Below are 144179 nucleotides of genomic sequence, written 5' to 3'. Positions count from 1 at the left end.
GCTTGGCCTTCTATCACTAAATGTCTTCATATCTCTCTGCCTCCTTCTAGCTTCTTCCTTGTGTGTGTCATCCATTCTGTCTTTCTTGCCCCTTAGCCGCAGTGTCCTTGAGAAAGCAGTGACTTTGCCGGTGAGCGCAGCAGAGCATCTCTCTCTCGCTCTCTCTCTCTCTCTCTCTCTCCATTGATCTCACACACACACACACACGCACACACACACACACACACACACACACACACACACACACACACATTTGGTAGGTCCATGGCAACACTGTCGAGCAGAACCAGCCCTTACGAGTCTCATTCCTTTAGTCACCATAAATAATTCATGACCCGTAACATTGGCTGTACTTTATGCAAATATTGACAAACCTATTGCTAAGGAAAAATGAGACGGGCGTGTCCTGTGTTTTGCAAAATGTATGCACACTTACTGTTTTCAGAAACATGGAGTAAATCAAACTGCTGTTACAAAAAAGTGAAAGGGAGTTATTAATTGTTAAAAAAAAAAGAAGAAAAGTCGACCAATAATTCAAACGTTTCGGTCAAATTCTCATCTGTTGGTTAAATTTCAGAAAACTGGATTTGATGCACCGGTTCAATTACTCTTCCTCAAGGTTTGTTACAGAAATCTAACAAATTGCCCTCAGGTGATACCGCAGTTAGCCTGCCAGCATGGAAGCACGTTCCCTTTGTGCCCTTCTCCTCATTAAACGCGCCCTCCACTAATCTTAGATCATGACAGCCCATTGTTACGGTTTTCCGTAGCTTTTGAAATATAGATGGAGTCTGATTGTCTGGTTGTAAGATGAGATGTTATAGTCTCTCGATGCTATTTGTTCTCATTGGTCTCTGTTTTCCATTCGAGTTCATAGAGTGCGTATTGGGTCACAGCTTTTTCCCGCAGTCTTACGTGTTTTCTGTTGGAGATCAAGTATCTTGTGGTTACCTAGCTGCAGTGCTACAGCCTTTTATGGGAGATGGGTTTTTGTAACTGTATCTTGAAGGTTCAGATTGCTGTATTACAAAATAAAAAGTACAATACTTCATGCAATAATTTTATTTTTTACCTTTTTATCTACATTAAAACAATGCTGCAGTCACAATATATCAGTGCCGCCATGTTGTCTGTGTGTGTGTGTGTGTGTGTGTGTGTGTGTGTCACTCACTCTTCCTTATGTTTGGCCCACGTTCAGCTGAAAATGCTTCCGTAGCCATGGCGACCAATCCCAAGTGGGAAAGTTGATGCTGAATCTCTTTCTCACTTTCCCTTCCTCTTGTGTCATGCCATCTAATATTCTCTCTCTCTCTCTCTCTCTCTCTCTCTCTCTCGCTCACACACTCTTTCACTGACTTTGGGTTAGGGGGTTTCTCTCACCGTACACCCACTTAAGTCCTGCCTTTTCTCCATCTCTCTATCTATTTCTCCAGCATCTAAAAAGCAGAGGAGACACAGTTTATGAGTCACATGTTGTTTTGTTTCTTTTGGCATATATTTTATTTGAGCACTGATGTAAAATAAGTAAGGCTGGGTATCAGTAATAAATAATTTGTTACGGTATTATATATAAGTAATATAATCTAAGTAATATAGATGTTAACAAGCGTTCTTTGATTAAAGGCAACATCTCATTGGCCCCCCTCCACAGTTTGCGGTGAAGTCGAGCACGGTGTGTTGGACAGCGTTGGCAGTTCAGCGTGCCGAGATGCCACCAAAACGTGCAAAAGTATGCAGGCTGCCTGTGGCAATAAAAATTAATGCAGTGATGGTGGCTTTTTACGCAACTGAACACTTCAATTAACATGATGGGTGTCGAATGAAGTAGAAAATGAAGTACTCTATCACTTTAAGGATACCGGAATTGGTTCTATTGGGTTGTTTTTAAAACAATACCCGGTCCCAGAAATAAGGGACCTGATTGCTGAGGAACATTTAACCCGGGGACAGACTTCAGGATCTTTTTATGTTTTCTACGCTTTCTTTCTTTCTTTGATGCTTGTTAGTGACCGTGACATTTAACACAGGTACACAAAAGAGGCTAAAGGGGGAAAGATATTGAAAAAGAAGGAAGATGAAGTGAGAAGTAGAATAATTTCATCAGCTACTGTCATCACAAGTGTGTGTGTGTGTGTGTGTTTTATTTGAGTTTCTCTTGTAACTAGACCTTCCTTATGTAATTATCGTTTAATATCTGGTTTTAAAAGACAGACTGGAAATGTAAAAGTGCAGGAAATACAATTTAGTGAATTAATGATAATTAATAGTTAATTATTAATGACAAGTCCTGTTCCTGTGGCTCTGTAAAGTTTGTTTTAATATTAATATAAAACATTTGTTATAAAGTGTGAAGAGATGAATCATTTCAGTCATGGCTCCTTGGGCTCTTCTTGTCACTTCATCCCTTCTTTCTTTTTCAATTCACATCCTCCCCCTTGTTCTTCCAGCCCCCTGCCTCCCCTTCCTTCCTGTCTCCACCTTTCTCCTTTAATCCATGTTTCCCATTCTGCTATTCTCCCTTGGAGTTTATATTCTTCACTATTTTACCACTTTTCCTCCCTCACCCCCCTTTCTTCTGCTTTGCACGCCCTTTCTTGTGGCTCTATTATTCTTATCTGAATCAGCCACACCCTGCCGTTCCACCCTTTTCACCATCTCTCTCTTTCCTTTATGTCATCCTGATTACTATCTTCCTAATCTCTCACCCTCCACCTCCCACACTAGCACATCATATTCCACTTAACTCCCTCTCTTCACCACATGCACCTTGTTCATCTCCCTCATTCTGTTCATTTCTTGCCTTTCCTCCTCCTTGTTTTTGTCTTTCTAACCTCCCGTACACTTTTTCTCCCACCGTACACCCACTTAAATCCTGCCTTTCCTCTTCTCTCTCACTCCTCCCTCCTCCTTCCCTTCCCACTCGGTCTCTCCGTCTTCTCACCAGAGTCGGAGAGGCAGACAGGAAGGAAGTGTGTAATGAAACGGCCGTATTGAGCACACTGCCCAAATTGACCTGGAATGAATGGAGTCACTGATCAGCTCTAGCTAAAGCTGTGCAGATGAAGTTGGGGGCTGGGAGATAAAATGAAGCCGCCTGATGTAGTACACAATGTACACTATCCGACAGAATGAGTACACAAACGCGTTTAATTTGGGCATCTGTGAGTCAAAGTACACAATCCACAACGCTATGTGTGTGTTTGCTTGGGAATATCATTATATTTACCAGTGAGCTGTATATAATAATCGTTGAGGACAAAAGAATAACTTTTTTTTTGCTGCATTCTGCCTGAAATCGCATTTCAGCTGAAGGAGGAAACGAGCCGTATTCAAGATAACTTCTCTGTTGTTTGAATTGAGAGGCAGACGGGCACGGCAACAGCTTCAGAGAGGGACCATGAGAAGAGCACTGAAACGGAAAGAGACACAACGATATGACGCACTGAAGTCGTTCTATGTTCATTAATGTAGGATGATGTCATTCTGACTGCGAAATTAATTTCTTAACAATTCTTGAGCCTTCAATGCGATTTGGCTTTCGTAATACACAACGCTAATCTGCTCATCTGCCACCACCCGCCACACTACTGCTTTTATTAATGAAAATGGACAGAGAGCGATAGATTGGGAATGGACACACCACTGGGATATCAAGCAGTACTGTGTGTGTGTGTGTGTGTGTGTGTGTGTGTGTGTGTGTGTGTGTGTGTGTGTGTGTGTGTGTGTGTGTGTGTGGCGTGTGTTGACAGCTTGCCTGCCAGTGTGTGTGTGTGTTGTGCAGTAGAAGCCCATTAGGGAATTGGTCCACATCTGGACAACCCTAGTTGTCCTCATGCGCTCACAAATCGTACTTTAACATATATACGTTTCAGAATAGCAACCATACACCTCTGACAATCAATTGTCAATTCTCTCCAAATATTTTCCGTTTAGATTTTTCCGTGACCCATTCTTTTGCTTCGACCTTACCTCAACTCATTGTTTAAGTACATTTTCATCATATAAAGAAATCTGTTAGGTTTTTTCTCAATGTCATTGACACAGCTCGACCAAACATGAGGTTTATTTTTTACTTCACCTCTTTCTATCCCTCCCTGCCACCCTCTTTTTGTGTACCTACTGTAACCATGAATGAGTGCTGTGTGTCAGTAGCACCCTTTGTTTTGCTATTTCATTATTTGTTCATTTTCTGTATTTATTCATTATTTAGTAACAAACGTGTCAAAAATGGACACTCCTTTTTGGCATTTGTTGGCAGTTATGTGATAAGTGTGTGTATAACCACTTACATATTCACAAACCTGCTCGGACAAACACACACGCACACACACAAAGGGGTGGCAGTGTGACAGCTTTGTGTGTTGGCAAACATGAGCTTAGCAGTGAAGAAAGAGCCTTTCAAGCAGGATTAAGCTGCGAAGTGTCAATGGGACAGACAACTAGGCCAAAGACCACTAGGATATCACTGACACTGCAACAATCGGTGTCAGTGTGTATGGACAGTAGTATGTAAAGTAGTGTGGTGGATTAATGGTAAAAAAGGAAACACACACACACACACACTGTATGCACATGCACAAGTCTTCCCACAGACTATGGACTGTGGAGCCTCGGCAGAGCCCTGGCAGCACCATCTGTTCCTGCTGAAATCAGCACAGCAGGAGCCTACACACACACACACACACACACACACACACACACACACACACACACACACACACACACACACACACACACACACACACACACACACACAGTTGCAGCATGCTTCAGTTCTGGCATAGTGATAGTCTATTTATTCTCCAAGCTGACGCAGGACAGTATTCAATTGTGTGTGTCAGTTAAGTTTAAGGTAACCCATGGAGATGACAGGTGTTTCTGAGATGAATAATGCTAAGCTAATTTTAAGATGATGTGGATGCACAAATATAGTATGTAGATAGGTAGACAGCCTCGTCGGTCAGCCAGTCAGCAGGAACTACACACATACTGCCTTTCTGCATTTTAATAATCGACCGAGGGGAGTTGCATGCCCCTGTCAATGTTATCTATTTCCTTTCCAGAAGCAACATCAGCGTTTCTTCTTTCTGCCGCCTCATCAATACTCTGTGGTCTGACCTCCCCTGGCATCCACCTGCACAGAACCATATTGTCATACTCTAAAAACATATACAGGGTAGCAGGGTTGTGCAACTCCCATTGTATACTTACATTTGATGATCACAGGGAAGCCTGTGCCTACAAATGGAAGACAAACGTGAACATGTTACCAAAAAGGAGCTCATCAGCAGTCACAGCTACTGTGTTTAAACAAAGCTTGGCCTAACCTTGTCCTGCTGATGAATGGATTAGAATCCAGATTTTAATCAATAAACCAAACCTTGTTTCCAAGGTGTCGACTGCATCCGGCTGCATTCTACGCGGTATGTTCGGTGCCTGATCTTTAAAAGTAGTAGCAAAGACGTTTTAGAGGTAATAGCCATTAAACTAGTGTACTTAAATAATTGTAGTCATCACACTGAGTATCTTTTTGAATGAAGGTCTTTTTTATTAAAAAAAAAAACATGTTCATCTCAAAGTTCTGTAAATGGAATACCAAAAGAAAGGGCTTACTTAAGGTCAGCATCTCATCACAAAATAAACCACAAGCAAAATTAAACAAATAAGGATGACAATCACGTGTAATACCAGACTTACTAATTCTGAAAGTCTGAACAAGTCGTTAATAAAACCGCAGGAAAACATAAGAGAAGTAGGAGGGCTAAGATAAATTGGAACAGACCAGGTGCATAATTTGAGCTCAGCAAGGTAGATGGCATTTCTTTTGTGTGTTTCTTCAGTGTCAGAGTGTGTCCACTGTGAGGAGAAGAGACTCATGCTTACTTTTTAGTGAGAACATCTACGTTGGACGTTCTCCACAATATTTGTCCATTAAAAATCGCATTGTTTCTGAAAATATCAATACATGAAACAAAAGTGTAGTTGCATAAAATTAAAAAGACATGCATGTCTTGGAATAGTGTACCCATTTTACTGTTAGCATGGATGGAACTATTTAATTAGCATTCCCCTTTACTCTCAGGTTTAAAATGGTTTCAGATTACACAAATGAAAACCAGCGAGGCTCGTTGTTCCGAGGACTGGAATCCAGAGCCAGAGTTTTAAATTAATATGGGATGTTTTAATGTGCCAATTCCTGACACGGATTTCAAGTTGCAATTGGCCGTTGTTCTGCCTGTTGTCACACCTGTTCATTAAACTCCATGCCAACGGACAGAGAAAACAAAACGGGAAAAAAAAGACATAAATCAATAAGGGAGGAGCAAATTGGAAAGAGGAGAGAGAGAAACAGAGCCATGGAGAGAAATGGCAAAAAGAAAGCCATTATAAAGGAAGATAAATTATATACAGCGTACACATACACCTTTTATTCTTTCAGAGAAATGCAACTAAGAATGAACAGGAACAACACGCCTCCCCACCATCATTCTGACGCACATGCAGTACATGCCTGAGATCATATCTCCGGTGTCCTTCGTTCTAATATCCTTAAAGCATGTGTCGACACTGCTGCATCGCTCTGCATTAATGAGGCATAATGCAGACAATATCCACAGCATGTCACTTACTACTGAGCATGCCTCGCTCTGCAGGGTGTATGTTAGAGAGCAAAGCATGAACGCTGATACCTTTTTGAATAGGCATGAGCTATTCTCACCACTGCACGTCCAGGTTCTCTCAGACGACTCAGGGTTCTTACTCAGTGTGGTTCCTCGTCCACAAAAATATTGAACCGCTAACCTGCACCGCTGGCTCGAGAGGTCTAAAGAGTTTTTAAAAGTCTTGCACTTTCCGATGCCACTTTTAAAATATGTTGTTTTTCATTTCTTTTTCTCACAGTATATGATTTTTTTTCCATCATGATTTGTTTTAATGTATTTTATCTGTGTTATGTGATTTCTGTTGTGTCTTGTGACTGTTGCAATTTTTCTATGCTGCTGTCTTGGCCAGGCTTCCCTTGAAAAAGAGGTCATTGTATCTCAACGGGACCGACCTGGTTAAATAAAGGCTTATAAAATAAATAAAAATCACCTTAAATGGTCTTTACATGAGTGGAACGTTCTGCCGTTCACGATCGCCAAACACCTTTACTAAGGAAGTGGAAGTGGCCTTTTCGCCGCCACTGGCTGTTCCACTCATATTTTGATAGCTTGCTGATTATTTGCGCAATTCTGGTGCAAGCAGTGCCCGGCCTCCTCCGTTAGGTGAGCCAGGAAAACCTTCCAGTGAACGAGCAAAGGCAACCTTCCACTCGGCTTATCTGGACATGTCTCTCGGCTCTCAATGGAATACAGCCTATTATTTTGGCTGCAGGGCAAGCTTGCTCGAGCCTCCACAGTAGTGCCATTGGACCTGCCCCTCATATCTAGATAAATGGGCTCCACATACTGCACACCAAGTGAAACAAGAACAAAAGGGCTCAGTGTCCAACCTTTGCCTCTGGCCCTAAAACAATAAAAAGAATAGTGTATCTATCCAAGAGCTTCTCTCTCTCAAGTGTCTCTTCCTCTGTTTGACTCAAGTTTTCCTTGTGTTTAGACTTTCATTATCTAGATACTCTGGCCAATTTCACACCCTGGATATTGTTATTGTCTTTGTTCTCTTCTTCCCATGACTTCTTGTCTACAAAGGAATTACTTCCTTAATTCTAGAAGGGTACGCAAGTGTAGAACTCTTAAATTGAAAGTAATTAAGTTGTTTTCTGGGGAATAAATCACTGTTTATTTTCTGGAAAGGAAAAGCCTTCACAACCCAAAGTTACACATTATAACTGGATAGGTGTCACATTGTCAATAAGTTACATTGGTAGTTAATGAGGGTGTTCATTGTGTGTTTGTCTAAATGTAATCCATTAAATTGTCACAGAAATATTGCAACTGGCAAGTATCTTTGCTGCTTTCTTTGTGCAATTGGTAGCAACTTAATCTTTTTTTCGTAATACTTTCTATCAGCATAACTGCTTTCTTCAGCCCCGATTACATTCAAACTCTTGCAACTTCTATTTTAGGCAGCCTGTTTGTAGTCGAGTCTGCTAAAGCCTGCTAAACTTAAGCATTTCAACTGCTCTGTTGGCAGCACAGATGAGATCAAAAGAAATAAGGAAATAGATCCAAAGTAGTGTAAAGGAGAGATGAATAGTAAAGATTGTGTGGGGAAACAGACACGGAAAGAAAATACATGAGTGTGTGTCCTAATGTTAATCAAAATTCTGTATTTATTTTTACATTTTCATGAACGGAGACCGTATTCTTCTTTACCTCTCCTTCGAACACTTGGGAGTTTTTCTCTGCAATTTTCTCAGCAGTGAAAAGAAATGAGACACTGTGTTTCTTCTACCAGCTCTCTCTCTCTCTTCCTGCAATGCTGTCGATGTTTCTGATCGCTTGTCTCACCATCTGTCTCTATCTGTCTCTGTCTGACTTTCTCACCCCAGTAGAGAAATAGACGGGAAAACAGGCGTCGCGGTCAGCGAGCACCTGTTTACAAAATGCATGCCCTTCACAACAGAAAGGTTTAGAGAGAGGTATAACGGATACTTTTGCAGATATTTCCCCAGATGCAAATATTATGGCACTAATAACCCTGGAGCCCGCCACACACAAGTCAGTATTAATGTAACACAGAGACTACTCACACTCTCAAACAGCCTTTCAGGTGTGTGGTGAATGTTTAAACATGATCAGAAATAGCACTGGTGAGAAAAAGCATTCATGCGAGCAAAAATACTTTACCCAAGAATAAAAAGAGACAAATCAACAAGTTTAAAATAACTTAACTGCCCGAAACATCAGCCATATTTACACCTGCTCAAGATATCTTCATAGGTGTGCTTCAGTGGAGTCTGACATGAGACAGCAGTGCAAGAGCTGGAACGAATCCACAGAGCTGCAAGTATGTACCGAAGCCTATTTGCCTGATTAAGGGTTCCTTATTTGGGGTTGTCCGCCCGTGTTTGTATGTTGAATTCTCGTTCACGTGAATTTCTTCAAATTTGGCACAAACCTCTGTGGACTGATGCACTGATTACATATTGGTAATCAAAGTCACGGTTCATCTTTAAAGCAGACAATAGAATGCAGTTAATTGTGTCAATTAATAGAAGCTTGATTTTAAACCACAGGATTTGTTGCTTTTTTTTTGTTTGATATTTGGGTTAACTGAATCTCTGAATATATATGTTGGGTTTTGGACAGTTGGATAAAACAAGCAATTTGAAGACATCACCTTGGGCGTGGGGAAATTGTGATAAGCTAAAGAAATACATCTTGTCTAAAGCAAACCAGTGGACTCTGTTTGAGAGAGATGATATCTTATTTGAAAAACTTTGGCAGGAAGCTGGTTCCTGGCACATGGCCAAGGGCTTTCTTGGTTATAATCACTCTACAGATGTTTTTTTTTATATATTTGGGGTTCTCTCAAACACCCTAACACAAAAAGAAATTCATAATTTTATAAAGTGCCAGCACATTTTGGTTGTGGCTGTACCACATTCGTCCTCCGGCTAGCCATGCATGTAGCCAGCCGGTAATTGGAGATCCTTTCACTGGTGAAATATTGACAGTGTGTTTTCGAATTTTTATATGGATGAAACGCTTCAATCAAGCCTTTTACCATTGAACATCAGTCCACAACATTTTACCGAGTGATGGCTGATTTTCTAAATGTGAAGCAGATAAACAAAACTCTAAAAGGCGATCCATTGGGAAAATGAGCTCCTCCAACACTAATTAGCACTCTCCTCTGTCTCCCTTCACTCTGTGTTTTCCACTGCTCATCTCATTTGATGCTTATCAGATGAGAAAGGTGTAAATTGCTGCTCAGAGCCATCTCAGCAAATTCCCCCAGCTCCACTCTCTCCTGTAGCATTCACTTCCCTCCCCAAGTTTCCTATCCTCTCTGAGGCCTTTCATCAGTGGAGGGAAAATGGGATGTTATCACCAACTCTTAGCGCAGGAAGGACACAGCACTGGTTTGTGTTTCCTCCTGCATAAACAAATGTATTCAATAACTATGGGACCAAATTGAGGTGTGTGTGTGTGTGTGTGTGTGTGCGTGCGTGCGTGCGTGCACATGCTAATGTCGATGAGCCACCGGCAGTATTAATGAGTCAAGCCCTCGGCCAGATTCACCAGCTTTTCTCCTCTTCTTCTCTGGAGGAAAAACTCAAAAATCCGTCATTAATGTCCCACCAGAATGGTGTGAATAAGAGAAGAAGAAGACAAATGAGATGGGATGCTGGTGGGAGGCGTACATAAAGAGATGGAGGGAGGTGGAGGGAGAAATGTAATAATTGGTCAGCGTGAGCCTAAGGAAGAAAAAAACTGCAAGAGGATTTCTGAACAAGCAGGCAGCTCCAGTTTGTTCAGGCGACACGCAGCCCTGCAAGTGCAAACCTCTGTCGCCCTCAGTCCAAGTGGGACACAGAGGAGGGTGGGTACCCGTTAGGCCACAAGTTGTTCATGCAGGGCTTCATTTAGGCTTTGATTCAGACAACATAAGCATTCTGTTTTGGTTCCGTTATATTTTTCCACGGGTGTATCTTTCATTCGTGTACACATGATTTTAATTAAAGAAAAATGAGAAGGTGCCATGAGACAGAAACTAAGGGAGGGAATTGGTGTTGTTGTTTCTCACTGAATTGTTCTGATAATGAGAATCGAATGGGGTCTGGCACGTTGTTGTTATGCTTCTTGGCAGGGCGTTTTGTACCCGTGTTTGTGTTTGTGTGCGTGCACTACAATAATGTGCAAACAATCCTAAGTGGCCTGCCCCCCCCCCCCCCCCCCCCCCCCCCCCCCGGGCACAACATGTTGGCTGTAAGGTAACTGGCAAACTGGCAAAACACAAGTGCATTTACATGGACACTGTCGCTGCCAGGTGTGTTGTGGAGGGTAACAGCCAGTGTGGCAGGCCAGTGGCTTAGAGAGGGAGACCTGGAGAGGAAGTGAGGTAGAGTCTGTCGGCCAGCTCAATATCTGCCATTCCTTGTTGTTTATCCCATTCCCCTCTGTCACCTCACACCACTTTGTATTCTCCATATAGTTCTGCTCATTGTCTCTTTTGCCTGCTCTCCTATGTGCTCCTGTTCATGCACATTTCCAATTCCCCCCCATTTTTCACTAACCTTTCTCTAACTACTCGGTGCAGCTCTGTCTCCTCTCTCGGTCTGATTCTCTGAGCTTTCACCGAGAGGCTGCAGCTTCAACACAATTTAATCCCCCTGCAGGTCTGCTCACCAACATTCACACCTGTGTTTATCTTTTCTGTCCCCTGACAGCATCCAGATAGAATCCTGGATGTATGTTCAGCGGTCTCAAGGTGATGAGATACTCTACACATAAGAGACACTGTTTATTTATCAGGTAGAGCGTAACAAAAAGAAAAACTGACACTAATAGTTCTGCAAGGTGCATCAGCGGAGATGCAGTCTGGTGTCTGTAATGGACTCTAATAGATATGTGTGTTGTTTCTTCTGCTGGATTCTGCACCATGAATGTCCGTATTGTTTTCCATAGCAGTGCAGTGCCCGATTCCTCAGAGATGATGGGTTTTGCAGATGAAACTCAAAAGCAGTAATGAGGCTCTGGCGAGTGTTTATTTTGGAGGCAGATCTTTTTTATTAAACAATTAGGTGATCAACAGAAAATGTATCTGCTCCTATTTTTATGACCGATTCACTTATTTCAATAATTTGATCACGCAATTCTGATGCAAATTTGCTTTTTTGTGTTTTATTTCATCATAAGTTGAATATCGTTTTGCTCCGACGAAGACGAGACATTTTAAGCATCATCTTAAGTTCTGGGAAACTGATGAGCATTTTCAAAACAACTAGTTGATTAATGGAAAAAATAATCGGCAAATGAATGGATAAAGATGTTTGCTACCATGCCCCATTATTGTCATTGTCATTCAGGTTTTTAGTCATTTTTAAATCCAATTTTAGCTAAATATTTCAACAATAAATAGACAAAAACAAAACAACAAGACATTTTTGACAGTGTGCTTTTGAAAAATGTTGTCACTGTTTTCATTAATGAAATCAACGTGGCTGCATTTTTCCACACCTGCTTTAATAGGCAACCCATGAATCTGGAAGACCTCTGAGGAAACATCTCACACACTCTTGTGTGAACACATGCGCAGCTCTATAAATGTCATTGCTCTGGTTTGAGTTGGACCAGATGTGTCTGTGTACTGTCAGTGGTGATGCTGTTGACATTTCATGTTGTGAATGTGAACGCTGTGTATCTGTTCAGCTCGGCTTGCTTCGCACTGATAAAACTGGCCTGTGTTTTCATAGTAACATCAGATGTTTAGGTTACTTTATGGAGCCCGATGAGCGAAAGGTAAAAGTCACAAGTAGCTTCATTGTGGTTCAAGGTTGCAATTAATTTACTTTTGTATAGAAAATCACTGAGTCGCAACAATATACATGGAAAACCAGAAAGAATACTTAGTTAACTTTACTGGCATTTAATAATTGAATGATACGTTTTGTTTGTTCTGTGTGTTAAATGGAGCTTTTCTTTTTTCAGTGTTATTTTCCTGTCTCACCTCTGTAACAGCCAGGAAGGGATACGGTTAGAACCATAACTGTCACAAATAGCATTGGCAGGACTACTCTCTAGCACTGTGGTCCGGCTCGCGCCAAGCACTAAATATTGTAATTTCATTGTCTCTTTTCTTGCTGTTGCTTTCTCCAATATATATATATATATATATATATATATATATATATATATATATATAATTTATATTTGTGTGTGTGTGTGTGTCTTTTTCCAGAAGAAAGACTAGTTGACATGTCGATTGTCAACTAGTTTGTGGAGGAGGGTGTGGCTTAAGTGTGTATGTAACCCAGTGTATAGAAACAAGAACTTGTTTGTATCACATCCCCCTTCCTCAGACCCCTGCCAGCTTATGAAAAGTGGGTGGGGGTGTGGGTGTGTGTCTCCACATTGGTTGATCAACCATTCTGTCAGATCTCTTACTCAAGCAACCCTGCTGAGAAACCGCGTGAGAGTAAATTGGGTGTTACAGGGGAAATGAAGGTATGGGTGGAATGGGGTTCTGCAGGGTTAGACTAATGCTGCTTTAATGTGATGGGGGTTGATGCTGGTTATCATGCTACTGACTTTGTTTGATCTCTTTTTCTCTTTGTTAAAAACAAGATATTGTGTCTTATTAATACTTTAGTATGTATAAAATCTACACTGTTTTTATCTGGAAGAGCAATTTCCCCTTGACACCCCACTCCTGTAGTTGTTGTTGCACGGATCAACCTTTCATCCTTTCCCCTCTTCCTCTCTCTATTTGTCAATCATTTTAGAAGCACAACCTCTCCATAGAGCAGTGGCCAGAGGGACAGAGGAGCACATGAAGAGCGGAAACGGCGTGACAGCAACATCCTGACCGGTAACCTTGCTTCTGCACCCCCACCACAAGCAACGCAACTCCAGAAGCGGGGCGTCAGAAGGAAGGAAACGTGCGACCTCTCCTCCTGCAGGCATGGTAATACTCTCTGTAGGTTCTGTTGTAACTGAATGCCTGTGTTGTGGTTGTGTTTGCTTGGATGCTGGTGAATTATCCACATTGGAGCAAGGAAACACTCTCCAGACTAAAGGGTGAGTTTAAGAGTTCAAGCCGATAAGAGATTGTGCCGATAGGAATGTGTAGATCTGTAGATGGGGAGGAGAAGACCGACGACTGAAAGAGATAGAGGATGAAGAAGATGAAGAACAATGAAAGCAAACTGAAGGGGACAGTGGTGGTAAACAATGAGCAAAAAACACAATCATTATAATTACTGTTGGCTGTTTATTAGGTTGTCTTGATGTTTTTCTTAATTTTCATCCAAAAGCAATGATTTTGCTCTCCTCCACAAGCTCATATTCCTGTAGTTAAGTCATTTCGCAAGGAATGAACGTATCAAATCCTGCCCGTATTCATGTGTTGACGTTAAATAAGAAAATATGAAAATGAGGTTTGTTGAAGAGACGTGTTACGGGAGGGAGAAGATCCGGAGAAAAAAAAGCTAGTGTGGTGTTAAGGAGGAGGGGAGGGTGTCTCAAAAGATCAAAGAGAGCAGCGGAGGGGGAAACGAGAAGTGGAGGCAGATAAGACCGTAAAAACATAAATGACGGACAGAAACACGAGAGCTGAAAAGCGCAAAGGATATGGGAAGCAACGAGAGAAGTGTGGAGTGAAGAAATAGGGGAGAGAGATAAGGTGAGAGGAGAGAGAGAGAGACGAGGGATTGATTAATGCTCCTGGCCTGTGACAGAGGGAGCTTTTCCCCCGAGCGGAGCATAAGATTAATTATTAAAAACTAGAACAGGAGGAGGAAGGAGGAAAAATGAGGGGGGGAAAAGGAAGAGTGGTCTGTAGGGGAGGGTTGAAGAATGGAGGGAGGGAGGGAGGGGGGGGGGACAAGATGTTGCTGATGGTGCGGAGGTTGGACACCGCAGAAGAGGGCACATGGTTGAGCTCATAAATAACCAAGGGTAATGAGCGAGTGTGTGTCCGTGTGTTTGTGTGTGCGCGCAGCTTGAAAACACAGTAGTGTGATTAGTCTTGAGTTGTGGTGATGCAGCAAATACTGAGGGTGACCTTGGCAAGGGTGTCACCGCGCAAACTGCAGAACACACCAAACAGCTTCTTTATTGACTTTCCTCTGAGCTGACTGGATTTAATGTATTTACATGTCCATAGTGCTTCTCCACGTCTTCGCACACGCACACGAACGCACACACACACACACACACACACACACACACACACACACACACACACATGTCTTGGCTTGATTACTTGGTGTCTGTCCGGCATGTTGTATCGCTCTGTCCTTGTACATGTCATCAGTTCCTGGAGGAGACACTGCGGATGTGGCCAAGCGGAAAGTTTTAACAATTGTGTGTTTTTCGCTTCTCATATCATATTGAATGTAAAATAGTCTTTTCTTCGCTGCATTTTTGATGTACAATTGGTAAACAACATAATTGTGTTAAAAAAAAAAAAAAAATCAATGAGGTTTCAAAAGCTTTTGTAGAAAAACAGGGAAACATATTTCACTTGTTTATTTGATTGTGTTCTGGTATTTGCCTCCTGTAGACATGACCGTCCTCAATACTGTAATAGTATGCCCAGAAACAGTGTAATGTCAGCTCATCTGCTTTTAGTGCTCCGGTCATATTATTTTATAGGCAGACCTTTTAAAACCGTGCCGACACACTGAAGGGGGCAAAGAGCGTTGGAAGGAAACTCTCTTCCTTTAGTGCAAAGTAGGCTGGGTCCTGTAGTTTGGAGTAGCTAGTTTATACACTTGATTGATGACAGTACGTCTTCCATGAAGGTCATCCCCGCTGAAACATGACGGGTATTGTGGCAGACGTGATGACTATGTATTTCTCTGTATCATGTTGTTTCTAGTTTCATGTATCCTTTTGCCGGTTTGACATGGACAGCCTGTTTTGTTGTTTTGCTGCAAGACATATATTTTGATGTATGTTTACCCTGCTGATTTGAGAGAGGGAGAGGGAGAGGGAGAGGGAGAGGGAGAGGGAGAGAGAGACCCCCAATAAAACAGGATAGCAGAGTGTCGGGCCGGCAGAGTGCAGATAAATCACAGGATGAATTTTTAATGCAATCTCTCCGAGACTGCTGGATGTTACAGAGAAATACTTTTATTTGTGCGAGTGTGTGTGTGTGTGTGTGTGTGTGTTTCTGGATCCATCACTTCGAGCCTGTTTTGTGATGTTTGTTTTTAAAGTTTGTAAAGTTTTTTTTTTTTTTTTTTTTCCTTTCTCCTTTAACTTTACTTGCTTTCATGTTCGGTGTGACATTTCTCTCAAAAAGTTTTGCGTGGTATTTATGGGTGGTGATTTATTTATTTCTGGGCTTCAGTTTATTTCCTTTTTACGATGAAGATGTGTTGTCAGCTTCAGTGCAAACAAACGTCTGTTTCTGCAGCTGGCTAAAAATAAAAAAGAACCCAGTTGTCTTCATCTCCTTCTGTCGATCTCTGCTTTTGGAGGCTTTCTCTGTCATCCTCTTCCCGCCTTCATCTCTCAGTCTCTTCACAACAAGCCCGTCGTGTGCGTTGTCTTCCAAGCAGTCGGCTTGCACTTTAGGCACATGACTTATTAAAAATAAGCGCACACAAACGCTGCAGGCGCACTGCCGTAGCACGCACACACATCCAGTACCATGTTTCTATATGGTGCTCTTAAAATAAATGATTTTTGTAGACGGAAAACAAAAAAAAACGAACGGCATGGAATCCAATCACAGCTGCTTTTGTTCCAGTGAGTCTTGTCCTTGGCATTGGGTCAGGTAATTTTTAGCAGATGGCCACAGAGAGAGAGAGGATGACACAGAAAGAGACTGAAAGAGACAGGCAGTGATGGAAAGGAGAATCATTCTGCTGCTTGTAAAGAGACGTTGTCACTGGGTGCTAACCACAACACCTTGAAATGAAAGGTTTTCATTTCAGGGCATGAAGCACATAATGAGGGCGGGGGGTGATGGATGGAAGTAATGTGTGGGTGACACATGGGTTTTATGTGGAAGTGTCATCCATGATTTTCCTTTTTAAGAAGTGTGTGTGTGTGTGTGTGTGTGTGTGTGTGTGTGTGTGTGTGTGTGTGTGTGTGTGTGTGTGTGTGTGTGTGTGTGTGTGTGTGTGTGTGTGTGTGTGTGTGTGTGTGTGTGTGTGTGTGTGTGTGTGTGTGTGTGTGTGTGTGTGTGTGTGTGTGTGTGTGTGTGTGTGTGTGTGTGTGTGTGTGTGTGTGTGTGTGTGTGTGTGTGTGTGTGTGTGTGTGTGTGTGTGTGTGTGTGTGTATTAGTTTATTACACAGAGGTGTAAATGCTGTGTAATGTGGTTATGTAACTTGAGCCTGCCAGCCGGTCGGCCCTACTGGAGCATGAAATGGAGTGTAATGTGTGTGTGTGTGTGTGTGTGGTTAAAGAGCATTACGCGACTATGGCATTCGAATGTATACCCACAAAGCTCAGTGCATGGGGTGTGGTGTGCTGGTGGCTTGCAGACAGCTGGGATGAGTGCATTTCTGTTTCTGATTCCCAGAAGGGATGAATCACAAGCAACAGATTCCCTTATGAAATTGTACACATTCTGTATTATTCACATTTGACTCTTCACAAAGTTGGCTGTTGTTTTGGATGTCTAAGCTCTACAAGATGTTGAATTTATGCTCAAACTCACACCTGAAAATACACACCTGTACACTGCCACGCCACAATGTAGATCCATGCCTCAGGTCTTCACTCAACAATGAGATACAATAATGTACATCCTTTTATTTCTTTATAGTGATATGCATCATTACTACATATTCCCATTATTAAAATATGAATAACACGCAGGAAACAGGATATAAAAATTGCTTCAGAAGGAAAAATTAGATATCCAACAGCTTAGTTAAAGGAGTAAATGTGCCAAACGTTGGGGCACATTTTATCCTGGGACATGTTAAAGGATAATTCTCGCGTTGTGTTATTTTCATTTATTTGGTCATGGTTCAAACGGTAATGCACTCATCAGACTAATTGCTGATATTTTGTGACGATGAGCAGCGAGACAACAAGACAATTAGCCAATTTAGAAAAGTATTTCTCACATTGTGTTTAGATGATATGGTGAAACTGTTGGCTTGTTCACAACTTTGCTGATACTCTTAACTGCTTGTGAGTATTGCCCTTGCACACTTTGTTGTGGAGTTGTTGACAACTATGTTATCAAAAATGTATTTGAGACTAATCTTAAATCGAGACATCAGGCCAGCGCAGACGAGCACTTTCAAAACGTCCAAGCTGCGCCTCTTTTTGAGGGATGGGAAACTAAAGATCCTATAGATGTCAATGTAATTAGACGTGTGGTTGCATTGTCATTTTGTCAAGTTGTATGCATTTATTTCTTATTAAACATCCTCTGCTTTTTCATTGATTTTTCGACCACGCCTGAACCTGGGCATTTGTGATCCCTTAATAAATTAATGTTTATCGCCGCCAGGCCCCTTTAGTCTTTTCTAATGCTTCTCAATAGCCTCTGCTATCCCGCTACACAAAAGCTCTTCGGCATCTTCCTGTTTCTCTTCTAATGAGACAGCGAAGTTTCTTTCTCCCAAAAGGGCGGCCAGCCTTGGTGATGATGCAATTCTGGTCTGGTCTATAGCTGTGAGCCATAATTGTTTTCCCCCTAAAAAGGGCGTGGTGATGTATATTTAATTTGTAGAGATGGCAGCATTAACTTTGGCCCTATTAGACCACTGTGCTGAATGGTCCCTTCCAAGGATCAGCTCTAGGTCAATGTGCTGAAATTGGACACCATTTTATTTAGTTAGTTAGTGACACAGGGTTGTTACAGGCATCTGGTGATTTATTTCATTCTCAATCATACGCTCCCACATCGCTCACATGGACAGGAGAACATATTGTGTCATTGACCTCTGGGTTATGTGCCCGGCAGGATGCATTCAAGGACAACCAAGGTGTTTGTCTTCAACAAACTGAGTGTGTGTCTTTTTAATCAAGTTGTGAAGAGGGGATGAGAGCAACTAGCACAAATTCACCAGAGAGCATTTCAGACTTATTGCTTTTTGTTTGTTTGGTTTTGGTTAATTAAATTAGAAGAAAGTTAGGTTTTTTGCAGTTATGACATTTTCAATCAACCTTTCTTTAAAACCAGTGTGAAATGCTAAATGTCTGCAACATTATCTGGACTGGCGCTGGCCTAGGGGGTCGATTCCTGTCAGTGGGTCCTCCTTTACTGCTCTGATTTACATGGTGATCAGAGCGGCTGGGCCACCACTCCCCCACGGTTGAGTAATACCAACACACACACACACACACACACACAGATGCATCGACACTCTCTTCCTAATGTGGTTTATGGCTGCAGAAGCTCACATTAGCAACGGCTCATAAAATGTGCGACTGTTGGGCTGTTAAACACTGCTCTAAGACACACAAGTAAAGAGATACACATGTAGGTACACACAGTTTGTTTTTGTACAATGCTTTTTGCTCAAGCCAAAAATAAAGATACGGTGATAGAGATTTTTAACAGTGGCATAGTCGTTCAAGATATCATCATTCACTCCACGTCACTCCAGTGCCAAAGTGTTGGAGGATTATTTATATATACAAAATGATATAGTCCCAGCGAGAATGTAGAGTCCAACCCTGCTGAATATTTGTGCCACACTCGACATACTGAGCTACACAGGCTTCGAGGCTGCAGCTATTGTGCAGTGCTTGTCCTCCATTCAGTTAATAGCTCTATCTCATTCAAAGAGAATGTCACCAGTTCAATTAGGAATGGGATGAAAAGCGTGCGTGGGCACGTATACACGCAGTTGGTCCTTGGATTTAAATTAAATTGATAGTAGAGCTCAAGCGACACTATCCATACAAAGTGTGTGTGTGTGTGTGTGTGTGTGTGAATTAGCATGGCTGCTGTGCGGTTCTCTCTGAGTACATGTGTGTCGTGAATAAAGGGAAATGTGGGTCTTGCAGATAAGCAGCCTACTTGTGTTAAACTGGGTTATGCTCCTCAGGCGCACAGTGCGACACCCTCTAATGATTGAAATTGAACCTCATCAGATTCAGGTAACCAAGTGATGAACAATACTTTGTAATCTTAATTGTTTCTCTCAGATATGACATCTCTGTTTCCAAAAGAGGAGAAAGTGAGGGAAGATATGAAACTATTGAACTATTGTGATATTATTTTAATGTTAATAACACAAAAGTAGTTAAGAAAGAACTGAAAATTAAATTGAAAAGTATATATACTGTATATTCCATTTCTGTTGTATTGTTGTAACAGTTGCCCCAGAGTATTTTCATAATATGTATAAATGTTATGCTTTGATAATAGATTATAATGCTCTCTCAATGTAATTATGCTTGCAAAGGGTTATCCCATTGAGCTTTCTCTACATTGCCAGCCACTTAAGTTGCTTGTTGTATCAGTTTTACATCAAATTACTTTAGTTTATAGGTAATGGTCAGATGTTTAAATAATCTCTCACATAAGAGTTAAGGTTAGGGTTACATTCTGCGGTTGCACCTGCTACTCTCCTTCGTCTCTTCACTTTTCCATTCATCTTTAAATTCAGCCTCCCCTGCATCAATCATTTTCCCACAGACCTCCTCTGCTGTCATCTATTCTCTTCCTCCTTGGTTTACTTGGCATGCATCTTCTATTTCCTGCCTTAACTCTCCTCTGAAGCCCCCCCCCCCCCCCTCTCCGCCTGATCCCTCCCACCTGACCTCCTCCTTCCATTGGTTCCCTCCACATAACTCCCAGACAGTAAGAATGAGCAAATGAGAAAGACCAAAAGGGGCTGACATAAATTCCCAGGGCCAGAATGTCTGATTGATTTAAGACAGGTGGAGAGGATATGAGGATGGTGGTCAGATGAATTTATATCGCTGTGCGTACATGTGCACGTGTGCATGCATGTGTGTCCGGGTCAGTGTCATTTAATGGAAGCTGTCACTTAGTTAGAAATGTATTTCTATAATAGATTTTAAAAAGATACATGTGCAGTCTGCATGAAAGCAACACACACAAAAAAGCAATTTTTACTCGCGCTTGGTGGGACAGTAAGTGTGAATTAGTTTTTTGCTGTGAATTTGTGGTGCAGGCATTTTTGTGAACATGTGTTTGTTTGATTTGGGTTTGTGATTCAGGTCCAAGCTTGATGGATTAAAGCTCAGTCTGTTGTTGAAAACCGTGTGTGTGTATGTGTGTGTGTATTGTACAAGTAGAATGTACTAGATATGATAACTAACTCCTTATTCATCCTTCCTTTTCAGAGGTCCTTCCGTTCCTTTAGTAACGATGACCGCCACGTCATGGCAAAACACTCCACCATCTACCCCTCCTCTCATGAGCTGGAAGCCGTTCAGACGCTGGTGTCCACTGTCGAGGGCGCCCTCAAACACGTCTCTGATTGGCTGGATCAGAGCAGCAGCAATGTCCACAGCCAGGTCGACGGCCAACCAGCAGACAGTACAGAGAAGGGCGCAACTGGCGATGAGCCCTTCAATGAAACTGAGGATTACAGGTGGGGTAGTGGTGAAGCATAGTCGAGCTGCAACTCATGATGTATATGGAATAGGAATAGGTCAACATATTGGGAAATACACGTATTAAAGAGGAAGATGAACAACAGAGGCAAGTGCAGCTCCAGGAAATAGGAGGAAATGAACTTAGTCTCCATGGTCGGCTATCTTCATGAACCGTTTTATTAAAGATTCACAACTTCTCTTTCATGTCTTGAATTGCTTTGATCTTATTTTGCTATTTGAACTGGCACCTTGTGTTTTATTCTGTTAATCAAGATGTCGAAACATATTGAAATAGATTTGATTTGAAGTTGTGTTATTATGTTGGGCAAAAGGTGTCAAGAACACATTTGGGGCTGTGTTTTTTCTTTTATAATGTATACATCATCAAGTAATTCTTCTTCCATGTGCAAGCATAGATTTGGTTGGGGAATAAGGGATGTGGTAACGTTTGAATTGAGATACGACTGTTACCTGTTGTCTGCTTTTCTTTAAAAACAGAGAGCCCAGCAGTGGTGGCGTGCTGTGTGGAGTGATGAGGATCGGACTGGTGGCCAAAGGCCTCCTGATCAAAGGCGACATGGACCTGGAGCTGGTGCTGATGTGCAAAGACAAACCCACACAGACACTGCTGGACACTGTCTGTCACAATTTGCCCACACAGATAGAGGTTAGAAACGCACATCAACACCGATGCATGCATACAGGCACACAATGCTGCTTTTTTAGTCTCTGTCTTTTGTTTTCTCACACGCACTCGCTGGCAAACATACTGCTAACACCTCTGCAACATCAGAAATTAAGCTATTTGGATAAGCTTTGACATTTTCTGCTTATACACACACACACATTAGCAATGACCGCTCTACAACAAGGCCAACTAATGCAAACAATATTAAATGAATAGATTTGCCTTTTTGTTAATTGTCTTTAGTAGTTAAGTGATGTGAGAGAGGTAACAACATTGTGCGTGTGTGTGTGCGTGTGCAGAGAAGTAATCTCATGTCTTGACTCAGTGAACAGAGATTTTCTCATCAAGGCCAAATGGGATGGAATCTGTTTTTACCTGTGCGGCTAATGTGTATAGAAGTGTCTTAGTGGGCGAAACTGCAGGTTGTTTTGAGATTTAAGAAGAGATTTTGTCGTTGTTGTTATCCCATTAACTCTTGTATCTAGTCACATGTGTGCTGAAATGCAGGACTGTAGAAATATGTTGGGAAAGTTTGATTTCAAAATCTTGCTTTACATTAAGATATTAGTCACACCTTAGAGACCAAAACGGACACATTTCAAAATATCATCAGTTTCTGTAATGATTCATATTTCTTCTGTCATACCTGGTCATGTTGTTGCAGCATCTTGAAGCAGGCTCAGATTTATTTTCCTTTTTTATTTTTTTCATCTGCACGGAGACATATTGTGACCTCGGCCGCTCTGACCATCTAGTTATATTCGTTTGACACATGACAGAAGCTGACAGAAGATAAATATGAGGTCACAAGCTCCTTTCCCGAGGCGGCCATCTTGGTAAGAACGACAACAGACCCAAAACTCACACTGACGATTACCCTCACCTCGCCGTCTATGAGGGAAGATGAGGAGGAGGAGGAAGAGGAGGAGGAGGAGGAGGAAGAAGAGGAGGAGGAGGAGGAGGAGGAGGAGGAGGAGGAGGAGTTGGAGAATGGGGAGGAAAGACGAGAGGAGGAGAAGGAGGAAGAGGAGAAGAAGAAGAAAGTGGATGATGAAAAGGAGGAGCAGGAGAAGCAGAATGGTCGAGGTAGGAACACACAAGTTGCAGTTTTCCCCTATTTCTCACTAAACACACCAACATGTAATTTAATTTTATTATGTACTTCTATATTTAATAGAACAGTTTTTATTTCCCTCAAACAAGAGGTATGACCTCATAAACTGATGCTGACACGAGAAAAGACGGCTGCAGGATGCATACAAGAGCTGAAACACACACGAATTGTTCAGTGTTCAGTCTAATAACAACCCCCCGCCCCCCAGTAGCAGGAACTGATTATAAGTGGTTGTGGGAGGTGAGACGGCACGGCAAGGCCAGCAGGCCAGCAAAATCAATAACCGAGCAGTAGCAAGCTGCTCATCCATCCTGTGGCTCCCGTCCAACTAGACACTCGAGTCTCAGAGAGAGATGAAAGATAGCGCGAAGGTTAGCCGTACATCATGCCACGAGCCACGCCAAGACGGAGAGGGACACTGATATTTTTCTTCCTCGCAAATCAAGGAGAGCACACAGGCACGCTCACGCAACCACACGGAGGAGAAGGCATGCACACAGTCGTATTTTGTACCTGACGGATAGAGATGGCTGTGATACTGGATGTCTAATTGCTCCGATATCATCAGGCAAGCGTGGCGTTGAGGGATGTGGGCCAGTCTGTCAAATAGGGTCACATCGTAAAAGGCAGGGTGTAATGCTTTTAGACATTAACACATGCATTGACAGTAAATGGTGCACGCTTTAGTCGGTCACCGGGTGAATCCGGGTTACTGTGCTTGCCTGCGTGCTCTTTGGGCTCAGATGCAGGTCACAGAGGGAGGGAGGGTGCCGTGACAGTACATTTGTGGAGACATTTTTAATCGGACTTAAAGAGAGTAACAGAAGGAGATCATGATAAAATAAGAGCGCTGAGTGAGGGTTCAGCCAGCAGAGCGTTTGAAAGAGCAGTGGGAGAACAAGCACTATAATGATCCAGTAGCAACAGAGAGGTCCCACGTGCAGCTGGGTTCCCGCTGTTATACATCACGTAGAAACACAAATACACACACTACTGCAAGCATTAGACAGTGGGAGAGCTACACAGCAATAACGACCGGATGAATTCAGGGATAACGTGAGATGGATGTGCTCAAGCCGCTGCACATTGCACACATTTTACATTTCATCTCGATATTTCTTCAGGGAAGGATTTTCTACTCAAGGGAGAGTGATTCAGAAAATATTTACCTAGTCGTGTTTTCAGAGACCCAAAGGGCTCTTTAGTGTGTTTTATTTCACTTCCATTCGGGCCCACACACAATAAACCCTCTTCAGAAACCCATGTAACCACACTCATTCATACACAGCTGCATTTGATTCAGCCCTCCTTGCACATCAGATATCCCGGATACTAAAGTAGCAGAATTGGTGAGCTAGTAACTCAAACATTGGGATGATGTGCTTGGCAGCATGAATCAAATGCTTACATATAAAAGCGCAAGAATGCTCCTCTTTTTACCAACCCGATGCTCTGACTAAACCCTGCCTGGATCCCTCCTGTGTTGTGTTTGTTTGAGACTGGGTCAAACTATCTTAGATTGTTTTTTCTTTTCTTTTCTTTTCAGTTCTACTTTAGGAGCGCTTGATTCTGTGTTTGCCCAGACAGGGAGTTGATTTGTTTTCTCTGCAACACATTTCTTTGAGCCTGTGAAATCAAGTGCACCTTAAGTAATCCAGAAGAAAAATAAAACTTCTATTTTGACTTCTGCTTGGTGCGGATTGGATCAAAATAAATGAAATCCTCCTCAAATACATAAAGGAGAGATTGATTTACCTTGTTGGGCGCAGCGAAATGAATGCATGTGTCCCAACAATGCCCACACATTAAATCAAACACTCCTTAGGTATTTGTTTGGTGTATGTCTTTGGGGGGGCTCTCCATCCCAACAAGTTGTCTCTTCCCTCATGACCCCGGTTGCTCTCCCTTTCACTGATTTGTCAGTGACTGGATGGATGAAAACTACGTAATCACCGTTGAATAGTGCGTTTCATTTTCAACACATGTACTGTATGTATACGGGGGATTGTGCATCCTGTAGTACTATGTGCTTAAGATGTCAACATGTGATGCAGTTAACACATGTTCGACTTATCAGTGTTGAAAATGACTCCTCGTTCATCGAGTGAGGTGGTTGTTCTGTGCATTCATCACAGATCTGTCACCTGTGGAGAGTCAGTGCTTTCTACAAGGAGGGGATCAACTTTATGGCATGAAAAGCACCTTGTATGTACCAAAATATCCATGCATGTGTGTGTGTGTATGCGTGCATTCACACTCATTATCAAGTGGGTCTGCACACATTCACGCACGCACAATTCAAGCACACACACTCCAGACATGACGTGTGTGTGTGTGTTTTACGTTCTCTATATTGGATTGTTATTGTTTTGTGGCAGTGTTGGGTGCTGCTGCGCAGAGAATGGAGGCTGAGGAGGAGGAGGGGGAGGTGCTGGATAGACACAGATGTCTGTTGGCCCTGGCAGCGCTGCGACACGCCAAGTGGTTCCAGGTCGGCACCCACTCACTTCCTGTCTTCCTGCCCGATGCTTATTGTAGCCTGACGATTCACCCAGAGGGCGCGGACTGCCAGCTAATGCTGCGGTGTTAATTGTCAGATCAGTCTGGAAACACGACTTACTGGTTATCAGTTTTAATTTACATGTTCGAATCATTACAAAGTATCTTAAAGTTGAAGGAAATATGGCTGATAAACATGTGTTTGTACGCATCCCCATCACCATTTCTGTCGAGCAAGATTTAGTTTTTCAACATCGTTGAACAAATATTTTCAGATGAATCAGATGAATAAATACTTTCAGATTCTCAGTCTTTAAAATTATTCCCAAAAAGTTGTTTTTTTGCACTCCACCCACTGTAGTGCAGTATATGAACTGGCAAAAAAGATTATTGTTAGAAGAATCATAAGGCTACAAAAGCAATGATTAATACTTGTTTTTATTTTTGGCTATTATGTGAACCTGCCTGCTCTGTTCAGTATGTCAGTGCTTCCCTTTGATTCCCCTCCCATACCCCTTCCCATCTATCTCCCAAATCACGTACCTTACTGACAACATTTTCCATTCAGAATGTAGGCCTTTTTTATTTTAGAGGGATATATTGAATAAAACATGATTAATGAATTCAAAATGTTTAGTGTCTTCAGAACTGAGGATTTTCATCCTCTATGGGTTTTTTTTGACAGAAACTGTCACTTCATTATGTGGCTTTGTCCTGTGAAGCAGGCTGTTTATCTGTATGTGTTTGCACAAATACCACTCCCTCTTTCTGTTTAATCTTCCTTCTTGCATCCCTCCACCTTTTCCTTTTTCTCCCCTCGATCGCTCGATCTCTCTCAGGCTCGAGTGAATGGGCTCAAGTCCTGCGTTATCGTTCTCAGGATACTTAGAGACATGTGCAATAGACACCCTGTCTGGGAACCTCTCAAAGGATGGGTGAGTCTTTTGCCGTCACTGCCCGTGTTTGAGTGTTAATCTTATGAAATAAAAAGAAAGTGTTCAGCCCCCTTGAACTTTCATTCATTTTTAAACCGTTGTCTGCGTTTGTGCAAACCAAATCACCCTGCTGTAATGAGAGGTTCCTATTTGTATTGAAATCTGAAGAGTTGTGCTCAAACATCACCCATAAGGGAACCGTGTGGCCCAGGCGAGGCTGAAGAATTCCAGTGGACACCATAAAACAGGGTGTCATTAATATCTGATTGATATAAGTGCTTTTAATTTTGTTAGCAAGAAAGATGAATTGCGTGTTCACCTGTCTTCATAAGTATGTGTGTGTTCTTGCAGCCCTTAGAGCTCGTCTGCGAGAAGGCAATAGCCACCTGCAACAGACCTCTCGGGGCTGGTGAAGCCCTGCGTCGAGTCATGGAGTGTCTGGCCTCAGGAATACTGTTACCAGGTACGGTTCCATGGTGGAATATGAATATACACCGCTGGAAAGATTAACAAAATCAAAAGAGGAGCATGTGTGTTTCCATGCAAATTGGCGTCGCTGGTAAGCGTACCGAGGGAGCATGCTAGGTTTGGGGAGATGAGCAGAGGTATGGAGGCTCTGCTCGGCACATCTTTGAGCTGTTGATCTCTGAGAGGTCGACATGTGACCCAGCAGAGCGCAGCTGTCTGAGGAAAGTCATTATTACAAGAGCATCTTAATTAGAAGCAGCTGTAGGGTTTCTCACAGAATGTTGTACACTCTTGGCAAGTATGGGAAAGCTGAATTTAATTTTACTTGATTGAATAAATTTAATTTGAATGCTAAAGATATAATAAATATATTATAAGAGGGGAAGAGCAGTGTTTTTTAATGTCAAATGTTAATCTAGAATTCATTTACAGGTGATGCTACCCTGGCAGTAGAATATTAACAGATAGATACAACACACATGTGGAGCATTTAGAGGATGAAGACTTTTACCTTTTTAATTAAGTGTCTGGTTTGAATACCTCACAGCCAGTTTAACCAGTTAAATTGGCTTAAATAGCTGCTGTTGTGAATTATGATAGGCTGCAGTGTCAGTAAATAAAGTGACAACAACTAACTTTGTGTGTGTGTGTGTGTGTCGTCTTTCTTCTGTGACATCCCCAAGGTGGTCCAGGTTTACATGACCCATGTGAGAAAGAGCCAACAAACACACTAGCCAACATGACCGACCAGCAGGCTGAGGCCATTACCTACCGTGCACAGGTACACACACACACACACACGCGCGCGTCAGCTTAAAGACATAGTTGTTATCACCCAGCTGCCTTCGCCCTGAGCTGTCAGTGCGTGGGAATCTGTAAGCAACACGCCTATTACCAGACAGAAATACCCCATCACCACCCTAACCACACAATCTGCATGCACAAACACACACACACTTCAGAAAATACCTATTTGGTGCTGCATTTTAATGATTGGTGTGGGAAACTATTGCTATTGTAAGCCATAAATCCATCTCTGACACCCCGAGGACAGTATTTGTGTGAATGCACTTTGGGCGTGCGTGCCGTCATGTCCTCCTTCTCACACACACACACACACACACACGCACACACGCACACGCACACGCGCACACGCACACGCGCACACGCACACGCGCACACGCACACACTCGACTGAGCAGGGCAGCCTCTGAGCCGCATGGCTTAGTGAATCCTGCCGTCCTTTTCCTTTGAAGGCAGCCTGAACGGGGCTGGAATGTCAATGGGGATAATTGTATTGGAGCAGATACAAGAGCAGATATTAGAGAGGGAGCTGTTCTGTCAATGAGCTACACCAAGCCTCATGAATATCTGAGACACTCCACTTCCCTAATGGTTTTGTATTAGCAGAGCCACTTTGGCCCATTCTGGTTATCTTTCTGATTGTTTGTCTACAGTAGAGTGAGATAAATTAACTCACACACACATACTGGTCACTATCTTGAGTACAAACTTGGTTCTCTGTGTTGCAAGATAACTCTTTTTTTTATAAACATGTCGACATTCATTAATGCACAGATATGTAGTGCTCATTCATATATGTACACATGTGCCCATGTGCTTCTATGTTTAGACTTGGCCTCTTGATATTTGTGAAGATGAATATCATTACATCAGCCTGAATATTCTATATTATTCTAGATTAACTTCTTCACTGTCAGTTATTCAACCAGAATTCACCACCTTTGTCCTACATTAGCACAGGCAGCTTCACTTCAAATGTAATGGAAATGCTACAATATAATTTCAGAACGAAATGAAAGGGATTCGTCTTCCTCTTCATGAGGCAAGATAAATGTCTACTGTAAACCAGAATATGCGACCACAAATCTTCGATAAATCTTGGATACATGTATAAGTATTCATTTTGCATTGCTCTGTGTTATGATGGCTTTACGTCTTCTGGTTGGAGGAAGTGGGCGTTTAAGAGGCAGGGAAACGCACTGTTAGCATTAGTTAGCATTATGGGAAATGTAGGATCTAATGTTGCACTACTAAATTGCTGGAGTACCTCTATGACAGTATAAGAACAGCAAACTATTTGACTATAAATGTTCATACTGTCATAAAGGTTTGAATGCATGTTCTCACCTTTTTCTTTATTGTCTCCGGTGCTTTACGTCCAACAGCAAGCTCTCAGACTCATGGCATTCGGACAGATCTACAAGGTGTTGGAGATGGAGCCTCTTCCATCAAATAAACCATCACAGAAATATCCTTGGTCTGATAAAGAAGGTGTGTACATGCCTGTCTGATCTGTCTACCTCCCCCTGTGCGTCTCTCTCTTCTGTCCAATATATCCTCCACATGTCTGTCCTTGTCTGTGCCTGATTATTTGTCTTTATGTTACCATTTTCCCCTTTTGTCTCTGTCTGTGAAAAGGCTTTTTCATCAGTCCGTCTTTCTTACATGAAACCTACAGTATTCAGGCAGCTGGCCTTCGGTCATAGGTCGGACTTCCCATCAAATCTTTTCACACGTGAACTTTCTGGATGCATTTGGCGTTTTTTCTACAAATCAGCACTGACAGCGCTGTCAATATTGCCGGCATGTGACGCACAACAAAAATATGATGTTTCGCCTGCTTTTTTCCACTGTGGTTTTTTTTCTCCGACGTCGCACCAAAAAACCTGGTAGTCTTTTTCGAAATGTGCGTCGTTTATTGAGGAATCTTTCTGCTTTTGTTCATTTTTGGCAAATTCTCAAGGCGACTTTCATGGAAAATCAATTCAAGGTTTTTGTTGCCTCGTGACGCTGACATGGCAAATTTACAAAGGCTTTACTGATTTAGGTGCATGCAAGAAAGAAGCTTATATGTCTTCCCCCATTGTTTGACTTTTTGCTGGTCTGCCTGTCTGTTCTGTTTATCTTCTCTGTGGGTTTTTCCATCTCAATGCTTCTTCTCACATATTGCTTCTCTTCTCGGCCTTCGCCTCTCTTTCTTCTGTCACACATAAGAACCTTTGTTTGTGTTCATATTAATATCCCTTGTAGTCACTGATTGATTCATAAATCAATGTTTGTTTCTCTCCCTCTGGCTTTCTCTCAGGCTTAGGTCTGAAGAGGCCATACGAGGATGGAGCAATGGATGACAAGGATCTCATCAAGAAGATGAAGAGGAATCTGAGGAAAGGTGAGAGGGAAGGAAAGAACGAACAACCGATTGAATCTGTTATTTCACACCAATTATTTTACATTTTATTTTCATTCAAACCACAAAAAACAAAGCAGCACAATGCTTAGAGGTGGAAGCAATAATATACTGTTGTCTGCAGGCAAGCATTGCTTCTCTACTCCACTTCTATTTTTTCCCTGTCTGCTTCTCTCCACATTCCTTTCATCCCTCGGAGGCCGATCAATAGTATTGATTGCTAACGTTTTAGTAGGCCACCCAACCATCCCCAGCTCTTTCTTCATACAAGGAGAAGATGATCCACGCCTAATGGAGACAGAGAGGCATTTTTAGATATTGGCAAACGCAAGGAAAGTGATTGAAAGGGAACGAAAATAGAGGCCTTTTTATTCATCATGAAAACAACCGGCGAGTGTGCTGAAAACCTTTTAGAAAACGTGATTTATTACCTACAATATCTGTGAATTGGCCAAGTCTGTCCAATTTCAACTGAATAATTGGTACACCTTCTACAAAACCTTATTAAATCTATCCTAATATGCTCTACTTTCTACTGTAACCATACCCCCTCAATTCTTTTTGCATTAGTCCTGGACAGTAAAGCCATAGACTCCAACCAGCCAATGAACGCCCTGATGCGGTTGAACCAGATCCGGCCGGGGCTGCAGTATCGCCTGCTGTCCCAGTCAGGCCCGGTTCACGCTCCGGTCTTCACCATGTCTGTGGATCTGGATGGCACCATTTATGAAGCATCTGGATCCTCCAAGAAGACCGCCAAGCTCCACGTCGCTGTTAAGGTAAGGAGGAACGGGAAGAGGGAAGAGGGGTGTGTGTGTGTGTGTGTGTGTGTGTGTGTGTGTGTGTGTGTGTGTGTGTGTGTGTGTGTGTGTGTGTAACTGACAGGTGAAGAACGTCCTCTCTGATTTATTTTGTGCTTATTTGGACATACTGTTCACGGAACAGCGAAATGATAAAAGACCCGTGAATAAAAAAGGCTACCTGAAGAACTTTCCAAGCTCCAGCTGCAGCCCAAACCTGTGTGTATCTATAAATATGTTTTTGTCTCTGTGTGTGTGTGTACTTTGAGGGATGGAGGTGGGCAAATCCATGTAATCCCAAAGTGGTTGTGAACAAAGAGGCTCTCCAGAGCACAGAGCCCGGATAATCCGCTATCCGCTCCATTTCCATAAAAGGCTCTTTCTCCCCCTTTTCCATTCTTCTTCTCGCTCTCTTTCTTTCTCTCATGTACTGCCCTTTTGATCTCCCCTTCTCTCTCTTATTGTATCTTTCTCTCTCTCCGCTGTACTCACTCACTGCATTGGCTGGCTCAGCAGATGCAATGCAATCACCCATTTGGGTCAAAAACGTGTCTATTCTCTTGTGCATATCCAGGACTCACAGTAGATGTGTGTGACCCTGTGCAGACAGCATATTGTAATGGCTTTATTGTAACCATTGTGTGAATTAAATTAAAGTGTGTATGCTGCAGTATTGCTGTATCCGGTAGAATTGTTTTGATAAAAAATATAGTAATTTGTGTAATGAACACATTTACAGATAGGGTTGTATTTCCTGTGCATGCATGTTTCATTCTTATTGCGCAAGGTCTCTTCCTTTATTGCTATTAATGCCAATGAAGTATGATCAAAACAGAGCCATCACACACAAAGGGTTATAAATGTGCCAGTGCCAGTATACTCATATTTTAAAATCCATCTCACGCCGTTCAGTGTTATTTCATGACATAGATTGTGTACAAGTACAGTACGAACACAACGTTGTTCTTTTAGTCACTTTGGCCGGCACAAAGCAGCAACATACGATTTGTTAAAACAATTTTGTTGTCATAGCAAACAATCTAAGCTTTTGTTTATTGTCTGCTTTCCTCCCAACTCCTTTTTTTACCCGTTTTTAATGTCATCTTCCTCCTCCAGGTTCTCCAGGCGATGGGCTACCCGACAGGTTTTGACTCAGACCTGGACCCCATGAGTTCAGACGAGAAGTCGGATGGTGAGGGGAAGAGCGAGACGTCGTCACACACTAGCAATAACCCAAAACACTCCACGGACAGTTCCAACACACTGGAGGTGGGAATTGAGATACGTGTGCTGATACACACTAAGTTCAAATCCTTTTAAATCTAAGACGGACAAAGTGATTAGAATGTGACAGTCTCTCGGGTTTAAGGACCTAAATGGTATCCAAACTTTGTTAAATCTTTACGCTCAGTCTGCCAGGTTTACTTTAACTCATCTTTCCTCACTCTCCAGGTGCGAACTCAGGGTCCCATACTGACAGCAAGTGGGAAGAACCCCGTCATGGAGCTCAACGAAAAGAGACGAGGCCTCAAATATGAACTCATCTCTGAAAGTGGAGGCAGCCACGACAAACGCTTTGTTATGGAGGTGAAAGCTTCGTGTGCAACACAGTCTGACTGATAAAAGATTAGAAAACATGTCACATATTGTGGAACCATGACATATAATCCAAATAAGGTAGAACAATATAAGTACACATGCACATGAGCTTTAGCCATGGGGAGACTCACACAGAGGCTAAGCCACGCACACACACACACACACACACACAGAAACAGGCTGAAAACTGTGAACGTCAATCAGTCAACTTGGTTCCTGGAGCAGGCCTGTCCTCCGTGGGGTGTGTTGTTTTCCGACATGCCCGGCTGCTCCATCGCTCTGCTGATTGATTAGCAGGCCTACTTGACAGCAGGGCCTCGCTAAACAAGCTGTCTTGTTCAGCCAGGCTGACTTACTGATGACTGATATACGCATGGGTTCTGGGCTAAGTTATTGTAGGATTGTTAGTTTTGACAGAGCTACAACATAACATATGAAACCACTAATAGCAATTAGAATTAGAATAGAAAATCCTTTGTGGAAAAAAATAGCAGTTTTTTTTCCTTTTTACTTGATGCCCATATGTTCTTTTTGTCTAACTCCAATTATCGGACTGATATTTAACATTCTGTGTGCGTGTGTGTGCATGTCAGGTGGAGGTCGATGGACAGAAGTTTCGTGGGGCAGGCCCCAATAAAAAAGTAGCAAAGGCCAGTGCTGCTCTGGCAGCTCTGGAGAAGCTCTTCTCTGGTCCCAACGCAGCTGCAAACAAGAAAAAGAAGATATTGCCTCAGGTGAAGAGATACACGCATACAATACATACCAGACACAGATGCAACTGCTTCAGTTTGGGGAATTTATATATATATATAATGTCCTTTTTTCCTGTTTGTACACTCACACACATTGTGTCCATATCCAGACTAAAGGAGCCCTGGCCGCGGCAGCAGCAGCCTCAGCAATAGCAGCTCAGGTAGCCAGAGGAAGAGGAAGAGCAGCCCTCGCAAGAGGACCCTTCGTCAGTGCAGCCGCACCTGGATATGTCACACAAGGTAGTTAGAGGATAGATGTGTGTGGTTTTGTTTTGTTGTGTGTGTGGCCCTGATGTTTTTGTGAATGTACAGTATGTTGATCTTGTTAGGAAGGCTAGTAGCTTCCACTCAGGTGCCTTAGCCTGAACATATACCTGTCTGCTAGTGCAGGATGATTTCGGAAAATGCAGCCTGGAATTAAACAAGTGCACAATTGAATTAGACGCTGTAACCTCTTCCCCAACAGGCTTTGGGACACCGTATGGCTACAGCCCTGCTGCAGCAGCTGCTCCTGCATATGGTACGTGCTTCCTGTTCGTTTACCCTGTCAACTCGTTTTACCCGTCTACCATCTATAACCTTCTTCCACCTTCAGTCCTCTCTTAACCATACATTTCCTTTCTAATTCTACGTACCATAACTTCTAACTACGGTATTTGTGGGTTAATTAATCATTCAGTGGGTTCAACGTTACACCTCCAACCATTCTTCGCCATTTCCTTTCAATTTAATTTCTTCACTTTTCTCAAAATAAACTCTCATTCTAATTTACATTTTAGGGTTTTAGTGTCAGTTACCATTACTCAAAGCCTAAACAGTTGCTTCTTTGTTACGTGCTTCAAGCTAATCAGTCCGTTCTTTGACTTATTATCCGCTCACCACTTTGATCTTAATCAGCTTGTTGCCATTCTCTTCCTCGTCGCTTATGGTTGGATCACCAAATAGCTAGTAAAGAGTTTCCATCAGTCTCGAGCTTGGATCTCAATAGAAACCGATCAGTCACGATGACACACTTGAATTTAACTGGAAAAGAGTAGAAAACTGTACGACAAAACAGCCACCTCTCACGAACAATACAAGCTTTTCTGGTCTGATAATAAAACTGGCCATCTGCTTTGCTGCAAATACATTTCTGTTGAGATTAGCAGAACACATAGTGTGAGTTTGTCACTTTACCCGCCACTTTATTTAAGATGGGGTGACGGAGCAGTCTTGCCATTGCCCGGCTGCTCCTGTCATGTCACTGCTGCTGAGGGGTCTCCATGTGCTTGCATGCACACGCGCACACACACACACACATGCACAGGCTAAACATTATACGAATCCTTGACCTTTGACAGCATAGGTATTGGTGCAAAATGCAATCACACAGGTGTCCCTGTGTCAGACAAGGTCATATTTACGTGTGTGTGTGTGTGTGTGTGTGTGTGTGTGTGTGTGTGTGTGTGTGTGTGTGTGTGTGTGTGTGTGTGTGTGTGTGTGTGTGTGTGTGTGTGTGTGTGTGTGTGTGTGTGTGTGTGTGTGTGTGTGTGTGTGTGTGTGTGTGTGTGTGTGTGTGTGTGTGTGTGTGTGTGTGTGTGTGTGTGTGTGTGGCATTGGGAGGCCTTTCTGTCCATCTTACAGCTTTGAGTTTGAATGGGTCTTATGTGCTCGGAGAAACTGATCCGGGGGCCGGGGCACTCGGGTAGTACCCTCCTGAGACCCCAACAGAAGTGTGCCTTAGTTTGTCTGTTTATGGTGGAGCTCTGCATTCGTTTGGGGTGTTTCGTTTCGGTCCCTGGAATCTCTACTGAAATACAAAAAATTCAATGGCGGTTTCTGCTTTCATCAACTAGAACATTGAAGTGACATCATTATTTTTATTGTGTTGGTTAATGGCTTTGACATCCACAATCTATGAGAATGCATTCAGTAAGTAGGCTGCTTCATGCCTGGCAAATAAAAAGGATTCTTCTGTGGGGTGCGGTGCTCCAGAAGCACCGCTGGTGCTCCCTGCTGAAAATTCTAATGGCACTTAATCGACATGCAAGGCAACACATTACTATGTTTAATTTATTTGTATTTTAATATTCTAACTGTGTTACTGAGAAAATGCTTTAGTAATGAATAGACAATTTACGGAAGTAACAATGTGCTGTCACAAAGTGGTGCTTTCATTTAAAAATGAAATTGTGCTTTTTTTTAAACTTAGACATTAAATAATAAATTCAGTATATGAAACGGATCAAGCTTAAAAACAGCTACAGGAGCCAGTATGAATAAAGTCTGTCAAATGTGACATTCAAATGTTTGCGTTCCATAGACTGAATCTCTCTCTTTTTGTCTCTCTCTCTCTCTCTCTCTCTCTCTCTCTCTCTCTCTCTCTCTCTCTCTCTCTCTCTCTCTCTCTGTCTTTCTGTCTCTCTGTCTTTCTCTTTCTGAGAAATGTTGGGATTGATTGTGACCGTGATAGTGTCCATCTTCAGTTGCATTCTCACAATCTACACATCGTTGATAAATCAGAATTGGTATTTTTATTAAGTGCCAATGCAAACCACCACCCCTGTGTTGCTGTGGACAGGATACACACACACACACACACACACACACACACACACACACACACACACACACACACACACAAACACGCTCCCAACTGTTATTTCAGAAATAGGGCGATGATTTGAGAAAAAGGAAAGGGGGAGGGGGGTTATTTGTAAGTCACATTGGTGCTCCTAGTTATAAATATGTAGGAGCACTTCCTCCAACAATGGTCACATAATGCACCTAAATGGCCTGGAAGCTTTTGGGGATTGAGCATAAGTCTTTGGTAACTATGTGCATCTCTGCCACCATGACTCCTCGGTCTACTGTATCACGTTTCCTGGTGGGTGATCGTTGGGTGTTCAGCTGACCCTGAGCTTTAACCTCCTCCCAGTCGGTCAATTCAATGTTATTTGAAAAAGAAAAAACTAAAGTTACACTCAGAATGTGGTGAATGTTTCATCCAAGAATCAACAGCATGTTTGTTGAGCCCTTGCTGTGCTGTGGCTCGCTCAATGGGTCCCAACGTGTGGCCAGAGACTCTGTGGCCACTCTGAGGCAAATATATACAGAACATTAGAGGTACTTGCTGTTAAGGTGGACTTGTTCTAATACATACAGTATACACAGTTGGATTATGATGCAGAGCTGTAGATGAGGGGAAGAAATAAGAAAGAGTAATAAGATAATGTTTTACACTGATGGTATTATTAATATAATAATACTTCAAGAATAAGAGGACCTAATTAGTAAAAACAATCTTTGTGGGGCTCTATTGGGGCTCACATTTCAATGAGATGGAAGAAGAAAGGCACATGAAAACATCGAGAACTAAGCTTTCATCCTGTTTCCTGCTTTTTCACTGTGCTCTGGCACCCGCAGCTGCTCTGGGCTTTCTAGTTGGCAGACACTTGCAATGCGTTCTCAAATACTGCATGGCTCAGTACTAGAACCTGCTGTGGAGAACCGCCTTTTGCATCTTAGAACACGGCACATTGGATCACGGAACATGTACATTATGACTCATTCCCTACATTACACAAGAGTACCAACTAAAACTTATCATGCTCAACTGTCTCCTTTAAAGAATGATTCCACTTCATTACAACGTGGGTCCTAGTTTTGTCCTCGCCAAGTTGATTGCGTAGATGTGTGCAATGTGGCATCATTGAAAAGAACCAAACCCCAGATATACCAACATTATTTGAAAGACAAAGGAAACGTTTCCACGTTGACCTGCACAATCGACTTGATATACGTACAGTGTACAATTAATTATTGATGGAAAGGATTGCAACAAGACCCAAGTTGTAATAAATCAAGATAAATCGTTAACTTTGGCTGTTTGTTTTCTCCTCTTTCATTCTGAATCTCTCTCCTTCTCGGTTCCTCTAACCACCGACGAAGGCTGTCTTTGTGTACTCACAACCCTGCCTGATCTCACACATGTACACTCCCCCGTCGGGACCCTCTCAGTGGAGTGTTGGTCCTCGATGCGGCGCAGTGAGAATTAAACCACTTGGTGTATTTGTTGCCCTGGACTCATGCGGAGCTGTGCTCTTCTCATGTCTCCCCTCTAGGTTTGCCCAAGAGAATGCTTCTGTTGCCTGTCATGAATATGCCCACCTACCCCGTACCCCACTACCACTTCTTTTAGTTTTAGTGTACACACACACACACACACACACACACACACACACACACACACACACACACACACACACACACACACACACACACACACGCACGCATCCATTTTTTCATCCATACCAAGCATTTTTATTCAGACCGTACAATGTGTTTGTTTTTTTTAAGAAGGGAAACTTTTTTTCTACAATATCTATGGTGGGGAGAGGATTAAGGATTTGAAGATTTTCAAAAGCGATTTTTTCCTTTTTGATTTCTTTCTGTTCCAAAAACTTTTATGAATATGAAAAAATACTGCAGGTTTAAGTTCTTAAGAGATAACAACTTGAAGGATTTGTACTGTGAATTGTCATCTCATTCTTTGAGTCTAAATTATATAAATATATATATATATATATACATATATATCAGCCTTTTGTTATTGTGTTTATTATTTTCTAGGAAGAGGAGAAGCTTTACAATATGATTCACACACATTCAATGTGGGAAAAAAAGAGGAAGTAACAACGAGCTGTGTGAAGGATGTATAGGAATAAATAAATAATGTTGACAAATGAATAAAGTGTATCTCATATAAAAGCTTTTTGTTTTGGGTTGGACTTTGACTATTTAGAGCAGTTATGTATGTCACTTAACATGAGAGAGGATTTACTCACTCTTTCAAGCTGCACAAAATACAGTGTTTAATATTCCAGCCTCATACATGCACGGATTGAATTTCAACCTTTCTACGTACCTCGGGGCTTCTCGTTATTTCCTTTTGACCCTCCGCTTATAGATATTCAGAGAGAAATTACAACGGATGAATTTAGAAAGCTCTCGTTAGATCTTGCACGTTGCATTCGGCTGCATGTTGCCATTACCTAACGTGGGTTAATGCACGGCAGATTTCCCACAGCCATCAGTGGCATCAATACAGTATAAGCAGAGCCTTTATAGGGAGTCACGTCAGCCAGCTGCATCAATCTTAGAGCTCGACACTTTAATGCAGTTGGATTCAATCGGTTTAAAATGGCATTTAAAAAAGACATGTTACTTCTACATAGACCACTTCCATATCCCTATATCGTTATGCCTCCATACCAGCAATAGTCGTGGCCTGAGGCGTTATGTTTTCGGGTTGTCCGTCTGTCCGCTCGATTCTCACGAATGCGATATCTCTGGAACGCTTGGAGGGAATTTCTTCCTATTTGGCAAACACATAACTTGGATTCAAGGATCAACTGATTACAGGGTCAAAGTTCAATGTCGCTGTGACCTCACGCCCTTCTCAGGAAAGCAATATCTCAGGAAAACTTGGAGGCAATTGCATTACATCTGGCACAAACATCCACATGGACTCAAGGATAAACTGATTATATTGTCATGGCCAAAGGTCACTGTGACCTCACAAAACACATTATTGGCCATCACTCCTTTAATTGATATCCTAATAACGACACTTTGACACAAATGTCTAATAAGAGAAAATGAGTGGTGACATTTTGTACAACTTGGCGGGTTGGCTGAGACTTACAACTGTGAAGTGGTAATTCTCATTCCTATTATATATTATAGATCTGGTAACACTGCATGTCGACCACCAACATAAACTATGGTGCACTTTACGATCAAAAGCAGCAATAAGGAACCTACATGTATTCATCAAACCTCACTATGTTTTATGTTGTTTTATAATATCAGTACCATTGCTGTTTCTTTTGTTTTGTACTCAACCGTCAAAAAGGAATCGGCACCAACTGAGGCGCTGAAACTTGGTTTTTAAAACTCTGTTTCAGTCTGTTTCAATAAAGATTTCCATATTTGACATAAGAATGACCTAATGTCACAGGTAAAAACAATTACAAATCTAAGATGTACACAAGCATGTACTCATACACGCTCGTAGAAGGTCTGGTTGTCCTTCACCACATCAGTCATCCAACCAGCGAGAGATAACCCTCACAACGTGATTACAGCTATGAGGCGCAGCCATTGGACGAGAGGACCCACTATGGACCCATTGAGTCGTTGTGAAACCTTTCAAATGATGTTTGTCTGACATCACCAAAGCTTTATTTCAGTCTCACATGATTTGAAGATTAATTTCCAGCTGTTGTATTCTGTTAGGTTGACATCTGGTTTAGAGCAAACTATAGAGAGGTTATACATGTTCTTTGTCTCTGATGTCGTTTTCAGTTTTAAATCATTGTTATTAGGCTTTTCCACATGTTCATGATTGGAATATAAAATGACTAGTTTTGGGGTACTGAGCATAAAGACTAGAAACAGCTATATCATGTTTATCTTATTGACAAAGCAGAGATATGCTGACATGTGTATTTATCTCCCCTTGGACAGAGCCTGGCTGCTTTTAGCCTTAATGTTGCACTAAGCTCCCTGTCACAAGAATCCACTTCTAATGCACCCGTTCTGCTGCTTCTCTGGGACCTGGACCAGAGAAGTGGCTTTAGAGGAATGGGATATATATATATAAATGATGTGTGTATATATAGATGATGTAGATGTACATGTGTAGTAATCAATCGTGCTCTATTTGTCTCTGTTCTTGAACTCACTGCAGGTGGTCTTTTCATTGACAATCCCTTCTACCAGCCGCGGACCCTCGCTCCTTTTATCATTCATCTGGGTCCCCAAGATCTCTTCTCTGACTTCTAGGGGCAGCAGGTTGTTGGATACTCTCTTCACATTTTCTGTATACGTCTCAGCGGGCTGCCTCTCTATCCAGGTGACGGGACTCATCGATCCAAAACTTGTTTCCGTTTGATCAGTCCGCTCAGGGGGGGATAAAAAAAAAAAAATGTTCTGCCCGACAGCAGCGACGGAAACTACCGACCGAAAGGCTCATTGCTCCTCTTTGTTTTCTCTGCTCTCCGCCCAGATCGTCACTTCAGAGGAGAGAAACTACATGAAGCAATACTCAGATTTTACGAGAAACGTTCAGCTGCGCCGGAAATGTCTTTCTTATAGCAATACACCAGAACTCCTCTCTATAAGCTTACTTACTTGAGAAGAAGTGAATGTCCGATGGAGTTTTACCCAACACAGCATTGCAATAGCTCATTCTGATTGTATATTCATCGTATGTGTGTGTGTACGTGTGGCTATAACAGGACTATATACACATATATGTATGGTGTATGTTTCTATAACGACGTGTTGACAATAATATTACCATATGATAATGTATTTATGTAAATATTCTATAAAATATAACTATTGTTGGTATAAATTATTTTAGAATTATAAAGTGAAATGTAACTAATATCACAGTATAGCTTTCTTCCAATTTTATATACACTGAGCAATTGAAGCTAGTTCTAGAAGATGCAATATTATCTTTGGTATTCATATTAACCTTTGCTGTTAGAATGATAATGCTTCCTCTTTTCTTTCCTCCTTCGTTCAAACTTTTCCTCTCTCTTTGTATGTCTTTCTGAGCACGCTCTCCGCTGCCCGAGGTTTGTTTATGTGACCTGGACCAGAGGTGCTCGCTACTGAACACTCATAACCCAATCACACCTGTGTGTGTGCACACACACACACACACACACACACACACACACACACACACACACACACACACACACACACACACGCACACACTTTCCTGTCAGAAAGCACATTTTCTATAGTCTCACTGCTGGCAGGGAATACTGTTACAAATACGTACTGTATGTGTATAGTATATATGTGTATACTCTGATGTACGCGCTCCTCCATCTGCCATTACGGCATACGTTAGTGGACTCACCCATCAACAATCGTCAGCTCTGTCCCGCTCGCCTTAGGGACCAAAAGCACAGCGCATAACTACTCCTTCTTTCTGCAAACACACACACACACACACCCCCGTCTATGGCAATCTTCTACTGTACGGACAAGATGCTGCTGGTGGAAGATACAGCTTTGTCAAAGGGCCTTCTCATACAATGGGAAAGACAGAGTACTGGCTGATTAATTAAAAGTATAGCCATCAAATATCTTCAAAAGTGGGATTTTGAAGTGGTTGGGGATGACGCCTGTATGTTTCTGGAGGGATGTTTTTTTTAACCTTTTGGCTGCCTTTGCTAAAGCTAGAAAATGTGAAAATGTATTTTTTTTTTAAAAAGAAAAGAAACCTGGCTGAAGCTGAGATGGATTGAGGAATTTTAAAGTAAGAATGCACCGATGAAACATGCTCAATCAGTATCGACCACAGCAATCTCTGGCCTCGTGTTACAGTACGTTAACAAGTAAAAAGATTCCAATGAGTTCCACACAGTGTGGTTTACAGATTTTACACTTCGACAAAAGTCTTCATTATCATGTTGGTACTCTGTCTTGCTGTGTTGTTTTATTGGTGCATGCCTCGTTTCAGCCTCGTTTCAGCCACTTCTGCAAAACGTCTCCGTGATGCTCTTAATGGAGCCGTGATTCTGAACTTTTTCACATTCAAGGAAGCAAAATTAGCTTTCGAGGTCAAAAGGTATATTCACTTTGTATTTTTGAAGATGTGAAGCATCCTCATGCAGTGTGTGTTCCTGCATTTTAAGCCTCTGCTGCACTGGATAGTCACAAGGTTGTTGGACTGTTGTGGAGAGATTTGGGAAATGGAGAAGGAGTTTAGTTGGTTATCATTGTTAGTCTCAAAAGACATGTATATTTAGCTTAGTAGTAGTTCGATGTGTGGTCCTTGTGTTGTAGGTTTAACGCTGCTGTGGCACCTGTTTTACGCAGGCAGTAATTAGACTGAGAGGAGATATTCCATTGAACTCTTAAGTGCTTCATACACACCAGTACGTTGGGTCTAATTTGGGGTATTGTTGGAACCAAACAGGTGTTGCAACACTGTTCACACTGAGAGAGCAGTCACAGCACATTCAGCACTGTGTGGGGTTTCAGGTTCCTGTGGCTCTAAAAGCTCTTCATCAGTTATTTATTTTTATTCTTTTAATAGAAACAAGGTGTCACTCAGCGGAAACAAAAATCAAACAGAATGTGCATCAAACGGCTTTGACCCCCTCCCACCCTCACAGTTGCATTGATCTGGGCACCAGTTTGATCTTGTGTGTTTGTGTCTGCTTTGATTCAACAACAACAACAACAACAACAACATCAACATCTGAGGATAAGACTCGCTCAGGCCCCATAAGCTTGTCAAGACAAAAAAAAACTGTAAAAACTTAGTTGGATGTAAAGACACCTCTGAGCTGGCAGCGGAGACAATTTGGCAGTTTTCTGGAGATGGAACACAACGTTGCCATCGAGCTGTGATGGGGAAATTGGATGTAAAGTGAGGGATATCCTGTGCTTCCGCCAGTTGAGGTGGAGCATGCGAGCACTCGGCCATGTTTGAACAGCTGGTTCCTCGAGCTAAACAACTGGACTCGTCCACACAGCGGGCCGTCTGTGTTACAGCGGGAGTCGCCAACTCCATGCCCGTGTGGTAGCCACTGTTCTCCCTGTGAGAAATGTTGTTTTGCTATTCCAAGCATTTTCCGTCTATTCACAGAGCACCTCCGGTCGTCTCGTCTCATCTGAGCGAGGCCGTGACATTCTGGTGTGAAATTCCCGGGGAGGTGAATAACTTCTTTCTGTGTGGAGACAGAGAGTCTCTCTATCACCTAGGAAGTCCTCCTAATTCCCCCTCTGCCCTCTCTCTGTCTTTCTTCCCCCTGTCCTCTCTGTCCAGATGGGCCACATTAATAAGGCAGACGGTCATACCTCAGTGAGCAACCTTTTCATTTCCCCTCAGACTGAACAGACACACAGGAGGAGTCACCTGACTACTGACCCTGTCCTCCTGCTCTGTGGGCTGGACGGTTCAGTTGAGAGCTCAGGGAAACACGTCGGACTGAAGAGGTTTGGGAGTGGTCTTCTAGTTAGTTGGGTCCTGCCTGTGTGTTTCCTTGTTGGGCTTTACAATGAAATGTGAAGAAAAAATAGCATTCTACCCCTTTTTACCATTACCCCAAAGTCCCTCTCAGTTTAATGAAAAGGATGTACTCAAACTATCCGTATGGTTTGTGGTCTAATCATCGCAGGGAAAAAAGAAAAGTCCAATTGTTTGTTCTTTATAAGTATATATTTAGTGATGATTTACAGAAAGCATAACAAACAAAGAGGAGAAGGAAACTAATGCTGCTCCTCTCTCAAAGCATAGAAAGAAAGAAAAGCTTTATTCGGTACATGCAGATAGTTTCCAGCTGCGGTTGCCATATTGCACCAACAGGAAGATGACAATACCAGCCGTACTCCACTATGAAATGTCTCAATAGAAAACCGTCCTCTGATGCGTGTTCACCTCAAGAAACATGCTCTCGGCCCCCCTGTTTGAAGGCTTGGACAGCTTCTTGTGTCTTCTGTATAACTTTCCTAGAGATGTTTGCGCTGGACTCGGGACGCGGTCAGTGTTTTGATGGATGTTCTTTCTGCTCCAGTGTTCCCAGAAACGTTTCCAAGACATCGCTACAAACAGGAAACCGGGCAGCCACTTCGTATCCCTCCGTGGGCGTTTAACAACTTCACCTTCAAATCTAAGAAGCACAAAACACACAGAAACAATACACTCACACATCGTTCTCAGGGCCACCTGACACACACACACACACACACACACACACACTCAAGTATGCAAATAGACACACACACACACACGCTCAAACACATGTAATCATAAGTGTAAATATTCTATCAACATTCACTGTCGATAACAGCCGAGCACATTGAGACGGTGTGACATTCTTTGCTATGTGGTTCCTATATTACACATAAGATTGTTTGTAGTGAGAGTTTTACGGCCTTGTTTGTACTGTAGGATTTGAGCCATGTGTAGCTGAGGAAACACATTTCCCCCGTCTGTCATGTTGGTGTATTATATCGGGCTGTCCGTACTGCCATAAGAAATGAATTTTACTTTTGCCTTTTGGAGAAACGGCAGTTATGTGATATCTTATGAATTCAAGCTTTGCTGACGGGAGGAAAGAGGAAGGAAAGAGGAAGGAAAGAGAACTTTCTTGGCAACCCGCGCAAGAGCTTTGCTCGTTTAGATGCTGCAATATGTTCAGTACTTAAAGGGTTCTGACTGCTGAGTTGCCAGGCAACGGCTCCCTTTTGGACTTACTTAGGAGACCGTTGAGCCCGTTTCCCCTCCGGCACCGCTTCATCCTCCTGCCAGGTCAAATGTTACAAAGGAGAGGGAATGATGCAGAGATGCAGTTGGGAAACGGGTTCTGGTTTGTTCTGCCAATCGGGATCTATCCCGACACCAAAGACTCCGAATCCTTTGTTACACAAATCTGCTCATCTCAGAAGTGAGAAACCATAGATTTGGGATCTGATATTTACCGTCAACACAGTTCTGAAATATCTGGCAAAAAGAAAAGATAAATCTGATGATCTCCTGTGTGAAAATGAAGCAAAAGTGTGTCTTGCCCATTCTTGCGTTAGCACATAAACTTGGTTCTCATGTTTGGGAGTTGGTTTGGGGGGGACGGAGCTGCAAGATCATCAAGACCCTGAAAGTTCATCCGCGAGCCGCCCTGAACTCTGCGGAGCAGCAGAAATAGATTCGGCATCACGTTTCCACCACTGAGGCAAAGTGAACCCGACTAACTGCTGAACACGTACATTTCACTGTGTGTGTGTGTGTGCATGTGTGTTGTGGGGGTGGGGAGTGTGTTTGTCTGGCAAGCACATAAACCGGAGGGTAATGGGAAGCTATTTCACACCCATATGCATACACACACACACACACAAACACACACAAACGCACACACACAAACGCACAATATTGCGGTCACATTAAGCATGCCGACGCATACTTCCTGGTCATGGTCCACTGACTGTTTAAGTCTAATATCCTCCTGATGATAAACGATCGAAGCATTTTGGTTGGGAATGTACACTGTTGTTATAGTGATTGTAGAGTAGAATGTATTTACTCATAGAGTACATTTGCTTTTTTGTAGAGAAGCATATATACAGAATATATATGGATACATACATATATATACGTCTATATATCTTTGAGCTACTTGTATGCGAGAGTTGTTTTGGGCGCATCCACCCTTAGGATTCATATTTCTTTCCCCCTGAATTTTTATTTATAATGTTCTGACTAAAGTAGTGTCTTACGAGTGATGAGTGTTTACTTTTTCCTGTAAATATGATTTTTTTTTGGTATTATTTAATAAAACTTTTCGACAAAAAGGGGATTAAAATAAACTGTTTTACGATGCTGCCTATGAAACTATGAAGTGATATCTGTCCACAGAATGTGTTTGTGAAATGTAACAATGACAGGGTGGGAGTCTCACGGGTGAACAGATCGAGGCCTCGGACATTGGAACTCGCTGTGTTGATCGTTTTGATTAGTAGCAACATTTACAGCAGTGATGATCTGTGGTTGTCACTGTTTTTAACATAATCTATGCTTGACCAACTGAAAATAAATTGTGAGAAAGTGCTGAATCTCTATATGGGAGTATCTGTTTTTTTAATAGACTCTGAAAATGGATGAACTGACAATGAAGTGACAGTCCCACTTCACTACAAGGCATGATACACACTGCAATACATCAGCACTGTGGACACAAGTTTGAGCAAATAATAACACATAAGAACACAAACCTTTCGTTTTTTTAAACTATTTATTTATTTTCTTTCAGTATTTAAAAAAAAAAGGTACATTTAACGATTTTAAGAAAACAGAGAGACGGAACATACCAAAATAGAAATCAGAAGAACAAATTATTAATTAATTAATTTGCTCACGACATGAATTAAGTCTGCATTTTGGTTTGGTTTCGATGACACGTTGACAAACTTCATTAGAGTTCCTCCTTAAACTGCCCACATTGATACATTCTGACACTTAATAGTGACGATACCTGTGTCTGACTGTAATCACAGCGTCGAGGTTATGAGCGATATGTGCCAAGTTTGTCATGAAGCACATGAAGCTGTCCATCATCTTCAGAGCAGCGCTGCTGACGGTCGAGTCCAAGTATCGAGTGACATCTCCAGCAGTCAACACCACCAGAATACAGCCACAGCTGCCAATCATCCTGCTGAGCTATGAGTGTGTGTTTGTGTACACGGGGGTGTGTGTGTGTGTGTGGGGGGGGGGGGCTCATGAACAATAACTTTTGTGTCAGAGAAAAAAAAAACGGGATGGAGAAGATGAAGATTAAACTCTGCTCACCAGATTTTCTTCTTTTTTTTTAAAATTTTTTTTTACTACGTACATTTTTTACTATGTACATTTTGCCCTTGAAAGTGATGTAATGTGGATTGAAGTGTCAAAAAGAATATTTTTATGTCAATTTCTCATTAACATAACAGAAGCAGAACTATCAGATCCCAATTTGGTGATAAAACTGTTGTTCTTCTATGGATGTACACTCCAATCTGTGAATCCACCAAGAAACAGCCTGCCAGAGGCATTTGGTGCACGGTCCAGATTCATACGCTGGAGGGCAATACATTCCTTGGACTGCTGACGACCTCTTGGGACGTCCCGTTTTGTATTTCAGTCGGTAACAGGAAGCTGTGATTATACTCACAAATTAGATGGATTTGACAGCCTCCCTCCCTCCACACGACACCAGTGCCTGTTTATAGATAACATTGCTTTACCAAGACCTATAAACAAAGTAAAACAATATCAATACTAGTCAGCAGCTGTTTGTTTTTTCTGTGTTATGTTTGTCATACAGGTCGCCAAGTGATATTCAATATCTGTGAAGTAAGTGCATTTTATGAGTAGGCCTTCTCCGTCACACTGAAGGCCTTCTCCTTCACACTGAAGGCCTTCTCCTCCAACACTGAAGGCCTTCTCCTCCACACTGAAGGCCTTCTCCTTCACACTGAAGGCCTTCTCCTCCAACACTGAAGGCCTTCTCCTTCACACTGAAGGCCTTCTCCTCCAACACTGAAGGCCTTCTCCTCCAACACTGAAGGCATTCTCCTTCACACTGAAGGCCTTCTCCACACTGAAGGCCTTCTCCTCCAACACTGAAGGCCTTCTCCTCCAACACTGAAGGCATTCTCCTTCACACTGAAGGCCTTCTCCACACTGAAGGCCTTCTCCTCCAACACTGAAGGCCTTCTCCTTCACACTGAAGGCCTTCTCCTCCAACACTGAAGGCCTTCTCCTCCAACACTGAAGGCATTCTCCTTCACACTGAAGGCCTTCTCCACACTGAAGGCCTTCTCCTCCAACACTGAAGGCCTTCTCCTTCACACTGAAGGCCTTCTCCTCCAAACTGAAGGCCTTCTCCTTCACACTGAAGGCCTTCTCCTCCAACACTGAAGGCCTTCTCCTTCACACTGAAGGCCTTCTCCTCCAACACTGAAGGCCTTCTCCCTCCAACACTGAAGGCCTTCTCCTCCAACACTGAAGGCCTTCTCCTCCACACTGAAGGCCTTCTCCTCCTTACTGAAGGCCTTCTCCTTCACACTGAAGGCCTTTAGTGCAACCGGCATCAGGCTGTCGTACAGAATGCCTCCGGATGTCCAGTTTGTGCTCATCGGGATCAGGACGACCTCCTCAATGTGGAACCGCAGGAACCGCAGTACGCTTGTCAGTTTTAAAGCAGCTTTAAACATTCCTGATCGAACTCAATCAGTCGAAAATGAGTTTTTCTCTGCGTGAGAAAATGAGAGCGTGAAACGTGTCAATTGCGTGAGTTTCGCCGTCAACCCGCAACAGCCGGCAGCTCTGAAGCGCCTGTATGCTGACGATAGGCGGCTCCTGCTCACAGCCATCACTCATGTTGGTAGTAACACCTGTGATTTTACTTCAATAACAAGACACCGAAAAGAAAAATGCCCAGCACATTTGATCAACTGAGACATAATCCATGCCAGATGCTGAAACAAGTTTCCTGAAAGCTGCATTTTAAATGACTACCGTGATGGAGATAAGGACACTAATCATGTGGGTGGCCACAGATCAACACAAACACAAAAGATATCCATATCTACAGTGTGAGTCAGTTTCACCTTTTACCAAAAATCTATACTGCCATTTGCTGAATACTGAAATTGCAGCATTTTGCTGGCGATGGAGATAAAGAGATATAAAAAGAGGCCCTGCAGACCCCGAAGGCTCAAGAGTAACAGCGCTGGTCTTAGCAGAAGGATTCATTTCAGGTGCCGTGTGGACATTTGCTTTTTGTTTCAATTTGTTCTGTCACACCGAATGTAAACATAACTTTTGTTTGCAATAAAACTCGACAGGGAACCTTTCAGAACCCCATTAATGTTCTAATTGATCATGCACAGCAAGATCCTCTAAATAAACCCTGTGTCGCTCCTCCACTCTCTGTGCACACATTTAAATCCACATGAATTAATGTTTTACCAGACGAGCTGTACAGTCGGAAGTCTGAATAATTGGAACAGAAAACTGTTGTATATTGTGACTTTTATTATCAGTGCTAAAATGTGTGTAATGGCTTGTTTAAAAAAAAAAAAGAAGAGGTTACGGAGGTTTTAGAGGAAGTTCTTGTCATTTTTCTCAACACTCCACATTTAATTGAGAACCATGATAAGATAAGCTCTATAGTATCAGATGGCAAAGATTAAGAAAAACATGTTTCTATCCCGAAGGAAACCCGCAGGCGTGTTGTACATTAAGAGGGAAATGATTTGGACGCAGCAGAGAAGTGTACATTCTTTACTCAGACAAAATGTTTTTTCTGTAGAGATGCTTTGTTCACACTCCTCGTGAACAAATGAGACTACAGCGACGAGATTCAAGGCTCAGGATTTCACCTTCATGCATCCACATGTTGACACACTGCGCTGCAGAGGTGTGAAGAGGAGAGGTTAGTGTGTCTGAAAACGTATTGTAATCTGTGTGTGTGTATATTGTAAGTCGCTTTAGATAAAAGTGTCAGCTAAATGACATGTAATGTAATGTGTAAAGGAAAATGTGGTCGAGCAAACATTTAAATCCTTTACTGGAAAAAAGTAAAGGATAAATATTAGGTTTTCAGGTCGTCTAGTTAAGTCTTTCCTAAATTCATTTATATTTAATGTATTTAAAATGTAGTTCGGACCTTCAGTTCAGAGATTTTGGAAGACAGATTTTGAAATCTCATAATTATCTTTAGAAGACATTTTTACACTGTTGATTTTGCACTTGGGATCTCTTTTGTGTGGAAACTGGGGGAAATGACAGCGACCCACGTGTGAATTAGGTTTTAAAACGAATTTAAAAAAATTGTAAACTTATCCTTTATTATTTTATCTTCTTATTACTTTTAACATCTGATGTTAAACTTGTGAACGCTTGAGTTCAGCAGATGAAGTGACAGAGGGTTCAGCAGGTTGTTGGGAGGCTCTGAGGCCCAAATAGCCCCACACTGCCCATCTAGCACACACACACACACACACACACACACACACACTCACACACCGAGCTTCATCCCTCCATCAACGGCTGAGCCGGACGGCAACCGAAGCCGCCTTTCCCATCAGCATTCCACCTTTGCGTTTCCCTCAGTTGCTGCCTCGCTGGTATTATTTATAGCTCTGTAACGCAGGACAGAAACAGGAGGCGGAGGGGGGGCAAGCTGATTGCATAATGCTGAAGCTTGGTACCTTCAGCCGCTGCAGGATCCCAACGGCCGCCATAACTCAAGGGGACCATTCCACGACCTCACTGCGACCTCGCTGACCCCCCACAGGACGCCTGTGAGAGCTGCAGCACAACCTGTGCATTTAACACGAGGAGGCTCCTCTCCGACACAGATAACGATGCAGTCACATGTGATGAGGGAGAGGATGAGGGATGGAACTGGAGCCAAAGTAAGTATGAGATACGAGGAGATCTCCATCCAGCTCAAGTTTTCACAAGACAAAATTAGCCGGATGAAAACCAGTTTATTTCCATGTTCTAAACTCCCTCAGATGTCCAGAGCAGTGTTCCCAAGCGGTGAGTTAGAGAGCGCTCATTACAAGAGCAGCACCTCAGTACGAAAACAGAGAGGAAATGACATGTTTGGCTTAACAGATTTTTTATGGAAGCTGGCTTTGAACTCGGGAGACAGATAAAGATGCAAAACACCAATAAATAAATAACCTTTCTAAAAAAAAAAAGATTTCCGATGATATCTCGAAACGGGTGAAGAACCTCAAAAGCATAATTGAGAGCATTTATGAAAAGTGATGGAGGGAAAGTGTTGATGTGGTAAAGCAGGGTGAGAACAGTCATCACAATATCGTAATTCAGCTCATGAAGAAAGAGGTGTAACACCAAAAGATAGAACATTAGTTTTTTTGTGTGTGTGTGTGTGCTTAAATGCTTAAATGCTCACACTAAAATGATTTATTTAGACTTAATCCTAAACTCTACTGTATGCACTTAATTTAGAGCAAGCTCTTGCTTTTTATTTGTACAGTGTCTCGTAGTCTGAGCCAAATCCAATAGTCAAACGATGGATTTCTCAGGGATGATTTACTGTTTTTGTTCATTCTGCTGAGATCAGATCTATATGAACACTGACACAGTTTAAAGGTGGTTTATTCCGTTTTGGTCACAATCGCACTCTAGAAATGAATATTCCTCACATCCCCTTCCATCCTCTAGTCCACATCTCGTGTTCTCAGAGAGATCCCTCTTACAGGACCTCCATCTTTCTGCTGCTGGGTCCAAGTTAGAAGTCAAACTGCACGTATACAAGTACAGAAAGATGGCCGTAGGTTCGGGGAGTCATGTTCATTCATTCTTTGGTACGAATAGATCCTGATTTAAATCAAAATCCTTTACATTTATTTATTCGTTCCAGGTCAAGTTCTCGTATGGCTGCTTGTGTGTCGACATGATTTAATATTGGAGAGATTTGGCTTCTTTTAATTCTGTAAAAGAGATGCTTAACGCCGTTTCTATATAGTGAACAACAAGGCGCATCTCATCAACTTAACGAGTGAGTTATGAGGGACAGAATATTGGAACTATAGAGGCTGATTTGAGCTCTTTGTATTATGACAATACTTTCAGTTCTTTTCATCTTTCCATCTGTTTCCTCTCCATTTCATCATCTCCTGTAACAAGTGTGTTGAGCTGTTGCTGTTAGATCTTGTCTATTGGTGTTAGAAGAATATATATATAATATAGAAAAAGTCAGAGGCAGACATATTGTGTCGATATCATTATATTGAAATTCATGAAGTATACACAATGCATCCTACGCTATAACAATTCCCACACATTGATAATGTTTTTTGTTGGTGGATGATAAAGCTACGTTTTGGCATTTATTAACCAAACAGCAGTCTGACTGAGAAGCTTTGAGCAATATAAACATTAAAAGAATAAAACATTGTTGTGGATTAATAGCACGACAGCAGGTTTGTAGGTACAAGTAGGCAACATTAGTTATAGTTACAGTAGAAAATCATAAACAAAAACGCAATATTCATTGTTTTAAATGTTTGTTATATACAACCCAGTGCCTTTAGAGGGACGGCCCTTTGATTCTTCATCTGGACTTGTTCTCTGACATCTGTCATGTAGATGTCAGCCAATCAGATTCCTCCTTCAAGTTAGATGCCATTTACAGCAACTGTTCATTTTAGGCCGGCAAAAGAAAAGCTTAGTTTTTTTCTTTCTTCAGTCTAATCTGATCCGTAAAAATATGAATAGAAATTACAATATTGTCGAGACCCCTTTCTAGTCAGTTAAATATGAAGACACAAACACAAACACAAACACACACACACATACAAGCAAGCACTCTTCCACCTCCCACCTCCCACTTCTGGACTGATTTGGAGTGCATGTCAGTTTGACCCCTGCTTTGACCTCTGGTGACATCCCTATGAACTCCTGACTGATCCTCGCTTAAGGTGCAGAATGTCATGACTGGCAGCTGACAAGTGTCTTGGTGTGTGTTACTTGCCTGCCTCTACATTCACAACAGTACACACTTATTGTTCTCTACTTCAACCCTCTCAGTGCTGGGAAACTTCCGTTTTTTTCCTGAACACATTGAATTATTGCAGACAGGAATTCATCAAGGTGTCAGAAATGTTTCACAAGGATTTTTGCTCCAAGCTGGTTCGATAAAGTTGATCCATTACTGAAGACTTTTGGAAGCTGGGAAATCGTTCTCCTGTGGTTCTCCTGTTCCGCCTCGTCCCAAAGGTGCCGCTGCAGAGACGAGAGCACGGACCCGGAACAAACACACGTTTCTTTCATGTAACGGGATCTATCTGGAGACACCAGAAGCCAGAGGAACCCTCTCCTCCGTGAAAGCAGGCTTTGACACAAGCAGGCACACGCCTCCTGTCTCCTCGCTCCTAGCTGGCACCCTCAATCTAAATCTGTCCATGCGGCCTTCCTGTTCATTTTAAAACACCTTTCAGATCCAACATCTTACCCTTTTTAATATCTGTACTATAAAGCAACAAGGAGTGTTAAACAAAGTGTATTTTTTGTATATACGTGTAGTGGTAAAAGAGATCCAAAACCTAAGTGTGATAAATAAACACAACACAGCCTGCTACCTGGCAAAGAATCAAACGTGACCTTGTCACTCAAGGTCAAAGGTTACAGAGCAGCTAACACCAAAGTATGGAGTTTTTTTTTCCTTTTCTTTTAAAAGGTGAGTTCAAGTGCAGCAGGAATTAAAACCTATGTCCTTTACATTTTGACTTTACACTTCCTTGAAGTGATGTTTAGGGTTTGTAACTCCGGGTTTCACAATGTTCTTACATACATACAGATGTGCTGTAATATGCATGCAGAGGTTTGGAGCTTCTTCTCTTTGTGCTGGGACATCAAAACCAAAATGAACCTCAAGCATGTTTTATGTCTCACACATGTGAGAAAAGTTATGCTGATGTTGGCATTTACAACAGCTTTCATGTTTCTGTCCTTCCTGTAAATTATATATTCATATCCACTCGTATCATCTTTATCGACCTTCAGATCAAGGCTTTGTCAGCAAACTTTTCTGTAGCATCATTCATATACACATTTCAACATTAAAAGGACAGCCAGGGAAAGTTTTTCCCTTACATGCGTGTACACACACACACACACACACACACACACACACACACACACACACACACACACACACACACACACACACACACACACACACACACACACACACACACACACACACACACACACACACACACACACACACACACACACACACACACACACACACACACACACACACACACACACACACACACACACACACACACACACACACACACACACACACACAGCTTTCCTGTGGAGTTCCACACACAGTCCCACTCTTTCTGTTGTTGTACTCACATTGTAACATTAATTCAGTCAATTATTTATGCATTCAAACACATTTTTACAGTTTCACACACATGGACAGTCAACACAAAACAAAAAAAGCATGCGTGCTCACTCACAAAGTTTTCCACACACACACACACACACACAGAAAAGCATTGTTAAACATAAATTCGAAAAGGTGTCTGTTAGCGCTCGTACCTAAAACAAGGACTTAGCAGGGACTGGTTGGCTCGTGCCGGTAGTGAAGAGGGAGGCACGCAGACCAGTAAGGGAGGACCGAGTGTTTGATTCTCTATCCTGACTGGACAGGAACAGTTCAGATGTCCTACCTTCCTTCTGCGGGTCATTAATATCAGCAGTTCAAAGACAGAAATAAATGGAACACGTCCTTTTCTTTTTCTTTTTTTTTTTGCTTTACACTTTTCTTCCGGTGACCGGTGGAAGCACACTGCGTCTCTGGAGGAAAGTGGGTCGCGTTGTACTTCATGTCATGATTTTGAACCCCTTCGCATCAGCACACTCGGGTGTCGTCATTCGTGGGTGGAGAGGAGAATAAATGGGTGGGGGTGTTCGATCAGGAGCGGTGGGAACCGGAAGGACATTCTTGATAAGAGGGACAAATAACACAGTCTGTAGTTATGGTAACTCTGTGATTTCAGGGTAAATGTTTTGTTTGGTCCGGCGGGTTAAGTTAGGCGTCGAGAGGTTTCAGCGCGGTGAGTTGCACGGAGTTCCAGACTTGGTTACGGTAAAACTGGAGGATGGGCTTCTCAGGTTAGGTGGTCTCCTTGCCCTGGGTCCCGGTGACGGTCTTGATGGAGCTGAGCGTCCGGTTGAACCAGGTCTTCTTGGCAGCCTGCACTTCGTTGAGGGCCAGACCCAGGTGGTGCTCTAGATCCTGATTAGACAGGAAAGACAACCATCACGATCACAGTACAGGGTCCAAACAGGTCTGCCAATAAATAACCAAAGGATCAGATTTGTTTCCCGGTTTTCCAGATTTCAGGCATTTGTATGCCGTTTAAAAATGTCTGCTGCCATTTTTAACGCTTTGCTTTTCCTCAATCAGCAACTTTGATCCCGACTCTAAGACACACCATTCTAGTCGTGATGGGTAAGTAAGTAATATTGCTCAATAAAATCAGTCATAACACGCAAGTTTCTCCAGCATCAAGACGGTAAAACCATGTGACAATCGCTGGTATTCATGATCCTTTTCCACACATGTATGGCCTCAATTGTGTTTTGCGAATCTTGAAGTCACTTTGTAGTTTGATTTAGGACAAAACGGTGTTAGGGTACCTGGATTTTGCACTCAGCCTCCACAAGCTGCAGTTTGGTCTGAGCGAGTTCCAGCTCCATCTCTCTCAGCTGGCTCTTCAAATCCTCCTTCTCCTCATCGGTCTCCTCAGTCCCTCCAGCTGAGGCCGAGGTCACAGCCGCCCGCACACGACCTTCCTTGTTGAAAAGGCTACTGCACTTCTCACAGCCTTCAACTTTGGACTAGAAATGGATAAGAGAGAGAAGTTACTTTTTGCATGCACTACTCAGACATTTCTATTACATACTTCATTATTAAATGTGAATGCTGGCCTTTGCTCCCTTTAACGTTTACATTTTGTTTTTGTTCATCGTTGAGTGAACTTGAGGCCGTGCATGCTCTGCGGAACAACATGAAATTGACCATTTCAGGGTATTACGTCACTATAACATAGAGGAGGTTACCAACAGATGGACGTCTAATGGTTATAATAAATGGCAGAAGATACAGTTTGGTCTTTCAGTTTTCTTCATTAAGATCACAAATATTTACAGTTTAGTTCTTGGGTTCAAGTCACTATGACAATTTTCTTATGACAAACTATAATATACAAAGAATGTTTGGCAAAGTATATCACTTTTTTAATACCATTTTTCGGCTAGTACATCTTTTATAGCATTCTATACTATTTTTCACTGTATCTTTTATCGCATACCTATGACATGATCTCTGTTTTTAAACTAAATTGCAATTTACTGTAGCCATGTCATATATCCTTTTGCAGTGGAGAAACTTGTATAATGATTCATAACTGAAGCACGGCAGCTCATTAGTGGAGACCAGCGTGCACACCAGCGATGCTCTGGCCTTCACCCGGCTCTCCTGTCAAAGAGTTCCTTTTTGGGCGCCCTCGTATGTAACGAGCTATTATAGAAAATCACTGCGAACAGAGACGTGCTGCTTTACTTAAGATTTACCTTTACTTGTTGGTAAATAGTACTCTCTGGTATATAGTATCCACTGCGTATCACTGTTCCCCCCACTATAATTGTGCTTGCATTTGATGCACCATTATTGTGACACAATAAAAGAACAAAAACAAACAAGATGACAGAAGCTCTGCTACCTCCATTACAGAACGTGTCCTTGGTGCGCTCTGCCAGAGGGGTCTTTTGCTCGGCTTCAGTGTAAACAAACAGTTTCTCAGCCAAGTGTGGTGGAAGTGAGATGCCTGGCCCAGGCTCACTGGCCTAACTCCCAAAGGTTTTGATTTCACTGGCAAGCAAGACAATAAGTTGGCAAGATAGTTCCCAACATACCTGCAGACTCAGGAAGTGAGAGATCTAAACTGCCCTGTTAATATCAGGCTCCGACGCTCTCCACAGAGGCGTAAGAGATGGCTCTAATATTGTTGTAGAGGGTTATGGAGTGCAGCGAGTCGGCCATGCATCAACTCTACGATAGGCTGAAGAGATCTGGTGATTTATGTGTTGGGAGTGCACACAGCAGTGTTTCGAGGTTTGTTTGCGTGTCAAAGTTACCCGGATTTTCTCCAGTTCCCATCGGTTGGCAGTCTGTTGTTTCTCCAGTCGTTCACTCAGCTGCGTGCAGATCTACATGAAGCAGAGGCGGAGGCAGTTGTTCAGAAAGCGTGTTCACTTAGTGTTTTCAGACGTGATCAACAATTCACCTTAACTCCATTACATTTGAGCCGTTCAGCGGGGCAAAGTGTGTTGTTCCACGGAGAAACATCATAAAGTGTTTTAGATTTCTGCCTCTCTGAACATACCACTGAACACATCCTTGTTTGTGTTCATTGGTAAATCTGTGACTCTTGGGTCTATTAGTGGATTCACAAGGCTCACCGGTTGTCCACGCATGTGCATCCTGACATGCACCCAATCTCTTTTCCTCCTCCTACGATACCTGCTATAACCCACAGCTACAAACACGCTGACAGGCACACACACACACACACACACACACACACACACACACACACACACAGGCTTGCAGACGGACAGAGAGATCGATGGGACATGAGTCATTCTAACGGGAACATGGGGGCATCTCACCTCTCTGTAGACGGACGACCTGTGTCTCTATCGGTTCCCGCTCCCCCCGTATCTCTCAGATCCCCTGTGGCATACACTTTATCTTTTTTTTTTTCCCTGCTCCTTCAGAGATCAATCTATACATCTATCTGTGTATCTTTAGCCAAGCAGATATCCATCTCTCTCCACCTACACGTCCTTTATCTTTTCCTCCCGTCATCCTCATCTTCATTTACTTTCAACTGCCATTACTGAACCCATCTCTCCACCTTCCTTTCATCACTCCCGAGGACGTATCCCTCTTGATCTCGCAGCTGCCCCCTTCCTCGTTTACTCTGCCTGCTTCCTTTTCTTAAACTAGTGGACCTCCATGGCATGCTGTACATCTTTTTACGTAGTCAAGCTTTAATGTGAGCTGCTAGCAGTCATCGGTTTTCTCCTCAACATGTTAAGTAGGCATTCTCATAAGATGGGTAAATGTCATTCTCATTGCTGTACCATCTGCAAACAAGCTTAAACTAGATTATTTTACTCATCAAATTTAGGATAGACAGTGTTATTGTTTCAATAATTAATGATACTTTCTTTTGACAATTAAATGTCACATTATAGAGTTTGTGTTTATTTCTCATAGTAAATCTTTTTCCCACAAACAATGTTTTCTTTCTCAATAAGGCACGCGTGCAGTTTGTGTGCTTACAATGAGCACATGTTACTTTGATTACTTCTAATAACATTATGTATACTGCTTAGAACTAGAATTAAACAATCGGGATGCAAAAAGGGTTCACAATATTTAAGTGTTGGGGGTCAAAATATTTTGAAACTGTAAGAAATAAATATAATGCAAACAGGGCCCCAGAAACACAGGCAGTGGCACATGTCAGCGTGCCTCACTGGCACCGGGAGGCCCGCTCCACTACAACAGGGAGTACAATACGCCACTCAACATTGTTTTAGCTTCACCGTTAACAGACGTTTCTCTGTCCTCGTGGGCTGGAGGGGCTATTTGCACACAAAGCCTTTTTTGGCTCTTATCCCACAACAAGAAACATGGCATTCACAGCCACTGAAATATGAAAATGAGATTTGAAGGATAATTTGAGTTATCTGGGTTGGAGAATAATGCAGGCTATTTGGAGCCAGTCCTTAACTTGTCAATCCCAGAGGATTGAATGCCGCTGTACCGCCACAGACTTCTGGTAATTTTCTCCCTCTCGCCATCTATCACCCCGCCACAAAAATAACTATTTTTGACAAACTCTATTTCACATTTAGCTCTGCTCAGCTGCATGCTAGTAATGTGAAGGCTGCTTTCCCACGTAACACACACAGACATGCACACAACTATCAAATCCATGATAGTTCTTCACCACTTAATATTTTAAGTCTCAGGTGAAGTTAAGATCCGTTTCTAAATTAGTCCTCTTGCTATTTCTGTCTGCCTCCAAGGGGAGCAATATGAGCCGGATTGTTGCATAACGTCTCCTTGCTGATAGTAATAGTACTTGATCTAGTTATGTTTATATTTAAGCATTAAGTGACAGGATGAGATCTGAAAGGATGAAAATCACCGTGTGAGGAGTTTGGAGAGACAGGAACTCAAAATATGCTCACAGGCTCAGTCATCAAAGGCTCCGGGTTCAGTTTAAGGCCATTTTGTAAAATTAGATGTTTCTAGATGAATGACTGGAAACAGATTGCGCTTATATTATTTTTGATTATTTATGGCTAGACCTGCCGCAGCAATGGCTTGATCAAAGCTCAGTTCTGAAAAAAAGACGATTAAGGAAAGATAAGAGGCAAAAAAGATACAAACAACGAAGCACACAAAACTATCGACCGTCTAACTATCTATTTATTTGATTAGATTAAGAACTCTAATATATTTGCTCTATTAATTATAGACCATCATTATTATTATTAGATATTTTTGATTATCTTACAACAATGACTTGTAGTATTTTGATGTATGTTGTTCCCTTTTATTTAAATGTATTTACTTTCCATCATCTTCTCTGCTTACATATGTTACACACAAATCTATATACTTATATATTAATCTATATACTTATATATTATAGAATTTCCAAAATATACTTATATAGATTTGTGTAGGCTTGGGCTGGTGGCAGAGGGGGTTAAGTGGATTGTAGAAGGGGTTGTGATGTTGGATCTAAACAGAACAAAGTCTTCAAAAACAAGAAACCAGGGAGGGTCTGCAACAGTTTACAGTTTCACTTCTCTAAAAGGTTCTTGTGAGTAAAGAGACACTTCAGTATATGATTTAAACAGCAAGACTCATCATAGTACCGTATATATCTGCCAACTCAAAGGAATCAAAACTTCTTATTTTATGTGTTTTTAAGTAATTTCTAAGCTCATGCTTCAGATAAACTGTACATACCTGCTTATATTCGCCAATAATCGAGCCGTTCTTCTTTATCTCAGATTCAGACTTATCAAGCTCTCGCCTGCACATCTCCTTCAGCTGTGGACACACACACACACACACACACACACACACACACACACACACACACACACACACACACACACACACACACACACACACACACACACACACACACACACACACACACACACACACACACACACACACACACACACACACACACACACACACACACACACACACACACACACACACACACACAGTTAGGTTGTTGGAGGGCAGAGAGACCAAGGACAGAAGCAGGGTCAGAGGCCCCGGAGACCCTGTGACTGCTATGACAAGTGAAGAAGACAGAAAGGAATTGGCAGACTTTAAGCTCGGGGCAAAGTCACAGCCTCATCACGACCTCTATTCAAGCACATATATCCTTCACAGCTACACCTACACATTCAAGAAGACAGGACACATTTGGAGGACAGCCCTGAACACACATGGGAACAGAAGTCAGCTGGTCTGTCCTTCACCTCGGAGGGATTCTTCATTGAACTAAAAACAAATCAACATTGGAGGTGAACTGACATTCTTTGATATTGGAGGTTTGACCCGGATGATAAAGGAAGTTTTTTTTCTTTTTTTTCCGTATTACAAAGACAGAGGCCATACAATAACATGCAGACAAGGAAGAATGGCATGGACAGATCAAATGATAAAGACACACAGACCCACTGCATGTGGAAAGATGAATAACTGTGCTCGACATTTGCTGTATGTCTCAAGGGGATCTAATGGCTTATGGGTTGACTAGACTAAATTCAACATGCAGTTGAGGCCAGGGAAGGTACAGCCTCTTAACACATATAAATAAATCCAGCTTCACTACTAAGGTATGGTCAATACTGCTACCTCAGGACAAACATAAAATACAGCCTTGTTTTCAAATAAGAGTATTATAAACTAAAAGATATGCCAACATGCAATGAGCCCCATCATCCACAATGTTTGGTTGAAGTAAGAACCTGCAGACTCAGAACCTTTAAGATAGTCTCGTCATTCACAGCCCGTCACATTAATATTGCATACTTGAGCCCAGGGACAGGATAAATAAGCAGTGCCTTTTCACAATAGTTGTGATCATTCCTTCATCTGACAATTTGTGTTGCAATAGTGCTGACGCTTTCCTACCATCAGTAACCATGTGTGCCACATGAGATTGAAAAGAAAAACATATATTGAGTTAATGTCTTCAATATAGACATCAGGCTGAGAAGTGTCTCGTTGCTGGCTCTAACCTGTGCCGATTCTTCTTCCAGTCGTCTCTTCTCGTCCTCAGAGTCCACCAGTTTCTGTTTGGTCAGCAGCAACTCCTTATTCAAGGCGTCTGCCTTCTCCTCAGCCTGACACACAAACAGATCAAAATAACCCAATGTTGATGAGCTCATTGAGAGTTACACTCGCCCTAGTTTGCTCTTAGCTGTTTCTCTCACGTCTTTCTCTTCAAGGTTAGTGGAACGCTGCTTTGCAAACATTAATGACATCTTGAGGTTGTGTAAATAAAGGTTATGCTACATTTGTCTTTTGGTTGCACAAGCACTCTTGTGCCTGCAATCAATGCATACAGAAGTGACAGCTCCAATTGTTGTGCACACACACACACGCACGTAATGACACAAACACATGCTTTCTCTTTGGCTTACGTTGTCGAGGTCTTTGCGCAGGGCTATCTTGCTGCTGACTAGTTCATGTGCCAGGTCGTCATTCTCCTGCTCCAAACGCATGTTAGCCTCTTGCAAACGACGGTTCTCCCGCTGAGCCGAGAGAAAGAGGAGTAAAGGAGAAAGAGAGCAGGAGAGAGAGAAGTGAAGATGATGAAACCATAATACAAGTGGTACAGACACAAGTCCATATGAACGGAAAGAAGTGAGGGAACATGAAAGAGGAAGGAAAGTGAACAGATGACAGAGAAGGGAAAATAAGTTAATCATCAAGAGTTGCAATTTAATACGTAAGCATCTCATCCTGGCTCAGTGACTCATTGTACAGATGAGATAATGTTCGTGTAAAAGTTAACCGTGATCAGGTGAGAGCGTAATGTTTAACCTGTTTGTACATCATTAACAGCAACAGACAGCTATATTAAAGAAAATAACAGACAATTAATAAATAATTGTCCTTTTTAACGCTCTGGGGAAGCAAACAGGGAATTGTTCAATTTAAAAACAAAATTGCATTAGTGATATTCTGAAATTTGCCTCCGCTTCTTAAAATTGTAATCTCTCCGATTCAACCTGACTACTGGTCACTTTATCAAGTTGTGGCTTAATGGATGAGTGTGAAAAATCCTCCTAAAAGGTAAATAGTACAAACATCTCAAGATACCTCGTTTGACATGCAAAAGAAATGACATTGTTATACGGTTTGATTGAAGCAGTTTGTTAGAGCAAACTAAGCAGAAGTTCAGTCCCAGTAATTGATGATCTGGTCCTGTGGACAACCAACCCGCTACCCTAGAGATGACCTTTGGCATGTACAATTAATGGCTTTTCTGGTGCCATGTACTTTTTCTCTCCTAAACAAGGACTGTCAAGGTCAACAGTAAAACAAGAAAAAAAATGGAATGATTTATTTTGTTGAATGGAAACTAGGGGTCGTTTTCACACTGTAGTGACAAACATGCCACACTAACACAATGTCATTATCTACACCAAAGATGATGTTGTGAATCAAACGTAATACTTTGGAAAATAAAGAGTTAAATTATGAACTAACTAGATCAATAGAACGTAACACAACAAAACACATGAACGGGGATATTAAGAATCCTGAACCATATCAGATATAGCTTAATAACATATCTTTATGTTCATTTCATGGAGAAGTCGTTTCATTTTCTGTTATGTTACTATTTACACAGGTGAATATTTTGTGCGTAAGTCTACCTCATATCTCTCGATGGGGGCCTCCTGTTGTTCCTGTTGCTCCCTCAAGGTGTGGTACTCCTTTTCAAATTTCTTCAGCTTTTTCTGGCTGATCTGTTAGGCAGCGAGAGCAGAAAAGAAACTATGTTTGGTACTCATCAATGATATCACGCACACAAAGTACACTAATAGTTGCAATTTTACACATGATGAAAAGAATGAAAAATAAAATAAACTAGCCCATAAGTAATTCGCTCGTGCACTAAAGGTGGCTGCCAGTGAAAAATATTTTGTAAACAAGCACACAAGATGGATAATCTTGATTGGAATGAAGCGCTCCTTAGTTCCGTCTTAGTGAACAAAATGCAGATGAAGATTTAGGAGATTACGGCCCAATTTGATGCTGTTGTTGTCTGACAAGACAAACAAAAAAAAGTTGGGTTATCAATATAATTTGACAAAGGATCTTGCTTATGCTTTGTGCGCACGCACACACGCCTCATCAACAGGCCTTTCACTGCACAGCTGCAGTCGTCCATTGGGCTTTTTTAAAAGAGAAAACTACCAAACAATCAACACCATGTGCATGATTCTCAGCATGAAAGAGACTTATTTGTCCAGTCTGTCGATTTTAAAGCATCCTGTTACAGCTGCAACATTATTGCAACGTTGGTCTGTGCATGCCTGCATGTGCATGTTACTATCTCAGGCTTTAGTATTATACAACAGTATATCAAGGGATCCAAATCCTCCCCAGCACTCTTCACCTAATGATGTTGGCAGAACTGGGACAGCACATGTTGTCCTGTTCTAAGTGTGCCACTGCATGTGTGTGCGTGTACATGGGGACAGACAAAAGGAAGGAAAAGTACAAGAGGTCATCCAGGGCACGGGTCGCCTCATCCATGTCATTTCTCATTATTTTGTCCTCTTTTCTCTTGCAGCCTTGACAGACAGCTGGATCATCAGAAGTTACTTCTCAGAAAAGCAATTAAGAACACAGAGCGACAGACAGGCTCTTAAGCACAGCCATCATTTATAAAAGACATCAAATATTTCTAATTGTACAAGTATTGGATCAAATGAATGTATTAAGGACGCATATTGTTAAACCTCTGGCTCTGCTCTTCTGAACCTAAAACACTGACAAGCTTTCTTCATTTCTAGAGCTGGAAATGTAAACACAATACCTATGCACACACAATACCTATGCACACACGCTCATATGTACCAGAGAAAAGATAGAGAGCCATGACGTAGACATAAAGAGATGGAAACTGAAACACACAGTAAACAATGGAAAATGCCCGCATTCATGACTTTCATTTAAATCCCTTGGCACTTTACATATTTTAACTTTAGAAGTCGAAAGGTTGGCAGACAAGAAGAGGAAGTAGGTGTAACAACTACACACTGAGACAACATTAATGACTCTAGTTTGACCCCAAGATTGTCTCCTGAATACATTTTCTGAGCTGACTGTAGTGTCCAACTGTGTTTGCCGCATATTCGCTTCAAAATTATTCAAATAAGTATGACCTCTGACTACAATTACTCAGTAAAGTACTTTAAAGACTTTTTCCTCTTAATGCCATCTACTAGAACAAACACAGGCACTACTATTACTGAACAATAGTTGAAATATGGAGACAACAATTAGTTACACATTTCGTTCCTCCTCTTGAGATCGCATCACTATGAACTTGCTTTTACAGTTTTGTGCGTATTCAAGGACCGAACAGTTCAAAGGGGCAAGGACCAGGATGTTTGACCTTAATCTCTGGTACATAAATACAATATATTTAAAACTCCATGTAACCAAGAGAGGTCTCCATCATTTTGTGCTTCTTAAAATCAAGGCGTACATGGATATATCACAAATTAGGTCATTGAAAGATAATAATCCAAACATTAAATCCTGTTTAAAACATCACGAAGAGATATCTGACACTGACTATATCTGGCAAATCTGAGCTCAGGGGAAATAAAGTCAGAGCAGAAAGATAAGTGCTCCTATCAGAATCAATGAGGGCGCCACTAATCTGGTCCTCTAATCCCTCTATAGTAACATCCAAGATTGAGATTAGCCTACCTTGCTTCAAAGTCTAATGACTTCTCAGAATTGTTTTCTTTTGCCACTTAATGTGCTGTACTTCTTAAAGCAGTAAACCGTAGGTCACTTTGCATCTATGTGACTACATGCAGGTATTTCATTCAAATAGGTAAAACGCATCCCTTAAAACAAAAGAATAAGCAGGATTATTAGATAAAACATATAGACAACAAAGAATCATTTGATAGTGGCTTCTGTCTGAGAAGCCTCATCAGCCTGAACTTATGCCTCTAAGATGAGCACTTAGACATCTTCAAGACGCCACACCAAGTCCAGTTGCCTTTGATTTAGTTCTACGACATTTTCCTCTGCTGGATTAGCTGATTGTGTGCATCTCGCTCTCTGCTCCAGCGGTCAAACTGAGAACTAAATAGCTAAAAACTTTCTTTCTGTGTGCTAATTAATATCTCTGCCCAAAGTTACGTTCAAAGTCAGGCCCTTTGAATTAGGCCAGACTGTTCAAAACCAGTCAGGGCACAAGAGTGAGAGTGAGAGTGAGAGTGAGAGTGAGAGTGTGTGTGTGTGTGTGTGTGTGTGTGTGTGTGTGTGTGTGTGTGTGTGTGTGTGTGTGTGTGTGTGTGTGTGTGTGTGTGTGTGTGTGTGTGTGTGTGTGTGTGTGTGTGTGTGTGTGTGTGTGTGTGTGTGTGTGTGTGTGTGTGTGTGTGTGTGTGTGTGTGTGTGTGTGTGTGTGTGTGAGACACAGACAGGAAGAGAGCAATGTGGTGGTGTGTGTGCTCATTGCATCTGTTAAACTTGATTTAAAGTTAAAAGGTGACCCCTACTGGTATATAAGTAGCAGTGCTACAGTTTTCAGTTTTAAGTATTCAAAATCCATTAATATTTGAGGCTTTTTGGACATCTTAAAAGACCATTACCACATTAGGAAATCACATATTTTTCTATTTTTAATGAAAAGGAAAAATGAGGTTACCAACAACATTAAGACAGAGCTAAACCTGAAGGCTCAGAGGTTTGTATCAGTGATGCAAGGCCGAACAGACATTCGTCTCTATTAATAGTGAACTGAGAACTGTATTCTCTTCTTTTTTTTTTACTCTAAACTCACCTTAATGCTACAGGCCAGCTCCATAAGTTTCTTTGCGTTTTCCTCAGAGCGGTACCTTTTCGGAACCGGGACACGAAAGAATTTGAGTGCACCCTCGAAGTCTGTTTGGATCAGATCGTCTTTTGATGTCTGAGGAAAAGAAGGATGTGGACACTTAAGAAACCGATTCACACAACCTGGAACAGGTTGACACTTACTTCCTTTTTTGCAACATGAAGCAGCACAATCCTCACTGATTGACAACATTTTCGGAACTATTTATAATAAATAACATGTTTGTGATAAACAGCTCAGGTCTATAAACAAGCACAAGATAAAAGCTGCTCCAAAGATTGTTATGACGGATCTATAACTCACATCGGGTTGACACATGTGTCTGCATCTTCTCACATCTAAAGACTTCCCAAGGTTACCTGCCATGTCTTTCCATTTCTACTCTGTTGTTGCAAGTGGTGTTGTTTGTGTGTGCATACATATTTGTTTGGGCTTCCTTACCTTTAGCAATGCCAAGGCCACATTGAAGATCACACTGATGCCCTGAAAATAAAGACACATTTTTCATAGCGTGTTAGGGAATTGAAGAACGGTAGGTCCAAAATAAAACATGGGTTTAACTGCTAAGAAATGAGTATTTGCACAAATGGTGCGTACGGTGTAGTTTTTTTCTTTGTAATGGATTTATCTTAAAATATTATTTGCCAGCGATGGACACATAATACTCAACAATGATAAAAGGGACAGATTCATTACATTGAAAGAGGGATGTATAAACTACTTTACTACATGAGTGTTGCTGTTGCTGCTAATGTTTGAGATTGCAGTGTCATCCTGGCAGATTATTTATCAGCGCTGTCAAACTGCATCAGAAGTTGAAAAATTACAATCGTATCATCTCTCCAGGATTTGGCTGACACTCCAGTTGTCTTGGCTTTGACCACCATGCTGAAAGGTCAATCTTCCCCTTCGTCTGAGGTTGTATGTGATCTCTGTAATTGGGTCAGTCCATCATCTCCTATATGTCGTACAGTCTCCCAGTTCCTGCTGCTGTGATGCATCATTATGAATGCATCATTATGAATCACGGTTCCCTGCATTAGTCAGGTGATTAAAGGGTCATGGTTTTCACGAGATGTAGACCTTAACACGGGGGACAAAAACTCGTTTTGTCCCACCAGACAATACATTTATTCCCCATGCTATCACAGGCCTTCAAGTGAATCAACTTATTTTATTGAACTCTTGGGAGATTGTTCATTCTTCCAAACTTCACTTCAAACTGTATTAATATTTTAACTCCCGGGGTGCTTGAATTTGAACACATCTGTAAATCAACACATCAACTTCTAGTGACAGCACATACAAAAACAGGATGTACATGAGGTCAACTTCATAGCAAAGGGTTTCTTAGAATACAGCTGTATGTCATTGAAATACTTTTTCATTGTTTAGTGTTCAAAAAAAAAAGAATGCTGTCAGTTTGAGATGTGTGCCCATAAATGGCAAAAAAAAATAAATTGAATTGGTGAACATTGAAAATGAAATCTGTAACGCACCAAAATGTGCATTTTTTCATAATCGAGTTGTGTTGTGTCTCATTACCAACCTCACACAGTAGCAGATCAATGATATGGAAGACCATGTAAAGAGGGAACTTGGCTGTGAAGAGGGTGAGGAACCACTGAGAGGCATACATATGAGCCTCCAGACCCACATTCAGGAAATGGTTGTACAGGTCTGGTATATATTCCTGTTTAAGAGAGAGAAAGTAAACGAGAGACAGAGGGGGAGAACATAAATAAAGAGAAAGGAGCACAGAGAGGTAGAAGGAATGATGTGGAGGCGAGGAAAAAGGAGAGGGGTCAATTAGTGGATGTAACGAATACAAAAGGTACACAGAAAAAGTAAAAAAAGGAAAGTGGCACTTGAAAGAAATTAGACCAATTGTATGCAAAATAACATCTTTTCAGTCTGATTATGTGTGAACACAGTGAGCTCGACCACTGCTTTGGTGTACATAAAAAAGAAACACTTCCAAGATCTGCAAATTAAACACACATACCTGCATGAGCCTCTCAAGTTGGAAGAACTTGCAATGCAGATCTTCAAAGTTCTGTTTGAAAAGGTCCCTGAGCCCGTAATCAAACATGATCTTGACCAGCACACTGAAAGCTTGCTCCTCTGGCATCTGAAGAAGACGACCCAGAGAGTTAGTAATTAGTGCCTCCACCGGTTTCAGGTGAGGCTGATGAGACGACCTGAACTTGTTCAGTAACTCCTTGTGATGTTGCCATCTATATCTCTCCCTTTGTCCATCAGCTTCTAAAAAGACATTGACCATGTCTTTCCACTAGGTGGCAGTGTTGATATGTCCCTGAACTACAGGAATTCTTAAAGGGAAGCCACTCCAGCTTGGCAAATCAACATGAACACATTATATGTTATTTATACAAAATAGAATGTCAGAGGCCAACAGATACCACCTCTCATCTGAAATCTTCCTCAAACTGCTTCGGTACAGTAACAGTACATCATGCATATCATATCCTCCAATGAATATACTATAGAAAAGTCTCTAAGACATTAAAAAGCAGCCAAGCCTCTCCTCCAGCACTGCAGAATATAAAAAATATACAGATGTAAAAAACAAAACAAGAAACAGTTGCTGATGGGTGAACTCACATGCAGCAGCAGCACAGCAGCCAGGAAGGATTGTCCCTGGCAGTAGCCGATCTCCTCATCGTAAACAGAGTAAGCCTGAAGGAGAGGACAAAGGCAAACAGGCACGCAGCTAGTAAATATGTTTCACAGCGAATTAAAAAATGTGGGCAATTAAATCATCAAATCTTTTTGGGGGTTATATTATGGGATGGTGCTTGTCCAGCAACTGTATAATAGTTGTTGATGCTAATCCAAACCATGATTTTTACAGGTACATTAAACAGCATTTTCTAATTTCAACACAGAATCAAATGATGAAATATAAATGTGCAGAGAGAAGATCAGTCGAAGTCGAAGACCAAAGTATGTTTCCAAAGGAGTTGGCAAACCAGCCCAGGGAAAGAACCGTGTTCGTAAATACTGAATTTATATTTGACAGGTGATGAGAATTATGGCTTCATATACACTGGAAGCTTAACACAGCTTTAAATAAACTGGAAAAACATAAAAGAACAGTTGAGAAATTACACCACACTATCATATCAGTCAAATATATAATATATACATATGTAGCTTTTTAACTCAGCAGACTTGTTGGGCTACAGAGCACTTGAATTATATTGTAGCTGTTGAGAGATACCTAGTTGTATTTATTCCCTTTTTGAAAAGTTGTTGCACGGTATGCCATATGTCTTCAAGCTCACTTCACAATTGAATGGCAGTAAAACAAGACATGAAGGAAGGATCTGGAGTGGAGGGACAGAGACAAAAGGAAAATGAGCACGATACTGTGAAAAAGACAAACAGAAAGGACGAAGAGAAGAAAGGGTTGGAGAGAGATGTTGGTGTTGAGGAAATGGAGTAAGTATGAAGGGGGGGAGGAAGGGACCTTTGGAAAAGGGTCTGTAGTGGCCTACTGAGCTACAAACACAAATAACGAGCACAAGTAAAACAGACAAAGTGTGGATCAATCCACACACAGAGGAAAGGGAGGGCCCGCTGAATTATTCAAACACACCTGAGGAGGTGCTTGTCTGGGAAAGAGATGGATGCCCTCACCCGAGTTATACATAATGAATGAAAACAGTGAACAAACTGCAGCCAAACCCTTCATGTGGGATTATGGAACTATAGGTTGAAACATTTACAGTATGCGTGTCAGCTCTATGTGCACATAATCTCACGATCGCATGAGAAAGAAAGCAGCGGCACTTCACCATCACGCCGGTGAATGAGAGTCAGCTGTTAGAGTTGTGTGTGTGTGTGTGTGTTCGATTAGAAACTTGTGCTACATCTGTAGACAGGCAGTGGCTGTCATGAACTCACTGAACCACCCAGAAACCGAGCAACTGTTCAGTGAATTCAAAAGCAGTTCCCTTTAGCTCTGACAACTTTCCCTCCTGCTCTGAAAACGTTGTTACGTGACTTCCTGTAAAGCAAGTCATTTACACAATAATGATACTGTATAAAAGGGGTGCATGTGATTCTCGTCCACGTGTAGAATGCTATAATTGGTTTGAGCAATGAACACTAGTGCTAACAAAAAGAACAATTGTTAGTTATCATAATCATAAACCAGACAGAAGTTGTTTACATTTGTTTTCATGTACATAAACAAGAACAAATATTAAATGTTTTACAGAAAAATTTTGAGCTGCATTTGTGTATTGTGTGGATTTTATCTCTGCAAATTCCTCAAGATATTTCCCGATAAATATTGCAAAGCAACTGCCTGAAAAGAAACATACTGTATGTGGGTCAGAGTGGACACCAGAGGAAGGAAATAATAGCTTTCTCAACTGGTCCATTTTTTTCTATTTTAGGCTATCTCCAAAATGCCCTTTGTTGACGTTAAACTGCAATCTAAACACACTCTTGCATGGGTGTATCGCCCACCTTGCAGATCTTGTAGAGGGAGTCTTGTCCATCTCCTCCGGTGTCTTTGAAGTAGTCATGAGCCGGGAATGTCCTGTTGATGTCCCTGGTAATGGCACTGTCTTGAGGGGACTCCTAATAATGAGAGAAAAAGGTCACGGTGAATGAAAAGAAGTGAAAATGGTGCGTGAGGAAGAGGAAGAGGGAGATTCAGTCACACGAGCATCCACAAGCAGTTTTATTAGACAACCACCGGCAGCGGTCAGTGTCCCTCAGTATGTGGTGGCAACACACTGCTGAGATTTACAGTACGGTCAAGATGAATTACTGGCAGCACAGAGGAACTGTGAACATTATAGGAACTCTGACCACAAACATCATGTAACACAAACACAGAGAAAATTAGTACTGAGAATATATCTGATACATTGGCATACTTCAGAATGATATCAACAAGGAGGTCATATGATAAAACAAGAAACAGAAATCCTGTTCTGTAAAACACCGGGCTGATAAGAGGACGTTTGGCTTTCATCGTCACACCTTCCACCAACAACACAATAAAATGTGGATCAGCAAGGCCTGCGTGTCAAAATGTATACACCAGAAAGGAAAATAGCTATCAGCACTATAACCATGGAGGTCATGGGTGGTGTTTTGTACTTTTCCCCACAAAAACTGGTGTGGTCTTATTTGGGATGAGTGGTGCCACAGGACAAGACTAAGAGTCTACAACTATGTTTACACTGACAACGCTAACATGCTAATTAAGAAAGGTAAGCTGGTTATCACTAAACACAAAGTACAGATGAGCATGACATGTTTGTCATTGGTTGTATTCACATTACATCATAAACTGAAGAACTAGGCATTTTAACATTTTGACCAGATAATGGCGAAAGAAAAAAGCCTGAGTTATCTTTAAAATTCACCCATTTTTCCAAAATGACTCGATTATCCACCCAGAAACAGTTCATGGTCCACTGATGCAAGTAAAGAGGCGTGACCACGACACCCAACTGCATACAGTACACAAACAGGACTGGGGCAACATGCTGGGGCATCCCTCCACTGTGATGACAGCCACAGGGGAAGAATACGAACACACACACACACACACACACACACACAGATTAGTCTACTAGCAAAGATTAATCACCTCTCATTTCATTATCGATGCTCAGTGTATTTGGAAATAAAAGCCTCTAAATAAGTAATGTTACTCCAAGACACCCTAGTCATTACATGACAAATCAAATGCACATTTTAAGATATCTTCACAGTACTTGGCGGTAAAGTGGCTCTGAAGTTGACACTGCATGTTGTGTGATTGAGTACAAAGATGGGGCATTCATTTAACTTTGGAGGCAGAAATCCGTTATGTCATTCTTTGTTTGGCCTGGTGCTGTGACCGTGCGTTCATACCATCAATGAATAATGAGACAGGCAGCAAGAGCAAAGAAAGGTTTCCATTCGTCAGCAGTGAGTAACAATAATGCCTCACCAAGTTCACGTGAAAGGAGCAAATTAATGTGATACTCCATTGATCCAGGTAGGAACATTTTCCACTCCACATTGGGATGTTAGAAAGCTAACACTTTTTTCAGTATCCTGTGCCTTGCTCAATGGCACAGGATACTGAAAACCAGTACATTGCATGATTAACATCAATTCAAATCCCAACTAAGAAACCCACCAAAGTGGATGCAAGTTAAAACAAATCCTTGAATTCAATTCAATCTTGTTCTCTTTGTAGCTAATTATACCTTCTTGTTCTCTGTTATTAGACCCATTATGTCCTTCCCTCTCTTTTTTTCCACCGGTTCTATTCCAGTTTCCAGGAAGGTCAAACCAAAATAATAAGTGTAAGAAAAAAATGCAGGAAGAAAGGCATACTAAAACAAAGTGAGGTAACCAGCAACAGGGGGCTATTTTATAAATCCATTCCACAACTTCCACCACACCCTGTAAGTCATCGTTACTGTATGTGAGTGAGAGTGTGAGAGAGAGAGAGAGAGAGTGTGTGTGTGTGTGTGTGTGTGTGTGTGTGTGTGTGTGTGTGTGTGTGTGTGTGTGTGTGTGTGTGTGTGTGTGTGTGTGTGTGTGTGTGTGTGTGTGCAGCCAGATTAACAAGATGTGTAGGGAAGTTTGAGTTATGATGATTGTGAGTGTAACAGTTCCTCTGTTGTTATATGGTTGGTGTTTATACGGTATTATACCAAACCAATAAAGCCCATCACATGATCTGAGATCTATGTTAAATATATATTTTTAAAACACACAAATCTGTCCAATGCTTCTATGAGGATTCCTGCAACACTAATTTACAAATGTATCTTTGTCATATATTACTGTAAACCGCTTTGGACTTTTGATCAAACAAAACAAGACTTTGGGCTCTGAGAAGTAGTGAGAGGCCTTTTTCTAAAATATGTTGACATGTCATAGACCAAATGATTAACCAAACAAATAACTGGCAGATTAAGGGCTTCAGTAAACAGCACATCACCATAGTTGAACTGAAAAGGTGAACACAAGCCCAGAAATCTTGATCGTGAAATTGGTATTGATGCATTTCAGAGCAAAGGGGTGGAGCTTCTGCTACCAGTGTGAAGGGCCCATTACACAGGGCTAGTCTCTCAGTGCATGATAAGGATCCATGTTTATACAAGCACTACTTAGCCATACTTATCTGAAGTGCTGAGAGCATGTACAAAGGCCTCTGACATAATGGCCAATTAGCTTCCTTTCTGTCCGTCTGTCTATTCAGTCAAAGTGAGGATTGGAATGAGGGTAGCGTGAGAGGGGACAGAAAACATTTCCAGTGTCTCATGGTAGTGCACAAAGTGTGAGAGCTCGTTCTAGCAGAGACACAAAGAGAGCAGTAAAATGCTAAGGATAGTGCATCTCTATGGAAATGTACAAAGAAGACAGTGAAAGACAAAGGTGATGACATACATAGTGCTGCAGCTTTAATTGAAACTTGAGCACCTAATCCATAATCGTAGTCTGCAAAAGGTTAGGCTGCTTTGCAAAGAGCTGTGCCCGTGGTCAGCTTAGATAGTATAGATATTAATTAGCATAACAGATAGCGTCAAGACTGGGAGCAGGGGAAACGGATAGCCTGTCCCAAGCTCAAAAAGATGCCTGCGATACCTTCACAAACAAAGTGTAAAAACACAAAGTTGTGGTTTTACGTGCTGTAAAGACTGGAGTGGTGGATGTAACCTCACGGTGAAGATGATTGTGCAGCTGGGAGTCACAAGGATCTGCATATTAGGGAGCTTTAAAGCTGCTGGCAGACATACGTTTGAAGTTGGCATAACTGGCTTTCCCCCCCTTTTTGCTATGCTAGGCTAATCGCTCTGGTACATATACGCTACTTTCAGTAAGGCTTCACATCTTTGAGAAGGCCAATTACACAGTAATAATGAACAGTTTTTATTCTATGTTGTTTCTTGACTTCCATTCAGTTTAAAGATGCTCTTTGATTTCCCGACAGTGATACTCGTGGCAGTTACTTGTCACTGACAGTAGACAGTGTGTCGGCACATTCCTACTTTTTTTGGGGGTATTAATACAAAATATGTTAATCCAACCAATTTTTTTTTACAGACTAAGTAAAATCCCTTCTGATCATTTAATACTTTTTTATTTGTTTCCCAAACATTGTCATACTGCACAAACTTGTTTAATGACGCACCGTAAAAGAATATGCCTTTCGATAAAGTTGAAAACTGTAATAAGACGTTTTATGCCGAAAAATGTGTCATTAGTCTAAACAGGTTCCCGCTTTTATCATTCAACGGCAACTATGGTGACAGATACGAATCCAACTGCAACAGCTACTTGTGTCTAACTGTCCTAACAAACACTAAAGTATGCCGACGCAACGTCTACTGCCAGTGACAAGTGACTGCCAGAGTATCACTGTCGGGAAATCAAAGAGCATCTTTACACTGAATGGAAGAAACAAAACATTTTCTTCTTGTCAACATAGAATAAAAACAGTTCACTGGGGGCAGAGAAGGGGGTGTGTGTGTGGGGGTGTGTGAATAAAGTACCGGAGTAGGGCTTCCGTGGGAAGGCGGAGTAGCTAGCCTTCTATTGTTTATGTCCCTGATTTTCTCTGACTCAACACAATAGCTGACATGTCATTCTGTTATTCTTTCTCTGCTCCTAAAGGACTCTGAGATGCCAAGAGAACACAGGGTGATACTTATCAAGCTTGATACAAACCTCGCTACCCAACCCAAAACAACCTTGAGTGCTAAACTTTGAATATATTACTGGATTCAGATTCAATTTATAGAAGAAATAGTGAATGTGACAGTAACTTTAATGCTTTGTAAATAATTAGTAGAGCCTTGACAGATGCTTTCATCACGAATAATTGCAATTGTGTACTTCCTTTACTAACAAAGCACATTTTAAATAGTTAATATCAGTTTTTTTTCAGTCTTTTCTGAACAATAATGTGTAATGGACCAGAGTGCATGCTCAAGCTAGCCGTCGCGCTGTTTCCTCACCGTAGCGTCATCCATCATTACATCTTAATCATCTGTCTCGTGCCCTACTTTGTGTGCCATTTGTGCATTGGTAAGCAGCTTCAGCACAAAGAGAGCAGGCACATTATGTATCTGATGAGGACTGAGATGACAGAGAGGATGAATACTTAAAGACATTTCACCTGCAGGAGGGGAGAGAAACTGATGATACAATAAACAGTTTCCACCATGCCTGTGTTCGTAGCATGGCAATTAGCACAAGGGCGTTTGAATACATTGAGATAACATTACATTTATTTGCTCAGTACAGATACACAACATGTACATGTTTGAATACCATATAGGCTTTTCACCTACAAAGAATCGTGTAATGAAATAAAAGGTGAAAAGAATTCAGAGACGCACTTTCATGACAGCAATATCAAACATGTTTGGCCTTTTGCGTTACATTACATACCCATACATTCTCCAACTATAAAAGTATACATCTTACAAAAACCTCATCACAAATTCAACACCCCTGACGTATGAAATCTGACAGTTTGTCATGATCTATACAGTAACACATATATGTATACAGTGGCTTCATTTTCTCACTCTGACACTTACAGACGCCCCATTGTTGACTGAGCAATTTCCATCATTCATTGTGGACAGAATCGCATGCAGAGATAAACTCTTATTTCTACACCAAAATTCTATAACAGTGGTCAGCCTCGTATAAATGAGATAACAATCTGTTCCTCAGAACAGCTGGGTCATAAGTCAGCCATTAGTGATTTGGTGTGATTTATCTAGAGCCTTACGAAAAATATAGAGAAGAAAATCCAAGACGGATAAGAAAATACCGTTCTATGTATGTGTGTGTTAAAGTGCACCACAAGAGTGAGCCAATAGCCAACCAATATTCAGTTGGCGTAAAAATACTTTTGTATTGGGGTTTTTCTGAACAGAGAACAATATGTTCAAAATTAAAATGCTCGCTTCAAAATAAATTTGATAGGTTATTTTAAATAAGGCCTCGATCACACACACATCACAATCCCGTGTTTTGCATCTGAATAAAATCCAGATACACTTTCTAAGAACTTAATATTTACATTGATCCACATATACAGTATGCTACATAAACACTATGCTTGTTCCTAAGACAGACTCACATCTGGGTAGCCCCAGTTCTGAAAGAGGCGGTGCAACTAAAGCGGTTTGCCAAACGCATAAGATGCCGGAAGAGGAAGCAACAGCCACCTTCTAATGTTGAATAACTTGTAAATTAAATGACATGAGCATCATACAAAGACTCTAGAAACACAACAATGCCAGTAGCTAAGGAACCTAGGAACCATTGCAAATTATATATTTTCATAACGGAAAAACCCTATCTGCAGATAGCCTTCCAGTTTGTAACACATTTTTAGAGACACATGTTCTTTGTAGAAAGCAGTAACTCACTCATCACTTTCCACTCTCATGGCAGGAGACTGCATTTAACCTCCAGATAGATTTCTAAACCGGCCGCCGTGTCCATATTCTCTTGTTCTTTCTAATCTTACCCAACATGCCACTGCACCTCGACAGAGTGTTACATTCAAAAGTTATCTATTAGTAGAGACAGCAGAAAATGATCAAGTAAAATATAATGCATCTTCATAGAGAATCATTTCAATAGGTAAGCATGCATTGCAATCTAATTAGAGTTCACAACTTTTCAGGACAGAAACTAAGTAATCCTACAAAAATAAAATGTATGTAGCAACAAGCAGACATTCAATACGCCATTTCTGTACATGCCATGTCTGTAAACGTCATTTCTGAAATAAAGATGGTACAAATAGGAGCAATACTTGGTAATGCTTCACAGACAACAGTCACAATGTATAAAGCCAACATGTGACTCTTCCACCATTGTACACCCTACTAGCAAACACTAACGAAATACAGTATACTCAAGGGAAGTGATGTGCAGCTAACAAAGCAATGGAAATCTGTTAGCAACCTAGCTAGAACACCATAAACAGTCACATTCAGCGAATGGCCACATCCTAACAGACACACTCATGCATACACAAACAAATAAGTTAGAAGGCAAAAAATAACAGCGTTGAGTCATGTGTTTTACAGAAGAGAGGAACTATGATTGGAAATTAAGAATTGTTTAAAGTGTAGCTGAATTACCAGTGACATTTCTTAATTACAAACCAATGGGGCTCAGGTTATCATGTACTGAGTGTGGAATCAAGGCTAATGTACAGACCGTGCCGTTCCCTCGAAAAACAGTCGTGGGTCTATGAAATGTAAGGAAAATACTTTCCCCAACAATTCATCTTCATTTGTATATCAAGGCAAACATATATCACTATATACTGAGAAACAGTCATATTCACGCAGACAAGGCATCACTGTGCCAATACACCTACACCAGCTTTGTGTGAAGACCATTTGCATTTTGCTAAAATCAATCATCTTATATTAGATCGTTTCTTTAAAAAAAAATCATAATCCATAATCCAATAACTTTCTTTGGTAGATTAGAATAACATACATTAAATTAGATTATCTTTCCCTAAATAAACTGTGACATGAGGGTCCTTTGTTCAAAATAGTGATAATGGTTCACACTTTTGCAGCTGAGGGACAATGTATGTACACTTGGATTCATTTCTTCTTATTATTATTCTTGATGAATTAATTATTAATTAAATATCAAGTTAGGAGTGACAAGAACCCACAAAATGAGGACAAGTGGACAACACATGCTTGCACAAAGATGCTCACATGCACACTCAGCGACTGAACCTCAGGGGTTAGTCTTCTTCTTGCTGCTGTAGAGGTTAGAGTTTAACCAGAGGGGCTATTTGTCTGCTCTGTTTACATTTGATCCACCTGTGTTATACACACACACACACACAGACAGACACACACACACACACAAGCCCCCGAATGCAGGCACAATAATGCAGGCACAGCACAATACACCTGGAGTACTGCCCAGTCATTTGGTTAAGTGCAGCGGAGAAATATCTAAACAGAACATCAAACTAAACAGAGCAGCCAGATTGTTTTTTTCATTGTTCTTTCTGTGCTAATGTGTGGTTCGCATAAACGATTATCATGGCTAACTGTGGAAGCTAAATTAAAATCTAGTCCGTTGTTGTTTATTCAAAATGTTCTGGAACTTATTTTGCTTGGAATATGCTCCCCACCACATCAGACAGACCAAAAGTAGATTGTCTTTCAAAAAGTCACTAAAACAAAAAAGGATGACTCATGTAGATGTTATTTTGGTTTGTTTTAGAGTCTTTTTGATTATAATCCTTTTCGTTTTAGTATTATTAGTGACCATTTTGTTTCCATTGTAAGCCACCATTGTTTATTGTTTAATAAGCAGAGCTGTTTCACTTCTATCCTGACATGTGGCTTGTTTAGTCATTTCTTGTTTTAGTGACAGTTTGATTTAAAATTGTTTTTATTGTTAATGATTTTTTTGTGGAAGACAAGCGACCTGTTTGTGGAAGATAATGAGGTTCCAAATAAAGAATACATAAAATACACCTAGGTTTGTAACCCGGTAATTATTCGCAAGAATATGTAATTATGAAATCTCCACAATTGCTATTTTAAGACTGCTCGTTAGACTATTCCTCTCAGCCAATCCCAAAGACAACGGGTCAGGATCACAGTTCACGGGTCATTATTTTAAAGAGCTTAACGTTTTTCTTTGATCAAAGCCTTAAAAAAAAAAAATTAAAAAAAACTAAAATAATGATGGTCTTGCTTTACCGTGGAAAGTTGTGAAATACATTTAGTTTATATAACAAAACAGAGATTTGAAAATGTGCTTTTTGTTAAGTTAACAGGCGTACAACCAAGATGAGCAGCATCTCATATTATATATACTAATCAGCACTTAAATACACACCATCAATCAGAAAATAATAATAATAATAATAATAATAATAATAATACAATCTGAATGCAAAAGTTGATGAATAGATGTCTTGATGTTGACAAAGCGTAATCAGTTTAGTCAATGCAAACAAACTAGAACATTAAATGTAGTGGGTCTAGACCTCCATCATTTCTTCTTTCCATTCATTTTTAATTGACTAAACTCAATCCATCAGTCAACAACAAGAGGCACAACAAATACACAACACACAAACACACAAACACACTTAAGTATTCAGATACTGAGAGGGTAAGAGCAAGAAAAAAGATATTTAAAGAACTTGCTTTTGGCAGTTCACCTCAGCACCACATGACTAAAACAACTGTTGTTCCGTTTGAAACTGCCCTGATTATCAAATCAAAGGTCACATTGTTTAACGTTCAGCTTTTCGGAACACTTTCCTTGTAACGTGTTGTCGTTTTGGCAAAATAAGTTAAGGATTCACATCCCGCTAATGAAAACGTAAAGATGCAAATGTTCAACCTCAAAAGAGGTCATTCCTCCGGAGATTTTCTTCTCCTTTTCAACATGTAAGTATGCTGGGTTTTCTTGACCATTTCAAAACGCCTTGCAAGGCTATTTATGCCTTTTCTCATTCAGTGCTTTTCTCTTGACTCCTTTTCTCTGTCTTTGCCAGCTGTGTGCCGAGATGACGCCTGTGTAACCTCCAAATGCGACATAAACAGAGGTGGCAGATCATCGCCTCCTTCGACCTCTTTACAGCTCATTTAAGCTTGAAAGAGGACACATTTTACAGCAATCACGTCTGGCATCTTTAACAAGTTCAAATGCTTATTTGGCAGAAGGGTTTCCTCTTTGTGTGCTCTACACATGACATGTTGTGCCAATTCCTATTTCCCCATGACTGAATCCATACCCCGGTCCTCCACATCCTTTTTCAACAGAGCCAACAAAAGCCTTTTTGGTGCTCCGGACCCCAAAGCCACTGCCACTGGCTCTGCGCTGTAAACAGAAGGAGCAGAGGCGTTTGAGACCCTTCCTGAAGGCAGAGTTGGAGAGGCTGTAGATGAGACAGTTACAGAAGCTGTTGCTGATGGCAAGCCATGTAGTTAGGAATGACGCTGCAGGGTGGTGGTAGATCCCACCACTCTCCAACAGAAAGTAGAGGATGTAGGGCAACCAGAGGATATAAAACACGCTCGTAATGCGGAACAGTACCATAGCGTAACGCTTGTCTGGGTATGTTGATGTGGGCTGCTGATACTGTGGTTGGGATTTGTGTGGTTGGGACAACTGCCCTTGTTCTACTGCACTGCTGTAGACTGCAGTTCCCACAGTCAATCCCGGGCCCTGCAATTGTTGGGGCCGGTAACGTGCGTGGCGCTCGCTGATCTCCCGGGTGTGCTGTCTGCAGATCTTGAAGATGTGGACGTAGGTGAAGCAAACTGTGAGGGCGGCTGGGGCGTAGAGCAGCGCAACTATAAAGGTGGTGAACGCCGGACGAGTCCTCCACTCAACCGCGCACCACTCCACCACATCCCCGTGGTAACCAGGTTTCCCCCACCCAAGAAACGATGGGAGAAACACCAGAGCAGAGTACAACCATATTAGAACGATGCAGCATCGCACTCGACAAGGTGTCACCAAGGATGCATAAGTCAGGGGTCGTGTGATGGCAATGTAGCGGTCTACACTCACACACGCCAACGACACCATTGAAACTGATTTCAAAACAGACACCATGTACCCGAACACCTGGCAGGAGATTTTCGGGTCGAGACCCTGAAGGTGATGGAGGAGGGACAGGGAGGGGAACAGGCAGCTGACCCCCACCAGCAGATCAGCGTACGCCATAGTCTGAATGAAAGCACTGGTGGTGTGCTGGCTAAGCAAGGGGGCACAGTGAAACACAAAAATCACCACCAGGTTACCAGAAATAATGAGAACAGTGAGAAGACAAATGATAGAGACTTCAAGGAGGCAGGTGGTGAACATTTGGGAATATCCTATCGCAAGTAAGCAGAAGGGAGCAGATATGTTGGATGGATCAGGAAAGCTCTGGTTTAGTGCATCCAGGGAGGAATTCATCATCTTGGGCAGGAATACGTGTCTCAGGGGCCCTTCAAGGATCCGATGATCCAAAGAACCCACTATTCTGACAGGTAACTGGTTGGTTCTGAAAGTAGCTGTATGGTTTTAGTCCAAACAAAAAGCTCCATGCTGCGGTTCCATGATGAGCCTGCTGCCATCTGCCATTTCAAATGCAGGAGGGATGGAAAGGACAGGGGAGAAAGGGGAGAAGCCCCCAGGGTTTATCGTCGGTGCAGGCAGCACACAAAAACAAACGTGTGTATTCCTTCTCGTCTTTCCAGTTAAGCAAACTTCCCAGCTGATGGCACAACAAAAAAAAGAAAAGAAGAATGAAATGTGACTTTGTTTAAAGGAATTCCAGTCCAATCTATGCTTGAAATGCCTCCGCTCCCTATAAAGTCAAAAGATGTCTTCAACATCTGCTGCAGAAAGCACAGATTGAAGCTCTCTTTTATCTGTCTATAGTCCACAGAGTCACAGCTTCCAGCAAAAAGACATTACTGTGTAATGTGCTGTATACATGAATTGCGGGAAGGAGACATTAAGTGTAATATCTCCTTTTTATTCTGCCCTCCTACTTCGCTCTTCTGTTTCTTCTTCTTTTTCCTCTTGCTTCTTGCCTCTTTTCACCACTCCAATGTCCGCTTGCTCATGTCTCAGTCTCTGTCTGGTCCTTCGCAGTAAGATCAAAGCAGACTGCCGTGAGCGGAGAGGATGAAGGCGGTGCGCAGGGTGACATATTTAAAACACGTACACACACACATACAATCACACCTCAGCTGTTATTTCTATACAAAGGAGTAGCAACTATGTCTGGACTGGAAATGAGGTAGGCAGGCATACCGATGCTGAGAGAAAACCCCCCCGTGTTCATTTATCCTCCTTTGCCGTCTCGCTGTCTCTCTCTCACTCTCTCTGCTCCTCACTCTACAGAAACAGTGGCATTGAGGCCCCTCCCCTTCCCTGTGGCTCCAACCAATGATAAACTGAAAGGGCACAAGGCTTGCCTCCTTCCCCCACCCTCTCACCCCTTCCTGTTTTGTTTTTTCTGGCAGGGTTTCTCAAATTCAAACACACTCTTTCACACTGTTAAAATGAGTAACATTCAGTGTTCTTGTGACTGTCCACATTTCTGCAGCCTCTCACCTCATTTCCAAAAGACAGGGCATTTTGAGCAGTGAGAATGGACATCGTCTTCTACAGCGCAGTAAAGCAAAAGTAATTGTATTTGCTTGCAGGAAAACAAAAACTGCATGCCTGGGTGCAGTTTACAGGAACTATTTGTATTATTAATCTAATTGTACACCAAGGACATACAGTACAAGACAACAGGTCCCCCTACAGCGCTGTGTGTCTTGTGATGTTGACTCCCTTATATACAGTATTCGCTTAATGCTGCACAAAAGGTTATATAAGCTCTTAAGTGTGCAGGTTTAAATTCTGCTTCCGTAAATATAAAAGCACAGAGACGGACGGTTCAAAGTCTTGTTATTTAAAAAAATTGTCTTTTTATTTCTTTTGAAAGAAAGAATGCATTAAGTTTAATGTGTTACGTGTTCTCTACTTGTTTGTTAAGGAAGCTATAATTGCCTTTTCACTGGCTCTATGATTTTTTTTCAGGCTGGTACTTTATTGTACACTGAATCAAACTTAATGTGTTAAATTAATTTGACCTACTTTATTCATGTTTATATTTGTAAACTATTAATAATAAACAGCAGCAACATAAAAGCTTGAGAGACAGATTTAAATACATGGAAGCACAGCGCAAGTAATTTAATTAGCTGCACACAACCTGTGTGTAATTACCATCTGATTCACTAACGCATCAAGTAATTAAGCAATTAGTAACTCCGTCCACCTTCGAGGTGCAAACTTCAAGTGAAGGAGACATTGAAATTCCATGGTCCAGCAAGTTAAGAGATGAAGTTAAAAAACTTAGAGATGCTAAAATTATTCATTTCTAAGGCCACTTTAGATCTAACTGAGACAGTATTTGCTTTAAAATATATCTATAGAACGTTTTGAACGGTTATATAGCAGAAAAAACCTCTTCAAAAAGAAAGCGATGAAAATAGATAAAACGATGTGCAATATAAATATGCTATTGCCATAGTGCATTAGTCGATTTAAAGTTTAATGAACTCACAACCTCAATAAAGAGAGTTTATTATTAATACCGGAAAAAAAACCTCTTCAATATGCCTTAAATAGGTTGAAATAACATCACACTCAAAAGTAAGAACATGCGCACACAAAGTACTCGGTACTCGTGCCTTATACAACGTAAACCTGTAACAATGGTACTTATGTATCATTACACAAATGGCCTGCTTTCCCCGAGGGTCTTTTCAGATATTTAAGTGTTTTTGTTCTTTTCTGCTTAACTTTGCAACTCCATGTGTCTCTGAAAGAGAGATAAAGAGAGAGACTACAACTGTATGAACACTTCAATCTTCTGCACAGCTTCTCACAAAAGTATTGAGAATTAGTTATTACCTAATGGTTGTAACAGATGCAATGTACTAGTGTGTGTGTGTGTGTGTGTGTGTGAGTGTGTGTGTAAGCAAAGCATAAGCAAGATCCTTTGTCAGATTATATTGATTCCTTTTCCCTTCACATAATGTTCTCATTTGAACAGTAACTTTGCCAAGGTTTTGTGTGTGTTTATTTGATCCGACAGCCCTTAGGAGATATGCACCCGCTCCTGACTTTGCATGCATCAGCAGATGCTGTGCCTCCACTTGACACAGTCAGCTATACCCAGGTAGCATGACCTCTTCAGACATCTTTTAACTCCCTCACGGCAACATCAACAGAAAGCTTGTTCTCAGTTGAACTCTTTTTCCTTCAATTATCCCTTGCAAGTCTCCTTCAGCCCTTCTGATAGTAGCCTGCTGAATTTGTGCTGGGATAATCAACAACTCAGTTATTTTTAGAACATATGATGTGCTGATTCCATTTAATTACTCAGCATCCTATACTAAAATTAAAACTCCAGTGGGCGTTAATCACCATCATAGTTGGTGCTGCTACATCCTCATCCTAATGGGTTTCTGAAGACTGCAGAGTGTGTCCTGTGCAGGGCAATTTGGCGTGATGGCGACAAACACAAGCATGCACCTTTCTCCCCTACAATCCAGACACACTCCGGTGCTTTCACGCACCTCCTCTGCCCACCACACGAGGAGCTAAAAATAGATGACAGTACGATGAAAAGGGTTGGAAGAGGAGAATAGGATGAGGGAGGCACTCAAAGATAACACCACGCTCATCAAAAGGTGAAAGGAGTAGGGTGCAGGAAAGAAAGACAAATAATATTGCAAGAACAAATCAGCAAGAAGAAAGGGGAGTTGTGAGAAGGGGGAAGAGGCAAGAGCGTGATGTACTGTCACCTGCACAACTTATTCCCGTTAACACCCACCATCCACCACCACCCAGCCGGTGGCTCATAAGCCTGATAATTCTGTTCTGTTTTTATATAATCTAGTGCAGTGGCAGTTCAAAACATGCCTGCTCAGAAAGGGCTGAATGCTTGGCCTTTGGTGCTGCTGCTCGCAGCTTTCTCAATGTCACGCTCGTACAAACCACTTCACACTTGACTTGCTTCCTTTTGGTCAAACATTTAAGTTGCGGCTTCTAAAAGGTCAGATATAACTGTAAAATACCCTCTGGTTCACAGGAAATAACACCAGGGGCAGACTTTACCTTTAGGCAAGGTAGGAAACTGTCTTGGGCCCCAAATAAAAGGGCCCCTAGATTACTTACATAAGGCCTCCAAAGCACAAGCAAATATGCAATTCAACTGTATAATATGTTTACTACTCAGAGGGAAACATTTGAATACATTTAGCGGACAGCGAAAAGTTACTGGTTATGTTGAAGAAAATATAATGCTTTATTATTCATGAAACCTTCTCACATAATATCCGAAATTAAAAGCTACACCTTTAACAGACATTAAGTACATTGTGCTATTAATATTTTAATAATGTACCACTGCCAATACCAACATTCCCAGTGAGAAAAAAGGTGAAAAGTAAAGTGAGACAGTCTTTGCCTGGAGCACCCCAAATCACGGCGTCCACCCCTGAAAAACACGCCCTAGTGTCTTTTACTCGCAGTCAGAAACTTTGGCGAGTTAATTTTCAAAAAGCTGCATTAGTGGCTTGCTCTGACATAACCACTGCGGTTGTAAAGTAGAGCACAGACTGAATTAGTGGAGGTATTTTGCTGGCGGTAACATTACTTGTGTTATAAGTTAGTATCAAAACTTTAACTTAGGATATACAGTCTCACAAACAAGTCAAGGCTCACTCACGGTCACACTGAAATACACTGCATTGAGTCCGCAGAGTCCTCAAGCTCCGCCCCCTCTGCTGAACAGACCCTAACGGACCCAGTTTCCTTGCTGTCTAGTTAGATACAAAAATACTGTGCCAACTTTTGTATCTGCAGGATAGAAGAAAAACAAAAATAACTGGTCAACTGATGTCCTATCTGAGGTTTTCAATCAACTTAGAATTGCCTTGTAGGAATATAAATGAATATAATTCCTAAAACCTGGACTATTAATACACTATAATTAATATTTGAGACCAAAACATGTTTCTGTTTGTAGTTGCTATGGTGAGCTTAGAGCGAGTACACAAATACCAACATCGGGCGATGGTGGTATGAGTTGTTACACAGTCACAACATTAATATAATATGATACACAAGATTCCAGCCTGTTCCCGATCCAATGCAAAACAATATTCTTTCTTCTGGCATTAACTGTGTGAAGTGTGAAACTGGCTTCAAAGTAGGATACTTCATTTCAGCTGAAGTCAGACCAGTAATACACACCTAAACCTACGGGACAGAGAGACGGGCCGGCACACCGTCACACGGAAAAATAAAAAGAGCAGACACGGGAGAGGAGCGGGAAAGAGGCAAGAAGACAGTGTGACAAAAAAAAATACAAATGAGCAGACAGGGAGAGAGAGACAAGTAGACACACAAGTTGACAGGCGCACAAACAGGTCCAGGTAGAAGTCAGAGAGAGTCAGCCGTACGGAAATACAAACGATTATAAAGACGGACAGATAGACAGAGGGGGAGGCATACAGGTCATTATGTGGGTCAGACAGAGACAGGCGGGCAGACAGATAAATATGAGCGCTTGTTTTTGCTCTCCCCAGTAGGCTGGTGCAGCAGGTCTGTGTTTATCTGATCACATCGTGTCTACACTACACATATCCATTGTGTATGCTCAAATAGACACCGGAGGAGACATTTCTAACATTTGGCCTGTCTCCTGCAGGTAAATATAATGCAGTAACACAATAGTGGGACACACCACAATTAACCACACACACACACACACACACACACACACACACACACACACACGCTAACTAGAACCTCAAAAATCCCTAGAGCATCGAATCAACAGCTCTCTGACACTGTCATGCAACTGTGTCAGAGTAAACTAGAAAACCAGTGTGTTTTGTTAAGGCGGTCAATATTGTACCCTTCTTAAAGTAAACAGTAGTAAATGTGCCTACACTGTGCATGACCACATACAGTATCTCAGCAAAATGTTTCCTCACTATCAGGCCTCTACTGGACCACGACAACATGATACTGATTAGGATTATGAACTGAAGTAGGTCATCTCCACCGACTTAACTTCTTGATCCACTTGTGCTTTGTTTCTTTTACTGTACTCTTAATATTGACATGCATGTTAAAAACACACACTCCTTTGGCTTCTACCTTTTAACCTTTGCCACCATCCCTCTCACAACGTTGTCAATGTGTTAACAGCCCACGATGCAAAAAAGGTTTGGAACAGTGTTTTCACAGGATAACGCTATGCACGCTACAATAGCCACAGCTCAATATTATATAAAATATTATCACCAAACCGCTTATAACATGAAAGAAAAATGACATTCATACACTGTCTATTGTTTTGATAGTCAAGCAACACTTAACTCGTAAAATAACAAAGTGTTGCCTGCCGTTATGTCACATTGTCTTTCTTGACCAATTATTGGTTTGACAGATTTAGTACGAGACTCGCTTCTACTCACTATGAACTTCAAAATGTAGTCTGGTACTTCTGGTATTTCGCAGCAGGAACCCTCATCTGGGGAAATGAATTAGGGCTCCATTGTGAAATAATAGGTTACACGTCCATCAATGTCCTGTATTCAGATATGTGGATGAACATGAAGTTCAGACGGGGGTTGGGTACAAAAGAGGGCACTAGCTAGGACATGGTGTGCATACAGTGCAATACAGCACAAAGAGATACACACAGGCACGGGCCGAATACAGAATGCACACAAAACCAATTAGGAGCTGGCACATGAGTATAGCCTGTAACAGTACACATTTTAAAATAGGAGCTGAAAAGGGAAGGAAGGAATTTCGTACATGAGAAGATGTGTTTTAATTAGTTCCATTAAAAATACCAACATCAAAGTGAATTAAATTATTTCCTAATTTGCACATATAATCTTCAGAGTATTGTTATGGAATACATTTAAATACTCTAAATACTCTAGAACTATTCTATTAGCAATGACTTATGTGTCTTAGTTCTGGTTCAATTTCTGTTGGTTTTTTAAAACAGTATAACTTACTTTGTGCACACCTCGTTGTGTTGAATAAGATGCATCATCTTTCTGTCCTTTCCCAGTCGTGCTCAAAGGAGACTAAATAAAACACGCAAATCATCATTCAGACTGAGATAAAGCTGCACAGATTCTCCACTTTTCTGGGTGCGTTGTTTGGCTGACGTACAAACCTGGAACACTTCAGTGCTCCTGTAATTAATTCCTTTCCAACTGTTAGTCCAACGACTATCAAGTACTAATATAGTGGCAATGTGATGCATTGTTGTTGTTGTCATGGATTGTTGAGTGAATGTTGAGATTCCATTCATGTTAACAGAAAACTACACGGCTCCTCTGTTATTCACAAGCCAGAGATGTAAGGCAAAATAGGAAAAGAGCAAAAGAAAAAAGTGAGGGTGGAGGGAGAGCAGAGCAGAGGGGAAGAAAGGGCAAGACCAACATCTTGTCACCACCTGAGACCCAACTTGCTGCCTGGGGATGTTGCCTTTACATAAGAACGGCGGGCAGAGCTGCAGCCGAGAAAAAATGACACAGACTAGCACACTGTTCTCAGCGCTAAGCAACTCCAGCAGTGCTAAGTCACTTTCTTTCGATTCTAACATACATGGCTGCAAGAACAGACCTACACATGCACGCCATCATTCTCCAATAAACTGAAAACCTAGAGGTTACATACATACATACATACATACATACATAGGTCTGTAGAAAAGAGGCACATACAAAGGCAAAAAATACCCAAGTTGCGATGAGAAAGCTATTGTTTAAAATTACCTTTTTCTGTTTACTATTGCAGCTAAAAAAACAAACAAAGCCAATCTCATGAAATAGGATTCCTTACTTTTTTTAGTTACAAATACATTTTGTTTCTCCATCTAAGGAATTGATGCGTTATAAGAAGTCATGGATTATTAGTTTTAACAGATCCATTAACACACAACAAATGTGTTCTTGAAGAAAAGTGCAGAGACCTTTCACTTGCATAACACCCAAAGTAATCATCTGGCATGACCTACGGGGCGGCAGTGGTTAGCGTCACAAGTTTGAAGCACATGAGAAAGAAACTCATGAAACATGGCCATCAGTGGCCCCTGGAGTGTGCTTTCAAACAACTGTTGCCAAGGACAATAACAGTAACACATGTGCTCTGGCCAGCACAAAACAAAAGACAAACAAGAAACTAAATCAGTTTGAAATGAATGTGTTTCAGTTAAAGAGATCAAATTAAAACCAAGTGTAAGAACCACATAAACAAAACTGTTCCAGCGAAAAAGAATCTCTTTCGGTGGCTTCAGCTTCGACAAAGATTTAGAAATCGTAGGTGAGGTGAAGTGCGCAGCTTGCGGATGCATCCTAAAATGAAGGGGAGCTTGTGTATGAGTTCTCCTTGTTGTAGGACATCTTGCACCACCAACATTTGGGGATCGCGGGACTTTAATTTGCCCTGAACATCTTAACAAAGACAATACGTTTGTGCAGGCTTACCTTTGTAATGAGAGTGCGGTACTCTTCTACCTGGTGGTCATTGTTATGGCAGCCTGCCAGGAGCTGCCACACCTCCCCACGGAGAGCCTCGGGAATGCCACTGCGCACCAAAGCTGGCAGCTGCCTGGGACGCACTGATAAGTTCATATGCCTGAGAAAGGAGAGGAGAGGGGCAGTCACCCATGACAGTTCATCAAAGACATACGTTTCATGTCACCAGTTCTTGTATCTGCAATCCTTTTTGGGCACACCGGCATACAATATCTACCGAAAACATTGTTTCCATTGGCTCCATTGTCTCAAAGGACCATGATCATCTCTAGAGATAGGAGTTAAGTCTTTCAAAAGATCACTTACCACAAAGGATACAATTAATCAATTAATCTAATCAGAACATAAAACATATGCTAGTTTTGTACAGCATCCATGTAATTCTCAACTTTAAAACTCCACTTCTTTCTCTGGCATTGGTACATTAGTTTTGATTTATTTCTCCCCATGCATATTTTTTGCAGAAAGGGAAAACAATAGACAATAGAAGACAATAAGCCAGTGAAAATTTAAGCAAACAGCACACAGAGGCACATTGTAATGCTTTCCTTCCTTCCTCATCTTCACATTTAAATGTTGAAGCTGTTGGCAAAACATTCCATCTCAGAGGGATTTACACCATGTGCACTATTAAAGGTATCTTCCAGCCCACTGGTGAGTGACAGAAAAATAATTAGAGAGAAAGGGAGGGTGAACTTGGAGGCACAGCTGTATCTACCTAACAACTATTGCCTGACTGGAGCCGACAGAAAAACCTTGAATCCCTAAAGGGTCTCTCACTTTTCCCCCCCTTTCTTCATACACCTCTCTATATTTTATGAATTTGTTTGGTTTATGTGTTCCCCAGTGTCAGGTTATGCAAGACATGGCATTTTCTATTAAGACAAAAGCATACTGTGTACATTTCTGTGCACATGAATGTGTGTGAATGTGACGTAAGTAATGCCAGGTCTGGTCCTTAGGGGTCTAAGATTTAAAAGGGCTTTCTATGATGTGCCTCCTTTTGCTCCCTGAGCGTTGCATCCCACAATGACACACATTCCCTCCCACACACACACACACACACACACACACACACACACACACACACACACACATAATCACCAATCGCTCGCACAAAGCCCAGTATTATGACAGGCCAGTCTCATGATTCCTTTCTTTACTGAGGCATTTTATTATCAGATAAATACCTCCAACACAATGAATGTTTTAATGGTCATGTCCCCATTTTGTATTGTCAAAAAACATTAACCCGAATAGCAGGTAGTAAAGAAAAAAGCAGATAAACGGTTAAATAAATATTCTGTATATGTATTGTACAAATGTAACCATTTCAATTATTTTATTCTCCTGAAAAAGATACATGAGTACGGAGGGGGAAGAGAGAGAGAGAGAGAGAGAGAGAGAGAGAGGTGTGTGTGTGTGTGTATGTTTAACTAACAGCTAATTAAAGTCCGAGCAGTTTCAATTCAGTTAATCACAAGCTTTTGATTAAAAACAAATGCAGTAATGAAAGAGGGAAGCCATCTTAATAAGCTGCTTATGAAGAACTCCTGCTGCTATTTCTTTCACATGCAGTACATCCGCTAAACCCCAGACACAAATATGAGTTATTTGTGTGCATGTGTGTGCATGTGTACGCACAATCATTGCAACAGCAATAGAAGAGGAAGGACACATTTACCAAGGGAGCAAAGCCTTACCACTTGGTTAACAAGTCCCCCCAGGTCTCCAGGATCTTCTCTGCACACTCCTTGGAAACATCACCTGACCCGCTGAGTAACGGCTCATCGTTATCTGGACACAGGTGTACAAACGCATTGAGATCCATTGTTGTTTATTTCCTTCTTACATGTTTAGATTTAACTACTCCAAATTATATACAATTCATTATATATATATATATATATATATATTTTTGATCCCAAGATGGTGCCCATTGGACATGATAATATAGAACTTAAACTGCTGCTGTCTAAATAATAAATGTATTATAATTCAATAAACAACATGCATATCTAGATGTGGAAGTGTCTGATCTGAAAAAAATATTAGGTCTTCTATTTGAACTATTTTTGGCATCTGCTAAAAAATGTTGCTATCGTAATGTACTCTGGTATCAAACTATTCACAACAAGAAGCGAGGAGCAACCAATGGACATGCAGTCCAAAGAGTGAGATCAAAGTGTGCCAAAGGGCCAACAGACCAAAGACTAAAAAACAATACAAAAGGTTCCTCAATTAAACTCTCCAATTGCTACCTCCCCACAGTCACACAAAAAGACCAAACACACACACACACCACTGCTGGCAAAGCATTCTAGGTTGATAGAGTACATACAGTTCTGTAACATAGTGTACGATCTCCCACGGTATTTTATTCTATTTATATTTCTTGATCAACAACACAGGGTTATTATTATTATGTTTTGGAGGTGCAAGCTTTTTAATGAAGTCAGCCCTGACCAAGGAGACCACACTGGTTCAGCATTGCACTGTAACACGTGTATATGATCTTGCCAGTTAAGTGTCTGCTTTGAGGTTGTTTGTGTCTGACGTGATCAAGTACAACAAGTGGTTAAAAACAGTAGTCAGTTTCCCTCAGTGGTTCTATGTGGACATTTGTGATGGAATCTTTTCATATCACATTTGCAGAAATTATACCAGGAATATATCAGGAATTAGATTTTTAATAACCTGTTTGCTATCCTTCTGTATGGTGTGCCGTTAATAAAATAAGAATATAATCAAGAGGTGACTAAACAACAATCCTATTACCTTCCTCTTCATCATCCTCAGGTGGTGAAGGGACCGTGGTACCAGTCCCGGTGGGCATTATGCCGGGACTAGCTGTGGTCTTCCATTTCTCTCTCTCGGTCTCACTTTCCAGACTCACCACCTCATAAAGTGTGTCAGAGGCAGGACTCTTTCGCTCCTTACGCTCCATCTGAAATTAGAAAATCTCAGTGTATTAACAAACTGGTTTTGTTGCATCATTGTAGGTCACAGCTGATATGTGGTGCAATTCACAGAGACAACCACTTAAAATTATATAAAAACAGATGGACATGCGTGTCATGACTTGACATACCTGTCGTAGTTTAAGGTAGAAGGTCTCGATGTAGTTGCGCTTGCTGAAGGGCCAGAACAGCCTGTCATTTGGGGAGCAGACTCTGACCCTCGTCTCCAGCAGAAAGCGGACCGGCTCCTCCACCTCTGTGATCACCAGGTCCACTGCTGTCGTCATGTACATGAATTTGTCTAGAAACCAAGAAAAGGGCTAAAATGTTGTCCCCAGTGAGTGATTCCCTTTCATTCGCCATCTATAACAAATGCATATTTAAACCAAACCCTTTAACTGTGGGATTTAGGAGAACACTGGAGTTATATTGGTGGTTTGTAATGTACGGTATACGGCCCAAGGTTGGAACAAAGGCCGTTCCTGGGTCATTTTGTTTGTATGATACATTTTCCAGCTATATTTATAGAGTGATCTCTTCAAATATTGTAATTCCTGCTTTATATGCAACACTCTTTCTCACAGAAATGACAATTATTAGTACAGTTTCCATGCCTAATACTGTAAGTGTAGCTATAATTGAACAGTAAATTGCTCCTTCACAGCTTGATTTGAGGATTTGAGGAACCGGAGCAAAGGGAATTTCACGCTTGGAAATGTGTCATAAATCAGTGTGAAAATGTGTGTGAATAAACAAACAACTAACTGACGAAATATTAGTTACCTTTGGGTGTTTCCTCATTCACAGGCTGGAACTGAGGCGTGTTTGGGTTCCAACTTCCTGTGATGATGTAAGACTTCCCGTCAGAACTCTTTCCCATTGACTCCTGAAGGGGCACAAGTTGGAGGAAGTTAGCAAACACACTCAAACACTCAGTCAAACACTCAGTCAAACACTCAGTCAAACACTCAGTCAAACACTCAGTCAAACACTCAGTCACACACACACACACACACACACACACACACACACACACACACACACACACACACACACACACACACACACACACACACACACACACACACACACACACACACACACACACACACACACACACACACACACACACACACACACACACACACACACACACACACACACACACACACACACACACACACACACACACACACACACACACACACACACACACACACACACACACACACACACACACACACACACACACACACACACACACACACACACACACACACACACACACACACACACACACACACACACACACACACACACACACACACACACACACACACACACACACACACACACACACACACACACACACACACACACACACACACACACACACACACACACACACACACACACACACACACACACACGAAAACAGTCACCCACCAGATCTAGCAGGTGCATGTCGCTGTTCTTCACATTTTTCCCCGGGCTGAGCAGGAGACCGAAACACCTGGAAAGGAGACACACATGAAAGCACACAACACACACAAACAAATGAACATGCACAAGAGAGAGAAAAGTGAGATGAATAGGATTATATTAAAAAAAAAGAAAAGAAAAAAGAAGGAAGGAACAGAGTAAGAGCGGGAAGTAGAACTATAAATCTCCCGATGAGTAAAACCAGTTGGTAACCATCACAAGTTACCGCAAATAGCTTCCTGGACTGATCCTCTAACACAGACCAGAACATGGAGAATATTAAACACAGCCCTTCAGTCCTCAAATTCTCAGTGTTCAACAAAGAATAACACACCACCCTGAAAATTGAAGCCTGCAAAAAAAGGTGATGGAATATTTACCTTTCAACAGATTTATCAAACCACGGAAAATAAGGGGGCCTCAGAGAAAGACTCACATCAATCACCATCTTAATACTGTGCCGGAACACTGACGCAGGCCAACACGCGGATGTAAAGATGTTCACCGGTGTGTGTTTATCAATTACAGCTGAGTGATTCCTTTCTTATGAATGTCTGGTCGTGTTTTAAGCCGACACATCTCAACTAAAGCAAATGGAGGACAGTCTGACAGATACATGACAGATTCTCTTCTTTTCATTTCGGAAAACGCCAGACTGACAGAAATGAAGTGATATGCTCCATTCCCTTTGTTTTTTACATTAATCTAAATTCATTGTGCATACGTTAGTCATGTTTAGGGATACATACGTTGTCTAGGTTGATGCATTTCAGAATAAATCTTCTGAAAGTAGTACTGTCTCCATACCAGATGGTTCTCTTGGTTAATGAGAAGAAACCAAAAAAAGAGCAATGAACAAAAGGATGCAAGTGGGTTTTACGAACACTTCTTTACTCAGTTTTCAGTGTTTCCCATCTCACTTAAAGAAGTGTCATCACTGGAGCAAAACCAGTGCCTCTGAGGATGCTACTCTGAACCTATTCACAAGGTGTATTGTGTGTGTGCATGAGAGTATATGTGGTTTGTGTTGGTGCTTTATTTTACCTCTCAATAGCCAGTTCCTTATTGGAGGTCTGCTGGACATAAATAACAATTTTCTTGTCCATTCCTGCACGCAGCTTGAAGCTCTGCTTGTCCTTGTCTTTTGCTACAGCGCTGCATATGCGAAAAAAAGACATAGTATCCACATTTTTAACAGATCATCAATAGAAAAAAAAAAAAGAGACAAAAACATACAGTGATAAGTTTGAAAGTGACACAGTGAGGCAAATTTACTATCATACATTCAGACCTTATTTTAGAAAAGAACCCTATGAAATTAAAGATGTTCAAGTAATATTTGACCACAGGCTTACATGTTGTTTAGTTCGGGACTAGGAAGGAAAGCAATAATCCAGCATTTTTCTAATGTTATACAAACTAACACATGCAATGAACTGTATTACTAGTTTATCAATCAGCCAGTCTGACAGAAATTGAAGACCATGGCTCATATTCCAAATATACCTATTTTTCATAATAAAAGTGTGCATGAGAGCCATTTTCAAACATGCTTTGGCGCTGGTTCTTTTCCTGCTCTGCTTTTGTGGCTGGAAAAGAACCAGGATTGAGACAGGAAGAGTAATCAACATTCTCCAAACCTTCGCAGAAATACATTCCTGAGGAAACACTGAAGAAACCCTTAAGTACAACATTTCTGAACATTAATCAATTTGAAATATATTGTAAACATTTGGAACCTGCGATGATTTCAGACAGTGCTCAAATCACTGTGGACTTAGTGTACCCAAATCCGTTTTATATATAACTATATTATCATAGTTTGGAACGAGATCATCTGACTGCAGATAAACAGGCTTGTTTGCAGCCTTTTGAAGGACCAATGATTTAAATATATTACTATAGAAATGTACATGTACAGTGTCTATAGATCATTTATTTCATTTTTGTATTTCCACATGGAAATGATGCTTTCACACATAAACATGTAATGCGCTTGCATGCGAGAACTGTTTGTTTGGAAGTCAGCACACTAAAATAATCAACAGAGAGCTAATGAGGAGGAAATATGTGCTGGCTAAAAATAACCACAGGCATAATTTTTGTTTAGTTTATTTCCTAAATAAGCAGAGTGTGTAGCGCTGCGAACACAAAGAAGTGTCTCAGTAGTATGGGAAACCTAAATAAAAAAAGGTCAAGGAAGGTTGGTTGAATAGAGCAAGCTGCATGGACGTTCTGTTGTGTTCTCTTGTGTGAAACAGATCTTTAATTTATAAGAGGGGTCAACATATGAGTCTACTGTGAGACTGTAATAATTTCACAGTTGCCTTTATAATGTTTAATTTATTTGACACATCTTTTTGCATACAAACCAATGAGAGGAGGATTCTCCCCTCGTTGGGAGGGTGCAGCCCAGAAAGGTTTTTGATGTCTGTACCTGGGTTACACAAAAGTGACTTTGAACACATTTAAAGCTCTTCACGGGTGTTGTTGGAATGGTGGCGCAAATACTGGAAATAATGTTGTTTAACGATGATGATGATGGCTAAGGTTTTTAGACATTTTCCAATGTTTTAAAATGCCATACATTACTGGTTATATTTGACGATTACGGCTGGTCTTACAGCTCAACAGAAAAAAAGCTCCATTATGTTTCCAGACTTCTCTGCAACTACAAAGTATTTCAAGACGAGGAATTACGCGTTCATTTTTCCTATTTTAGAGCCCTGTGTAAGCATCATAAATGATGATCCCATGCTATAAACATTGAAATCAGTGAATTCAAGTCTCACCTGAAGGTACCCTTGCCATCATCCTCCCTGATTTCCAGACTGACAGTGAAGGTAAACAAGTCAGTGTCAGGGGTGAGCGGTGCAGGCTGCTGAGATGACAGAATTGTCTTCTTAGCTGACCGCCGAAACGCTGTGGCAAAGCTGTACAGTATCCTACTCACCTTTAGGGGGAAGGGAGAGACGCATAAAACATTTAATATTTAATAATGAACACAAAATGTAGCCACTAAAATTAGTCAGGCCTAAAAGAACATTTCTATTATTTGTGTTTAATAAGGAATTCATGATCTTTACTAACCTTGATCATTCACAGAGAGAATAGATAACAAAAGCATTGGTTACATTAACACTGCTCTCCTGTGCCAATGGCCTCTGTTGCCTCAAGTTAAAAACCCAGGCAACATTGACAAGTTAGTTATCTAATTAAAGCAGAGATCTAATAGAAAACATCTGAACACTGAAGAGATAAACGGGATCTCGAGGCAAAATATTGTAGTTTGGCTTTGACAAAGTTTAGCAGCTGCTGGAGATATAACATCTTGCAGAACATACATTTGGGGTTTTCAAGCCAAAAATATCCACACCAGGCAAAATAATAATATATGAATTAGTACTGATTAAAAACTCGACCACACTTCTGCAGACCTTTTATGTCCTTTTGTAATATGGGACTCTAAAAAGCTTACCTAATGACCGACTACTCTATTAACCATCTTGAGTTTTAATCAACATACTGATTCACATTTGCCAGTGTGGAGTGTGTCAAGGTATTGTTTCTATTAACATTAAGCAGAGGCAACTCAGTCCTACCAGAGACAACAAGGTTCTGCTGAATCTCCAATCCCAAAAAGGAGCTGAGTTAGGGGGACAGCTAAAGACTGTGGGGGTAATGATTTATTTACAAGGTATAAATGGACTTTCACCACTCACAATACTTTACATTTGTGAGCTTTGCATTTAGTCAAGAAGACGTATATTATTTACCTTTTGATTATTACTGCACAGACATGTGCTTATGATAACAAACAGAGCGCTCCCCCAAATAGGGGCCCACAGCCAAGTGGTTTTGAATCATCTTAAACAGTATTCTGATCCACAGCAGAGCTTCGGTGTTAGTGACTGAGAGGGGGGAGAATGCTGTTAACAATAAATATCCTTGCCCTTTTTCTTCTTTTCAAGGCCAGAGTATAAAGCAGCTCCAAATCTGTCCCACACAAAGCCTTTGTTATGTTTTCAGTCAAGTATAAGGATATTTGGGCATTGCAAGGGTGGTGATTATTTAGAAACAATGGGGGACTAAATGAAAGAGATGAGGAATAAGTGGAGTTAGATGATACTAACGAATTGTTGGTCACTGTTCAATCAATGCTGGAGTCTGAACTGATATGTTTTGACTGCCTACAAATGTCTTTATTCTTTGTGTACAGCAGTCTGGAGGAGCAGTACTAATAATTTGGACAGCTATTGAGTATTTTTAAGATATGAGGAAACTTTAAAAAGGTAATTAAATACAGTGTTTTTTTAATGAGCCTTTAAGACCTGGAACTTGTAAAGTATCGTGTTACAGGTACTTAATTTTTTTCCTACTTTGCAGCATTACCGGTACGTGCATATTGACATGAAGCTTTAATACATGTGCAACTGATGTCATGGCAACAATCTGTATCCAATTTTCAGTGACCAATTTGTGCTCTCTAATTCTGACCATGTGATTTTATTTGTTTTAGGAACCAATATAATTTAAGTAAAACAAATCTACTGAAACTGTACTGATTTGAACACTAGATCTCTGGACGGGAGCAGCAAGTTTATGGGCACAAAAGGGAAGCAGTAGGTATGAGAGTCAGCAGGGCTCGACATCAACACAAAGAAGGCGGACTAGGGCTGAGGAGGTGGTTTGCTTTATGTAGGAACAGTTTAGCTCCAAAATCCATAAATCTGAAGAAAGAGAAAGTGCTTGCAGTGATAACGTTGATGAAAGAAGGAAATTACTTTGGCTTAACCTTCTTAGATATTTTTTTGTAAATTATGGGTAAAGAATGGAATAGATCGTCTTCGCAATTTGATCAAATAATTGGTTGTATTGCTAAAAGCAAAATGAGACAGCTGAGGCAAATACGTATTAGTCCAGCTGTGATGGCCTTCCACAAGGTTACCTCAGTACAGATCGGTGATGAAATAATTAAATAAATACAGAGGTTAAAGAAGCCTTGGGAGTTATGTAGAGTAGATTTGAAGCTGATGTGAGGTCTGTGACTAGAGCAGCTTTAGCTGAAGACGACTCACTCCAGTCTAATGGTGCAAATGTAAGGCCCCCAAAAATAGCTGAAGGCATGGTAGATGGTTCTGGTGATGGGGGTTGGAAAGGAAGAGAGGTTGCAAGAAGAAGGCTGTGGGGAGGAAGAGAGGGAAGGGAGAGCAGTTACAGCGATGTCCCGTTACCAAGTAAAGAAGTGAATTACTACTAGGGATTATCCGTGTGTAGGTTTGTGTGTATGCACTAGTGTTTTAGTGCAAGCCTGTGTGTTACGGGTGGGTGTCTCAGAAACTGGATCCTAGGATGATGTGGGACTGATAAAGTAGCATTTGCCTGGGGGCTCTTAGTTACATTGAAGTGCTTCCATGAGGGAGAAATCAGGTCACTGAGAACTGAAATAGTACTTTAACCCAGTTTCATAAGTCAATTCCCTATTCTCTTCTATTATATTGAAGCTAAACCTACTGTATATAAGCAATGACACTACCCCCCCTTCCCCTATAAGTTAGCTTGGGGGATTGTGTGTACTTTGTGTTTGTGTATGGTGTACATGTGCATTGTAGCACAGCGCAGCCTGCAGTGCATGACATAATACCGCGTGGACCACTGACGAAGCTCACGCAGTGTTGCTGAGCCCTGGAGAGCAGGCTACAGGGAGATCAACACTTAAGGCAAGGTCAACCAGAATACTGCTGACAATACGAGTGTGTACACATGTATACTGTATGTACGTGAGTGGAAGAGACAGGAGAAAGGATAGGTTCAAACCATAGCCAGGTGCACTTATGAACTTTGTTCTTGCTGTATTCAATCCTCCTGTTCATACTGGCCTTTAAAAGATCCTAAGTAGATATGGGATTCCAAAAGCCACTGTCCATGTTTGGTGTAAAAATGCACTCCAGATTTGATCTGAATCTAAAGTTAAGGATCTCTTAATAACTATTGTTTTAAGACTCAAACTAGTGTAAATGCTACCATTAAATGTGTCTTCAGTTAATACAGTTACACATAATTAAACAGCACCCAATTGATTGAATACTCACCGCTTCTTGGATTTGGCAGCGGAACACATGGATCCTGAAGATCTCTGCATTGTAGTGGCTCTCAGTGAAGGCAAAGCAGTCGCTCTCTGGTGTGCCATCATGGCCTCGCACACAGAACAGAATCTTGTAGATAGGGTAGTTGGCGATCTCCGTACTGGCGTTGGGGTCCAGCAACCTGTTATTAATATAAATGAAAAATCTTTAAAGTCGCTGTTGCAGGAGATTTGGTATGTGTGTTTGTGTGCTGTGTGACATCTAACTGAACACTTAGTGCCTGAGCCTGCATACTGTATGTACACATATGCATGTTACAGTACACTGTAGAAGTGGAACCAGTAATCCATATGTTCCCCCTACCTGACAGTGCCTTCGGACACGCCTGGCACAGATAGTGTGACCTCTAGGGGAAGCTGGCACTGCCCTCTGAGGATACTCATCATACGGAGGGCCTCAAGCTCACTGCGGGGGGCGTTGACTGAGGCACACCCAAGGTATGTCAGCTGGCTGAACACAACGCTATCCTCATCTGGGATGGGACTGCCGGGACTGCCATCTGACGAGGATTCATCTGCTGCAATGGGTCAATGGATTGGGAGAGAGTAGGAGAAAAGCAGAAGAAAGGAAAGATTTGATTATTTCCCAACTCCTATCATGACTTTGTGGTTGTACATCAGCGTCATTTTCCTCAATTGAGAAAAGCTGACGGGGTGAAGTAAACATGGAATAGGAGATAGGTGGGTATGTGACAAGATCAGTCAGGGAGATGAATTTATACACAAGTAAATTAAAATGGCAAAGGATTCCGCTTGTACAAATATAAAAAAGAGGCAATGAGGGAAATGGAAAGACTTTCAGTACAGTATACTGTATGATTTAGAAATCCGGGTGCTTCTATGATATTACTCTGAATGTCTTGGAAAGAGCTCTATAAAGACTGCCAAAGCTCACACAATGTGAGCTTTGGCAGTCACAAGAAAAGAGGATAAGGAAAGTCCCATCATGGCTCACCTCGGTACGACCTCTCATTCAGTTCACTCTCCTGAGCTGTCTGAACAGGAAGCACCATCTCCAACTTGGGTGGTTGTGCACTCAGCGGGTCAGAGCCTGGCGCTACAGGTGACGCCGTAGTGGAAGGTGGGCCACGGTCGCCCCCATAAAGGCTGTCCATTCTTTTATCTGATCTGAGCCCAGTGTCAGCTACCGATGGGTCCATGAGGACATCCTCTAACTCCCTCTGGAGCTGCTGCTCACTTCCATTCCCCACAATCTGACACACACACACACACACACACACACACACACACCAAGGCACAAGGGAAGCATAGAAAACAAAACATTTAATTAAAACAACAACAACAAGAAAGCACAAGAAAAAATATTGTAACAAAACCGAAACATTGTAGTAATCCCCATTGCACATTGAAATTAAACTAATCTTTTAACCTACACCAACTGCATTACAATTATATTTAACAGTTTGTAGAAATGTTCAGTGGCTGTGATTTTGAAATTATTGTCAAGTGAAAAACGTGTGTTCAAGGAGGAAAGAGGCCTTGTTTCATGTTGGCAGTCAGAGATATATCTTCATTACATTTCATCAAATATTAGTGATTAGTAGGCATGTGAGTTGGAGTTGTGAAATACCGGTATCAAGACACTAGACGAGGCATGCCAACACTAATTGTGTGAGCGTATTCGAAAGCTAACGAACAACAATCAAAGAGGAAGCTTGAGGCTGGACAAACCACGAAGAGCCACAAAAGGAGGCAGGCCCCATTTCCCCTGCCTGCTGATGTTAGGTAAGAAATGGAGCGCAGACTTAAGCTGCAGAGGGCACTGTTGTACTGGGCAATAAGGGATGGGAGCAGACGATTAAAAATGATAATCAACCTTTGTGGAATATGTCCCTATTGCATGGTTGAATATTCAGATTACAGTTTCTATATATAGAAAGCCATAACAAAATATCTGTGCCTTGGGGTACATGGTAATGTCCTCAATGCTGTTAGACTCAAGCAATCATCTCGAGCATAATGGACACTACAGCTAAAGTGTCTATGCCAATAGCCCACAGTGCCAAATAAGGGGGAAAGATTATAATTAAAAGGCTGATGTAAAGCTGTCAATTCTAAATATAGGTTTACACATCTGACATAACAACGTCACTATGCAGCCGTGTTGAGCCGTGTGATGTACAGTGCTAAAAGCATGTGCAAGTGTCAGATCCAACTACAGTCCTATGTGTGAAAATGTCTATACTATAATCAAAACCTCCGTCTTAAAAAGGCTGGCTCAGGCCATCCCTCAACCGCGGGTAAATACAGCGCGCACAAATAATCACAAACAGAATCACCACGGAATCACGTCACAAGAAAATAGATAGAAGCAAGAAAGAGATACAGGAAGAAGAGAAAGCTAGAGAGAGAAGAGACTGACCTTAAAGCTGACCCCTTCCTCAGAAATCACCTGCATAACAAACAACAGGTTTAGTCACACTAACTCCTCTCTGACTGGATGGGCTGACTGAGAGGGAAATGTACACAAGTGTGTTGGATCGAGATACCAATACATGATATCTGGATGACCAAGTGTCAGTGAATGGAGAGATGTCACCACCACATATCGAGAACAGTGGACGTGTGCAGGTTCCTGCCATTTAGCCGCCAGGCTACACAAAACTGATACTTCGACGCGGTTTCCCTTAAAACAGTTGCGATCCTCTCACAGACTCTGTACATGTGTAATATGCAAAAATCACAGTTACATTTCCAAGCATAGCGAATGACAGGAAAAAACGTTTGACCTCTTCCTTTTAGCTGAATAGTACAACATCCATGCTCTGCTGAAGCCATCTTCTGGTACCTTTTGGTACAGCATCAAGTCGACAAAGATACACATGTACAGTAAGTCATACTATAAACTAATGGACAGAGTATGGACATGTGAGCCAGCTAAGTAAATTCAATACAATTAAAATACACAAGGAAAGGAAAGGAAAGGAGAGGAGAGGAGATGAGTAACCTGAACCCATAAGGGACACACACAGGATGGTAGCTGATAGCTACATTTCTTTCCTCAGAAAGTCTTCACTCTTTGTGGAGACGAACCCTGGTCACAAAACATCTTTATTTTCCCTGACAATGACTTCAAACACTTGCAGCTGCATCACCAAACCGTTTGTAAACTAGTATCTGCTGAGTGAGAACTAACTGAATCACAGAGGGCAGACATACTGTGGTACAATAGCACATGCTGTATTCTGATAGAAGCAGCTGATTGACTGCAGAAGGGAGACGTTCTCTAAAAGTGTTTCACTTTGCTTACACTAAAGTAGTAAAGTATCAGCTGACTTGTCTTACACTTACTTCACACCCCAAAAAAATGATTTTCTTCAGTTGTTTTACAAGGATGACCTCCCCCCCCCACTACTTCAATAACACAGACAATTTACAGTGGAGAAACTCAGGGAAAACAAATGTAGCGTTAAATCTTCACAAGTCTAAGAGATAAGTTCTTCACTACAATCAAAGCCTGTGAAAATGTGCTCTCAATTTCTGGTGATGTGTAAGGAATAAAGGGCTTCCTGTAGGAAAATAATGAAAACGGACAATCACAGATGAAACACACACAACTAAGACTATGAGCTATGAGAAGAAGGTGGAGTGAGAATGTGGAAAAAGCAAAACAAGACATGGTTAGCCTTATGGTTAGAGTGTGAGACTGCATGTTTAAAAGATGGACCAGAGTTGTGTTGAACACAACTTGATAAAAGTGGAATATGTATGGACTGTGTCCCATGACCTGGAATTATAACAAGTTACACTGATGACTAAGTAAAGACAAAATTAACATCAAGATGTTTTGGTAAATTTGTTCTGGTACAGGATATAAACCACTCTCAGACTATAAACAATACAAAAAAATAAATAATACAATACAATACTGTATACATCTTTAAAATAACAATTTCACAAATAGTGAATAATTAATTATAAACTATCCTTTGCTGACAAGGATATATCCAATCTATGTTTGTTAAGAGTTAACTGAAGGAGCCCGGACGACATCCTATGGAAGCTAAATCCATGCTTCTACAGCACAATGTGTACGTTTTTTTCATTTTATTTTCAAAGAAAAGCGTGCCGATATGATATAATTTAGCCTGCAGCGCAGTCTGGTCTGTTATTCTAAAAGTACTTAACATAACTATTGCTTTACAGCAGTTGTACTTTGCCGTATGTGATCAGGACCAGATTGTGACCATCATCAGTATTTGAGCATACTGATGATATTCACGCCAGCTAAGCAAATTATTTATGCCCTTGAGGTTGTTATCAGAAGAAATGTCAACAGACTTTTATTCTGGGCATGACAACACTGACCAGTGGAGCTCTGAAGTCTCCGCTCTCTCCTCTGTACTTTCCGACCATACCTACACCCAACCGTCCTTACCTTCAGTCCTGTCTTTTCGTCATCACTACCATTATTAGTGGAGGAGGGTGTCTCATCCCCCAGCCGGGACACAAGGACAAAGTCCTCACTGTTGAGAGTGGACACTGAGTCCGAAGACACGCTAATCTTCCCCACCGAGCCCTTGTCATCCATCGCTTCCGCTGTTAAACTCAGCCACGCTGCTCATGAATGGAAGACGGGAGAAGAAATTGGTGGGAGATGATGAGCAAAATCACCTAGAAAAAGAAAAAATAAAGAAAGTAAAGAAGCAGAAAACAGTCATGATGGGATGAAATCCATGAAAGGAATCATTTAAGGCAACTGGAAACTTGGTTTCTTAGAAACTAACCCTCTCGTAAAATGGGGAAACCATTTGTGATTCGCTTTCGGAGGTCTTTTAAGCACCTTTAGGAAACTTTGAGGAGCCTTTAGAGCCGGAGAGGGAGGGAGCTTAAAAGAGAAAATAGAGAGGGCAAAAGAAAGGTCCTCAGAGGAAAAGGGGATCTGTGGGTCATCTGAGGCACGTTTGTGTATCTTAGCAGAATAAACAAGATGTATTTGCAAAATAGATTGGTGATGGGGATGTCATTTTGAAAAAGAAACAACATGCATATGAAAGTGAGGAATTGGGGAACAAGCCAGCTTGGCACAACCATCCACATATCCCATGTCGGGATTGACCTTTATAAAGATCTATTGCCCCCCACCACCACTTTAGACAAGTACAGCAGAAACAAAAACACACACAATAAAATGCCGCACTGAATGTGCTAATTGCGTTGCGTGGGCTCCTCGGTGCATGGATGCTCCCCGGGCCTGCTCCCACAACCACAAATAGACCGAGATCCCCTGGGAAACAATGCACATCATCAGCTCATCCCTCACTCACTTGTGACTCCAGCTCCCTCCGTCAACCCATCAATGAAATTGAGTTTTATATTTTGGCACATTTTGGTATGTGCATAAGACGAGCCATCAAATATGATATTTTGTAACTGCAACACTGACCTACGCACCTTTATGTGTGAGGACTAACAGGCGAAATCAAGAAAGAAAACATGTTTAGTCTTTATTTGTGAGCAAGGATGGCAAGGAGGTAAAATTAAGTTAAGATTTTGTTTTACAGTCAAGATGATGTTGTGCTCCATCGGTACAGCTGGGGCATGAGGTGACTCCTGAATACAGGGAGGTGGCATTGTGTGTAACACAGGAAGAACGAAGCACCAGAAGGTTCTGGCAGGGGTTCAGCTAGAGACCATAACAAGCTATTTCTGGCCGTTCCCCCTCTCCATTCCTCCCTCTCATTCTCTCCCGTCTCTCTCTTTTCTTCTTCATCCATCTCCTGGCAATCTTCTATTTTCGCAGCTCTTATTGCTCTCAAAAGAAAAAAGGGCAGCCCTTGCACTCCTAAATGTTTCTAAAGGTTTCACTTGCCGTTTCTTCCACTTTGCCCCCCCTCACCCCCCCTTCCTATTCAAAGCAGGTCCGACAATGGAAATGAATTGGAAGAAAGGTCTACAGCGGAAAGGTCAAAGCAGTTAATAATGTGCAATACTACCCAGAATAGACCTCAATACAGTAGTTATCTCTGTGACTAGAAGGCTTTACAACATCTTGTGCCGATATGAATGTTATTTTGAGGCTACCAAACACAAACTGAGTAACATAAACTGACAGCTTAGGCTTGTCCTCTTCACCTTTTCAAAGCAAACTGAGAAAATGAGCCGCTGGTTTTCATCCAAAAGTCCTGGGTGTTGTTTGCAACGCAAAACTGAACTTGACAGACAAGGTCCCAGCGTACAAGGATTTGTCATGGCCACTTTTACTGTGAAACATACTGTAGTTAACCGTCAGCCGTTGACCTCTAAAATCTGTGTTTGACTAATACCCTCTAGATAACACAGCTTTGCAGACCAATTATGAGTCATAAAACCTGAAGGTTTCAAAATAAATGGTTTGGTTCACATGGCCAGGACTTAGAAAACAAAGATATGTTGTTGCCTGTCAGTTGACTGACTTATTACAAATGACCCGAGAGAAGTAATGAAGAAGTCATGTGGACGGACATGTCATTTAATCAAAGACTAGTACGTTTATTTTACCTTCTCTAGAGTTGTGAGGAGCCCATGAAGAAAGACCCGATTATGAGCATCCTGTCAATAGTTGATAGAAACTGTTTTACTGGCTTTTTAATGCAGACCTTCCACAATACACAGAGCACACACACCCAACACAGCTCCGTTTTAACTCCTGTTCACTTCCTGACTTCAGCGCTCACATGCATACATATTACCATGGATACCAAATGATCACACAGAACGGGCAATCACTTAGTTTATCATAACATTCAGCATGCCCCTTTATACTGCAGAGCAGACTATTTTATGACATCAATAACATGGTGAGGCTTATTATATAGGTCTAGATCTGTAGTGATCCAAAACCCTAATGAGCTTAATCTTAAAGCCCCTGATTAGACCTCCTTTCAGGACTACATTGTGTTATTGATTAACAGTTACATCCTGGGCCGACCACCTGCTTGGATGTTGAGTCGAGCAACAGTCACACATTTCTTCATGCATAAATATACTGATTGCAGGGTAGAGTTGATATATAATCGTAAATCTACCAGTGCAAAAGAAAGAGAGCATCTGACTCAGGAGCAATCCATAATGGAAATTTGCATGACTCCTCATCCTCCTGATCTTCTCAGGCTTTTAATCTTGAAGACACATTGCTGATGTTTACTCTACTTTTCGCTCAAAAGCAGCTGCATTGCATTTTTTAGCACACGTATCCTCTGTGTGATTAATTTTGTTCTCTTTCCTCCGACTATGAGTTTCTCCATGTTTTGGCCTTTTGTTTATCCGTTCTGCCACACTGGCTGTTGCTGGTAATACTTACTACCAAAGTCTTATTTAGTTAATTTGATACAAGTAATATATGAAAGCATTAAAGGGCTTTTATGGAAAAACAAACTAAGCAGCACAAATTAATTTAGAGTCCTATCTTCAATTACCATCATGAAAGATTTACTATAGGCCTTATTTTCAGTCCTTTACTTTCTTAAATCCTATGCGTAGCATGCAATAGATACTTAAATAGTCCTCATACTTTAATTATGACAGTAAAAGCATCCACGTCCTATTGGAGAGAAACATGTAAATCTCAGTAAAATGCTGTTTAGTTAGAAATATAAACAAGACGATGGCCACCACTAATCTTACTTTGACTTTGGGGTCACAAAGTAGTCTCTATCTAGTCCATCACTGCATAGTCAACCTATGCAGTCGAGACAAGACAGACACATGCATACATTTAAAGAAAAGAACATTTGGTTTAATGCTGGCACACACATACCCTCATGCACAAGCAGCTGTATTATTATTATTATTATTATGACATAATTAACGTAAGCCCTCACCCGCAGACACACGTGCGCATGCACACACAAATCTCATACTCTACGTGTCGGACTAGCTGGCGGCTCAGACAAGCTTATAATGGTTGCCTTGTCACCCTTCCGAGCCTCCGCAACATCCGTCTGCCTGCTCTTGCCAAGCTACACTCTTCGTTATCAATGTTTCAGTGTCTTGGTTTCCAGCTAGACACACAATCCATTGGCTAGCATGATTGTTACAAAATTAGCAACGGCATTTCCGATGGACGCCAGAGAACCCGGGGGGAACCCACGCTGACATGGGGTTCTCCGGCTTCCTCCCACAGTCTAAAAACATGCATCTTGCATCTTGGGTTAAATTGCCCGGATGTGTGAATGTGAGTGTGAATGGTTGTCTGTCTATATATGTGCCCAGAGATGGACTGGCGACCTGTCCAGGTTGTACACTGCCTTCACCCAATGTCAGCTGGGATCGGCTCCAGCGCCCCGCGACCCGGTTTGCAGAATGTAATGGCTTTCCTATGGATCTTCTGAGAGGATTGTCTTGAACTTTGACAGCAGACTGTTTCATTCCCTCTCACAGAAGAGAAGCAGAAAGCAGTTCCCTCTGTAACAGGGCGGTGTGTATCGCTGTGACAACCAAACCTCTGCACTCTACGGTGGTTAATTTGGTGCAAACCTTTAGCAAAAGGTTGTGATATCACATCCTGTTACTTCTGAAAGAAACAGCTCTGGAAGTTAATTCTGGTTCGCAGACTGACATTTTAAGTGCATTACTTCCGACATGAATTACTATCACTCGTCATCGCGAGGCACTTCACTGAAGAGACAAATTTGTAGAAAATGAATACGGCGAGTGTGCCCACTGTAGAGTTAAAAGGAGACATTCATTACACTGTGAATGTTTTTATTTAATGCTTCAACTGAAGATGAAAGTAATCAATCAACCATTGTTTTTATTAAAACAAATATCAATTCTATTCTTTCATTTTCTATGTTGACCATCGAGAACATATAACGGTAAGGTATATAACATATAACAAAAGGTAACATATATCAATTTAAATATGCAAGTCACAAGGGGTTAAAATATACTATAAAATAAAACATCACAATTTCCAACACATACTTAAACTGCTTGTTTTCTCTGACCAGCAGTCCAGAACTAAGATATATTACATTTAGTATAATTTAATATGGTAAAGAAACAGAGAAGTTTCTTTTTTTATTATGTGCAAATCAAGTGGTTTGTTGTGGTAGATCTGGACTTAACCGACTCAGCTGACACACGAAAACCCAAGATGGGTTGTTGAAGTCGAAGTGTGTCCAGCAATGGATCATTCAGAGTATAGTTTCATTTTTGGACCGAATGACCTTCGACAGTTACTAGTATCTGTATCTGTAACAAGCATATGTTATGTCAAGCCATGAGTATGTCTTTCTTTTTTTTGTCCTTCCTACAACTCTCCAGCTGAACCAGCTGTTCTGGGCTGCCAGCTGGGCCGTGCGTGCACCCCCACAAGGGAGAGGACGACACTGCCAGACACAGCCAGAGAGCATTCAGGCTTGCAACACTGTCCTATTCGACTCGCCTCACAGCAGTGACTTCAGCCAGGCAGAGATCGCCGGGAAAGTCAGAGGGGAAAAGAAAGAAAGAATGAAAAGGCTGAGCTTACACAAGGTGGGTCACAACAAGGTAGAGTACAAAAGAGAAGAGAAAGAAAATGAACGAAAGAGAAGCTCTGAATGAGCAAGAACTAATTTGTACAAATAAAGCAAACGCACACACGCTGTCCTTAATTTACATCTCATTTGTACCATGTGAGCATCTAATAATCCTCTCAATCCACAGCAAAGGATCACTGACTCTCAGCTGGCTATCAAGGAATTAAACCTTTGCATGTCTCAAACCCAACAACTAAACAACCTCTCATGACGATGAAAAAATGGTAAGTGTGTTTCTGTGAGATACTGAGCTGCACAATGTGCGGCTATCCACGTAAATGTATTTAGCAGTGGTGTATCTCTGCCAATTTATAAGAAACTATGGCTTGAAAGGAAAACGCTACACCTGTGTGGATACGTTCCAACAAACATTTGGGAAGGGTAGTAAGGCCTTTAGACATTGCAAATGAAAGCAGCGTCAGTGATACTAAGCGTCAGTGATACTAAGCGTCAGTGATAATAAGAGTCAGTGATACTAAGCGTCAGTGATACTAAGCGTCAGTGATAATAAGCGTCAGTGATAATAAGTGTCAGTGATAATAAGCGTCAGTGATAATAAGAGTCAGTGATACTAAGTGTCAGTGATAATAAGAGTCAGTGATACTAAGCGTCAGTGATACTAAGTGTCAGTGATAATAAGCGTCAGTGATACTAAGCGTCAGTGATACTAAGTGTCAGTGATACTAAGCGTCAGTGATAATAAGAGTCAGTGATACTAAGTGTCAGTGATAATAAGAGTCAGTGATACTAAGCGTCAGTGATACTAAGTGTCAGTGATAATAAGTGTCAGTGATAATAAGTGTCAGTGATACTAAGTGTCAGTGATACTAAGCGTCAATGATACTAAGCGTCAGTGATACTAAGCGTCAGTGATACTAAGCGTCAGTGATAATAAGAGTCAGTGATACTAAGCGTCAGTTCAGATCTGCAGGTAAAAGGAAAGAGTTGGTTGACTATGTAGCCGTTTTATTCAATTCTGAAAAATGAAAGCGAGGGAAAATGCATTACTGTCACTCTCAACATTCCAGGTATGACCAGTCATGTAAATATTGACATTCTACATTATTAAAAGGTGTAATGTAATCAATACTTTTCGTTCTGCAGTTATTTAGGCCATGAGTTTACCTTCAACAACAACAAAAACAGTGGGCTCATGATTCCCTTAATTCTAATCCACAAATTACTCAATTTGACATATGAATCTTTACCATTAACTACTTTGACTTTTGACTCCCTATTACATGAGACCTTTTCAATCCAGGTGACTGGTTGTGGGCTCAATAAGGCGCATAGATGCAATGCGATTGTGAAAGGAACTGAACAAATGTCCACAAATCTACCCCCAAATAAAGGAAAAATCTGAGGACTGAAAATAACAAATCCTCAAATCATTAAATCTAAAAAGCAACGATAGGATCATCTTCCTTTCCTACTAATCAGAAAATTAAATTTGAAAAATTGTTAATAAGCAGATAGTGATTCCTAACATAGATTAAAGTCCTCACCCTCCTGGAGTGATGACTGGAGGTCTGAATAATAAGTTAATTTTAAATACAAGTTTTATCAACTATGCGTCTCAGGGTAAGTCATTAAATATCATCAAAGCAAACATTGACTTTTCCGATCTTTAGAAGTGTGTTAATAAAAGACCATTTCCAGTACTAGACACCAAGCAAGAGATTTATAAAGAAAACAAGCATTAATTTCAGATGTTTGGTGAAAGCAAGTAAGTCACTGGGTGAACTTCCAATTACTGATGCGTCTCTGAATCAAGCCCATAAACCTCCACCAACAATAAATATTTGATCTACTGTACAGTGCGATCTATTATGCGTTTGTTAAATTAACGGTCAACCCTCTCGCTTGATATTCAATTCAGTATTTGAAACAAGCTAAATTATTATTAGCCTACTTAACTTACAAGTTGAGTCCCCACTGCTAGTAGCAGAGACATTGTCTAATGCCACAAAAAGATATATATGTTTTAAAACTATGATTAGCGTTGAGTCAACCATAAGCAAGGAAGACACAGGCTGTACCTTTAAACTCTATGTAATATACTGTATTTTCAATCTCCTTTCATCTTGTCCACAGCAACTGCAAGGAGACACAAATCCACTACAATTGAAGCCAGCTCCCCACCATTCAGTCCCCACCAACTCCCCAATGACAGGTGCATCTGAGGGGCGTTGTTGGGACTTCGGAGCATTCGGAACTCATTGCAAATTAAATGACAGATAAAGCTATAACAGGGAGGACACAGTAAAGGGAGGAGACAATGGACACAGTAAAGGGAGGAGACAAGGGGACACAGTAACACTCACTTAGCCTCTTAGTGACTAAGTCCACACTACGCTTGCCGTCTAGTAATCGTTGCGGTTTTCACACCACTTGACTGACTGGCGACACACACTGCAAGATCTTTCACCGAGAGGAATCCCCGATGGAGTATTTTAAATCTCCAAACTTTTTGTCACCAAAACACACGCAAGAAGCGGCACGGTAAATTATGTCGTAGCATGACTATGTTTGTTGTGGCACGTTGTCGTTGGCACACTTGTTCACAATAAAGCCTGTTTCCGCCCCACGTATTTACTATTTATGTATTATTTTATGCAACAACAACTTTGGTTTTCACACAGTGACAGGCGACCCCTCCTCTTGGTTTCCCTTATGCTTATGTAATGTGAACTAGGCATGAGAGAAGGGATGTGTGGAATCTCAAGAAAGTGCATCAGGCATTAGATTTGACATATTTTCTTCTGAGGAGGCGGTTTATATTTATCATATATAATTATGGTTAATAAATTCATGAGTTCTGCATTTTATTATGGCTGACGTTGAAGGAGAAGTTGAAATACAATGACAAGCTACATTCTTCGGGCCTTTCTATTCATTGATATAATTGCTTGTTAATATCATTAATAATGTTAACTTGTTTAAACTAATAACAATTTATGCACTTGCTACCATACTTTCTCAGACTACATTTCTGAAGGATCATTAGAATCATTGTATTGTGTCGTCGTCAGTAGCCCAAATATGTAGGAACATCTATCATATTCATTTAGGCTTTACAAACCCTAAGGTAACGTACAGCTGATTAATCATTAACATTTTTCCTCCTCTTGTACACATATTGATTATTGTTAAAACAGCAAATATTTGCATACATACAAATCTGCCTGAGGTGTGTTTTTAGAGCATGTGTCACCTGGACAACACCTGAGTTTCAGGAAACAGAACCGAAACAAAGAGCCGACTTAAATGAAGTGACAGTTGACACATTTGGCTCACAGTTCCAATGCATGTTGTCCACTGAAATATTTGAATTCACAAGAAACAAAAGCTACTGGAATCAGACCCATGCATTAAGCTAATGACACCCAGTTTGCTCAGTACAAATGAGTTTGCCACAACTTGCACCACATGCTGTATGTCACACCCTTTTGAAAAGCTGAACTTGGGGTCAGAAAGTTGGATTAAACAATATATCCTTTAAATATTCTTCGAGAAGAAGAATATTTTGTAAGTTTGTAAAGTGTTTCTGTGCCCAACTAGTGAAACTGGTAAAACATGTTGATCGGGTAATGCAACATACAAAAAAAGCCAAATGTCAGACACCCATGCACGCCACCGCAGACTTCTCATACCAATTCCTGCTGGTCCCTTCCATATCATTTGACAATAACAGAACTTCCAGAACAAAAAATAAAGTGGATTAAAGGCTCATTGTACTTGACTCAATAAAAGGTCAGGCCTGTAAGAATGTGTAGGGCACTTAGTATGAACTGCTACAGGTTTCAGCACACGTATACAGTCAAAGCCTGTATATACATACAGTGAGTGGTTATATTTGAGTGTCGGCCATAGAAATCAATACAAAAGCTATCAATGTTATGTTGTATAGGGTGATTTCTTTTTAGAGTCTTTATGTCAAAATGAAAGTATTTTAATGTGGTATGCTCCCATGGCACTACACATTAAACAGACTGGTAGATCTGATGATCTGTGCATTGTCATGTTTGACTGAATAGCTAAATATGCCACAGATAAGGCACAGTACAGTAACCATAGCAACTCCAGCCGTTGTTCGCCGTTTGACAGACGGTTGCTGATCAAATTGGCTTCCTGGTCTCGCCGTTACACCAATTAACTGTTAATCGAAACACAAGCAACCCTGCTACATGTCAGTGAAGCCTGTTCAGCCCGGTGGTGCCCCGATACATATCAAACCCTACAGCTCTTTAATAGATAACTTAATCAACGGTTAGCACCATGCATTTGCTGTATAACGTCGGACGAGCCTCATGTGTCCAGCTCCAGTGTTCGCCAGTCAGGTTAGCCCTCACAAACCTGCCTCACGTTAGCAAGGGTAAGACTCGCCTGCCATAAGACTCAAAGTCCACACACTAAATGTTGAAGTGCACAGTGACCGAGGGGCGAACCCGTCCCGTTAACGTAAAGCAAACTGCTGCGTGAAGGTGTTCGCAGCAGTTCGGTGAGTGAGGGCGCTGACTGGTTGAAACAGGCCGTTACTGTGTGTAACGTTAGCTAGCTGGCTAACACCTGCTAGCCATGCTACCCGAGCACTTACAACCAGCAAACAGGTCAAACTGTTTTTAAATCACTGAAGTGGCCGTTGCGTTTTACGTGGACGGTGCGAGTGCGTGCGCAAAACTGCTTACCTTTATTCCCACGGTTGTATTTATTCCAATGGCGGTTGGTACAACATTGCACTTCCGAATAACATCAGCAGCCAGCATCCAGCCGAGCTGTAAACATAAACCCAACCAACCCGCTGACACCGACACTGCGCATGCGCAGGGTAGGGGAAGCGTTTTCATTACCTAATGACATGAAGTCCAAAGAGCTCAGCTGTCTTTTGGCTCGGCAATTCCAAGTCAAGTCTCAAATAAGTCGAGACGAGCCTCCTGTCTCAACTCTTGTCTCCTTGAGGCCAATTCTAATATAAAGTATTTGGGTTTTTTTATACAGCTAAGTGTAAGTCATTTTAACAATTATGCCTAATCAATATTATTAGTAGTATTAAAGGCTTTTTATGTTCTTGCTTTGTATCAGTTTGTTTTCTTTGAGGTCTCACGTCAGATTGTGTCTGTAGGGAGTCAAGTCCAAGTCTTATATCTCTGAATGCTCAAGACAAGAGCATTTGATTAGTTAAATCTGTCTCCAGAAGAAATGTTGACGTGAGAAAGTCAAAATGTAAAACTGGGATTGGACTGTTTTAAGTTTTCCTCTTTCATTGGCGATTTATTATTTTTCTAAATGAGATCAAAACATTTTTTTATTCTACAGTACTTTGTCTCAGGCCCACCAAAGCACCATCACTGATTACCTTAATGAGGATTTAATTGCTAAGATCATATACTAATCACAATTGGTTAATTTTCCCTTAATTTCCCCTCAAACATGACCTACCCCTAGATGAAACTCACCCACTGTTCTTACTGCGTTGTGGTCTTGCTGACCCTTTCTGTCCAGCCTGTCAGGTCTTGTTGTTTCATCAGAGTCAGACCAGGTAAACCCTTTAAACATAATAAAACCACGACTAAATAACACAACATTTGAGCGGTTGCTCCTCACATGCTCACAAAGGAAGTTAGGTTAGTGACTGTGGAGACCTCTCATAGAATTCATCCTCTGATTTTTTTTCCAGAGATTTAGAGAGTTTAAGCAGTGTTTTGTTAACCTCTTGTTTTTCTGATTACATTCATATACAAGACTACAACAACACCACAGCAAGAGCCATGAGAAAACATGAGCGAAGCAGCCACCACATATTTTACATAATTGCAAGGTCTTGGCAGTTAAACCCAGTGTCGAGAGTCAAGTCTTCACAATAGCCTTTAAAAAGCCAAAGAAGAAACTCACTGGTGAATATAAATTATGAAAGGTTAGTCTGGGAATGGGAGATAAATCTATATTCCTACTTCATATATATCTGAGTTGTATATTTAAATAATCTGCCCCATTAACAGCAAGTTGAGAAGAGAACATTAAATGAATACTTATTCCTGTATTCTTAAAAACAGTTTTACGGCCAATGAATTGGTTGTGTTATCCGACGTCTCTTGTCATAATACCACATTCACAAATTATGACAGGAATCACAAAGAAATGTAATTTGCTGTTGGTTTATTGTGGCATGTAATTTCCGGTGCCTTTTCATAATTCCATCTCTCAGTGTATGCTGCTGGGCCAAGCCGTCTGTAAGTCAGTGTAATACAGATGAACAAGCCATAAAATGTAGTCATTCAGTCAAACAATTCATCAATAGCACACATATCAGTATCATCATAGGTTTGACGTACTCCAGTCCTGCATTACCGTAAAGACGGGGAAAGGGAAACCTTTCACAATATGATATTTCCAAGGAAATAAATGGAATACGTAACAGTATTATTCATTATGGGGACATTTTAAGTATGCTGTCTTTTAAGGAATTTATATTCCTCATTCTGAAATGTTACAAAACTGCCCCAACATTTAAATATATCTGGTAATCACAGGTTGTATAAATGAGTATCTATACTATAAGTCCATCTAATGATGGTGCCAGACTGTATACAATGACAGATGTGTACCATCTCTTAATAATTCATTTACATTTCAATCGAACAATAGATTCGCAAATAAAATGTCTAATACAGACATGAATAGTCAGAAAACATCAGTTTATCATATGTTTCACAATCAACAAACAGGCTTTTTTTCTCCATATAATATAGAATAATGAGTAACTTTCTTGTCTAATAAAAAACAGTTTTTAGCAAATTCTCAAATTCAAAACAAAGAAGCTGTCTTAGAATATACCGAGGAGGAAAAATACCACAACAACAACCCAATGTGGTAATAACAATAGTATTCGTAATAATAATATAATCTCTATCAAACAAGAATTAATTTTCATGAACAAACAAGTAAAATGCTGCAAGCAAACTTCAGCACTTGACGTGGCCACACAGTGGGCATGTGCAGAACTCTTACAGCGTGTTGTATCACAACTACAGGATCATCAATACTCCTCCGCCATCACAAGAGAGACTATATCGCATGCATGACGCAGGATGCAGGGAGGATGGGGCGAACAAAATGGAGGTGGGGGGCAGAGTGCACCCTCTGGCAGTGATGGGGTAGGAATCCGTGCAGTGCAATTGGCCACTACAGAAGTGATAGGAAACAGGGAGTATCACTTTGACGTTAGTGCATTACTCACAATACTGCTTTTACATACAGTAGTGCCCAGCCCTTTCCCATGGAAACAGGAACAGCAAAGCCAATATTGATAATCAGAGGCAAAAGAAAACACTGGCAAAGTAAACATTGGCAAACAATATAATCTCTAACCCTTTATGCTTTGAGTGAAAGGGTCAGTTTTCACCAAGTGAAATTCATTTAAATACTTCCACAAAATATTTAAGAGATGAATATAGAAAAAGTAGCTGAGCAACTTAAGTCTTCCCTGAGCGATTCAGACGGACACGTCTCTAGCCTCCTCTAGTGGAACAAAGCAGAACTGCATCGGCATCTCACTTCTCAACTTGACTTAGCTTTTTTCCTCACACAGTTTACAGTTGAGGAATATGAAAAGCTGTAGGACAATTGCAAGGATTGATTATACTGTACTGTACACAACATGGCACTTAACGTTACGTGACTTCAAAGTTGAAGTTGTAAACAGATGCAGAGCGACAGTAGGTAGCTGAGCTAATTTCATGACTTACAGCAGCGAAATCCAGCTTTTTCCTTTCTCACCTCGTGAATCAACCTCACAAAACATGTGGAGACTTTTCAAAATATTATTACATTTAATTCTTCAATCACTTCGTCTACCTGCGGTTGTGGGTGGAAAAGAGAAACCCCAAAAAGTTTACCGGTCCACTATTTCATTATTTATTCAGATTACGTAATGTTTTAACTTGCACAGCCGTTTTGCCATCCTCTAAAATGGGATTTAATGTATTATCTGTATTTTTGGAGTAGGTACAGTAACTTAGGTGAGAGGAAATGACAGAGGACGCTGTAAAGATTCAAATATTAGTCAGCCATCCTCTTCTCATTCTACACAAATCTCATAAGATTCAGAATAGGGTGTAAACAAACTCATGACTTTAAATCCTGTATGTTCAAAATGAGTTAATGTTTTCACGTTATTTATTAAAGTCATTAAGACAAAAGCCACACATGACAGAATGCCTCATATCTATAAAAGTAAGTGAAGCAAAGCTGGGCTGTATGGAAATCACCCATACTGCACACAATTACAGTGAACTAGACAGCGAAGTGACATAAGACAAGACAATCAATTCTGTAGCAAACAAAACAAGAGTAACAAAGACCCTGATACAAAATACCTCAACATACAACTTCACAGAAGTTAGCAATGCATCAAATAAAAGAAACCAAACATTGTCAAAAAGTTAAACAAAGACAGCACGAAGTGGTGGCCCTCACTTTTGTAGGCTTCAGCTTGAGCCATCACGCGTGCCCTCTGAATATTGTTGACATTGTACGTAGAGGTGACCGGATTGGAAAGCACGGACAACGCTTACGCCTCTGAAACAGGACAGGAGTCTGTCGGTGGGCGCGGACAAAAGCAATTGCAGAGCTCAATGTTTAGGTCTGAATAACACAAAGAGGAAGGCCACTGTCCTGCATGTGTGTGTCTACTGTGTGTGAATGACAGCACATGTGCACTATGTGTGTGTGAGTGTGTGTGTGTGTGTGTGTGAGAGAGAGAGACCGGTGAGACTGTTTCTAGCTTACAGTCAGCAGGAAGAACCACGACAGGCACACAAAGATAAAACAAAGGTTTTTAAAGATTGATTGTAGCTTTGGGTGGCTTGTGTAGAAATCTACTAAAGTAGCTCCAGCTGCAGCTGAACATAACATTGATGTTGTGAGTAATTGGTATTCTTTAGTTATGCAGTAGTAGTCACTCAAGAATACAATAAAGCTAGTATGGTATGGTAAAAAAAAGAATACACACATCTTAAGTTCTGTTGTCATCCCTCCTGACCTCCAGTGACCAATGAACACATTCAGTTTATGGCTGTGCCATTGGGTTCTGTGATCTCATGACAGTCGAAGGAATTCAGTGGTCAACATACAACTCGTAAAAGATAGAGCTTGTTTGAGTATCGGCATAGTGAAGACCTCTGTTTTACGCTGTTCTTATATTTCTAAGATGTTGGGAGTGCCTTGCCCATTTCTTCTTTGTGTCATAACGGCTATCTCTTAATTTCTCATGGAGTACTTGTGAAAATGTTTCCGCAACAATACAGCAAAGGCCATACACTAAATCGGGAGCATTAAGCTGGGTGAGGACATTATCATGGAACATGTAATGAGATAGCAAGACATGAAAAATAATTGTATTTAAAAGGTGACATTTGTTTAATGTAGCTTTGGATAGTGAAGTGTCTCTTCACCATCACCTGCTCTGGTGTAAACAGACACAAGCTCGAGAGCAATTACATACTCAGTATCGGGACCAAGACAGAATTCGGTATGTTGGGATCTTAGTCTCGGCTGTCACGAAAGAATAACAAAAGGAAAAGAAAGTCAAAAAAGGAGTCAAAAATAATTCTAAAGTAAATCTAAAAAAGTGGCATGAAAAGTGGCACCTACGCGTTTGCAGTCAGCTGTGTTGAATGACAACAAACTAGATGATGTGTAAACCTCACGACTACGATGTCGTGGCAATCTACAGTTCGGGCAAACTCATCATGTCTTTTATTGGGTTACACAGTGAATCACTAAATTCTGTGTGCAGCTGTACATTGGTGAAAATCCCCACTTGGGAGACAGGACAATGTGTTTCCTCTGGCCCCTTACGACGTGTCGCAGCACAGACTGCTGACCCACATCTGTCTAGTTGTATTTAGGCATATGATTGACATATATGAAGGCTGGAATTAAATGGTATTCCCCTAAACCAGGAGAAAGCAACTCAGCTCTAACTTAGCGCAGGTCAGAGTCTGACTTTGTGTCCCCTTAGCTTCCATTTAGCAGCATCTCTGTCCCGGGCGTTTCCGGACAAGCCCGGGTCGATGTGTCCCCCAGTCGAGGAGGTCCAGTACGCAGCACAAGCCTGCCAACGCCCAGACCTCCTGAGACCAACCCTCCAGGAGACAGAGACTTCCTGGAAAACAGAAAGAGAGGAAGGATGGAAGAAAGGAATCAAGGAATCAAAGACAAGGTAAAGGCGACTCTGACCGAGGGCGCCCCTGTGAAACACCGGTTTACATGTTAATTCACCTGAAGGCCATCTTTTTCAGCAGGTGAGCGTCCATCTTTTCTGTCAAAGGACCCTCTGTGTGGGGATGCTCCTCCACAGGAGAGGAGAGGAGGGGAGAGGAGCAGAGTGATGGGAGGAGGTGGGAAGCATCCTGAGACTGCAGGGTGGCCAGGTCTAAAGACTCCTGAGAGGCAAAGATGATACAAAAGAAAGATGATTAAGAGGTTTGGTTGTACTTGTATGTCATTTCAGATTTCATGGAGAAATCTTTTGAATAAAAAAGTTACGACTGTAGTTCAACTCCAAGCATCAAAACATCCTTTCAGAAATAATCAAGCAGCATCACAGACTTTGGTGTCTATGTGTTTCTACTGTGTAAGATCCAACACCTGAGACTTGATCTCCTGGTGGTCTGAATCCTCCAAGTCAAGAGCGCACAGTTCGAGCTCGATGTCTCGTTCCGGGTCCGGTTCGCTTTCGGCCCGGCCCTGATCCCGATCCCGGCCGTAGGCGGCGGTCTGAAGGGCTTGCAGATCTGACACGATTTTCTCTCCACTGCTTATCGAAGTTCGACGGCAGTGAAGCGCTGATGCACAAAGCTGCTCACTGAAACACAAACAAATACAGACAATTGCTCCCTATTTTTTTTAAGAACATCCTTGGTATCAGTAGAAAATAATAAAATGGAAAAAAATAAAATAAATACATTGCATCGTGCATGAATGGCCTACTAAATGGAAAGCACTGTGTAAAAACAGGTCCAATGTGAGTATGATGCAGAGGGCTTTCCTGACTCCATTTCTTTTGCTGCCCAGTGGGCTTTTATCAACCAGCTAGCTGCACTATTTTTAGTCTGACTACAGAGAGGAAATGATTGCAGCACAAGGAGATAGGAGAAAGTGATGAGAGAGGACAAGTGAGAGCAAATGTGTTTAGAACAATCAGAAACCGGTACTGTGAAATTGCCTTCATCGTGTTCACCTGTTTTTTTTTATAGCAGGTTGTGAACTTAAAGGTTTGAATTGTTTCCGGTTCAGTTCTCTCGTCTTTGCATGGGGAGTCTGTGTGTTCCCTCGTGGTTGAACAACATGTAAGAGTGGAAGGAAATTTAGATGCAATAAGAAAACAAGATTTTAGAAAAAAAGAGAAGTGCGTGTGTACCTCTCTAGGAAACTGGAGTGACTGGAGGAGTCGGATCCCCTGGAGCTCCACCTGTAGTCGCTGTGATCCAAGTGGTGGTTGTAATCTTTGAGAGAAAAACCAATGCAACATTTACCTTATAATAAAATAATAAAATATTGTCATGTTTTATGCATCTGTAAATCAAACACAGTTTACAAAGGGCTTTGAAGTTGAAGGATGGTAAATGGCTGCATTACAGGAACAGGAAATAGCCAACACATTTAGAGACTTCCAAATAAACAAGAAAAACATGATAAAATCAAATAAATACACCCACGCAAAAAAAAATAAGTGGCGAAATATGAATAATAAAGAACTCCTATCCCTCCTAACCTTTAAAGTTGATAGGTGTCGTATTGGCGCTGCGCTGGCAGGCCGTGGCTTGGATAGGGTCGGTGGTGTGGTAGCCCGTGCGAGATGCCCTGGATATGGCACCCCACTTGGAGATAATGGGCCCCTCGCTAAAGGGAATGATCGGGTCCTCGTCTTTCAAGCGCCGGTAATGATCCAACGAATGGAGCCATCGCTTCCCGACGCCACTCCCGCTGCCACTGACCCCACCTCCTCCTCCACCGCCGTTACTGTCCAACTCCTGCATTACAAAAACATGGACGCCGTTCGAACACACACATACACTGCCGCAGAGATATTGAAATGAAGAAAAAAATTGTCTTCAGATGTGTGTCTGCGCCTACTCGTGCATGCGGGAAGAGTCTCACCGAGTGCTCTGAGCAGGAGTGAGTCGAGGTGTGTGCGAGCGTTTCGGGCTCAAAGGGGCTGAGACAGTGGCCGAATGTACCACAGGACCACGGAGAGTAGTGTGCTAAACTTTCCTCGCCTCTGAACCTGCACCCCACACACTGGCCTGCACTGCTCTCCACATGCTGAAAGACAGAGAGAGACGTTTAAAAATGATGAGAAATGCTCCTTTTGTGTTTGTAAACTCATCCTCCAAGCATTTGTTTTAAAGAGACAGGAAGAGAGATGCCCAGTAGCAGTGTTTTGGGAAAGCAGCTGATAAGGTAAGGCTATGTAATATATATAATAATAGCGTAGTAATATTAAATATGTATAATAGTAATAATAATAAGCAGTAAACTCTGTCACCTCCACCAGCTTTCTACATGGGTTTCTACCAGGGGCTCCAATTTTCTCCCACAGTCCAAAGACATGCAGATTAGGTGAAATAGACTCTAAATTGCCCAGAGGTGGAATGTGAAATGAATATTAAACATAATGTGTAATTTTTAAGAGGGCTTACACACCTCAAACTAGCGTTGGGTGCTTACAAATTTGAATGAATTCTCTCAGTGTCATTACTGACCTGGTGCCAGTTTGCTGCCATCCTTGTGACGAGCACTGGATATCCTGACATAGAAATAGTCAATCTTTTAGCTGGCCTTGTTATGTAGATTTAGATTAATCACTTAAAAAGTCCTTGTGGCATCTTTAATCAGCACTATCTGACAATGCTTTACTCCACCGAAAGCCTGAGTCACTGCGCGTTAAAGTCTCTCCTCTGGCTTTCTCCATTTCTCTCGCTCACACGCACGCCCACACATGCACATACGCCACAATTGTGCATTGCAATGATATCTCCCTCCACAGTTGCTAAGCAACGGCCCCCCACTAAAATAGCATTGGGAACAACTGAGGCACAAGCTTTTTGGGATAGCAATTAAATCCTACATATTTTAAAAACGTTAAATCACACAAGCAAAACCCAGGTGGCTGCAGTAAAACTATTAACAGAGTGGCATGTTAATGTTAACTATTAACATGGTGGCATGTTAATTGTAATGGTCATGCCCATAAACACCCTGAACCACGCTGTGTGTGTTTGCGAGTACACATGTTGTGTCTCTTATTTGCTTGCTACCTCAGTTGCAAAATCGATGGTAAAGATGGGGGAGGACTGGGAGGGCCTGTTGGTGTTGTGATGGTGGTGATGGTGAGCCCACTGTTCCTGCTTCCTTCTAAACAGATCGTCGTAGCCGAGAGGAACACGGCCGTAATCCTGACAAGCGAGCAAGACAGGAAGACAGGAAGAGGAAGAGTGAGGAAGAGAAAAGAGAACAGATACTTATATAAACAGAATCATATTTTTAAACATCCTAATTACCAGTTTAGTGACAACACGTCTGACTGAAGCCACAATTTACAACTCATAATTACCAAATACACAACTAATACAGTACTTTGAGTTTTCAGTTGAATCAGATTCATAATCAGTCTTCCTCTATCTTTACCCAGCTTAAAGTGCTCTGACTGCCAGATGAGTCTTATTTGAAGATGTGGGGGTGGAAACAATAAAAACAGCTGTCCACTCTAATGCAATTCCACAACTCTCCAATAAAAATAGCCAAGCTTTTTATTTAGACCCTATGGAGCTGTTTATTCAAAGATTAAACAAAATATTGCAGTTATTAGTGGTTTTGTATTAGCTTTTTCCACCAGGATACTCTAGATACAGGTGGTGAATATTTTGATTGCAAGGCTATTGCGCTTCATTGCATTGCAATGTATCGGTGTTGCTATCACAAAATGAGAACATTTTCTTCAAATCCTTGCTGCAAATATCGAGAAATTATTCATTGTTTAAACTCAATTTACCTTATAAAAAAGAATATCTTTTGAGACAGAGCCCTGTGTTAATAATCTCTTATCACAGGTATTGTGGCCAGACAGCATTATTGGTAAAAATATAGTGTAGAGCTAGAGTAGTCATACTGGTAATGCTATATGATGATGTGAAAAGGAGAGACAAGAGTGGGGGAGGCAGAAACATATTTGGATGAGAAGTGGGAGGACTACAGAGGAGGCGGAAGCTACAAACGGCAGCTCTGCTGGCAGGGAAGGTAGAGGTGAGATGATATGTGGGCGTAAAAAGAGGAGCAAAGGCAAGGAAACGTTGCTGAGAAGAACTCAGACAAACATCGATTAATACAGATTTATTTTCCCTGGATGTACTGGAAGCTACATAAGAGATGTTTCATGACATTGTGAGAAGAAAAACAGACAGAAAGTAATTTGAATATATCCCTCAGTAGAGAATTATTCTTTAATTATTGCATGGCTCAATGTGGATTATCTCTCTTATACTATGCCAACGTAGCATTAATTAAAATACATTAATTATTTTAGGTATTATACTCTTGAAATAGATCCTATGCTTGAACTGCTACTGTGCACCTTGGAATTACTGACACTCACACAAGTGGGAGACGCTGGAGCCAAGTAACAGCCAGTCAGTACAGTTGTTGAACGGATGTGTGTCTTAAACTAAAATAGTGATGCAGGAGTTACGTCAGAGGTGTCTTGTCAGCTAAGAATAAATCCCTTCAGCCAATCAGAGGAGAGTATTGCCCACGGCTATAGATGCACGTTATTTCGCCTACCCTGTGTAGGCCTGCACGGTGTTCAGCTCCAGAGCAGTAGTTACTGTCTAGAGAGTTGAATCTCTCCCTGATTGGAGGCTGGTAGACAGAGGACTGCAGCACCTCTGGAGGCAGTGAGTTACTCCTGGCATCCTCTCTGTGGTACAGCTGTTGATGATAGTAATCATCAATACCAGAGTAAGTCACAGAATAATGAAAATAACAGTTGCATGATTGTAAACTGCCGGCTCACCTGAGGCCTCCATACTCTCCTGCTGTCATAGAGGGGAGCATAAACACCATGAGCAGGAGCCAGAGGCCCATATTGAGGCTGCCCCGGGTGGTGATGGAAGGCGGGAGCTCCCATCCGATCTCTAGGCGGGTGTGGCGGGTACCCCGAAGGAGAGGAGGAAGGTGGGTGCGACACTTGAGGGTCACTAGGGTAGGAAGACGGTGGAGGGCCAATGGAGGGCGGCAGAGAGGATTCTGGGACGTTGGAGGATCGAAGGAAGCGAGCCATGCAGGGCTTGTGAGGAGGATGAAGAGTAGATTGGTAGTACGAACCTGCTGGAGAGGAGGGGGAAAGAAGATGGAGAGATTTGTACTTTCCCAAGAAAACAATAAAGTCTACCGTTTTTTAAATAGAAGCTTTCATTTAACGATTGACTCACAGGCTGGTTGATAATGGGGCGTGTCATATGCAGAGTGGGGCTCCTGATAGTACAGCTCTGACGCCTGAGAAGGATGTGGTGCACGCAGCATGAACTGACTATGTTTTGGCATGGGAACGCCCACATCACCCCGCCCAACTGTTGTCAAGGGAGATGACGCTGAGGAATGGTTGACTGGTGTCCTGGGAGGTGAGATGGGCTTCCTGGTGGACAGGACGACAACGGAAAGAGAAAGAATGAACATATGAATGAGTTGGAGATACCAAAGGTCAGACACTTCCCTGCCAAAATGTGTTCCAAACCACATATCAGGTGACCAGTAAATGTGGATTTGACTAGATTCAATCAAATGTAGTGGAAGTTTGCAAATATACATTTATATATTATTTATTATTTTATTGCTTAAATACTTATTCCCTATATTCATCTTGGCAAATAGGACTCCACGTAAATAGTTAGGAAGAAACTGGAAGAAATATTAGGCTTGTCACGTGATAAAAAAAATAGAAGGCATAAAAGCGTCAGTCAATAAGTGGATGAATAATCGTACTGTTCAGTTGACCCCGATGTGTTTCGGGTAGATAGCCCGTTGGATCCGTTCGCCGCATTAGATACATTTGGCGCCGCTCTACTCATTTCCTCCATCATGTCAGCCCCTCTGGAGATGAGTTGGGGGTGAGTCAGGCTGGACACTCCCTCTGTCAGGGAGTCTGCGTTGTCCCCTGTGCATTTGAGGCCCTGCCCCATGTCTGTAGACACGTCTGTGTGGATGCTGCCCTCCATGGTGAAGGTTTTACCCATAACCCCCGGTGCTAACGGGAATGTGCGGCCCACGCTGCTGCTCTTTTTGTTTCTCAGTCTAAATCTGTAAAGAGAAGACATCGTGGAAATTCAGTACTATGGGGATGGGTTGTAAATAAATACACGATTAATTAAATACAATCAAATGAAAAAGGTGGGTTTGGGAAAGGCTGAGTGGGAACAGGACTCACTTCTCAAGCTCATCCTGTGTGTGTGCAAATGTACAGTTGGTTCCTCTCGGACAGCCTCCTTGCTGACGAAGGTCTCGACACATGCTGGTCTTGTACTTGCTGTTGGCCTGAGGCTGCATAAAATGTACATCTGAGGTTATAAGTTGTGAAAGTTATCATGAACAGTCTACATGTCTACATCCATGGTGAGTCCATTTTTTATTATCAGACTGTTACAACTCATTTCATTAGATGCTGAAAGCATTTCACAATGGATGTCAAACAGAACAATGGCAAAAATCAACAATGTCACAAGTCTAAGCCAACAAGCAGTGTCGACAGACTACAAAGAATAGCAAAAGCTACAAAACAACTTAAGTGTTTATGGCTGCCATTTTGAAAACTGTTGGCCTCCAAAGCAAACATTTAAAAACATTTCCTGATTTACACAGCTCAAAAGAATCATGTTGTCATCAGTCACCTTTTACATTTTATTTTCTAATATGCAAAAGATTCCTTTAACCCACAAAATGTCTCACTTTGCACAGGTCAACACTTCATGATAGCGTCCCAGGGATGACGACAGACACAATGGCATGTGGGTATTGTACAAGTACATTTTTTCAATATTGACATGTATTTAACCATTTTGATTAAGAGTGCAAGAATCTGGGACTGAACTTGATTGTTTCTATTAAAAAGTAATTTCTTGTTTGAAAGAGCTGATACTGACACACAGGGGACCATAATCCTCTATTCACTCCACTACACTGTATCAGCTGTGACACAACCTATAGCTCCTCTAATTTCTTGCATTGTTCTATTGTCTATTTTAATTAATATAACCGGTGCAATCCCTTCCTATGGCATCAGTGTACCTGAGGAGCATCGTGGCTCTTCTTGCTGAAGTTCTGTATGAATTCCACTAGTCCATGAACCACCAACTTCACAGCTAGCATCACACTTTCCAACTCCTCCCATGATGGTGCCGGGGCATCTGCAAACAGATTGACAACACAGTCTGTTCAGAAGAGAGTCTTGTCACTGTACAAAGTCTCAAAGAGGCTCAGGTAGCAGCGAACCTCAACAGAATGGGCCGTGGATTCAACATAATTATAGTTATAGTGTAAAACTCTCTAGCTGACGTACTCTTTGGATGAGGACACACATTTTAATAACACTGATGGAAATGACATTAGTTGTGTATGTTTTTGGTTTTTGGTCATGAACCAAAGTGCTGGACACGTTTAAAATGTTACCAGAGGGGTCACATGACAAGGGACCCATTGTTGTGGCAATCCATCCAAGACTCCACAATACAGAATAGATTTCCGAGTGCCAGAATATTTCTAACCGTTGTTGTTGTGCTTTTGATTAATACATATTAACACACAAGATCAATCAGTAGTTTTAGTCTTCTCTTCTGTGCTTTTTAATTGCATTTTGGGATGCGGGAGCCACAGCTTGCCTGTTTGCTTCACTTTTCAATCTCATTAATCTTTGTGGAACAGAACAAGCCCAGGACAAGTGTGAATCATTCAGACTCATTAGCATTCACTCAGATGAATACTGTTAAACAAACTGCCGCACCTGGGTTGTGGTCTATGTTGGCTAGGAGCTCTAGATGAGGTCTAAGGCTTGTGAGGTTGGCGGGGTCTCCTGTCCTCTGCAGAACGATTGTTAGCTCCTGAACGCTCTTCGCAAACGACTCTGGAGACTGCAACTGGAGCAGAAGATAGAAGAGGAGAGTGAGTCTTTAAAAGAAAATAAAGAATAGATGAATTTGTCCTGTGCTTCTGTTCTCCAGAGGCTTGTTGTGCGCACCGTCAGAGGACCGCCAACATTAAAAAGTAAATTCATCGATAATGATTGTTAAAACTTAAATGGCAAGTGGAACGACAGCCTGTTACTAATGACGGGCATATGCATCACACTGGTACCTTGTCAATAATAGACTGCATATGTGACTTGTGGACCAGGTCTCCGTACAGCAGAGAAGACCACTGTTCGGGTGAAATTCGTAGGCCCGCCTCCATGGCAATGTGGACGATCTGAGCATCATGTTCTCTCCGGAGAGCCTCATACGTTCGAAACTCTTCCTTCAGCTGCATCAGTGAGGAGTCTTCATCCCGCTTAGTGACCTTACAGACGATGGAGGGAGAGAGAATAAGAAAGAGGGAGAACCAAGACGAGGAAGGCAAAGAGGGTAAGGAACATTTTTTACTTTTTGTAAGACTTTTGCCCTTGATACCAAACGAATGAAAGAACAATCATTCCTCTTGACCCTAAAATTAAACGTCACTCTTTGTTAATACTATCCAAGAAAGCTGTCAATGAAGACTGATAAATGTACATTTTGGGATTTCAGCTGGCATGAAACTGTATTTATTTATTTTGAATTCTATTTAAGAAATGATGGTCCAGGTATGATTCATGTTTGGGTGTATAGGCTGAAAATCTGAGTGTTATCTAAGAGTGTCTAGTAATAATATACCTTTAAAAAACACTGCATAACTTCTATTTTGCCTTCAGTGTGTATTTCATTACAGCGTTTCCAGTGAAACTGGAGTAGCTAATGGGATAATACAATTTCAGGGTTACATATTCCTTTAAAATAAAACTGTATTTTGATATGGGAGGCCCAGAGTCATATTGCAATTTTCCAATGAAATGTAAACCAATTAATCGACCAGTCAGTTTGCGGCGTGTGTGGTGTCTTCAGACTAATAAACTCAAATTCAGATCAGACAAAGGGATTTCCCCCTACTCAGAATCTGCCCTATGAGTAATCATCATAAGACACACACACACACACATCCAGCAACCACATCACTTCAGATCTGTCAAGTTCAACAGTCCAAATTACAACCGAAAGAATCCGATTTCATCATTGCTGTCCATCCTCTGTTGTGCTACTGTTTCTCTGCATTTCTGAGCTGCATGTCTCCGTCCTGCAAGGCGGGGCAACAAGGGCAAATATAGACTGCTGTTCCATCAGGAGCAGATCGCTGGCATTTCTGCCCTATCAGCAATGTCTGTCATCAGATAACAGGCACAGAAATACACGCACGCACAGAAAGTATATCCAGACGGTCGTATATCATTATAGATATGACTTTTATGCAATATAAGCCATTAGTAGTATGGGCAACCCATTTAGGCAGTGATAGTACTTTAATGTCAGAAAGGGTCATGTTAAGTTGGATCTTAACCTACAGTTAAGGTTTTCCTCGTCTTTGTTTATCTTATTTAGATTTATTAAGTGGAACACATTGTACCTAAACTGACAGGGAAAACAGTTTTGTAAAACACCTGCTGACATAAAGAAATGAATTCATTTGTAGCACTATCTCTGCGGTAAAGGAATATGTGGTGGTCTATTTAAATACCCTTCTTTTAATCAGGTCAAGTATTATGGCTTAGGTTCTTGGGACAGCAGCAAACTGAGGTTCTTTTGTTCAGTTTGTCGTAGATCACATTCAAAGAACTTTTTCTAGTATTTAATAGTGCAGCTTGCTCACATGACCTAGCATGTGCACATATTTATGTGTTTGGTGTGTGTTTATGCTCATTCATGTTGCCCGTACCTTGAAGCAGGAGGCCCTGTACAGAAGCTGCACCACGTGTCCTATGCTGGTTTTGGAGGCCTGGGGGAACCGAGCCTCGAGCTTTTGGACCACGAACAAAACCAACACCTTTCTGGACAACGCTGAGCCGTCCTCCAGAGCCAGTAAAACTAGCTTCAGAGCATCTTCCTGCATAGCTGATGAGGGAGAGATGTGGGTGTACGGCGGATGACAAAAAGAGGTGAGAATGGTGGGAGGATGGACGAATACAATGCATGTTTTAATTGTCAAATCAAACAAACACATCTATTTCTAACACGTAGAGGTTCTTGGAGCCAGGTGTCCTCAGACTTTCAGATGAACTCCTTCTGTTATCATGATGAGAAACAGTTTCCCAGTCAGAATCTGCCCTATGAGTAATCATCACAGGACACCGGGTACCAGCAACAGCAGTTTGAAGAGGCAATCTAAATAGGCAATTCACAAAGTAACTTCTGCACACACTGGGCTATATTCACCTAACGTTCTTCAAGTTATGACCTTCATCAATGTTTTCTTACGTGGGATTTGTTCTTGGGTAAGAAGATAATCTACGCCCACTAAGAGCACACTTATGCACATTTGAGTGTTATGTTATTCGTTATTTTCTTTTATTATTTCAATTTGCAATAGTATTTGTATATATTTATATATTTTAAATATTAGGAATTATTTCTATAATTTTACAAAGCATTATGGTGTTTTTTTAAATAAATAAACACTACACTAACTTCAACACTGAGCAAGTGACAGCCTCCTATGCATCTCCTTTTTTTTTAATATCCACTACTGACGCTGCTCAGTTTGACAGCTCGTTTGGCGTTCACTTCCTGCATAAGTACCTCCCCTTCACAGCTAATGTAGTGTTTTTTAGTCGTAGTAGAAATCATTTATTTCAGCTCTTATTGATTAGTTTTAAAAAAGAATGCACATACAAATAAATAAACAACAATGCATTCAATTAAAGGGAAAACTAAAACGGTGCAAGAGTTTGATATTGTCGCACCGCGGTGAAGTTGTTGGGTTTGTTTTATTTTGTTGGGTTTTCGTGTCTTGTCATTTCCTGTTTTATTTTGAAGTAGTAACTCTCTTCTCGTTTCAGGTTCCTTGCAATTGTCTTCCCTGATTCCTGATTGTGTCCACCTGTTTCCACTTCCCTCATGTGTACTTATAGTCGGCGTCTCCCCTTGTCCTGTGCCAGTGTGTTTGTTTCTGTCCTCTCGTCCGTGCGGTCCCTCTAGCCCTGCCACGTCACCGAGTCTTGAAATACCAAGCCATCTTTTCCGTTTTTCATTGGATTCCTCCCAGAGAGTGATTTTGAGTTTGTAAGTTTTTGTGTCTTAGATTTAGGTGTTTTGTTAAAGTTTTCATGGTCTTTTGTTTCCTCCGTACGGAGTGATTTTTGGTTTAGATAATCTTTCATAGTGCCTCCAGTTTTTAAGGAGCTTTTTTGTTTTCCTCCAAGATTGGAGTGATCTTTGTTTTCTTTTGATAATCTTTTATAGTCCTGCATTTTCCTTTTGACCTTTTGGAGAGTCAGTCTTACAAATAAGGACAACGTTACCTGGAAGACCCTGCATTTTTGTCCTGTGTCTGCCCGGACGTGACAGATATTATCATTCAAAGCAACCCTTTCCCTTTAAGGTAATCTAGTTCACAACAGCTTAAAGCATGTCAGTTAATAAATGGTGTGTTGGTTTGTCTGTAATATTGATATTAATTTACAATTCTTATAGCTCTTTTCTGTAGCATTAGAATTGTATTAGTGTTTTGCTGATTTCCAAATGTCATACACTTTGGTCTGATGCTCTACCCTTTTTAGATTATTGTTTGAGCATTCTTAACTTCATTCTCAACTTTTCTTTTCATTGTCTGTGTGTGCACACGGCCCTGCAGTCATATAGCCTTTTATGGGGAAGTAGAATCAACTGGCACACACCTTCAATTTACAAGGACAATGGGATTCATAATAACACAGGTACGAACAACTCTGCAGTTTAAGAACCCTTTGTAAATCAGACGTAGGCTTTTTTTAGGACTTTTCTTAAAAGCAAATTTAAGAACGAACTTAGGAAGATATTGTTGAATAAGGCCCTTGTCCAATCAGGTGAAAGGCAACTAATTCCTTTAAATGTACACGTCAAACGGCTAAAATAACTCAAATAATTTCAGAAATCCAACAGGCTTACAGCAATAACAGCAACAAGGGCAAGATTACACTTCATTGTTCTTAAACCTGTGTCAGCTCTTACTTTACTAATGCAAATCTCCCTCAGATCTACAAAGACATGTGTGGAATCTGTCTAAAAATACATTAAAATGTCTTAGAAATCACATGCATTGATCTCAGCGTTTGAGTCTTGGATGATACCACGCATATGTGCGTGTCGTCAGCCATTCACTCTTACCAGGTCCCAGGAACTGGCAGCCCCGCGCCCTCACAGCTGCCCACAGGTTGGCAGAGAGCTGCTGTGGGTTCTGGTGCTGCAGGATGAGCTCGGTTACGGTTCGTTCCCCCAGCGACCGGCCCGCCCTCACCGCCCGCACACGGCCCTCTTCCTCCACCAGCTGGCAGTTCACCAAGGTCACCAGCTTCCTCTGCATGGGCCGACTGAGCACGCTTGGACTCAAAGTCGCCACACCTGCAAAAAGGGACAGTTCTGTCGTAAAAGAGTGTGGAACTTTGGAATACTTTGTGTATTTAATTGATTAAGTCTATTACAATCCGCTATGCATGTGGATTTACAAGCCTCTTCATGGAAAGATGACCCTTGAAGGTTCACCATGCATCTAATCTCCAACCAATGGTTTGGGCATCTTAGGGAACCAAAAGCATGACAAGGTGTTAATCGTCCAAATGATCTAATATGTCAAAAAAGAAAGAATGCTGCCACAGCATCGTCACCCAGAATTGGCTGAATAAACAAGTGGAAAAGGCTGGTCAATACAGGGTGGTCAATCTTTCTTGTCTGGTTACGCTGAGAGATACATTTTCCTCTCAGTACCATAAAAGTACAGCTTTCAGGCGCCATGTGAAGTGTGAGAAGCATGTATGCCAAGTTGCCCAGGCAGCTCAACGGCAGCCCACGCAGTATGAAGAGCTTCATTCTCTTTCACAGATTCAAAACTCAAGAAAATGTACCCTCAAAAACACAAAAACAGACATGCGTGTATCTACACACAAACCTTTTGCTCCGCTGATAGGTTTTAGGTAGAGAGCCAGCTCTTCCAAGCACACCTTGCACACCTCGTAGTTCTCAACTTCTGCTGCGCTGCTCAGGCTCACCTGTTGCACATCTGGGACCTAAGAGACACACATTGTGAGCACACACAAGACGCAGACACACATAAAGCTTTCACTCACGCCTTCTTCCTTCCCGACTCACCTGAGCCCCGACCAGCTGCAGCAGGGCACAGTTGACCGGCAGCAAGTCGATATCGGTGCTGATTGGTGTCTGATCGAAGGGGCAGGCCTTGCGGTGCAGTTTGTGGAGGCAGGTCTTACACACTGTGTGGGAGCAGCCCAGGCTGATGGGCTGGTGGCCGCTGCTGTCAAACTCATTGTAGCAGATGGGACAGGACAGAAACTCTGTCCACTGGGCCGCCTGCACTGGCATCCTGCCACCACACCACCGAGGGAGGCGTCGCCAAGCTCAGGGGGAATGCATGCCAACGAGCCCCGACAACAGCAGCTGCTTGCCAGTGCCGACGATGACTACGAGGAACGGGACATAAAGTTATGCAGCAGTAGTTTAGTAAAGACACATGTTGGCAGGAAATGTACAAGTGCTCGAGCTGCAACTAAGAATGTTTATTACTGATTTTTCTACAGAGAGTTTTACTTCATTAATCGACTAATTGTTTCAGGACTAACAACAAACAATAAAGTACTTTGGATAACCCACCACATCATCTATAGCTACACCACGAAAGAAACATATTACACTCTCGGATTTGTACTCAACAGGACTGAATAAAAAATGCTAAATGGAAAGAAAACAGAAGAATGTGTTATAGAGAATGCGTTAACATCCACAGTTATAAAGAATATAGTGGTAGTTTTGTTACAGAGCCCATTACAGTGAATTATGTGCATATGTGTTTGTATAATCAGCTGCTTGCCAAAAAGATTGTTTTAAGCAAAATCAACAATACTTTTTCTGTGATGTATTGTCAAGTGATTTATATATATTATTTCTCCAAGTTGTAAGAGCTAACAGACATAGTGTCCAACAAATTAAAGAGCAGCATAAATGTAATTAAGTTTTAGTTCACTCATTTAGCTAAGTATACAGGCAATCTTCAGCCATTCTCGCCATAAAATCATACATTTATTTAATGTGGGCAATAAAATCACTCTCGCCTGAAAGAGGTAGTTGCCAAGAATCTCAACACATATTGCATTAAAAGGCTTTGCTGGGATAACAATGTGTCCAGTATTATATAATACAGAATAAGCATATCAGTTCCCGGACAACTGATACACACAGATGAAGCTGAGTCATAACAGCATCCTGTTTCAGGGAACGTTTGCAGGGCAAAGTGTTTGCTTACACCAAATGTTCCCAAACAAGCCAAAAATAAAGATATATGGCACTACTTCTTTAGAGCTTGTTTAGAGCAGAATCAAAAAGGAAACATCCACAAATAATTATTCTTGTTAGTGTAGGATCTCAGTTATTTTCTGCAGGTAATAATTTTACTTTTTTTTTCTGACCTAAGTCATATTTTAATTTAGATCCAATCTTTTATTGAAAATAATGTAAATTGCCCAAAAGCTATGATAAAATGTAAGGGACATTTTTCAACAGTTTGAACTCCTAAGTATTCAGGTCCTCCTTAAATTCTAAGGACTGCAGAGATGTTGAGAAGCTAAGTGAAGAGGGTAAAAAAAGTAAAAGATTGAGCCAAACTGACAGAATCAATTAACATATACACTAGTTGACATACGATCTAAATTTGCTTCATGCTTTACCTTGATTTTGAACTTCCTGAGTTCTAGTCCCTTTGTCATTTTTTTGAAAACATTTCATACAAAGGGTTCCTCTTCTTACACAACATGTTACTTGATAAATCATCCCATTAATCAAAAGGAAAACCTGACACGAAATACATGCAAACATAAAAGAAATCCTTCTGTCTCCATTAAGCAACCTGTTTCAGACACAGCATGTCAGCACCTGTTGCTTTTAGAGTCTGTTGCATCTGTTCTAACTGCCCACCAAAATAGCAGCTGGTGCCCTCACGAAACAGGTGCCACAATATTCTGAACAAAAAAATCTATTCAAATGGATTTAGAGATACACTAAATCCCCCCCCCCCCCCATGCCCTCTCCCACACACACAAACACGCACACACAAACACATAGACTAAGTTCAAGAAAAGGAGATTATAGAGGACAAAGCAACTCAGTTTTTATGTGTTCGTGTCTCTCTCTCTCTCTCTCTCTCTCTCTCTCTCTCTCTGTGTGTGTGTGTGTGTGTGTGTGTTAAAAAAAACATGTCTGTACAAGTTATGACCACGTTTTGTAGCAATTGTTTAAGCTTGAAAAACAACTGTTATGCCAAATAAATAAAGTATTCTTCCAGTGTGAGGCACGCTCTATGTATCAGTCCGATGGAAAGAGAAAGTGGAAATGTGCACTCTACGCCACATTCACCCAGCATGCATTTGAATGTGATTATAATCATCATATGCGGCAGTGACAATATTGCCACTTATATACGCACCTCCCACGCTGCCCGCAGAGCACGGTCCCCGAGGAAGCCCCCTGGCCGCGTGGACAGCTCCGCTCTGTCCTCGCGCGTCATATTTCCCTTCTGCGAGGAGCCCAAATATAACACCGATTACGGGCTATTGTGGCCCCTAAGCGGACTGAGCACCGCGTGAGGACGAGTCAGGTCGCGCCCACGTGATGAAACGGCTTCAGTGGCGAGTTTAGAGGCGATGGAAGAATGGAGTTTTATCTTGGCGCGCGTGAGCCTGAATAAAACTCCCATTCTCTGTGGAGGGATTAGGGAGTGGTGCAAACTCTGGGAGCAACTGTCTGTAGTCACGTTGGCAGCCACCTGTTCCTGCTCTGAGCAACTGCTCCACCCTGGCTTGTTTATAGACCTGGCAGTCCCTGGCAACAGGTACAGCCTGTGCTCGTGCAGAACAGATTCCTGCACGCATGGCTGGGACACAAGCGCGTGCACACCACAATTAGATTCATGATATGCATAAGCACCTCACAGCAGACGGGGAGTCCATAATATTATGCTGTACACAATTACTTGCATGAATGGATCACTTATTGTGTATGTATGGTGGGCACAGAAAGCCCACACAGTCGTGAATAAATCTGGTCTGGTGACAGGGGGGGGGGGGGGGGGGGGGGGGGGGGGGAGACCGTAACTTCCTCATTGGGCTTCCCTCCCTCACTTATTTAAAAATGAGGAAATCGACCTGTGAGCTCTGTTTTTATTTTTTTCCAGACTGTGGTTTGTAGTGTAAGTTGCAGCATATTTAGTATCCACTTTTAAGAGCAAGAGCCATGATGTGCTTGTAGTGGTCTGTTAAGCCCCGCCCCCCCCCCCCCCCCCCCCCCCCCACACACACACACACACACACACTCCACTAACCGGAGGATAAGAAGTACATTGTGTCTTTACAGCCAACAGTTGGCGAGCTATCATCTGGGACAGTGAGTCCTCACTTGCCCCCCCCCCCCCCCCCTGTGAGGGGGAGGGCATCTGGAGTTTCCCTTGGCATGTCTCACAGAGAAGGAGAGCACGAAAGAAAAAGACTGTTTTGAGGGAGTGTTTTTCAGAACACTGAGGTTGGCCCACCTTCAGTTTTCAAGGGTTTTAATTAGATCTGGACTTTGTTTTAGATTTGTGATGAGACTTCCTATTGAGTTATGGTTCGGTACACTTAAGGGTAAAGGTCGATGATCTCACATTGCCAGCGAAAGGTTGGATAGAAATAAATCAGGTGGAGTCATGCTGGTCCAGGCTACGGTCCTTACAGGGAAACATCTTTCACACGACTATTGTGCAGAACAGCAGTTTTCATTCGCATGTCGTTAGCACGCAGCTCGTTAGCTTCTGTCCTTGTAATGTCTGTTTGCCATAGAAACAGCAACGCCACTGAAATTGAGAGCAGAAGGAAACACAATACATCAGCCGTCCATTAAGAGGCTCATCCAAGTGGTGCACACCCTCATGCAGGGTACGTTTGGAGTAATTTATTAAGCTGTTATGATGTGTTTGACAATCTGACATCATACATTAGTCTCTAAGTTTGAGGCCTCGTCATGCGCCAGTAATCAAAGACACATTCTGACATGAGGATCTGTGTCACATGCCATCCCCTCTTTCTCTCTCCTGCCACTCTCGATTATCAACTACCAAATAAAGATAAGGAAATGTCAATTAAATTATCTGAGAGTTAGACGTTCGACCAGTTTATGGAACCACAACAAGCAGTAGCAGCAATAAGGGATGAGGTGTCTCAGGGTGCTTGAGCAAACAGTCATGCTCGTAGCGTCCAAAAACTGTTCTGCTACACATGCACACACACACACACACACACACACACACACACACACACACACACACACACACACACACCGCGACAGAACATGAGTGGGACCTGAAGAAAAGGAATCTGAAGTAATATGAGGACTCCTCATTGTGAGCCCTGAATTAGAACATTCACAACAATGTGTGTGTGTGTGTGTGTGTGTGTGTGTGTGTGTGTGTGTGTGTGTGTGTGTGTGTGTGTGTGTGTGTGTGTGTGTGTGTGCAAGCATCAGTAAACTCAGGGTGGCATTTCCACCAGAGACACAGATCTATGAAATATAGACTGCGTTCATACTGCAAGCCTTCATGTACACGTTATATCTGGCCAATATCAGATCCCGGTCACAGTCCTTAACCAACCTGCATGTGCGAAAGACCAACAATAAAGGAGTCCCACGAAGTAAACAAGGGGGCCACTAAAGTCAACATTTACTGTTTCATTTATGAACCGACCTATATCTGATTTAGGACCACATATGAAAGTGTCCTCAATCAGAATTAAAACTATACGATTCCATGTAATTTGTGGCATACACACTGTTATGTAATAAAACAGATTTGAGTCCCATACTGTATATAAAATCTGATTTGGGCCACTTTTGCCTGCAGTCTGAATGTAGCCTTATACACAAACACTCCCCCACAACTGAGTAACTATCACTAAAGAAGTACATCAGCACAAAAAAAGGACTAATTAAAAAAAAAAAAAATGTAAACAGTACTAATCACGACTACAATATACTCATTTTGAGACATTTTTGTGCTCTGACACTGTTTTAATGAGACTGTTTCGGTATTACAAAACGTTTTAATACTGGTCATGATTCCCTTTTTGTGTGTTTTGTGTTCATGACTTATCCAACCTAAATATGTCTTGCATACCCCTCTACATACGTTAAACTCAATTAGAGCATTCAACAGCCTTCAGGGAACAACGTTGTGGCTAATTTACAAGCAAGACTGAAACGTCAGACCCACCACATTTGTGAAAAGAGATGTTGAGCAGCTAAGTGAAGAGGGTAAAAAAGTTTGAAAAAAATATTTTATCAGTTAGTCAAGCAAGCGAAGGAGACTTTAAATTGAGTCAGAAAAAGCAATACTGTTGACAACGAAGTTAAATTAAATCGGATTGTGTTTACAGGCACAACAACTCTGTAGCGGCGCTTCTTGGCTTTAAAGTGAAAGCGATACGTGTAACGACAGCAAGCAGGTGAATTATGACGGTTCAACTTTAACACTGATGATGCGTGTTCATCTTGTGAAAGCCCGGTGAATACACTCCAGTAGACAGCACACTGGAAGTAACAAAACACGAATGCACGTGCAGTCTGCAGTGACAAATCATATCATATGTTGGCATCATCGTACACATCATTTTGAATTGTGTTTTTGTATGGCAGCTCAAGGTTATGATGCTGCGAGAGCAGCCAGTTTTTCTAAGAATGTTTTGTTCCATTATTCAGTACGAGATTACTACAGTTGTTTTCATTTGTCTGCTCACTTGTTTTTAAGTGTGCAGTGGGGGTATGTGGGTCTGTGCGATTATTTATTCATTAGGCCTGTCATCACAGTGTGTGGATGGTAGGCATGGGCAACCAGACAGCTCACAAGCTGCTGTATTATCCAGCACGTGAAATAGAGGCCTACTTTGTTACGCCTGCGATATAGCTGCAGTAACAGGAGCATCCAAGAGTTAAGCAATCTTACTTTGTTGCAGCATGGGATAATATTGTTAGAGTATCAGGTTGCTTCCAGTGTGACGGGCTGCTGCACACTGAACTCAGAGCTGCGATTCAGACTGAAGGCTACAGTAAAGAATATGCAACAATTTGAACTTGGTAACAGCTCTGCTGTAGCTCAGGAGTCACTTTGAGACCAAATGTGATACATAAATATCACATTTGTGCAAATCCCTATGAGGAGGAGTAACATCTTGGGGTAACATCAACTCGTCTCCACCTTTGCAGCAGCATTCATTCATGTGGGCTTTTCAACATGCAATGACTGCCTCAAATCTTTCCAGAAAACCCTGGTTTGCACCCACATGGCTATGAGCTATGGGCCCATCATTTTTAATGCAACCAGCCTTCTTATAAAATAACATGTGCAAGAGTTGCAGGAATTGATGATGAGCTGGTGACCAAATAGTTCCAGGTCTAATAATAGCATTTCTGAAATATGTTGCTAGTGATCTCTCTTTTTTTTAAGAAAGGATAACGACAAATGTAAAAAAAAAAACGGTGCTAGTCTGACATTGAAATGTCAAAGGCTTTGCACACAACAAACAAAATCTCGATTTGAAGAGCAGGAAGAAAGTAGCGCGCACCTCTGGATAAGTCACTTACCTCTCTCACTACACCATGAGCGCCAGAAGGAACCTATTCATCCACAGAAGCGCATCCAAATAAGAATAAAATAAATAAATAAATCTTCATCAGTTGCAAAACAACCGCGGCAGCCAGCCCAGGGAAATAATTCTTGACGCGAGAGCGACACGGCTCTGCATTTCAGCGCATCAAAGGCAGCTGGTCTCTCGGTCCAGTTTGGACCCTCTGCCCCCCTTTCCGATAGTGCATGACGGACACGTTAACTCAGGTACGGCGAGCCACACACTCTCCGTCTGATAAACCGAGGCTGTGAGGAGATGGTGGTATCGCTCCGCCGGTGATGGTGCCTGAACTGCGCCTCATCAGACTCACGACGGGGCTGCACGGCCGGAGGATGCGAGCTGCGTGGAGCGGCGCAGCAGCTCTCGGAGAAGCGGTTCCTTCCACCCACACACGGGTCAATAAAAATGCTTGTGCGTAATAGTTGGAGGGGCACTATTTTAATGTTGTGAGCAAGGATAAAAAGATGTAAAGGGGCAAGCCGGAACAAGCCGCTTTTCGAGGCGTGGGCCGTCTGGTTTTAAAGGAACAGACCCGCAGAGGATGCGCTTCGACAAGTGCGCCTGTCGAGAGGAAGTTTCCACACATACGAACACGCGCAGTTGCCACTCGTTTTGTTGAAACAACTGCGTTTAGAGAAGTGGAGGATAGATGCCTGAACTCCATTTGTCTTTCCCATTATTTATAATGTTTACACTATAACGACCTAACCATATGTATATACGTGTTTACTTCTAACTCCTCGCAATAGCTTAATTAACACACCAACAAATTAGAGTGAGTCTTCTGTGAATGTATTCAAATGTAATCTTATGTACATTTTAGTTATTTTACTTCGAGAGTGGCTTTTTATATCTATCGTAGACTACTGGTTGATAAAACACTGGAATATGTGGCTGAACATGGCCAACTGCTGGATAGCCTCGTACATATAATAGAGTTAATCTGACATATTAGTAAATGCAGTACTTAATGGTTTTAATTGTTATCAGAACACATGTTCTAATTACTTGTATCACTCTTTTTATCCCTGTCTCATGTGTCTACTGCAACTCCATCTTCCCCAAATGTGAGGGGGGTCCACAGTCTCTCATTCATAATGGCGGTGCCCATAATGCCACATGACTTACTGTTTATCTGCATGTGCTACTATTCTGATGAAGGTCTATTTAGGGAAAGGGGATATATGCTTTTGGTATATCTTTATGTTTATTCTCTGTCTTCCTTGCACACAAACACACATTCTCACATATTAAATTCTGCACACACCTCAGAATGAGTTAATCTTGCCCACGGACGAAATGTCAAGCCAGTTGTACCTCAAATACTCCGAGGCAACAACTACCGCTCCATTCACTAAGATGAGTGACGATGACATTTCTGGGCCGAAGGAGAAAAGGGAACTAGGTAAGAATGGAGAAAGAGAGCATGGAAACCCTATCAGCCATGCGGGAGAACCCTCACTTATAGCGTAGGCGAGCTGCACTACATTTCAGTCGAGGCAAATGGTGAAGCGATGGTTGTCTGTGAACCTGCAGGCAGTGAGGAGTTAGTCGATCTGGACCATTCAGCAAAGAAATAGTCTGTTCAAACTTTCGAAAGCATTTTATATTTTTTTATCAAGGAAATCATTTTCTGTTTTCTTTTTGTTGCGGCAATTAAATCAGTGTTAACTTGTTCACTGTAGAATTTGGAATCTTAAAACTGTCTCTTGAAGTTAATTATGGCTAATCTTCTTGGTAAATTACAGAAGTCTCGCAGATGGGAACAAAGACACACACTTATAGTTGGCTGTACAACCTATAAAAGGCAGGTGTTTGAAACAATGCCCAACTCAACCCATTATGAGATTGTAATCAACATTATACATGCCAGGTGATATATAGCATAATGGACTTCATTCAATGTATTATACAGAAATCAGGATAACACTGCCGAAGGCACAGAAGGAAATGTACTTCTTTCCAGTAGCCATGTAACAGGGCAAATGCATTAACTCATTGATTGGGAGACACTGATGTTGCATCAAGTGAGATCATCTGTACTTGGAGGTTTTTCTAAATCATTTAAAAATTATTACCCTGCAAGTTACGGTCAGTAATTTGACTTGTTTCCAAAAGTTATATACAGTAGATCTATCAACTATAAATAACATGAATGACACTTCAATAACTGTTCATCTATCATCAGTGCACAGCCTCCTCAAGCATGTTTTGCAGGCTACTCTTACAATGTATATCCTTCAGGTGGCGCCTGAGGCCTTGCTTATGTTGGGAACAGCACAGTATTTACACTTATGGGGCTTATCCCCTGTGTGCAGATTGAAGTGGTCTTGCAGCGTGGCCTTTTGGGGAAATGTCTTGTGGCACAGCAGGCATCGAAAAGGCTTGACCCCAGTGTGGACGCGTAAGTGGCGGGCCAGGTTAATCCTCTGGGAAAAGCCTTTCCCACAGACCAAACACAAGTACCGTCTGTGCTGCTTCAGGTGGCCCACGTAGCTCTCCAGGTTCTTTGCTCTCCCTCTGCTTCTTCCTCTTGGTTCTGGGAACTATCCACCAATTTTTCGCATTGAGCAGAACGTCCTCTGGTTGTGGGTGATCTTGGAAAGCTGTAGGAGAGTGTAGTTTACATCTTAGAGCACCTGTAACATGGTGAACTTGATAGGGTGGCTGGTTTGTGTTAACAGGCTGCATGTCTCCTTCTTCCTCAGACTTCAGGCTATCTAGACAGCATGCTGCACCATCAGAGAACTCTTTAGATATAACCAGCCCCCTATTATCTTTGACCCCCCTCAGTCCATGAGCCTCCGACGTGGATGCTGGTGCTGGACTGGGCTGCATCCCTTTCCTCCTGATTTCTGAAGCTTGTAAACTGTCTGGTCGCTGTGTGGCTGCTGGGTGTCCTTCTCCTCTAAATGTCTCTCTGGTTTCAAAAAAGCCAGTGTGGGACCGAAGTACTGCGAGATGGCCTGGGAACACCTGTCCACCACCTGACTCATCATGAGCGCACTGGCAGTAATCAGGTCGCTCAGAGGGACCTAGAATAAAAGATATTTAATGAAAAACAAGGAAAAGAGTCACATAATAAAGAGAAACTGTTAAGATTCACACCAAACGCCCACTTTGTGCACTTAAAACACACTAAAACAGTACAACCAAGGAGCAATAATCTATAACTTTCATATCACACTCTTCCCTATTTCTGTTTTGATGTTATTCATTCTGACACTCTGTTGGCAGTGATCTTGATTACAGTACTAGACCTGCTGTAAAATAGTTTATAACTGGCATAGATTTGATGTTCTGCTCTGTTTTTATGGGAGTGTTCAGAGAAGCATTACTTATATCGCACCTCTAAGAGCCCAGTGTAGCATGACAGGAGAAGTCTCTTGCCAACCTCCACACGAGAAACTACACCCACGCTCAGCTCGGCCCGGCCTTCGTGCAGCAGGAATTGGTCACGTAAGAAGTCTGAGGACCCTGCAAGCACAGCTCTGTGACCGTGGAAGTGGAGAGGCTGAACAGCGGCGCCCCGTGGACCCCTGAGGAGGAGTGTGATGTCATAGAAGCGCTGCTCCTCCCTGAGAGCGTTGATTTTGCTGAGGATGGAGTCACCATGGGTGGGGAAAACAAAACCGTAGCGTGCCAGAGGAGCTTGACGTGACGGCCTGTATGGATTTAAATGAATATTTGGTGCACAGTTTGTCAGAGGTCAAATACAGAGATTGCTTTCCATTAAACTAATCAGCATTTTCAAATAGGTTGTGGGCCTGTTCTGCTGCTACTTGAACATGTACATTTTGGAAATTTAAGTGTGATCAAAGTTTTGGCACTTTTAGGATAATATGCACGAGGCCCACTGATTCACAGCCAAATCACAATTTCCACATCCTATATCATCGTAAACATGGGCTAGTTTTGTTCTGCAATAAATCAAATATGCACCAGTCAGTAAAATACAGAGAGATCACGCACGATCCAGCCCCACCTTTGACTGCAGACGCGTCCCGTGATGATGGATCCAGCGGATTGAAAACCACAACGAACTTAAAGAGGAGTAAGTCTCAATTCGCCTGATGCCTGATAGTTTAACCTCAACCCTTGACGAAGGCGTTAATGTGCAACACAGGCAGACGGATAAGATGTATCTTTCAACGGGGAATCATCCTCAACGACGTCATCCCGTCTTCCTCCAGATTTCTGCTGAGACAGCAGTGTGTGTGCAGGAGCTTGTGAACGAATTAAACCCTTCAGCGGCTTTATTTCTCCAAATGGAGAGAATGTGAATGCAATTCAGTAGGCGAAATACTTGTATCTTTTATAGATATGTATACGTTTGCAATGTAATAGCGTTGACTGCATTGACTGATGTGGTAGATAAACATGTTTTACTAAAACTACAAATAATCTGATTTTAAGACTACAAATAACTGCCAATGAGCTAATAAAATAAGTTGAAGAACTAACAATAGCTATATGAGGCCTTGAGTAATTTTATTGAGAGAGAATGAAGACATATTTCACTCGCCAGTTGAATATTTACACAGCTCAGCTGGACAATAGCTGATCATATTTGTGGATTTCAAGTATAAGTAACGAGCCATTACAAAATGTTTGAGTTACACTGCGCATGATATGTAATGTTACAAATTGGATTTTTTTAATATAAATGTAACTCATAACATGCTAATTCATAATTCATTCCTTACACACGCACATCGGTTATCAATAAAGCTCAGGTTATAGAAACTGTCCATCTGTTACCATGAGGTGGTTTCAAAATCACATTTTGTCCACGTCTTTTGAAAAAATGAACTGCTGACCATCATGCTCGTCTAAAGCTTTCTTGTATTGTTCCTCTGTGGGACTTTTTGGAAACCTGCTTTCTCACTGTATTTCATGTGAAAAAACTCAAATCTGGACTTTTGAAAATCAGAAATATCTGTGCTATAGATAAATTAATATATAAATAGATAGATGAACTTGACTCAAGTTCTCATGGATTGCTTTCAGTGCAGCACAGCTGTAACATACTGTGCAATAAATCCATTCCATTAAAACTATTTTAGTTTACTGTTCGTGTAATGTTCTCCAGATGCGAAAAATACAAATTGCAATTGGAATACAATTATTGACAAAAGTCAAAGTACCAGGAATTTCAAGAATGATATAGGTTTGCTGGCTTTGCAGTGGCTTCTGCATTACAACTGCATAAACATAAAGTATGTGAAAACTTCAAACTAATGGAAAATATCCAGAAAGAAGTTTAATCTCCTGTTCATATTTTATATTGAAGCAATACTATTGTGTTTGCAATTGACTTCAAAGGACTATTTATGA

General features: G+C 41.5%; 5 protein-coding genes across 13 annotated transcripts in view; 1 reads left to right on the top strand and 4 right to left on the bottom strand.

The window, feature by feature from the left end:
• strbp (spermatid perinuclear RNA binding protein) overlaps positions 1-43422 on the top strand; it is a 67647-nt gene extending 24225 nt beyond the window's left edge. Inside the window, exons 3-20 of one of the 3 annotated variants that reach the window (XR_004610650.1) lie at positions 13394-13575; positions 20905-21155; positions 21658-21826; positions 22627-22933; positions 25340-25452; positions 26300-26395; positions 26747-26858; positions 27547-27644; positions 29053-29158; positions 29973-30056; positions 30645-30853; positions 31991-32143; positions 32327-32461; positions 33067-33207; positions 33336-33465; positions 33692-33745; positions 39959-40123; positions 40277-43422. Coding sequence is in view for 2 of the 3 variants with exons in the window: in XM_034547547.1 (XP_034403438.1) it covers positions 13573-13575; positions 20905-21155; positions 21658-21826; positions 22627-22933; positions 25340-25452; positions 26300-26395; positions 26747-26858; positions 27547-27644; positions 29053-29158; positions 29973-30056; positions 30645-30853; positions 31991-32143; positions 32327-32461; positions 33067-33207; positions 33336-33465; positions 33692-33745; positions 39959-40053 (2256 nt within the window). In the remaining variant the exon portion in view is untranslated. Of the gene's footprint in view, positions 1-13393; positions 13576-20904; positions 21156-21657; positions 21827-22626; positions 22934-25339; positions 25453-26299; positions 26396-26746; positions 26859-27546; positions 27645-29052; positions 29159-29972; positions 30057-30644; positions 30854-31990; positions 32144-32326; positions 32462-33066; positions 33208-33335; positions 33466-33691; positions 33746-39958 lie in introns of all 3 variants that reach the window. The other 2 variants (XM_034547547.1, XM_034547546.1) reach the window with 2 other exon arrangements.
• Positions 43423-51524: 8102 nt separating this feature from the next.
• Positions 51525-113637, bottom strand: LOC117740787 (rab GTPase-activating protein 1). 3 transcript variants are annotated; one of them, XM_034547343.1, is made up of 27 exons: positions 113509-113635; positions 103696-103931; positions 101680-101709; positions 100252-100510; positions 99601-99814; positions 99244-99418; positions 95944-96104; positions 94196-94306; positions 93116-93182; positions 92453-92555; positions 91801-91970; positions 91488-91656; positions 90413-90506; positions 88659-88809; positions 70057-70170; positions 68182-68256; positions 67562-67687; positions 67106-67249; positions 65998-66039; positions 65503-65631; positions 62345-62437; positions 61103-61213; positions 60698-60802; positions 59400-59483; positions 56480-56551; positions 54980-55180; positions 51525-54575 (listed from the first exon to the last, which is right to left on the bottom strand). In XM_034547343.1, the coding sequence occupies exons 2-27, from the start codon at positions 103846-103848 to the stop codon at positions 54453-54455; spliced, it is 3276 nt and encodes a 1091-aa protein (XP_034403234.1). In that variant the 5' UTR covers positions 103849-103931; positions 113509-113635; the 3' UTR covers positions 51525-54452. The 3 variants fall into 3 exon arrangements, with proteins under 3 accessions (XP_034403234.1, XP_034403235.1, XP_034403236.1); XM_034547344.1 differs by lacking the exon at positions 101680-101709 and having other exon boundaries at positions 113509-113637; XM_034547345.1 differs by lacking the exons at positions 51525-54575; positions 54980-55180; positions 56480-56551 and adding an exon at positions 57097-59168 and having other exon boundaries at positions 113509-113617.
• LOC117740788 (probable G-protein coupled receptor 21) lies at positions 74850-81463 on the bottom strand. The gene is made up of 2 exons (XM_034547346.1): positions 81388-81463; positions 74850-81240 (listed from the first exon to the last, which is right to left on the bottom strand). Exon 2 carries the CDS (start codon positions 80542-80544, stop codon positions 79318-79320), a length of 1227 nt encoding a protein of 408 aa, XP_034403237.1. The 5' UTR covers positions 80545-81240; positions 81388-81463; the 3' UTR covers positions 74850-79317.
• A 3325-nt stretch (positions 113638-116962) lies between the features above and the next one.
• Positions 116963-139311, bottom strand: rc3h2 (ring finger and CCCH-type domains 2). Of its 5 annotated transcripts, none has more exons than XM_034547337.1 (20): positions 138799-139311; positions 132274-132602; positions 132074-132191; positions 131296-131529; positions 128870-129045; positions 127223-127423; positions 126873-127005; positions 126161-126279; positions 125304-125416; positions 124862-125176; positions 124312-124514; positions 123894-124207; positions 123662-123808; positions 122143-122280; positions 120959-121147; positions 120597-120855; positions 120243-120327; positions 119471-119687; positions 119102-119265; positions 116963-118985 (listed from the first exon to the last, which is right to left on the bottom strand). In XM_034547337.1, the coding sequence occupies exons 2-20, from the start codon at positions 132502-132504 to the stop codon at positions 118838-118840; spliced, it is 3504 nt and encodes a 1167-aa protein (XP_034403228.1). In that variant the 5' UTR covers positions 132505-132602; positions 138799-139311; the 3' UTR covers positions 116963-118837. The 5 variants fall into 5 exon arrangements, with proteins under 5 accessions (XP_034403228.1, XP_034403231.1, XP_034403230.1 ...); XM_034547340.1 differs by having other exon boundaries at positions 120983-121147; XM_034547339.1 differs by having other exon boundaries at positions 123894-124204.
• Positions 139312-140503: 1192 nt separating this feature from the next.
• LOC117740725 (zinc finger and BTB domain-containing protein 26-like) lies at positions 140504-143668 on the bottom strand. The gene is given in 7 exon segments (XM_034547262.1): positions 140504-141115; positions 141118-141388; positions 141652-141714; positions 141716-141877; positions 142192-142467; positions 142469-142507; positions 143663-143668. Coding segments are annotated over 7 exon segments (906 nt in total). The 3' UTR covers positions 140504-141026.
• Between the last annotated feature and the right edge of the window lie 511 nt (positions 143669-144179).

This window comes from Cyclopterus lumpus, chromosome 12 (assembly GCF_009769545.1).
Source record: "Cyclopterus lumpus isolate fCycLum1 chromosome 12, fCycLum1.pri, whole genome shotgun sequence".
Classification (NCBI taxonomy): Eukaryota; Metazoa; Chordata; class Actinopteri; order Perciformes; family Cyclopteridae; genus Cyclopterus; species Cyclopterus lumpus.
Note: the sequence above shows the minus strand (reverse complement) of the source record. Positions and strands in the feature narration are given on the sequence as shown.

Coding starts and splice junctions, on each gene's coding strand:
- LOC117740788 (XM_034547346.1), bottom strand. CDS start 80,544: ATGATGAATTCCTCCCTGGATGCACTAAACCAGAGCTTTCCTGATCCA.
- rc3h2 (XM_034547337.1), bottom strand. CDS start 132,504: ATGCCAGTGCAGGCGGCCCAGTGGACAGAGTTTCTGTCCTGTCCCATC. Junction 120,856..120,958: donor GACTCTTCCCGCATGCACGA/GTAGGCGCAGAC, acceptor TTTGTAATGCAG/GAGTTGGACAGTAACGGCGG. Junction 119,266..119,470: donor ACCAGGAGATCAAGTCTCAG/GTGTTGGATCTT, acceptor TTTGCCTCTCAG/GAGTCTTTAGACCTGGCCAC.
- LOC117740787 (XM_034547343.1), bottom strand. CDS start 103,848: ATGGATGACAAGGGCTCGGTGGGGAAGATTAGCGTGTCTTCGGACTCA. Junction 93,183..94,195: donor AAGGAACTGGCTATTGAGAG/GTAAAATAAAGC, acceptor TCTCCTTTCCAG/GTGTTTCGGTCTCCTGCTCA. Junction 60,803..61,102: donor TGCGCAAAGACCTCGACAAC/GTAAGCCAAAGA, acceptor TTTGTGTGTCAG/GCTGAGGAGAAGGCAGACGC.